General features: G+C 36.7%; 3 protein-coding genes across 5 annotated transcripts; 1 reads left to right on the top strand and 2 right to left on the bottom strand.

Moving 5' to 3' along the window:
* Positions 1–6,894: 6,894 nt before the first annotated feature.
* Positions 6,895–21,714, top strand: SATL1 (spermidine/spermine N1-acetyl transferase like 1). Its single transcript, XM_078363035.1, is given in 8 exon segments — positions 6,895–7,021; positions 7,024–7,516; positions 7,518–8,247; positions 9,539–9,593; positions 18,118–18,198; positions 18,880–18,981; positions 19,820–19,860; positions 21,407–21,714. Coding segments are annotated over 8 exon segments (1,800 nt in total). The 3' UTR covers positions 21,578–21,714.
* Positions 21,715–25,661: 3,947 nt separating this feature from the next.
* APOOL (apolipoprotein O like) lies at positions 25,662–100,224 on the bottom strand. 3 transcript variants are annotated; one of them, XM_017968571.4, is made up of 10 exons: positions 100,173–100,224; positions 98,052–98,128; positions 54,051–54,155; positions 49,364–49,483; positions 46,434–46,488; positions 44,930–45,028; positions 39,808–39,899; positions 33,228–33,341; positions 32,916–33,033; positions 25,662–26,254 (listed from the first exon to the last, which is right to left on the bottom strand). In XM_017968571.4, exons 3-10 carry the CDS (start codon positions 54,153–54,155, stop codon positions 26,166–26,168), a joined length of 792 nt encoding a protein of 263 aa, XP_017824060.1. In that variant the 5' UTR covers positions 98,052–98,128; positions 100,173–100,224; the 3' UTR covers positions 25,662–26,165. The 3 variants fall into 3 exon arrangements, with proteins under 3 accessions (XP_017824060.1, XP_002763094.1, XP_054107121.1); XM_002763048.7 differs by lacking the exon at positions 98,052–98,128; XM_054251146.2 differs by lacking the exons at positions 98,052–98,128; positions 100,173–100,224 and adding an exon at positions 94,605–94,706.
* A 37,649-nt stretch (positions 100,225–137,873) lies between these two features.
* Positions 137,874–139,816, bottom strand: LOC100408887 (heterogeneous nuclear ribonucleoprotein H-like). Its single transcript, XM_078363273.1, has one exon. The coding sequence runs from the start codon at positions 139,748–139,750 to the stop codon at positions 138,401–138,403; it is 1,350 nt and encodes a 449-aa protein (XP_078219399.1). The 5' UTR covers positions 139,751–139,816; the 3' UTR covers positions 137,874–138,400.
* Positions 139,817–144,179: the final 4,363 nt, after the last annotated feature.

The raw sequence follows: 144,179 nt of genomic DNA, 5'->3' as shown, positions 1-144,179 counted from the left end.
CACCACCACCACCACCACCACCCCCACTCTGTCAGAAGGAAAAGGGAAGCAGTTACAGAAGGATCAAACCCTGCGCTTCATCTCTCAAGTGTACTTTACTTCCTGTTCTAAAGCTTTTTTTTTTTTCTTTTTTGAGACAGTCTCACTCTGTTACCCAGGCTAGAGTGCAGTGGCGTGATCGTGATAGCTCACTGCAACCTCTGCCTCCCAAGTTTAAGCAATTCTCTTGCCTCAGCCTCACAAGTAGCTAGGATTACAGTCACCCACCACAACGCCTGGCTAATGTTTTGTATTTTTAATACAGAGTTTCACCATGTTGGCCAGGCTGGTCTCAAACTCCTGACCTCAAGTGATCCACTCACTTTGGCCTCCCACAGTACTGGGATTACAGGCCTGAGACACCACACCCGGCCTCTCAAGCTTTTAATAAACTTTCACTCCTGCTGTAAAACTTGCCTTGGTTTCTTCTTCTACCTTATGCCTCTCAGTTTAATTCTTTCTTCTGGGGAAGCAAGAATTGAGGTTGTTACACACCCATACAAATTAGCTGCAGGTAACATACTTTGTTGTCTCATGATTCAGATACATTCTGCTACTAAAAGTGTCAGAATTCAGAATACTAGATTTTATTTAGCACCTACGGGAAAAGGGAATTGTATATATTATAGGCATTAGACTTTAAATGTGTAAATACATTCATAGTTTTAGATCTCTGAGGGGTTGCTTCATATATTCTATTAATTCAAAACATTTTGGTAGAGCAGACAATGCATGTACATTTTGGAGTTTTAGAAATACAATTTGGGAAGTCTTGGCTTACAAAACTCACTACCTAAACTAGATATTTAATAAAGTAGTATATTAAAACCAAAATGAGCTTTTAGTAATTTTCTGATAAAATCTGGAATAAAATAAAACTTTAAATTCAAATAACATGTATACTTTTATGAAATATAAACAAGCTTACAATATTACTTACATTTTTGGTTCCTAAGCTGGATAACACTGCCACTTGTGGCAAAGAATGACTACTGAAGCTTTTTAAAAAATAGTCTAAAAAGTATGTTTTCCCTGATGGTGAACCAGTTAAAGTGGATTTTTAAATGGTCGATGGAGGCAGTCTTACTATGAGTTTCCAAGATGGGACAAACTGTGCTAATAAGTAACTTTAAGCAAAAATATATTTTCTGTATGTTCCCTTAAAAACACATTTGCATTGTGTTCAAACCCAATATTATTTATAAATAACAAAAAGCAAATATCTAAGTAGTCTTAAACTCATGTAAAGATTCATGAGCCAAAATCAAAATGCAAAAGAAACTTGTATACCAATTCTAGCTTATGAAACTGCATTTTTCTAACTTTACTTAAAGGCATCATCCAGAATCTTATTACTTGCCTCTCCCTCTAAGAAAGCAAAAAACAAACTGCATCCATTCTCACAATACATTATGCAAATTGTTTGATTTTGTAAAGTAAACAAAAAATATTTCATCTCTTCTGCATTTCAGAAGAAAACAAAATAACTGGGTTTTCCTTGTTTCGTCTGGACTTTTAGCTGTGTGACTTCTGTCAAGTTGCTTAACCTCTCTTAATCTGTTTCTTTTTTTTTTTTCTTAACTTTTTTATTGGATTTTAGGTTTTGGGGTACATGAGCAGAGCATGCAAGACAGTTGCGTAGGCACACAAATGGCAGTGTGCTTTGCTTTCCTTTTCCCCTTCACCCACATTTGGTATTTCTCCCCAGGCCATCCCTCCCCACCTTTCCCTCCCACTGGCCCTCCCCTTTTCCCCCTAATAGACCCCAGTGGTTAGTACTCCCCTTTCTGTGTCCATGTGTTCTCATTTTTCATCACCCGCCTATGAGTGAGAATATGCGGTGTTTCATTTTCTGTTCTTGTGTCAGTTTGCTGAGGATGATGTTCTCCAGATTCATCCATGTCCCTACAAATGACACAAACTCATCATTTCTGATTGCTGCATAATATTCCAATGTGTATATGTGCCACATTTTTCGAATCCAGTCTATTATCAATGGGCATTTGGGTTGATTCCAGGTCTTTGCTATTGTAAACAGTGCTGCAATGAACATTTGTGTACACGTATCCTTATAGTAGAACGATTTATAGTCCTTTGGATATATACCCAGTAATGGGATTGCTGGGTCAAATGGAATTTCTATTTCTAAGGCCTTGAGGAATCGCCACACTGTCTTCCACAATGGTTGGACTAATTTACACTCCCACCAACAGTGTAAAAGTGTTCCTTTTTCTCCACATCCTCTCCAGCATCTGTTGTCTCCAGATTTTTTAATGATCGCCATTCTAACTGGTGTGAGATGGTATCTCAATGTGGTTTTGATTTGCATCTCTCTGGTGACCAGTGACGATGAGCATTTTTTCATATGATTGTTGGCCTCATATATGTCTTCTTTCGTAAAGTGTCTGTTCATATTCTTTGCCCACTTTTGAATGGGCTTGTTTGTTTTTTTTCCTGTAAATCTGTTTGAGTTCTTTGTAAATTCTGGATATCAGCCCTTTGTCAGATGGGTAAACTGCAAAAATTTTTTCCCATTCTGTTGGTTGCCGATCCACTCTAGTGACTGTTTCTTTTGCCGTGCAGAAGCTGTGGAGTTTCATTAGGTCCCATTTGTCTATTTTGACTTTTGTTGCCAATGCTTTTGGTGTTTTGTTCATGAAGTCCTTGCCTACTCCTATGTCCTGGATAGTTTTGCCTAGATTTCCTTCTAGGGTTTTTATGGTGCCAGGTCTTATGTTTAAGTCTTTAATCCAACTGGAGTTAATTTTAGTGTGAGGTGTCAGGAAGGGGTCCAGTTTCTGCTTTCTGCACATGGCTAGCCAGTTTTCCCAACACCATTTGTTAAACAGGGAATCCTTTCCCCATTGCTTGTTTTTGTCAGGTTTATCAAAGATTGTATAGTTGTAGATATGTTGTGTTGCCTCCGGTGCCTCTGTTTTGTTCCATTGGTCTATATCTCTGTTTTGGTACCAGTACCATGCTGTTTTGATTACTGTAGCCTTGTAGTATAGTTTGAAATCCGGTAGTGTGATGCCCCCCGCTGTGTTCTTTTTGCTTAAAATTGACTTGGCTATGCGGGCTCTCTTTTGGTTCCATATGAAGTTCATGGTGGTTTTTTCCAGTTCTGTGAAGAAAGTTAATGGTAGCTTGATGGGGATAGCGTTGATTCTGTAAATTACTTTGGGCAGTATAGCCATTTTCACGATATTAATTCTTCCTAACCATGAACATGGAATGTTTCTCCATCTGTTTGTGTCCTCTCTGATTTCGTTGAGGAGTGGTTTGTAGTTCTCCTTGAAGAGGTCCCTTACGTTCCTTGTGAGTTGTATTCCAAGGTATTTTATTCTTTTTGTAGCAATTGTGAATGGCAGTTCGTTCTTGATTTGGCTCTCTTTAAGTCTGTTATTGGTGTAGACGAATGCTTGTGATTTTTGCACATTGATTTTATATCCTGAGACTTTGCTGAAGTTGCTTATCAGTTTCAGGAGTTTTTGGGCTGAGTCGATGGGGTCTTCTAGGTATACTATCATGTCGTCTGCAAATAGAGACAATTTGGCTTCCACCTTTCCTATTTGAATACCCTTTATTTCTTTTTCTTGCCTGATTGCTGTGGCTAGAACTTCCAGTACTATATTGAATAGGAGAGGTGAAAGAGGGCATCCTTGTCTAGTGCCAGATTTCAAAGGGAATGCTTCCAGTTTTTGCCCATTCAGTATGATATTGGCTGTTGGTTTGTCATAAATAGCTTTTATTACTTTGAGATACGTTCCATCGATACCGAGTTTATTGAGGGTTTTTAGCATAAAGGGCTGTTGTATTTTGTCCAATGCCTTCTCTGCGTCAATTTAGATAATCATGTGGTTTTTGTTTTTGGTTCTGTTTATGTGGTGAATTATGTTGATAGACTTGCGTATGTTGAACCAGCCTTGCATCCCCGGGATGAATCCTACTTGATCATGATGAATAAGTTTTTTGATTTGCTGTTGCAATCGGCTTGCCAATATTTTATTGAAGATTTTTGCATCTATGTTCATCATGGATATTGGCCTGAAGTTTTCTTTTCTCGTTGGGTCTCTGCCGGGTTTTGGTATCAGGATGATGTTGGTCTCATAAAATGATTTGGGAAGGATTCCCTCTTTTTGGATTGTTTGAAATAGTTTTAGAAGGAATGGTGCCAGCTCCTCTTTGTGTGTCTGGTAGAATTCGGCTGTGAACCCGTCTGGACCTGGGCTTTTTTTGAGTGGTAGGCTCTTAATTGCTGCCTCGACTTCTGACCTTGTTATTGGTCTATTCATAGTTTCAGCTTCCTCCTGGTTTAGGCTTGGGAGGACACAGGAGTCCAGGAATTTATCCATTTCTTCCAGGTTTACTAGTTTATGCACATAGAGTTGTTTGTAATATTCTCTGATGATGGGTTGAATTTCTGTGGAATCTGTGGTGATTTCCCCTTTATCATTTTTTATTGCATCTATTTGGTGTTTCTCTCTTTTATTTTTCATCAGTCTGGCTAGTGGTCTATTTTATTGATCTTTTCGAAAAACCAGCTCTTGGATTTATTGATTTTTTGAAGGGTTTTTTGTGTTTCAGTCTCCTTCAGTTCAGCTCTGATCTTAGTTATTTCTTGTCTTCTGCTGGGTTTTGAGTTTTTTTGATCTTGCTCCTCTAGCTCTTTCAATTTTGACGATAGGGTGTCAATTTTGGATCTCTCCATTCTCCTCATATGGGCACTTATTGCTATATACTTTCCTCTAGAGACTTCTTTAAATGTGTCCCAGAGGTTCTGTTTCTTTACCGGAAAAATGAGGATAAGACTATGTCTTACCTCACTGGATTGTTATGAGGATTGGGTTAATATGAGTGTTCATTAGAACCATGCCAGACACCACAGAAATAATTCACTAAATACTAGCTCTCATTTCTATTATAAGGTAGATGAAAAGCAGCAACATACCTACATCTAATTTTTATTAGGCTTGACATGGTTCTGTGATGTGACTTGATTTGCTTGTCAGAAGATAGGCTCTCTAGGTTCAATTTATAGCCAGCATAGGCCTAATAGAGTTTGGGCTCTTTAAATTGAATGCTTCTATCTATGGGATGAGCCTTGGACCCCCACCCCCATTCCCCATTTACTATACTTGGGGAACTTAGTTAATATAACTTCCAGTTTATTGGTAAAATGGGGACCAACGATACATACATCACAGGGTTATTCTGATGATTGAGATAATGCAAATGTAAAGCCCTTATCACAGTGTGAGACTTAGAACAACCTCAACTGAAGTTCCCTCCTTTATTTAAAAGATAAAAGACATTCCATCTAAAACAATATTAAAACCAGTTATATAATATATATTGTTGAGGAAGTAAGCCAGCAATTAAAATGATGGGAGAATGAATTCTGCAGAGGGGAGAGGTAAAAGGACAAAATGCCTGACCTCACAGATATGAGTATGGAGAATGAGTAGAATGCGGTTAGGAGGCAGGACAGAGTAATAATGAAACGCCTGGAAAGTGAGTCACATAGATCTGGGTCTGAATGCAGGCTCTCAACCAACTTTTATGAAGCCTTGGGGAGATAACCAAATCTTTTGAGTCAATTTCCTCAGAATTGGGGATAATAGGGTTGATAATGGATTGAACAAGAAAATGTAACATACATTCCACTGAGCCTAGGCCATAAAAGAACTCAGTAAATGGTAGCTGTAGCTATATGTTTAATATATATTATATTATATATTTAATGTATATTGCAATCTAATATATATTAAATTATAATATATATTTATTCATAAAATATTTACATATATATAATATATGTAAATATTTTATATGAAGTTCTTTTGCTCTTGTTGCCAAGGCTAGAGTGCAATGGTGCAATCTCAGCTCACTGCAACATCCACCTCCCGGGTTCAAGCAATTCTCCTGCCTCAGCCTCCTGAGTAGCTGGGAATACAGGCGTCCGCCACCACACCCAGCTAAATTTTTGTATTCTTAGTAGAGACGGGGTTTCACTATGCTGGCCAGGCTGTTCTTGAACTCCTGAGCTCAGGCGATCCACCCGCCTCTGCCTCCCAAAGTGCTGGGATTATAGACGTGAGGCACCGCGGCCAGCCCAGCTATGATTATTTTTAAAGAAGTATTATCTGGATTTGAAACTTAAGCTCCTCATCAGGACAATTAGTTTCCAGTGTAAGTGAAAAATCAGGACGGAAATAGGAATTGAATTATTTGAGGTATGGGGTGTAGGGAAAGGGAGTGGAGTTAGGGCAAGTTTCTTTGAATTGGGTAAAACAGCAGGTACTCGGGAGTGCCAAGCATATGCTCTGAGACGCCTTTTAGCCTTGTCACCATTTTAAGCTCTTAAGAGAGGATGAGATAAAGTGGTCAAGCGAGCCCTGCTTCGCCCCTCCCTCACCACACGGCGGAGCACGTAGGCACATTGATACAGGCATTGTAATTTCGGCACTATGACAGAGGGACCATGCAAGGGTGGGCTGGTGATTACGCTCCTCCAGGATCATTTTTTTCTTCCCTTTACTTCCGCCCTTTTGTCAGGGAAAGGCCAGATGACAACCTGAATCTCAGCCAAGCGTGCAGCTGTGATCGCTGGTGAAATCAACTCCAGCAAATCGGAGGCATCAATAATCTTCCTGAGATGATCCTCTCTTTTTCCAATTCCCACCTTGACAGAGGGGTATCTCAAAGCACAAATCAAGTTGAGAAGAATTGGGAACACCAACAGCCTCCCACCACAGCACTACAGTTAAGGGATCCTGTTCCATCAAGACAGTCATCAGCCAATCAGTTGTCTGCCAACCCATCCTTAGCCAACCAAGCAGGGATCAACTGGGCATGAACTAATCAGGCACGAACCAATCAAGTGTATCAGATTCCAACCAAATAGGCATAAACCAGCCAAGCACAAGCTTACTTGGTATGAACCAATTGGATATGAACCAATAGAGTGCAAGCCAAGTGGACATAAACAACCAAGCATGGGGCAAGCTGGCGTGAGGCAATCAGGTGCAAACCTACCAGACATAAACCAACATAGTGTGAAACAACTAGGCAGATGGCAATTAGCTAGGAGCCAACCAGGCATGCTGCAACAAGACATAAGATAACTAGACCTAAATGAAGCAGGCTTAAGCCAACCATGCCCATCGCAACCAGGCCAAAGCCAATTAGACCCGAGAAAATCAAGCTTGAAGCAAAAACACAAGACCAAATCAGGTGTGCATCAAAAAGTGATGTGGCGACTAGACAGCCCATCAAGAGGGAGCCAACGAAGCATGAGACAAGTAGGCACCAGCCAATCAGGCACAAGCCAAATAGGCATGAGCCAACCAGACACAAGGCAAACAGACTTGAGCCAATCAGCCCCGAGCCACCCACACATCAGTCAACCAGGCATGAGCGAGCAAGTCCCCAGGCAACCAGACACTAACGAATCAAGTAGTAACCAAACAGGCGTGAGCGAACCAATTAAGTTTATCAGATTCTAACCAAATAGGCATAAGCCAGTCAAGCTTAAGCTTACATGGTAAGAGCCAACCGGACATAAGCCAATGGAGTGCAAGCGTGTATGACACAAAACAAGTGGACATGAAACAACCAAGCATGAGCCAAGTTGGCATGAGACAATCAAGTACAAACCTACAAGACATAAACCAACCTGGCATGAAACAACCAGGCACACGGCAATCAGGTAGGAACCAACCAGGCATGTAGCAACAAGACCTGAACCAATTGGTACTGAGTGAAGCAGGCATAAGCCAACCAGGTCCATCTCAACCAGGCCCCCCAGTGATGGGGCAACTAGACACGGGCCAGTCAGGTAGGAGCCAACGAAGCATGAGACAAGCAGGCACCAGCGAACCAGTCCCAAGCCTACCAAACACCAGTAAACCAGGCATGTGGCAACAAGGCATGAAGCAACCAGGCACTAGCCAATCAAGTAAGAACCAAACAGGCTTGAGCCATCCAAGCAGTGGTCAACCATGAATATGTGAATGGGGCCCAAGTAACCAAGGCCCGAGCAAAGAAGAAGTGAACCAATGAGTTGTAAGCCAACCAGGCCTGAATCAACCAGGCAGGAGCCAAGCAAGTGTGAGCCAACTGGACATGAGGCAAACAAGCATGGATTATTTACAAATAATAACTGCACAGGCCGAAGACTGCTCAGAAATTTTACGTCTGATTGAAGTAAGCCTGTTCTTATTGCGTGGAGCCTCATGGCATTAGTGTAGGGCTAAAAGAGTAAGGGAGGCATAGTTGGGGTTCAAATTCTGCCTCTACTAGGTATGACCTGTGTACATAACCTCTGGTAGTTACCTAACCTCTTTACTCTTCATTTTCTGGATCTAAAACCAAGATTATAGCAATATATATTTCAAATATGTGGCTGGAGAAAGGCACAGATTATAGATATCCAAATCTCATAAGAGTTTTATAATGAAAATGTTTTAATCTCCTCACTAATATATTTAAATTTTGTCTAAGTCGGGCCAACTTTCTGTTCCCCTTGGAGAGTGTGTTTTAATGGCCAAAATAAAATGCCCATAGTTTTCTAGTGAAATCTACCTGTTGAAGCGATTCTAGGTCTGGTTACAGTTCTGTAAGAATTGGGTTATCTATCCTTTTATGGCTTACATTCTATTCCATTTCCACAAATTCTCACATCAATTTCTCTAACTGACATTAATCTGAATTATTAGATCATCCATCGAAATAACCATGCCCAACACATTACAGATTCACATTCTTCCAGGTGGTAGAAAACATCTTTTAAAGAGACTTTTGTAGTTCTAGCATCTGACACCAGGTTGGCAATTAATAAATTTATTGTTGAATGAAAAATTAATCTATTTACCTGGACAAATGTACTTGTCCTAGCTTTCCAAGCAATGCCCGTCGTCACCAAGGTAACAATATATCACTAGACTACCCCATTTCAGTGAAACTATCTGTAGGGTTTCTGGCCACATTTACTTTTTAATTTGCCACATGTATCTGATAATGCATCAGAAGTTTATTGGGAGTAATTTTGATAAGTATTCATTGTGGAAAAACAATAGAAAAGCTAAATTACTTGCTCTGTCTCACATATATGTATGTAATGATTAATTGGCTTTGACTTTTATGTTCTTCTTAATAATTTATGTCCATTCATTCTAACTCCTGTTCATTGCTAAGTTTGCAAAACATTCTCTCTTTGCAGAGGAATTTATTAGAGTTTGCAATCACAGTAATTGCTTAGCTGAATGTGTTGCAGGTTGTATTGACCTGTCCTGTTCAAAATATTCTCTGTATGCACTCCTTTTATACTATTCTTAATCACCACATCCAGCATTATTTGGGAACCTAGTCATTTCATTGCCAGGCAGCCATAACTTCTTGTTTACCAGAATTTCTAAAGCTTTTTATTGCGGTAGTCCTTAATGTGTGGTTTTGGACCATGGTAAGCAGCTGGTAAGATGTTTTGTTGTATTTTCAGAGCAAGAAAAAGAAACACACAGTACTACTTAGATACGTGAAAGCAATTATTCCTGGTACATAAGATGACACCATTACTAACATGTACAGGACATAAATTTGATAGCTTTGTCAGTGCTCCACTATTTTATATTTTCCCCATTTATAGTATGAAATTGATATTTAACAGATCTTATACCTTTACAGCTGCAATAGAGTTCAGCCATTTCAGAATGTAAAACGAGGAGTGTTATTGGTCAAAAAAGTATAATTTAACACCCAGTATGTTGGTAGTGGCTTGATACAATGAAATTGACAAAAGCAAAATGACTTAAAATATTTTCAAAGTGTTGACTACATTTTGATAGTCATCAAGATTAATGGGATAGGCTAGTGATTTGTGATGAATTAGAACATTTTTGGCAGTACATATGAAGAGGAAGAGAAAAGATTATTAACATATATAAAATTACAAATGGCAAAGACTAGGTGAAGACAGTTATCAAAATCTAGATGAATTGATGAAGGATAACTCCTTGAAGCTGAATACTTCAGAATGCATGTAATAAACTGAGAACATTCTGTCAAGGATATAAATGCTTTCACTATAATAGTGGGTGACAGATTCAGAAATAAGTTATGGGTTGCTTTGTGGAGTCTTTTGCACCATTCCTTAACAAACCAGTCTTAGTGCCTTGGTCAGAAATGGAACTCTGAGCTTCATAGATCATAGATCAGTTATCTTAGGTGATGATACTTATGTCCTTATTCTTGATAATTAACATGACCAGAATGTTAACTAAATAGTAATTTTGTTGGCTTAAAATAAATAATAAGAAATACAAAGTTGAAAGTAATGTACACTCTATGAAAGCAGTACTTTAACTGAAACAGCATAAAAATTGAGCATCTCTAACCAGAGAATCTGAAATCTGAAATGTTCCAAAGTCAGAAAATTTTTGAGCATTAGAGTGACACTCAAAGGAAATGTTCATTGGAGCATTTCAGATTTAAGATTAGGGATGCTCAACTGGTATGTATATGACGACATATATTTAAAATAAAAAAAATCAGACATTCAAAACACTTCTGGTCCCAAGAATTTTGGATAAGGAATACTCAATCTGTATTATGTTGAGATAATGTACCTACACTATTTCATTGTAGTTAGAAAAATGCTGCTCAGGGTAATATGTAACAATCATAACAAACAACAAAATGCTTTCTATATTCCAGCATTCTGCCTTAGAATTTCAGTATATATTTAAATTGCAGTAATTTCATAATGTCCTCAGTCCTGTTTTTAATCTTAAAATGTCCCTGTGTACTTTTATAGAGGCAGGTGAGATATTTGATTTTGTTTCCTCTTACCTATTTTAAACTTTTAAAAAATGTGATTAAATACAAGCATCATTTTAACCATTTGTAACTGTACAATTCAGTGACATTCAATACATCCAGTACCAGTATCTATCTCCAGATCTTTACATCACCTCAACTGAAACTCTGTAACCATCCAACAATAGCTCCTCATTGCCCACCTCCCTCTCCCCAGGCTCTCATAACTACTATTCTACTGTCTATCTCTACAGATTTGCCTATTCTAGGTACCTCATATGACTGGAAACATACAATATTTGTCTTTGTGTGTCTGCCTTATTTCACTTAGCATAATGTTTCAAGGTTTATCCAAGTTGAAGCCTGTATCTGAATGTTTCGTTTTCAAAACTGAATAACATTTCATTGTATGTATATATACAATGTGATATATATATATATGTGTGTGTATATATATATAATTTTGTTTATCCATTCATCTATCAATATACATTTGGGCTGTTTCCAAATTTTGGCTATTGTGAATAATGCTGCTGTGAAATACTGGTGTACAAGTGTCTGTCTGAGTTGCTGCTTTAATTCTTTTAGGCACATACCTAGAAGTGGAATTGCTGGATCGTATAATAATTTTGGGTTTTTTTGAGGAGCCTCACTACTGTTTTCCACAATGGCTGCATCATTTTACATTCTCATTAGCAATGCACAAGGGTTCTAATTTCTCCACATCCTCACCAACACTTATTTTTTGTTTTTTTGTAATACCCAAACTACTGGGTGTGAAGTGGTATCTCATTGTGTTTTGATGTGCATCGCACTAATGATTAGTGATGTTGAACACCTTTTTGTGTGCTTATTGACGCTTTGTATATCTTCCTTGAGAAGTGTCTATTTATGATAATTGCTCATTTTTTAATTCAGTTGATTAATTTTGTTATTGTTGAGTTGTAGGAGTCCTTTATATATTCTGGATATTAATCCCTTATCTGATATTATTTCCAATACTTTCTTCCATTCCATGGGTTGCCTTTTTAGTCTCTTATATTGTCCTTTCACATACAAAATATTTTAATTTTGATAAAGTCCAATTTGTTTATTCTTTTTTCACTTGTGCTTTTGGTGTTATATCCAAGAAATCATTGCTAAATCCAATGTCTTGAAGATTTCCCATGTTTCTTCTAAGAGTTTTGTAGATTTAGCACTTACATTGAGGTATTTGATCTACTTTGAGTTAAATTTGGGTCCAACTTCATTATTTTGCATGTGGATATTCCGTTTCTCTAGCACTGTTTGTTGAAAGACAGTCCTTTTCCACATGAATGGTCATAGCACCCTTGTCAAAAATCAATGGATCAGATATGTGAGGGTTTGTTTCTGAGGTCTCTATTTTATTGGTCTATATGTCTGTCCTTTTGTCACCACCATACAGCATTAATTGCTGCAGCTTTGTAGTAAGTTTCAAAGTCAGGAAGTGTGAGTCCTCCAATATTATTCTTTGCTTTCAAGATTGTTTTGGCTATTTGGATCCCCTTGGAATTCCATATGAATTTGAGAATCAGCTTTTCTATTTCTGTGAAAAAGGCTGGTGGAATTTTAATAGTGACTGCATTAAATATGTAGATCATTTTTCATAGTATTGGCATCCTAGCATTGTTGTCTTCCTATGCATATACAGGGGATTTAAAAAAAAATTTCTTTGGATCTTTTCCAGTTTCTTTCAGCAATGTTTTATAGTTTTCAGAATACAAGTTTTTAACCTCCTTAATTAAATTTATTCCTAGGTATTCAATTTTTTCAGGGGTTATTGTAAATGGTACTGCTCTCCTAATTTATGTTTTGTTTTTGTTTGCTTGTTTTGTTTTGTTTTTGCCTGTATATAGAAACACAACTTTTATTTGTTGATCTTGTACCCTACAACTTTGCTGAATTTGTTTATCAGCTCTAGCAGCTTTCTCTTGGATTCTTTGGAATTTTCTCTATATAGAATCATGTGATCTGCAAATAAAGATAGTTTTACCTTTTCCTTTCTACTATATATATATTTTTTTGTGACAGAGTCTCACTCTGTTGACCAGGCTGGAGTGCAGTGGTGCAATGTTGGCTCACTGCAACCTCCGCTTCTCAGGTCCAAGCGATTCTCCTGCCTCAGCCTCCCAAGTGGCTGGGATTACAGGTGCACACCACCACAGCTAACTAATTTTTGTATTTTTAGTAGAGATGGGGTTTCACCATGTTGGCCAGGCTGGGCACGAACTCCTGACCTCAGGTGATCCACCCACCTTGGCCTCCCAAAGTGTTGGAATTAGAGGTGTGAGCCACTACACCTGGTCTATGGATGGTTTTTATTTATTTTTTCTTGTCTAATAGCTCTGGCCGTAACTTCCAGTACCATGTTGAATACCAGTAGTGAAAGTGGGAATCTTTGTCTTGTTCCTAATCTTAGGGGGAATGCTTTCAGGCACTCACCATTGGTATAATGTGGTTTTCATAAGCACACTCTATCATGTTGAGGAATGTCATTCTATTCCTACTTTTATGAAGTCTTTTATTATGAAAGTGCTGTGCTTTAGTCAAATGACTTTCTGGCATTCATTGAAATGATTATGTGGGTTTTTCACCCTTTGTTTTATTAATACATAACATTGATATTCTTATGTTGGTGCACCCTTACATTCCTAGGATAAATCACACTTTATTATGGTGAATAATCCCTTTGTATATTGTTGGGTCAATTTGCTCTTTTGTGGAGAATTTTTTAACCTACATTATTAAGGAATATTGGCCTGTAACTTTGTTCTAATGTCTTTGACTGCCTTTGGAATCAGAGTAATGCTGGCCTCAGAGAATTACTTACAAAGTGTTCCTGTCTCTCCATTTTTGGGGGAAGAGTTTGAGAGACTAATATTAATTCTTCTGTAAATGCTTGGTAGAATTCACCACTGATGAGGCCATTTGGTTCCTTACTTTTCTTGCTCAGAGATCTCTGATTACTGATTCAAACTCTTGCAGGGCTGTTGAGATTTTCTGTTTCTTCTTAAGTAGGTATAGGTAATTTGTATGTTTGAAGGAATGTGTTCATTTCCTCTAGGTTATCCAATTTGTTGTTATATAAATCACAATATTTTCTTATATTCCCTTTCAATGTTGTAATGTTGGCAGTAATGTCGTTCTTTTCATTTCTGATTTTAATTATTTGCATCCTCTTTGTCAGTCTGTCAATTTTGATCTTTTCAAATAATCAACCTTCACTGATTTTCTTCTTCTATTTTATCTCTACCCAATTTTTATTATTACCTTCCTTCTGCAAGCTTTGGACTTGGTTTGCTCTTCTTTTCTACTTCCTTAAGGCATAAAGTTAGAATAATTTTTAGATTATTTTTCTTTTTTAAAAAACATGGCATTTACAGCTATAACTCTCTCTCTGAGCACTACTTTCACTGCATCTCATAAGCTTTTGTTTCTTGTGTTTTCATTTTCATTCATTTAAGTGTTTTCCTATTTCCCTTATACTTTCCTCTTTGACCCATTGGTTCTTTGCAGTGTGTTGGTTAATTTTCACATATTTATAAATTTCTCAAGTTTTTTCCTGCTCTTGATTTCTAGTATCACTGTACTGTGGTTAGAAAAAAACTTTGTGTGATTTTGATGTTTTAAAATTTATTAAGACTTGGTATGTAGCCTAATGTATCTATCCTAAAGAAAGTTCCATGTGTACTTGAGAAAAAATGTGTATTCTGTTATAGTTGGATAGAGTTTTCTGTATATGTCTGTTAGGTGTAATTGGTCTATAGTGTTCAAGTCATCTACTTTTCTGTCTGATTGTCCTATGTATTACTGAAAGTGGGGTATTGAATCTCCTATTATTGTCTCACTGTGTACTTCTTTTCCAGTTCTGTTGGTGTTTGCTTCATATATTTTGGAGCTGTGACGTTCAATGCATGCATATTTATAAATGCTATATGTTCTTGGTGAATTAACCCCTTTATCATTTCATAATGTCCTTTGTTGTAACTGTTTTTGACTTAAAGTCTATTTTGTTTGATACTAGTATAGCTACCCTAGCTCTCTTTTGTTTACTATTTGCATGAAATATCTTTTTCCATCATTTCATTTTCAACATATTTGTGACTTTGGATCTACAGTATGTCTCTTATAGACAGTATATACTTGGATCATGCTTATTTGTTTTTTTCCCTCCTTAATCCATTCTGCTTATCTCTGTGTTTTAGCAGGAGTGATTAATTTGTTTACATTTAAAATAATTACTGATAAGGAAGAACTCACCTGTACTATTTAACTGTTTGTTTTCTATATGCCTTAAAATTTTTGGTTGTCCCTACTTTCCTCCATTAGTCCCTTACTTGTGTTTTATTTTTGTAGTGAAACATTTTCATTCCTTCTCATTTCCTTATATATATATTTTATAGATATTTTCTTTTTGTTTACCATGGGGATTACATTTGATGGTTATAACAATCTAATTTGAATTTAAACCAACTTAACTTCAATATCATACAAAAATTCATCATATATATATGAATATATATACGAAAGGCCCAAATCCATGCAAACTCAAGTCCTGCAGTGAGTCTGTCCCCCTCTTCTGTTATTGATGTCAGAGATTTCATCTTTAAACATTGGGTGCCAAATAGCATACATTAGGCTGGGCATGGTGACTAACACCTTTAATCCCAGCACTTTGGGAGGCAGAGGTGGGTGGATCACTTGAGGCCAGGAATTCGAGACTAGCCTGGTCAACATGGCAAAACCCCATCTCTACTAAAAATACTTTGTAAAAAAATAGCTGGGCTTGGTGGCAGATGCCTGTAGTCCCAGCTACATGGGAGGCTCAGGCATGAGAACTGCTTGAAGGTGGCAGAGGTTGTGGTGAGCTGAGATCATTCCACTGCACTCCAGCCTGGGTAAGCAAGACTCTGTCTCAAAAAAATAAAAGTTAATAATTATTATTATGCATTTGTCTTTTAAACAATGTAGAAAACAAAATGTGGAGTTAGGGTCATCTCTCAGTATATGCAGGGGATTGGTTCCAGGACCCAGTGCATATACCCAAATCCATACATAGTCAAGTCCTGCAGTGAGTCTTACTGAACTCACATACATGAAAAGTCAGTTCTCTGCATATTTGGGTTTCTCCTCCAATGAATATTCTGTTTTTGATCTGTGTTTGAAAAAATCCATGTATAAGTGTACTTGCACAGTTCCAGCCCATATTGTTCAAGGGTCAACTGTATAAACACAATTACAATACTACTTCTTATTATTGCTCATATATCTCTTTACCAGACATCTTTATTCATACAACTTTGAGTTACCGTCTACCTTACTTTCATTTCAACCTGAAAGACCCCTTTTGGCATTTCTTGCTGGGTAGGCCTAATGGTAATAAACTTCTTCAGTTATGTTTTTTTTGGGGGGGGTTGGGGGGCGGTCTGGGAATGTCTTAATTTCTCCCTCATTTTGAAGGACAGTTTTGGTGGATATAAAACTCTTAGTTAGCAGTCCCCACTCCCTCAGCCCCCTGACCTTTAAATGCCAGTCCACTGCTTTTTGGCTTCTAAGGTTTCTGATGGGTAATCAGATGGTAATCTAACTGAGGATCCCTCATATATGACAAATTGCTTCTCTATTCCTGTGTAAGATTTTCTCTTTAGCTTTTGGGACTCTGATTATAATGTGTCTAGGTATGGATTTCTTTGGGTGTATCCTATTTAGAGTTGGAAAGTTTCAAGCTGTTTTTTCAAATTTTCTTCCCTCCCTTCCTTTCTTGCTTCTTTTTTCTTTCTCTTTCTTCTTTCTGTCTTCTCCTTCCTGTAAGTCCCACAAGAGTTTTCAGCTGTTATTTTTTTCAAATTTTCTTTCCCTCCCTCCTTTTGTTTCCTCCTTCTGTTTTCCCCCTCCTGTTAGTCCCACAAGTTTTCAGCTGTTATTTTTTGAAATTTTTTTCTTTCCCTTCCTCCCTTTTTCTTTCCTTCCTTCCTTCTTTCGTTCTTCCCTTCTTTCCTTCCTCCCTCCCTCCCACTTTTTCTTTTTTTCTTTCCTTTTCTTTTTTTTCTGTCTTCCGCCTCCCATTAAGTCCCACAAGATATATCCTGCTCCACTTGATATTGATAATGTTCCACAGACACTTTTGGTTTTGTTCAATTTTCCTCATTCCTTTTGTTTTTCAGACTCAATCATTTCAGCTGGCCTAGTTTCAAGTTCATGCATTCTTTCTTTGACTTATACAAATATGCCTTTGAATCCCTCCAGTACAGTGCATTTTTTTTTTCATTTCAGTTATTCTACTTTTAAGCTTCAGAATGTTAGGGGGAGGGATTTTTTTATAATTTATATTTATATTATCATTTTGTTTATATATTTTTCTGTATTTAGGCATGTCTTATCTCTTTGGGCATCTTTAAAACAGATGTTTTAAGCTGTTTATTAAGTCAACCATCTGGCTTTCTTCCAGTATGTTTTTTGTTAATGTATTTTATTCCTTTGAATGACCATTGTTTCTTGTGATTTTTGTTAAAAGTGAGACATTTGAAACTTATGCTATGGTAACTTTGGAAATCAGACTGTCTTTTTCCCCAAGGATTTGATGAAGTTTCTTTTAAAGCCTTATAGGGTGTCTCTGTGTTAGGGATCAGCCTGAGTTGAAAGCTTAATGTGTTCTCAGGTCCTGTCTGAGTTTTTCTCTAGTCACACACGGCAGCTTTCTAAATTCCCTTGTATATGTGTTTTCAATTCCCAAATGTCTCAGAAAATGGGGCGGCTCCATTAAATCTCCTGGAAGCTACTTCAGCTCCTGGGAATTGAAACAATGGCTGTTAACCTCCAAGTCCTCAACTCAGTGATAAGAGTAACAATCCACAGCCAAAACACAGAACTTCAGTATTTTGAGGACAAGATGTTTATTGGTCACCCTCGCTCCAACAAACTGCTACAGAAATAGAAGTTGCTGTTCCCATGGCTGCCTGCCGTGGGACTGGAGCAGAGGGTGCTGAGTGCTGCGTAGCTGCCACCTCATTGATGGCTAAATTTGACCCAAAATAACTGCAGTTGACCAGCCAGGCTATCTCCTGTAAGTTGCAAGCATTCAGATAAACTCCAGAGTTCCTAAATATTCACTTCAGTTTCCACCAATACAATTGCTACAATTGCTATCCAGGTGGAGAGAGAAATTCCTATTGCTTCCTATCTACCATCTCCCTCTCTTTGCTATAAACTTTCTGACATACTATATATGAATTGTTATTTCAGATTTACTCAGAGATGGCTTTGAGGACACTCTCCTTTTCTACTGCCTGATTGCAGAAGCAAACAGTCAACAAAATCCATCAGGTAGAGTAAATCTTTCTTCTCCAGTTTAATCTGGAGTATATTTTTTCCATGCTGAAAACATAGTACTGTTATGTAGCACATAATTACTATTAAGCAGAAGAGGAGAATATGTATATAAATCCAGTTTTTTAAGGAAATGCATGGTATGTACTTATGTTTGTATAAGCATTCTTATTTTTTTGAGACAGTCTTGCTCTGTCACCCAGGCTGGAGTGCAGTGGCATGGCTCACTGAAGCCTCCAACTCCAACTTCTTTCCACAAGTGTCTTAGCCTCCCAAGTAGCTGGGACTACAGGTATGTGCCACTATGTCCAGCTAATTTAAAATTCTTTTTTGTAGAGACAGGGCGTCACTACATTGCTTAGGCTGAACTCAAACTCCTGAGCTCAGGCGACCCTACTGCCTTGCCCTCCCAAAGCACAGGGATTACAGCCATGAACCACTGCACTGAGCTAAAATTCTTGGAAAGATTCTATGCCACCCTGTAAAAAGAAGGCTTATAATCTAAAGGTTGTATTTTAAGGGACTTACACCCTCTATATTATGTTTTTTGTAATTTTTTCCAGTGAGCATTTATTATTTTGATAGTTAAAAACAACACCAAAAGACATTCAATTTTGGGGTAAAGAACTGGCGAACATTCAACACAACCTTTCTACACCCTTTCTTGTATCTTCCTAGACAAACTGACTGTTGGATTTGCCATGTACTACTTTACATATGACTCACGGATTGGTAAGGTACTTTACCTAGAGGACTTTTATGTCACAAAAGCTTACCAAGGTAAAACTACAATTTATGATACTACTTATACGTTAAAAATTAAAATGACATATTTTTATGAGATAGGGCTTTACATATGGTGTTTGTTAATGTAACTTATTGCTATAATTAAATTAAGTTAATGAGTTTGATCACTATTGTAGTTATTCTTTCATGGAGTGAAGGCTCAGTCACAGATTAGATAAACATTTTATTAGCTCCTCTCAAGGTCTGAATAAGCCAAGCTATCACATGGCTATATATATATTTTTATTTCATTTCTGAGACGTTTTGCAGTCACCCAGGCTAGAGTGCACGTCTCATTGCAACCTCAACCTCCTGGACTCAAGCAATCCTCTCACCTCAGCCCCCCAAGTAACTGGGACAACAGGCAGGTGCCAGAGCACCCAGCTAATTCTTTTTAATTTTTTGTAGAAACAGGGTCTGTTTTGCCCAGGCTGGTCTGAAACTCCTGGGCTCAAGTGATCCTCCTGCCTTGGCCTCCCAAAGTGCTGGGATTACAGGTGTTAGCCATCGTGCCTGGCCACAGAGGTATACTTTTATCTTTAAAAAATGCTTTTAAATTTTGGGTGGTTTTCAGTAAAAATAGATAAGAAATAATTTGTTATAAGACAATAGTGGCAGAGACTCACTTCTTCACTAATCTTTAAAATAAACCCAAACTCTTCTATGACTTTTAGTACCTCATACCAATTAGGAAAAAGAGATATGAAAGCATTGAATGAGTTGTGTTTCCACAAGCTATTAATAATATACAAAAACCAGATAGAGTTTTAGATATTATTTTTTTAACTAAAGCAAATAACTCAGTTTTCATTGTATATTGTCTATTTAAAAGGTCTAGGTATTGGAGCTGAAATGCTGAAGATGCTAAGTCAGGTATGTATTAAATTAGTACTGATATTCTATATATTAACGTTTTCTTCAATAAATATTCACATGGCATAAAACATTAATCACACCATCTGAACATAACCCCTATACTTCAAATTTCCACCCAATTTATACTGGATTTTCAAATCAGATGATTCATATAGATTATGAGTTATATTCAATTAAAATTGATTTACATATAATCCACAACCACACTATACACCCTTTTTGCTATCAAGTGAAAGTAAGCAGGAAGGTTATTGGCATCTTTATTCATAAAAGACTATAAAAGCAAGATCTTCTTGTATTTTGGAACATATGAGAACATGTGTTTTTTAGGTAGGTAAACATTTTCTATACAATAAAGGGTTGCAAATCAGTTTTGAGCTTTTAATAAGAGTGGTTTTAAAGCTCATAACAGTGAGAGTTTTTTTACATCTACAGAAAATTTCAGTTAACTGCTATATTTGGAAGTATTATTCACACATAGTGTCTTGCATAGAGTAGACTCTCAATAAAGTATGTGTTAACGAAGATTATACTTTTTTAAATAATAAGTTCTGGGGTACATGTGCAGAGCATGCAGTTTACACAGGTATACACGTGCCATGGTGGTTGGCTGCATCCTTCATCCCATCATCTACATTAGGTATTTCTCCTAATGCTATCCCTCCCCTAGCCCCACACCCCCACAAAAGGCCCCAGTGTGTGATGTTTCCTTCCCTGTGTCCATGTGTTCTCTCTGCTCAGCTCCCACTTATGAGTGAGAACATGCGGTGTTTGGTTTTCTGTTCTCGTGTTAGTTTGCTGAGAATGATGGTTTCTAGCTTCATCCATGTCTCTGCAAAGTACATGAACTCATCCTTTTTTATGACTGCATAGTACTCCATGGTGTATATGTGCCACATTTTCTTTATCTAGTCTATCATTGATGGGCATTTGGGTTTGTTCCAAGTCTTTGCTATTGTGAACAGTGCTTCCATAAACATATGTGTGCATGTGTCTTTATAATAAAATGATTTCTAAACCTTTGGGTATATACCCAGTAATGGGATTGCTGGGTCAAATGGTATTTCTAGTTCTAGATCCTTGAGAAATTGCCACACTGTCTTCCACAATGGTTGAACTAATTTACACTCCCACCAACAGTGTAAAAGTGTTCCTATTCCTCCACATCCTCTCCAGTATCTGTTGTCTCCTGACTTTTTAATGATCGCCATTCTAACTGGAGTGAGATGGTATCTCATTGTGGTTTTGATTTGCATTTATCTAATGACCACTGAGGATGGGCTTTTTTTCATATGTTTGTTGGCTGCATAAATGTCTCCTTTTGAGAAATGTCTGTTCATATCCTTCACCCACTTTTTGATGTTTTATTTTCCTATAAATTTAAGTTCTTTGTAGATTGCGGATATTAGCCCTTTGTCAGATGGGTAGATTATAAACATTTTCTCCCATTCTGTAGATTGCCTGTTCACTCGCATGATTGTTTCTTTTGACAAAGACTATACATTCAAATGAGAGTAATATTTGCTTGTGTGTTTTTAAACAGATTGCCATCCAAACCCAGTGTAGCTGCATGCAGTATCGTGTTGTCATTTGGAACCAGTCTTCTATCACCTACTATACTAGTCGAGGGGCTTTAGACCTTTCCTCTGAGGAGGGCTGGCAACTCTTCAGGTTGGACAGAGAAGAACTCCTGAAAATCATAGAGGAAGAATGAAAGAGGCCTTGTAACAACTCATCACAACATAGCCTCGAACGTTTGAAGGTCACCTGAGTCTAACAGCAGTTTGACTCTGTTGTACAATACAGCAAGTGATCATCACATTCTTTTTTGGGCAGATCTTTTATTTTGAAACAGATTTTGTAGAGCTAGTCAACTTTACATTATCTAAATCAATATTCTAATAGCTAGTAGTAGTGCTAATCCAAAAGGGCAGATAATTTAAAAATTACTTATACTTAGCATTGTGCTATTTTTTACCCACCATATTTCATCAAATTTAAGTTGCTTCTTTTTCAGCATTTGACATGTCCGATGTTAGGATAAATGTAATTATCACCTGACAGCATTTTTCTTTTCTTTCTTTTTTTTTTTTTTGAGATTTAAAGAATGCCTGCTTTTATTATTTCATTAATAAAAGCAGGCATTCTTTAAATCTCAAAAAAAAAAAAGAAAAATGCTGTCAGGTGATAATTACATTTATCCTAACATCGGATATGTCAAATTGTGAAAAAGAAGCATTTTTCTTTAGAGGCAGGATCTTGCTATGTTGCTCAGGCTGGTCTCAAACTTTTGGCCTCAATCAATCCTCCCACTTCAGCCTCCCAGACATAAGCAACGGTGCTCAGCATTTTCTAAAAATTAAAGGTATAGGTTATGCCTTAGATTTGATGAAATATGGGTGTTTGAATATATTGATCTGAGGCTTAAAAATTCATTTCAAATACTACAGATAAATTCTGAAGAGCTTTCTTATGAAAAACTAGCAATTAAGTTGCTTCCCTACCTCGAGCAACTTAAGTACCACTGCCTTCTTGACATCATCCCAGAACTACATTTTATCTCCGAACATCCATAGTTCTTTGGTTGTACTTATCTTAGGGAACATAACACATAGAACACCATATTTCTATGTTTCTCTCTTTCCTAGTAGAGTATAAGTCCTTTGAAATTATTCTAACTTTTGTGTCCTGTGCTGCAACCAGCAAGGCAGAACATGCGAATTCCTACTATCTACCAGGCATTTCATGGGCATAGAAACTATACAAAATTATGCAGCCATACACACAAGGAATCTTGTCTGTGAGAAAATATTAATTACATAAATTGTGTAAGTACCAAATGTATAAATATCAACTATCACTTGCTAGGTTTTCATAAGTAAGCTCCTAAGAATTTATCTCCAGTATTTGAAATCAATTTTTTAAAACCTTGGATCAGATCTCAAACATACTCATATTAAATCAAAACTAAGACATACTATGTACATTGATTGATTGATTGAGACAGAGTTTCGCTCGTTACCCAGGCTGGAATGCAATGGCACGATCTCAGCTCACTGCAACTTCCACCTCAGGAGTTCAAGTGATTCTCTTGCCTCGGCCTGCAAGGTATCTGGGATTGCAAGCACGCATCACCACACCTCGCTAATTTTGTATTTTTTGTTTGTTTTTAGTAGAGACATGGTTTCACTATATTGGTCAGGCTGGTCTTGAATTGCTGGCCTCAGGTGATCCATCCACCTTAGCCTTCCAAAGTGCTGGGATTATAGGTGTGAGCCACCACGCCTGGCCATATCATATACCTTTAAATTAAGAAAAGGCTGAGCACAGTCCCTCATGTCTGTTTGGCTGAGGTGGGAGGATTGCTTGAGGCCAGGAGTTTGAGATCAGTCTAGGCAACATAGCGAGACTCTGTCTCTAGCAAAGAGAATCTAAGTTCTACCCTGGAGGATTGAGAAAGGGGATCTGACACTGGAATTGGACTTGTAGGATGGGTAGGAAGTTAGAATGTAGAGTGGGATAAGATGGAAGAACATTTTGAGAGGACACACTAGCACAGGCAGAAAAAGAGGCAATAAAGAACAAAGCATGTTCAAAAAACAAATGATAGTTCATAAAGACAATATAATACACATTAGCAGCAGGATGGGTACAGAGAGGGAAAATAGATTAAAGGTAAGCTGGAATTGGATATGAAGGGCCTTGTATATCAAACTAGGGAGTTCTGATTTGATTCTGCAGGCAATGATGAGCCACTAAAGATTTCAGAAAGACAACTATCCATTATAGGTGTCAGAAAGACAACTATGTTATAACAGACAAATGGGTTAGAAGTATAGGGTAGTAGACACTATGTTAGCTTAAACTCAACACCTGTTCCCAATCCCTTAACCTTTGCCTTCCTCACCACAGGGGAAAAGAAACATGATTTCCCTATTCCCTATCTTCCTTGAGCTAAGTGTGTGGCTATATGACAAGTACTGGTTCACACATACACAGAAGTCTTCCGAGGAGATTCTAAGAAAGCATTTACTTTGCTGATAAAAGGGAGTCAGAAGCATCTTGTGCATATTTTTATCTGCGATTTTCTACTTTGAATGTGTATCTGCTCCCTGAAGGTACAGCAGACATCTTGTAACCATGAGGTAACAAACCAGCATACTGTAGAGAACGGAGTGGAAAGGGAAAAAGTCTAGGTCCTTGATAGCACCAATGAGCCAATGTCCTAACCCTATACTGCCAAATTCCAGGCTATAAATAGGCTCTTTTTTTTTTTGCTTAAGCTAATATTAAATATTTGTTTAACTAGTTTACTGTTACCTGCAAGCAGGACATATTCTGAAGTGAGAGAGAGCAAGATTGACGGTAAGCAAATTAGCCCAAAGGCTACTATAGAAACCCAGAAAAGTGATGATTATGACTTGAGGGAGAGTAATGATAGGATTAGAGAAGGCAGAATAGATTTAAAGGAGCGGGAGGTAGAGACAATTTTGTTTTAGGCATATTGACATTGGCATATCTATGGATGTTAGGTAAATATAGTGAGTAGAAATAAAGGTCTACAGCACTAGAGGGATATGGGGGCTGAAAATATGAATAATAATAAAATAAATGGGGTCTGAAGCCCGTGAAGTATGTTAAATAAAAATGAGAGCACATATAGAATGAGAAAACAGGACTAGTGATGAAACCTGAGCAGCCTCAGCATTTAAGGGATTCAGAGCAAGAGAAAAAAATGAAGAATAACAAAAGCAGGAAAAATGGAAAGCAAAGGAATAAGTGAGTTTCAAGGAGAGAGTGGTAAAGAATCAATAATGACATAAAGATTCAAGTAGGGGCTGGGTGCAGTGGCTCACACCTGTAACCCCAGCACTGTGGGAGGCTGAGTTGGGAGGATTGCTTGAGCTCAGAAGTTCTAGACCAGACTGGACAACATGACGAACACTGTCTCTACTAAAATCCAAAAAAATTAGGCATGATGATGGGTGCCTATAGTCCCAGATACTCAGGAGGCTGAGATGGGAGTACTGTTTGAGCCTGGGAGATAAAGGTTGCAGTGAGCTGTGTTTGTGCCACTGTACTCCAGCCTGGGCAACAGAGCAAGACCCCATCTCAAAAAAAAAAAAAAATTAAGTAGGTATAGAGGCCAGAATGCCACAACTTACTAAGAGAGGACTTGAAAGTAGGGAAAAAAGGAACAATATTTACTTTTGTCAAAAAGTAATAATTTCTTTTTAAAGAAGTATAGCACATAGGAAGGAGAGAGAAAAAACAGTTCAAGGGAAGAGGCCGAGTTAAGGAAAGGTTTTTGTCTTGTTATTGTTGATTTAAGATAGAGAAGTCCTAAAGCTATTTAGAGGTAGAGGAAAACAAATTAGTAAAAAGAGAAACCAAAGACTGGATATTAAACAGGGTGGATTATGGTCTTAGATGGGAGGGAATGAGATCAAGAACACAAACACTCTAAGCATTAGTCTTAGAAAGGGCAATGCATGGCTAAAAAGAGTCTTGACGGTAGATGGGAAGAAGCTGGGAATGGTCATGTCGAATAATTTACTTTTTTATCTGTGAAACAGGAGGCACAGTCAATTTGGCAGTTATAAGAGGCTTGAAAAGAATAAAAGGTTTGTAATACCTCTTCCAGGAAACACAATAGTGAACCATTTAGGAACCATTTAGGAAGGATTGCTAAGCAGTATTAGAAAGCCTGTGTAGCATATGGCCCTCTCAAATAGTTAGAGATGTTTTTAGACATTTAAGAGGAATTAACATTAACAAAACCAAGAGACAAAGCCAAGTTCATGTCCCATAAAACACGGATATTTTATTCCAGCTCTAGGAAATGGAAAAAAAAAACAGAGGGAAACACATCTTTCCACACACCATTCTAATTTAACTGACATTAATTCAGGAAAGCTAGAGCAGAAATATATGTTTATACATATAAATATGTATGTCTTTATACATACATAGACATATTTTCAGATTTCAGTCTCACTGGAATTCATGTCTTCATTGGTTGCTGTTGTTTTTTAATAAATGCCCTCAAAGGTCATCAAATGCAAGATAACCTTATATCTATGTCTCCTCATCAATCATTTAATATTGTTTGCATTGCATTCACAGTTTGTGTGTTAACCACTTATGTAATTCATCAAATTGCACATTTGGAAATGAAAGGGAAAAACTTGTTTTAGGTAATACTCTATGTATCGGTTACCCATTACATGATTTTTTTCCATCATTATTTGCAACTTCACACATCTTGTAGTTTTCTATGTAGTCTCTCTATGCAGTCTACTTCAGCTTCTAGTGCTGTACATATCTATATCTTCTGGGTGGGACTGCCCGTGATCCATGAGCTTGGGGTCAGGCATAAACTGTGTAGCACCTGATAAAGTATTAAAATGAAAAAAAAAATTAGTCACTTAACAAATTTATTTTTGATACTGGGAAGACAACAGTGAACAAACCAGATAAAAATATCTGGCGACACAGACCTAACATTTCAGTTAGGTGAGACAAACTAATTAAATATATATCAGATGCTGGCTAAGTGCTGCGTGAAAAAAATGAAACAAGGAGGGCTATATGGAGTGCTAGGTGATTTGTAATTTTAAATAGGGCAGCCAGGGAAGGCCTTTTGGAAGGGCGATATATGAGCCAAGAACTGAAGGTGTGAGTGTGTACCCTATAGATACTAGTAGTCAATGCCTTCCAGGATGAGCAGACAGCAAGTGTAATGGACCTGAGCCACGTCTGAGGAACCAAAATGGTTGGAACACAGTAGACAAAATGTGGTGTATGTAGGGGTGGCGGCAAGGCAGTGAGAGAGAGAGTGACAGGAGATGTGATCAAACAGACAATGGAAAACTAGGTCATACTGGGCTATGGTAAAGATTTTGGCTTTAAGTAAGATGAGAAGCTACTGGACAATTTTGAGTAGAGGAGTGAATGATGCTATGTTTTTGAAAAAATCACTCTTCTCTGTGGAAAAAAAAAAAAAAACCTGTAAGAAAACAAGGGATAGAAGCAGGGAGATCAGTTAGAAAGAAATTACAGTACTCCAGAAGAGATGCTGAGGGCTTTAATTAGGAAAGAGTAATGGAAGCAGTGAAAAGGTACCAGATTCTGGATAATGTTGAAGGTAGAATGGGAAGGATTTCTCCTAAATGAGTTGACTATGTCTTGTGAGAGAGACTCTTCAACTTGAGAAACTGGAAGAATGGAGGTCACATTTACTGAGATAGGGGAAAATGTGGGAGAAGCAGGTTTAGGGAAAAATAAATGAATCATTAAGTTTTGGATGTGTTCAATGTGAATTGCCTATTAAACATCTGAGTACAAATGAGTCTTCTGGGTTAAGATTAGGAGACATTAAGAAGGTTAGGAGAATATAGGAAAGAAGACTAAGGAGGAAAGCCAGTGAATGAGGTAAGAGAACCAAGAGCAAGAGATATCCCACAGGCCAAGTGAAGAGATTGTTTGAAGGAGGAAGGAATTGAACCTGTGCCAAAGATTACTGATGGATTGCATAAAATGGAGATTAAGAATCCACTCCTGGATTTAGCAATGTGTGGATCACTGGTGATCTTCACAAGCTTCCTGTGTCCCAGGCAAGTAGCTAAGTTATTTTCATGTGTTATCCTATAATCTCACCATGAAGTCGATACTATTTTTACATTGTCCTTATTTTACAGATAAGAAAATTTTAATTTGAAGAGGTTAAGTAACTTGACCAAAGTCATTCAGCTGATAAGTGGTGGAGCCAGGAATGAATCCACATTTGTCTGACCCCAACACAACTACCCAGGCTCTTCTTTAAAATTATGTTTATAGCAGTAAAAATCTCATACAATTATTTTTAGTATTAAACATGATAATGCACACAAAGTGCTGCATATAACACCTTGTGCATGGTAAGTAGGCAAGAGACAACTATTTTATATTTATTTTGTGACATAATACTAAAAACATTTTTTCAGAAATTTGTTTTTATTTTAAATATGTTCAAAATCTGATTCATCTTAAAATTAATTTTATTACATTTGGAACCATACCTTTTCTGCATAAAGGAAGTTAATTTCCAGTTTTATAATGAAAACAAAGGAGAGAAATTAGAATACAATGATAGATCTTATACTTATCTTTTCTGAAACATATTTTATAGCCTGACATACCTATGTATAGCTTCATCATCAAATATTTTAACAGAACAACCAGATTCAAAGAAATTAGCATTTATGATGGTACAGGTAATGAAGCTCTCCACAGAATAAATTCTTAACTTCGTGTCCCTTTAGGAGTATGTTATAACTCATGTGATCTATTAACTTGGATAAGGAAAATTTGTCATTATTTTCACTTACCTTTGACTTAAATGGACATTTTCTTCAATAATGAATACAGGCAACAAAACACAATAGTATCAGCAGTACCTTAGATTTCTTTGTCACCAACAGAAATCAGATATATTATTACATTATAGTTGCAGATTATCTCAAAATATTCACACTCGCCACTAATTAAAAATTAAAAGTTATCAGACCTATTGTTAGATATTGTTGTTTAATACACTTAAGGAAATTCATACATTACTATGTGTTTATTTTCTGCATTTGAAAACATTCTGGGAAGAGGTTGTAGCCCATAAAAAGGTTAGGAACACACTGGTGGTTCTGCTGATCTCTACTGCCATCTGGTGGGAACCATTGCTCAGTGCAAGTGAAAAGTGTGCAACAAGTTATATCAAGCAGAAAACATATAGTAGGCATGTGACAAATAATTATTTAATGTAAGTCTCAATGTGTCCAATTTACTTAACAATGTCCATCAACTAAGTTCTCTAGCACTTATAAATGCTTCCTTAATCTATACTCTTATTCTAAATTTGGTGAAAGGTTCAGCTTATCCCAATTTCCTGAATTAGAAAGGTCCTTTTGCCTTTAGATCACCCCTCAAAATTTCTTAAAAGGCTTCAAGATTTTAAGGTATTAACAACTTAAAACAGAGATTATTAGCTAGAGTGATATGTATCAGAATCCCCTGTGGAGCTCTTTCTAAAATCTACCCGCTTGGAGGCCTCACCTCTGGAGATTCAGATTTATAATTCTTGAGTAGACTCTGAACCTATGAATTTTGGAGAAAAAAAAAACCCTCAAGTAACTGTGATATGGATCCCTCTGGTTTAGAACTACTAAGCCTGTCATTTGATTTCTATCTTTTTAATAACCTTCATCTCATGCCCTTAATAAGCAATTAAGAATTCTATCTTCTTAGAAATTTAATCAATCTCTTGAGTGGATTAAGGGCTCTCTTACCCTCTCAAAGAATGAACTATCATAAAACTCTTCTTGAATCTGAATGCCCTAATCATCATGATGCATTCCTTTGCAGTTTTATATGTTTGCTTTCTAATAAGAATGTTTTCTGCTTCAAGCTTTTTGGCAGACTTTTCAAAAAGCTGGTGTTATAACAAATAAGAAAGAAATATGTTTAAAGTTATGAGACAGCAATGAATTATAGTCTCAAATAGCCCTTATGTGATATCTGATAGTATCACATTACTAATAATTTAGTTCACATGTTATCTCATTGATATTTTAAGCAAGTTAGGTATAAAAAATGAGACAGAAAACTGATAAATTGCTGAGTGAAGTAATGACTGCTACTAATTCTGTTTTGGTTTCTCACGTATAAAATCAGGATGACATTCAGCATTCAGCTTCTCAGCAACTCAAACACTTAAAGACACTAGTCACTATAAAGTATTTTGTCAACCTTTTCCATTCCTTTTTTCTCTCTGTGCTTCAGTTTGGCTAGTTTTTATTGACTTGTCTTTCAATTCATTAATTCTGTGCTTTCTGGTATATAGTCTGCTGTTAAACCCACCCAATGAGTTCTTAATATTGGGTACCGTATTTTTAACTTCTAGAAAAGCCACTAGATTTTTTTAACAGATTCTAAGTCCCTGTGACATTCTCCATCTTTTCATCTATTTTGTCTATCATTCTTTCCTATTTAACATATTAGTAATAATTATTGTAAAGTCCTTTTCAGTTAACTTAAATATTAACAATATTAATATTGTTAAAGTCTTTTTCAGTTAACGTCAATATAAAGTCATCTGTGGGTCTGCTGTTGTTGTTATATTTCTTTATTTATTCTTCTACCAATCACATCTGCCTGCCTTTTGGCATAACTACTATTTTGTTTGTTTGTATGGTGGACATTGTGTATGAAGGAAAAGTAGAAGCTCCAGAAAGGTGGAAGCTCTTTAGAAAGGGTGAAACACTTATCATCTGAATCTAGTCAGGCATTGAGCTGGGTCTGGGCTGTGTTGTAGTTTCAGTAAGAGTCAGTTAACTTCTGGTTCTCCCAGTTCAGGTATGGCACTCTCAAGCTCCTGACTGACATCTGTCTAGTTTCTGTCTCCTCAACCCCCCAAAATTGTAAGAAATTAGGATTTGCCATTAAGAGGTTTTGAGTTTGGCTATTTAGCCTCCGAATCCACAAAAAATCGGTCAACTACCATAAGGGGACATGAGTCATGCGTACGTTGCACATCCCTTCTTTCTCGAAGGAGAATTGGCAAACTATTCTGCAAAAGGTCAGTAGCAAATATTTTTGACTTTGTGGACCATATGGTCTCTGTCGCAACTGCTCGACTCTGCCACTGTAGTGTAAATGCAGTCATAGACAATATATAGATGAATGCGTGTGGGTATGTTCTAATAAAATGTTATTTATAGACATTGAGATCTGAATTTCATGTAATTTTTACTTGTTATAAAATATTATTTTTTATTTTTTCAACCATCACTGTTAGCTTGCAGAATATATGAAAATAGTGAGTCAGAGGTGGCAGGCCAGCCATAGTTTACCAACCTCTGCTTTAGAGGGACATTAATCTTGTAAGAGTATGAGAGATTTCATTCCGCTTTCATCGGATTCTTGAAGAGATCTATGACACCAAATTTCTAAATTTGTAATTCCCATAATAATAATTTTCTCCATTAATGTGCATGAGATGGTAGAAAACAACTCATATTCGGAGCCACAACATACAGTTGGACAGTACACCCGATCTATTCTATATGGTGAAACGTGGTAGCCATGGCTAGGCACACTAGGTAAGTGACTTACTCCTAAAGTGTGCTCAATGAAAATCTATTTCTCGGCAAAATGACTAATTACTCTAGGCAAATGATAATAATGATATATTTTAATATCCACTGATACTTCTTAGTATATCTCTGCCATTGTAGTTAGTGCTTTACATGCAATATCTCATTTAATCTTTAAAACCTTGCAAGAACTATTATTGTTCCCTTTTTGTTGGATGAGGAGACTGAGGCTCGAGGTGTTTGATAACTTGCCCCAGGTAACAGAACTAGTACAAATGTTGGATCCAACAGAAATTTATTTCTCATGGTTCTAAGGACTGAAATTCTGAGATCAGGGTGTCAACATGGTCAGGTTCTGGTGAAGGTCCTCTTCTGGCTTGTAGACAGTCTAGTTCTCAATGTATTCTCACATGGCAGAGAGTAGAGGAAAGTAAGCTCTCTCAAGATTCATAAGAGCACTACTAATCCCAGTCATGAAGGCTCCACCCTCATCACCTCAACTAATTCTAATCACCTCTCTGTTGTTTACAAGTCACCCAGTCTATGGTATTTTTTACGGTAGCTCAAACTGACCAAGGCATATATGATAAGAATGAATAGCACTGGCATCTCTTTCTCCCTCTGCATTATCTCCTTAGAATGCTTTTCATATACCACATCACCCAAGACAGGCAATAAAGAGTTCCATCATCCAGATGTGTGAAGAAGACATTAGCTCGGGAAGGTTTTGGTCCCACTTTTAAGCTGTAGTATGCTTCATCTTCACAAAGATACTCTGTAATTAACTAGCATTTGGGAAAATGACCATATATTATATTCTTGTGAGAATATGGTCACCTGTAGATTATTCAGAGACTCTAAAAACTGTATAACTTGTCTTGATTAGGAAGGAGAGAGGACAGAGGAAAATAATAAAACTCAAATCAGGTTTGTTATTCAATGAGATTTTGTATAAAGATTAAGTGAGAGAGGAGGAGACTGAAATTAGAGACTAAATTCCAGTTTTAAATTAGATAATCTATACACAATGGAAAGAGCTTGTGCTTTGATGTCAAGAAGATCTAGGCCAGAAACACAACTCTGCCACTCACAAGCTCTATGAATCAGGGCAACTTATTTTAGCTCCCAGAGTCTCAGTCTCTTCATCATAAAATGGGAGTAATTACTGATCCAGCAGAGGTTTTTGTTTTACTTTGTGGGTAAGGGCTGAATAACACATTTCTAGCTCTCTGCATTACAGTATGTGCTTGATAAATGGTGGATACTATTATTATTCCCCAACCTCTGAGTTAGTCACCTTTCCTCTGCAGTAAGACAACTTCATGGGTTTTACCATTCACATTGTACATACAGATACAACTATGCAAATCAATATGAATACATTGTCAAAATGGTATCAAACACTGTCACCTTCTTTTTGATCACAGTAAAATCATAGTAGTGTTTTCTTAGAAAGCATAATTGTCACTGTTTGGTTCCACAGAGTACTTATTGCCAGTATGGAATACTAGGAACATTACAAGTCTTAAGATTGACAGGTAAATAGCACAAAAAATGGAAGCTTACATTTCTTTATGTAGGTGTGACTCATACCTTTAAAATTATAGAATCTAGAAAGGCTCATTTTCCCCGACCTGATAAAATAGCTCATACTTATAACGTTATATGAAATGTTTCACCCAATCAACCTGTCAGTGCTACTCTATATCCTCACATACAAAGATCTATATTATGAACTATGTGGTAATTTAAAACAATCCCAGGCACCTAAGTACCTCATAACCTAAAAAGAAATGCAAACCACAGATACAAGAAAGACCAAATATTTACTGAGAAAACACATCTGTAAGTTCAAACCACTAATGATAATGCTATCAAATTATTTAAGAAAAGAATGAAAATAAAACTGAATTATTCCCAACAAACCTGAGGTGGATACTGATTTGGTCTTCGCTTCAGAGCTGAGTTCTGCTGGCAAAGGCACTGAGTGTTTCAAGACATGAGTTGTTTTTGCAAATGCTTCTATTTCGGCAGAGGATCCTAGCTGTTTACCAAAAAGATTTTTCCTTGATAAGTACATCATTTTACTAAGAGAATAAAATTTCTTTAAAAATTATACCAAATTCCTTCATGTACTTTCTTATTTTATCCTCGACCTCTGTCCAGTACCCTCATTACAAGCCAACACCCACCCAAACAAAAATCAATATGGACCGTCTTGTTCCATTTAAACTTTACCTTAGTTTTTTCCTTAGGCTGAGGAAGTGACTCTTTTTTGTTGCTTTTTGTCCACAGTGATTTAACTGTTTCAAAAGTTTGCTGGCTTGTAGCATATATCTTTTTCCCTGTTACCTAATTAAAACAAAAAGGAAGTCAAATAACATATATTTTTAAAAGTTAAAATAAAAAATGCATTTTAGATTTGTCAGGTATTTTATATGAACACTCAGGTAGGAATCAATAAAGATATAAATCTCTAAATCATATAACACAAAGCACCATTTCTAAAATCCTATGTGAAAAAACTGTTGTGTCATGCAAAGGGCTATAAGATATGTATACACTGCAAATGTTTATACATATGCAAAATGCAACATATAAATCTAAAATGTAACATAAATCTAAAACTATGTCTACATTATTTTTAAAATTTTTTTCAGCTTTATTGAGATTAGGTTGACATATAAAAAACTGTATCTATTTAAGGTATATAACATGGTGATATAAGTGAAAACTGTAATAAACAGGAGTTTTGGGAATAAACTGCTGACTGAGAAAATTAGATTTTTAACATGCTACAAAGTTAATGCTTTTGCTTAAAATTTTATGGTGCTTTCTCCATTCATAAAGAAATAAAAAGCATCAGCTAATTCTTCCAAAGAATATTATTCTTTTTGGTAGAAAGGTAAAATAAACAATGATCAATAAACATACTCAAGCAGAGGCTGGGATGCTCACTGAATTCCTAAAGTTACTGTTATTTTCATTCATCTATCTTTCTCTTTGAAAATCTACTTCTGATTTCTTCTTTTTTCCTATTCTTCTCCAATCCTTTTGTTCATTATGGTTAAAGTAATTTCAACAGCCATTGATTTTTCAAGTTTCAAAGATGTTTTGAGGGGCTTTCCAGGATTACAATTTCTACAAACATATTTGTTTTAAAAATTAGGTTTCCATCCTCAAATAGAAATATTTTTATTGTTTTTACTAAGTATATACCTATACTTGAAAAGTAATACAGTAGTATAAAGAAATTCCTCCTCTTCCCCAAATACAACCTTTGTTAACAGTTATACCTATATTCTTCCTGAATTTTTACTCATATATACATTAAATATATACAAACAAATTTTAAAACAAATGCAATGTTAACATTTATAGATCTTTCAAAAAAGATGACGTAGATCTATATGTACTGGCATGAGTGGAAGTTCATGATGAACCACTAATTTGAAAAAGGTACAGAATAGATTATATAATATAATCTCAATTATGTTTTCAATTAAATTTTCAAAATAAATTACATATGTATTTAGTTTGTTTTCCTTTTTAAATACAAATGAGATCACAGTAAACATATTATTCTGAGATATGATTTTTTAAAAGCTTGACAATATTTCCCAGGTATGATTCTACATTACTTTATATACTCATAGATCTAATTTTTAAAATTGCTGCTTGGTTTAGTATTCTATAATGGATGTGCCACAATTTGTGAAACAAATTCCCTATTGAGGCACAATGATTTAACAGATCCCCTGTTGGTGAGCATAGGGGCTGTTTTCTTTTTGGGGGTAGGGGGATGGCAAGTATAAGCAATGATGAAATTAGCATCATTATACATACAACTGGGACCATAACCTTTATGGTATTTCCTCAGGATACATTCCTAGAGTTGAAATTTCTGCACTGAAGAGTATACACACTAATTTTTGACAGTATTACCATGTTGCTCTCCAGAAAGTGAGCAATATACTGCAGCAATTTACATTCCCACCAAGAGTATAAGTCTGTTTTCCTACCCTGTTTACTAGCAGTGATATTATAAGTCTTCTAAATCTTTGTCAAATTGAAAGGCTAAAAACCAGTATCTAAATGGTTTTCCAAATCTGCATTTATTTGATTGCTAATAAAATCAAGTATCTTATATATATATTAGGCCATTTATGTTTCTTACTATATAGATTGCTAGTTGGTGTTTTTTTCTTCATTTTCCCAGAAGGCACATTCATCTTTTGCTCATTGATTTATAGGAGTTCTTAATACATGAAGGATATTCATACTTTGTCATATATGTTACAAATAGTTTTCCCAGTTTTTCACGTATCCATTAACTTTGTGTATGGTATTTTGTAATCTACCGAAATGTATTAATTTTGATGTAGTCAAATATGTCAACTTTTTCTTTGATGGCTTGTATATTATATCTTGCTTAAGAAAGCCTTTCTTATCTCAAAATTAAACAGGTATTCCTCTTTTTCTTCTCATACTTTTTATAGTATTCTAGTTTATGGTTAGATCTTTATTCCACCTAGAATTAGTGTTCCCATGATAGTTGGTAAAGGTCTGACTATTTTTCCAAACAGCCAATTATTTCAACACATTTCTTGAAAAAACAATCCATCCTTTCCCTTACACACTGATCTGAAATGCCATCTGTACCACATATCAATTCTCTACCCAATTGTGTACAAAGATATACTCAATATAATTTTTTGGATATTCTTTTTTGTCCTCTTGATCTATTTTACTGTCTATGCTATAGTAACCAATACACAGTAGACAGACAATAAATACTATGTGCATGAATGTTATACTCCATTCAAATACAGGACTTTTGTAAGAACTGAATTAAATTTCTAGATTTTGAAACACTTGCCATATTTGAACACTTAGTCTTTTCATCTAGAAACAGGATATATCACCAAAGACATTCAAGATTTTTTGTTAAACGACCTTCACATATAAGTGAGATCAAACAGTATTTGTCTCTCTGTGTCTATTTTATTTTACTGAGTATAATGCCCTCTGGGTTCATCCATTCTGTTGCAAATGGCAGAATTTCCTTTTCTAATGGCTAAATAGCACTCTGTTACATATGTGCAACACATTTTCTTTATTCTTTTATCCATTGAGAGACACTTAGGTTGTTTCTAATCTTGACTATTGCAAATAACGCTGCAATGAACATGGAAGTACATGTATCTCTTCAAGATACTGATCTCATTTTTTTTTAAATATATACCCAGAAGAGAAGCAGAAAGTAGAATGGAGGTTGCCAGGGGATAGGGGTGAGGTAAATGAGGAGATGTTGGTCAAAGGGTACAAACTTTCAGTCATAAGATGAACAAGTTCTGGGTATATTATGTGCTGCAAGGGTGGTGATGGATGTGTTAACTCAATTGTAATAATCATTATATAATGTATATGTACATCAAGTCATCATGTTATACACCTTGAATATATTTGATCTTTATTCATCAATTAAATATTGTGAAAATTTAAAAATGCCCTTCCATAAAGTTTGATAGTCTTTTTCCTTTTAAATAGGCCTTAAAACATTATTTGGTTAGTTTATTCCTAGATATTTTATAGTTTGCAAGATAGACTACTTTCTTTTGACTACTTGTTACTCTTTACATAAGTTAACAAAAATATTGTGAGGAAAATTATAAAAAGCAAACAGTAATTCCATCTTGAAGTATATTTTCAAAATGGTGAATAACTGGAGTGAGACTTCCATTTTTCAAAGACCTTCTGGACTAACATTTCTTAAACTTTTTAATATCATAGATGCCTTGAAGAAGCTCCTGAAAGCTATAGGCCCTTTCCTTCAGGAAAATAGAGACACAGTTTAAAAGCTCTCATCTGACATCCTTTTAAGAGACTTGACTAATAAAACTTTTTAAAAATTTATTATAAATGATGTTTGTAGAATGATGAATATTCATTCCTATCAGGTGCTCTCCAATATGCCAAGGTATTATCTTTCACAATTTGATTAGTATGCTTGTCAAAAATAACTTGCTTTTTTCCTCAAGTTGCTACATCAGTTTTACTTGTAATTAAACAGTCTAAATGTAACATAATATGATAAAATATGAGTGTAAAAAGAATTATTGTTTCTAGGAAAATTAAGTTAAATGCTTCATAAAGACTGAAATATGAATGGCTAAAAAAAAATAACTGCTATGAAAACTAGACAGGAGTAAGACAATTATAACAGATGGGAGAAATATAAACTAAATCCATCTGAAAGGATTCTGCACTAATCATTTTTTTAATGTTTTTAACTGTTCATTCTATTTTAAAGGAAGCTAATCTGGAAATTATAAAAGACATATTACAGATATGGCTTATGGTTAGAATGATGTTATGGATCTTTAACCAGGAAACCAATACTCAAAGAAACGCCCTACTTCAAAATAGAGAAAAAAGAAAGACTTTTTTTTTTTTTTGAGATGGAGTCTCACTCTGTCACCCAGACTGGAGTGCAGTGGTGAGATCTCAGCTCACTGCAACCTCCGCCTCGATGAGTAGCTGGAATTACAGACACTCGCCACCAGCCCTGGCTAATTTTTGTATTTTCACTAGAGATGGGGTTTCACAATATTGGCTAGGCTGAAGAAGGACATTTATGTTTTAATTTGAAGTTAAATTGAGGGTATATATATTTATATTTGTTTACAAATCACTGTTTTAACATTTTCAATTGCTAACTACTGGTCCTGATTATGACAAATAAGGTTTTTCTTGTACACATATGACTTTTCATAAAGTTTTGGCTAGGAGGGTGTGCACAGATTCTCTAAAGTCCATCATGAATCTTGGGTTAAGAAAAACATTACAGGCCGGGCGTGGTGGCTCACGCCAGTTATCCCAGCACTTTGGGATATCCCGCTGAGGCGGGCAGATCATGAGGTCAGCAGTTCAAGACCAGCCGGACCAATATGGTGAAACCACGTCTCTACTAAAAATACAAAAATGAGCCAGCCATGGCAGTGCACACCTGTAGTCCCAGCTACTTAGGAGGCTGAGGCAGGAGAATCACTTGAACCTGGGAGGCGGAGGTTGCAGTGATCCAAGATCATACCACTGCACTGTAGCCTAGGCAACAGAGCAAGACTCCAACTGAAAAAAAAAATTATATATTTGAATTTGTCATATATTACATGTGATATAGTCAAAAGAAAAGCAAGGATTTCAACTCTAAGAATTTAAGTAACAATTATTATTTACTCTAGAAGAACGTTTAAAAATTAATCTCTTTTTAAATTTTTTTTATTGCATTTTCACAAGCCCATTCAAAAGCGGGCAAAGGATATGAAAATTAATCTCTTATACTAGAAAAATTTTATTTGAAGTTCAGCAATTCTTTTGTTTTGCCTTTTGTAAAAGTAAAATTCATACTTTATTTTTAAAAATAAAAATAAGACATATACTATGATCTCATTCTTATCTGCCTATTCAAACATCTGTTTTTCTATCTCTGTGTATGCATGGTAAGATGTCTAGAAGAACACTCCAGTCAAATGTTGATGTGGATATTTATATGGATAGATGCATTTTGGGTGGCAGGTTGTTTTCTTCCTTAACTTTTCTGAAATATTTAAATTATCTAAAGATAAACAGGTAAAATTTGTAAAAAAATAACCATGATGTCATTACTCTTAGAAAAAAGAAGAATCAGTGGAAGCACCATCCACTGGGAAGAGTAATGAACATGGGAGCAAAAAATCTGAAGCTCATTATGATGCTGGGGAAGTCAGTCACTGTGAAACTTCTCTGGGCCACAATTTCCCCATAGATAAATGAGAAAAGACCAAGGTTAAATTAAATGAGCTTAACATTTTCTTTCAATACCAGCATCTTATTAAGTGGTTAATTCCTATGTAAATTATTAGGAAATAATTTTAAAATAAGTTTACAATGTTCTCAATTATTTCAGATATAACTAGACTTAATGAATAATGCTCTTTTCCTTTATTATGAGCTTTTATAGTATGACCACATTACAAACTACATAGTACACCATATCCATGACATTCTCAAAATATTGATAGGCAACTTTCTCTACATTAATAATTAATGAGATGAACTAACGAGAATACAAGTACAGAAAGTCCTTCTGCTAACACTACACATTGTTTCAAGTGTGTTGGGGAAATGTTAACTGTTGGTAATTAGGAGAAGGAAATGAGGGGAAAAAATGCATAACCCAAAGTTTCCTTCTCAATCTGAACATGTGTTAAAAATAAAATACTGACAAAAACTGTTCAAATCATTAAGAGAATTTGGATTTGTACTTAAGCTCACAAGAACCTGACAAAACAACTATAGTAAGCATTTATACAGGTGTTTCTTAATTCTAAGTGGTTTTGATATATTGAGTTTGTACGTGTGTGTGTGTTTTACCTTCAGAAACCACAGAAGCCAATCTATCAACTGGTTGTTTCTAACGTCAGGTTAATCTGCTGAACCAAACAGCTGCTAGTATTTTAACCTTCCTTTAAATAAAAATTCAAGTTTATATACTCAACAATGGAGCAGTAATTCTCCTCATAAATTCTAATTCAGTGTCTCTGATCATAATCCTCAAATTTGCCCTTACATTGTTGAATTATATTTAAACAAATTCATCCTATTAAGAATGGCATTTACCATGCTGAGATGCTAATGTGATTTGGCCAACATAAGAGTTGTTATCAACTATGTCTCTTAAAATTAAATGTTGCAGGTGCTGTGCAACATTTAAATATTGTCACACTGAGAGTTTAAACAAATACTGAAATGTTGCTATTATTTAAAAAGAACTTACCTTAGTAATTATTACTGACTGAACTGGATAGCAAACAGTTGCTCCTAAAGTGGCCAGTCCCAGAGGATAAGTAATTTTCTTAAACTTAGAACCTATAAAATGCAAATAAATTATTAAACTCCAAATAGATGCCACCAGAGACTTGATGTTCTTACACTGTAATGCTTTCTTTGCTCCCCTGGTAAGCCATCACCCTCTGTTAAATTACTTTTTAGGTAATTATACCAATCAAGATGGAAGCTAAATATGCCCTTAAGGATCTCAACTCAATTACTCCTTAGCTGTCATGTCCAATTTAACAAAAGTACTCTCAATCTAAATACTGACAATTTCCTACACAAAAGGAATTGATGATTTTCTTCTGCTTGAAAGCTAGGTGTTTTTCATGTCCTATGAAACCCAAAGTTATAGCCACAATTTTGCAAGTATCTAATAAAGCATAATAATATAGGTAATTAACTACTGTGTTTGTGACACCATGTTAAACCGAAATGGACTCTCTCTTAATGTCCTTTCTTGATTGAGTATTTAGGAAGGTGAATGACTCGACTAAATAATCACCTAAGGACTTTAACAGGTGCATAAGTCCTTCATGTCACTGATTTAGAATACTGAATAATAGTTTCAAGTAACTTGACTTAAGTAATGCACATCCAAAAGTGCCTTAACTATACATCATCCAGAAGTTACTTTCATATCATTTTTGATACCAAAATCCTTTCAAAATATCTTTCAAATAGAATCTCCCTGGGAACTTCAATATATAAAACCTATAAACTTGATGCTGCTCTGAGTAACTTGGGGGTGGGAAGCTCTGTATCAAACACTGGATGTGTGATTTTTCCTTTATCCCGATACCATCACTAAACACATCCATGAAACTGGGGGTTCTACAGAATAGTTTGAAATCCACTACTCTAACCCATAGTTTAGTTCCATACATATAACTAGGCTGCTCGTTCAAAATAATATGCATGCTAAATGCTTGTTTGAGTATCTTAGACTTTAATTATGATCTGGGCAATTGGAAGATGGGTTTTCAAATTGGGATAAGTACTTTTATTATCTGAAACAGCTTATACAATCCCTAATCTGACAAGCGAATAGCCTCTCTGGTATATTATAAAAAGTAAAATGAATGTTTGCAGGCAAATTTGCAGTTTAGGGAAGGTAAAAACAAGAGTTCTGCCTGGTTTAACTACTATTAAAGAAGCCTGCAAGAACAAATTACTCTAATATCTGCTATTCACCTCTATTTTTAAATAAAATGCATCCTGACAAGCAAATGATGAGAGATTTCATCACCACCATGCCTTTGTTGCAAGAGCTCCTGAAGGGAGCCCTAAACATGGAAAAGAGAAATCATTACCAGCCACTACAAAAACACACTAAAGTACACAGATCAATGACACTATGAAGCAACTACATTAACAAGTCTGCAAAATTAACTAGCCAGCATCATTATGACAGGATCAAATTCACACATAACAAAATTAACCTTAAATAAAAATGGGCTAAATGCCCAATTAAAAGACACAGAATTGCTAGCTGGACAAAAAGACAAGAGCCACCAGTGTGCTGTATTCAAGAGATAGGTCTCAAGTGCAAAGACACACATAGGCTCAAAATAAAGGGATGGAGGAAAATTTACCAAGCAAATGGAAAGCAGAAAAAACAGGTTGTAATCCTAGTGTCTGACGAAATAGACTTTAAACCAACAGATGTCAAAAAACACAAAGAAGGACATTACCTAACAGTAAAGGGTTCAACTCAACGAGAAGAACTAACTATCCTAAATCTATATGCACCCAATACAGAAGCACCCAGATTCAAAAAGCATGTACTTAAGGACAAGTACTTAAAGACAAAGAGACATAGACCCCCATATAATAATAATAGTGGGAGACTTTAATACCCCACTGTCAATATCAGACAGATCATCAAGACAGAAAAGAAACAAAGATATTCAGGACTTGAACTCAGCTCTGGATCAAGTGGACCTGATAGATATCTACAGAACTCCTCCTCTCCCCAAAAAACAATATACATTCTTCTCAGTGCCATGTGGCACTTCTCTAAAACTGATAACATAATTGGAAGTAAAACACTCCTCAGCAAATGGCAAACAACTGAAATCATAACAGTCTCTTAAACCACAGCACAATCAAATTAGAACTCAAGACTGAGAAACTCACTCAAAACAATTTAACTACATGGAAATTGAACAAGCTGTTCTTGAATGACTTCTGGGTAAATAATGAAATTAAGGCAGAAATCAAGATGTTTTTTGAAATTAAGGAGAACAAAGACAAAATGTACCAGAATCTCTGCAACACAGCTAAAGCAGTGTTAAGAGGGAAATTTATAGCACTAAATGCCCACATCTAGCAAAATCTCAAATCGACATCCTAACATCACAACTAAAAGAACTAGAGAACCAAGAGCAAACAAACCACAGAGCTAGCAGAAGGCAAGCAATAACCAAGCTTCAGGGCTGAAGGAGACAGAGACACAAAAATCCCTTAAAAAAACCCAACAAATCCAGGAGCTTTTAAAAAAATCAATAAAATATACTGCTAGCTAGACTAATAAAGAAACAAGAGAGAAGATTCAAATAAACACAATCTGAAATGATAAGAAGGATACCACCACTGATCTCACAGAAATGCAAAACACCATCAGAGAATACTATAAATACCTCTGTGCAAATATACTATAATATCTAGAAGAAATGGATAAATTTCTGGACACATACACCCTCCTAAGACTGAACCAGAAAGAAGTTGAATCCCTGAATAGGCCAGTAAAAAGTTCTGAAATTGAGGCAGTAATAAATAGCCCACCATCCAAGCAAAGCCCAGGACCAGATGGCTTTACCAGAATTTTACCAAAGGTACAAAGAAGAGCTGGTACCATTTCTTCTGAAAGTATTCCAAACAACTGAAAAGAAGGGACTCCTCTCTAACTCATTCTATGAGGCCAGCATCATTCTGATACCAAAACCTGACAGAGATACAACAAAAATAAAGCAAGCTTCAGGCCAATATTTCTGATAAACATCAATGCAAAAATCCTCAGTAAAATACTTTCAAACTGAATCTAGAAGCACATCAAAAAGCTTATCCACCATGATCAATCTGGCTTCATCCCTGGGTTGCAAGGCTTGTTTAACATATCCAAATCAATAAATGTAATTCATCATGTAAAAAGAACTAAAGACAAAAACCACACAATTAACTGAATAGATGCAAAAAAGGCTTTTGATAAAATTCAACATCCCTTCATGTTAAAAACTTTCAATAAACTAGGTATTGAAGGAACATGCCTCAAAATATTAAGAGCCATTTATGACAAACCCAAAGCCAATATCATACTGAATGGGCAAAGGCTGGAAGCATTTGCCTTGAAAACTGGCACAAGACAAGGATGACCTCTCTCACCACTCTTATTCAAGATCATATGAGAAGTTCTGGCCAGGGAAATCAGGCAAGAGAGAAAAAAAATAACGGGTATTGAAATAGGAAGACAGGAAGTCAAATAGTCTTTGTTTGCAGATGACATGATCCCTATATCTAGGAAACCCTCTCAACTCAGACCAAAAGCATCTTAAGCTGATAAGCAACTTCAGCTAGGTTTCAGGATATAAAAATCAATGTGCAAAATGTGCTGGCATTCCTACGTACCAACAACAGGCAAGCAGAGAGTCAAATCATGAAAGAACTCCCATTCACAATTGCCACAAAAGAATAAAATACCTAGGAATACAACTAACAGGGGAAGTGAAGGACCTCTTTAGGGAGAACTACAAACCATTGCTCACAGAGGACACAAACAAGTGGCAAAGCTTTCCATGCTCATGGATGGGAAGAAACAATATCGTGAAAATGGCCATACTGCCCAAAGCAATTTACAGATTGAATGGTATTCCCATTCAGTTACCATTGACATTCTTCACAGAATCAGAAAAAACTATTTTAAAATTCATATGAAACGAAAAAAGAATCACATTCCTGACTAGCACAGAGCTGTGCCTTCCAATATAAGTAATTCTGTCTGGGGACAATGTCTGGCAACTGGAGTGTGGACAAAGGTTGGATGGAAGGTGATCAAAATGGCTAGTGACTAGAGAAATACACTATCTTAGTAAGGGCTTAGAGAAATGAAAAACCTGTATACAAATGTTCATAGTAGCTCTATTATGAGCCACCCAATGCTGGAAACAACCCAAATGTCCAACAGGTAAGTGATAACGTAAAATGTGGCACACATCCATATGAGGGAATACTACTTAGTAACAAAAAGGAACAACCTATTGACACATGCAACCATCTTGATAATCTGAGTGAAAGAAGCCAGTCTATGTATTCCATTTACATGGCATTCTCAAAAAGACAGAACTACAGTGACAGAGAACAGATCAGTGTTTCTGGGGTTTAGAAGCAGGAAGAAGGTGAGACTACAGACAGACTGCATGAGGCACTTTTGGGAATGATGTAACTATTCTGTATCCTGGTTTGTGGTGATGTTACATGACTCTGTGTATATAGTAAAACTGATAGAATTGTATGAATCTATGTATAATAATGTTAAAATAAATTTTCAAAAAATATTTAGCTGTTCCTATTAAAATTATAATTTGTCATTTTGTTTTCTAGGTAACTTTTTCTTAAAAGACTTTACGAGTCACTAACTACCAAAAAATTTGAGAGTTTTACCTTAATGCAAACATATATACTAATCACTCAAACTATTTTTCCCAGTCATGACCACCCATATTCTGTAGGTACTTTAAAAAGTTGAGACAGAGATACTTATATATGAGACAAAGTTTGACTTTCTCTTGGTCACATCCTGACTAATGTTGTTGGGACTGACATGGTATCTCATTTTAATTTTCATCTGCATTTCCCTAATGACTAATGATGCTGAACAGCCTTTGGAATAGCTATAGTTTTGAAAACACAAAGTCCTTATAAAAGTAACCATGCTGTGAATACAGAATTTAAAATGTTTACAGTAGCCTATTCAAATAATATTCAATAAAGCATATGAGGTTTTCTCTTGACCATATAATATCATGGCACTAAGAGAGAATAAGAGAATATACTTTTAAAAACCTTACCTTTTCTCGCTGAAACCAAGCCCACCAATCCTGAAACTGTAATAACTCCCATTTTTGGAAGAAAATCTTGAGGAGGACTCTTCAGATAGACATAAGCATCTCAAGAAATCAGTTAAAAGTTAACATAAATAACTGAATTCCACTGAACATTCTATACAGCTATAATGTAGGAAGGTTAAAGAGACTTGCTAAGATAATAATGGAGGGTTTAAACACTCTTCAAAAGAGCTATACATAATGACAATATGAGTAGCAACCTAAAAAACTAGATTTACCTGTTACGAAATAAAATTTTCCTTCCATAGTTGATTTAATATTTATTTTCTTAATGATACTGGTGATTATCACTATAAAGAAATGTAATGCTAGAGGGCACATCATAATATGGGTTACCATAAGGTAAATTCCTGACTTTGTATGTATTATACCTCTATAACGAACATGCTTTTGCCTTTATCTGTTCAAACACTGATGGCTTCCTTTAAGAACTGAAATAGATACTTTATTAAGGACCTTTGAAAATAATTTAAGGATACACACAGCTACCAGACCTTGCTTGCCACTACTCCCTAATAACCTCAGGACAGCCACTGCTATTGGTTAAAGTCAATCATCAGTGAGCAAAGTAGATGAAGTGTGGGTGAAAGTATAGATTTCTTGGCTTTCTATATATTTAAATTGTCTCTGGTTCCAAACGTACACTTTTCTATCATGGTTAATTATTTAATGGTAATCACATATCTAATCCTATTCCTCAAGATTGATGAGGAATATAATTTTGAATTAATTCCTAATACATTAAATAATGATCATTCAAATACAGATCATCAACTTCATGGAAACATTCAAAATTTTAGCTCATCTTTCTATCTCCTATACATATTTATGATGACAACTGGCATAAGCCAAGAATATTAGAAAGCCATATCTGTTGCTAAACACCATTAACAAGCTAAAGAGTCAAATGCAACTGGTTTTTAGCCATTAGCTTAAATATTCCAGGGTTAGTGATTGCTAAAACATTTCCTAACAATTGACAGCAAAATACAATGTATTTTAACAGCAAATAGCACTTAAACTAATTAGCAACAATGGAGACATGTTTTTAACTTATGCTTTATGATATATAATATAGAATTTGTAGTGAAAACAGACTTCAGTTTGTATACTGGCACCACCACTTCTAGTTATGTACCTCAATAACCTATTTAACCTTTCTAAACCTCAGTGGCCCTCATCCGTAAAATGGGAATAAATATAATACCAATACTAACAGAATTGTGACAAAAATTATGTAAAATGTTTAGTACAACACCTTAGCCAATAATAACTGGTGAATAATGGATATTATTGCTTTGCTTTATTATCAATTAATTTCTATACAGAGTACCTTCTGAGCAGCTAAAAGCATGACAATGGATAACACACTGAGTTTATTTTTCTTGCATTTAAACAATGCAATTTAAAAACACAATAAAACATTTCTAATTATTCACTCACCTACCTTTTCCAAACTGTACTGTATTCGTTATCCCATTTTTCACAAAGACATAAACACCCTAAGCAAAAAAAAAAGGGGGGGAGGAGAGGAAGACATCTGCATTTTTGAAGCTGTTGATAATGAGATAAAATTGCCTGCATTTCTGAGATTATATTAAAAGGCTGACTTACCATTAGGTCCAAATCTAAATCCAGCTTTTTATTGTATTCACTATGAGAATACTCATTTACTTAGTTTTCATATTCTGCTTTTCCTTCTATTTAACATGGGTAACATTTGTACCATTTTTCTCATATAAATGGGTAATGTAATGTCTATGAAATAATCAGAGCAGAAAAGATACTGAAAAAATAAAGATTTATCATATTATTTTATAATGACCTAGAAAAATGAATGGAATTTAAATAAAGTAAGAAGGCAGGTATATTTCAGTTTAGAAGCAACATCTGATTAATAAAGATGCAATAGGAACAACATGATGATTTGTGGAGGAAAAAAAGGGCAAAATGCCTAAAGGAAAGGGCTTCATCTTCCTCCCTTTTCTTAGTGTACATTAGAATGAGAAAAAAAATCTAAATTACCTCAGGACAGAAATCATCCTGCATAGACCAGTGTTTACCCTGTTTTTAAACAGGAACATAAATTCTCTAGAAATCAAAACTATGTTTGTCTATTGGAGGAATTAAAGCTTTAAAGCAAATCTTTAATTTTACCTGTTTCCAACCAATTTATTTTAGTGCAAAAGAGTGTTAAACATAGTTATTGAATGCTAGGTATTACATCACTTACATAAGAAAAAAAAGGAAGTCACAAAATGATTTACTCCTGGTTATGTAGTACTCTGTTGAAGAACCCAAAAAAAACAATCCAAATATATGGTCTCCTTCTCTGAACTAGCTGCTATTAAACCATGGGATAAAAACAAGAACAAAAGAGATTTTCAAAGCAGAGAAAATAGAGATTATTATATCAGACAGGAAAGAAATAAGTTTCTGTTATAGAGATAGCTTGTTTTATAATTTAGTCTTAGATATTTTAACGGTTATCAGAGAGATGCAGAGGAGAGGTTCATCTTGGTTTAAAATTGTACAAATCAGCATAAATGCTAACTGCCGTTGAAGTACTTTTCTGTAGAGACTGTCTTGAGAATATTTCACCTTCAAAATTAAAATACCTATTGACCAGTCGATTGGGAATCATTTAACCATTAAGGAAGAAAATTAGTCATCTTTAAAAAAAAAATTTTCCTTATCTCTGCTAAGGAATTCATTTTTACCACATGGAGTCAGTGTTACCTAAATTTCAAAACACTAGGCAAGGAGTAGGAATTGAATTTGCTCTGCATTCTTCTAGGCTTAATGTGGAACAAATTTGAGTCAGACATATTTTTTAAAGAATAGATTACATTTTTAGGGGAAAATTAGAAAAGAAAAGTTGTTTACATTTAGGATGAAATGCACTGGAAATTGCCTTTCTTCAGCCTATTTGTTTCAGCATATTAATGGAATAAAACATTCTTTTGAGGCTTAAATTGGATGATGGTTACAATAGCAATCTTTAAAGACCTCTCAGGAACGTTTATCTCACTGAAGAAAAATTTGAGAACATTATGGACAATTACGTCTCAGGAGGCTTAAGTCTGAATCATCTAGCTACTGGAATATAGTCATAGGGGCATGACTCAGACCATAATTGGTTAAAGTATTTCCCTCTTAGATCAAACTATTAATAGTGTGTAGTACAACTAGTACCACTAGAATTATACGAGAACCACTAGTTTTCAAAAATAACATCATGTATTTATCAGATATTCAAAATATCATCTGGAATCACCAGAGTTCATTGATTTGGTATTTCACCCAAGCATACATTATTTTTCATAAGCTCATTAGATTTCTTTTTACAGAAAATTGATAGAAACTAAAAAAGAACAATGGTTCACAATCAGGCTATATTTGGGGAAAAGTCACATGGTTACTACGTAAGAATGATGAAAACACTTGTACCAACATTAAGATACTGATGTTGGAGATATTGATGCTAACACAATTATGTTTATGTGATGCTAATGAAACATTAGTGTTTTATCAGCTTACTACTCTGCTGATGGATATTGCTAACTGAAGGCTAAGCATTAAAATAAGGGGTATTCTACTTTGCCCAATAGTTTACAGTAGTTAGAATGGTCTTATGAGCAACTCCAACAAGTAAACATTTTGCTTAGCCAAAGAAGAAAATATTCAGAAGTAATCTAAGAACTTCACATAAAAAGTGAGTGATGCTGTGCATGCCAGGTGACATAAATGCTTGATGAACTACTTTAATCTATGTAGTTGTGGTATAGTAGGTTCAATATAGCAACAAATTATTTGCTGCTACTTCTATTGACAGTTGGCATCTAATTCCCTTCCCTTTAAAACTGAGCTAGCCTTAGTGACTTAACAATAGAAGGCTGTAGAAGTGGCTTTCTTGGATATCTGAGGATAGGTAAAAAGCCTGGCAAATTCTGCCTAGGGCCATTTGTAACACTGTCTTTAGGAGTCCTGAATTACCTGTGTTAAGTTATATATGACATATTTGCGATCACCATGCTTGAGAGCCCATGTGTAGGCATTCTAGTCAATAATCCCAGCTGAACCCAGCCTTCCAGCCATCCTGAACAAGGTGCCAGAGATGCAAATGAAGCTGTCTTGGACTGTCTAGATCAGCTCATTTGCCAGGTGAATACCACTGGGCCACCTCTGTCAATACAACATCCAACAGATGAATCATCTGTCTGAACTCTGACCAATTCATGACTTACAAAATCATAAGCTGTAATATAATGGTTGTGGTTTTAAGCCACTAAGTTTTTGGATTAGTTTGCATCAATAGGTAACTGGAACAATTAATCAGAAATCTCTGCTATTAAACCACTATCAGAAATTACTTACCTTGCACCAGCCAATATAACGACCAGTTGCAGTGCGGATGGAAGCAAAGCCCATTTGTAAATGACCAGGCTGCTCTTCAACATATTTAGACTGGAGCGGTGGTGCAGTATATATGGGGAGCTACAAGCAAAAAATGTTCATGTCAAAAACAAACTAGCTGGATTGTCCGTATCGGCAGTATGGCAGAACAGGAATCCTCATCAGCCTCCTTCCTAAAAACAACTAGAAATGCTGATAAAATACTTTTGAAAAACCATCTTTAATACAGGAATGATGTAGTAAACTTTTTATAAAGATGATTTAAAACCCAGAAATTAAAAGATGCCAAATATAGTATAACCCAGTGGTCCTACTCCTATGTATATTTAGAGAAAGTACTATTTTGCACACCCAGAGTTATGTATAATAACATTAACAGCAACAATTTAATTACAACCAACTCAATGCCCATTCACAGTAAAATGGATAAATTGGGGTATATTCATACAAAGAAATATTAGGAATCAGGGGGTAAATATAAAAATTATAGCAACATGGAAAAATTTAGATGAATTTCAGAAATATAATGTTACTAAGAAAACCCCCAAAAACATACTGCTTAGCAAAACAGACATATAAGGTAAAATTTAAAAGGAGGGGAATAATAGTAAAATCTCAGGGTAATGGTAACCTCTGAATGGAATGAAATGGGAACACAGGGGATTTTGCTTTCCTTTAAATTGAGTGGTAGGTTCATATTATTATTATTCATACTTTTCATAGTTTGAAAAGCCTTTTGATTCTAATTAATATTTAATAAAAACAAATATAAAGAAAAGAACAATGAAAACTTTAAGCAGGTAAGGACTTATTTCCTTTTAAAAAAACCTTTTTTTTTTTTGCTTTTATATTTAGGGTATAAATGCTCCTATAAAATTTCGTGTTTGATGAAGATATAACTGGGAAGAATGAAGTTTACAAATCAACAGCAAAGGAACTAGATGATTAATAACTTTGGATTTGGTCTTTTACCAACAACAAACATGAAACTATATTTAATACTGTACTGTATTCTTGGAAAATTCTAAGAGTGGGTGTAATATGTCCTCATCACATAAATGATTAACTATTTAAGGTAATACATATGTAAATTAGAGAGATTTAGTCATTCCATAATGTATATATACTTCAAAGCATCGTGCTGTACAAGGTAAATGCATACAATTTTACGCCAGTTTTTTTTCTAATTAAAAAAATGTCTCTATATAAAACATTGGACAATGTCAGTTTGGTAAAGTTTTTCTAGTATTAAGTCAGAAACATTGTTTTGCCATTAAATGACTCTTTACTACTCATACCAGGATTAAAGAGTTAGTGTTTCTCTTTCTGTACTAATGCTTAGACTTAAATTCACCACATTGGCAACTATGTGTAATTAGGAAGATGAGAGAGGCATATTTTATATTAAAGACACATTTTATATATGAAAAGCAGGTACAGTGCAAATAGGGAAGTTTCCTCTTTCCCATACAAAGGGGAGATATATGTAGACATACTGGTGTCAGAGTGGGCAAGGTTATTTACTTATATGTTTATCCATCATGTTTCTATCCTTTCTATTCTTTACACATCCCAATTCCAAACTTTATTACACTCATTGTTTTTATTCTCTCTCCTCTGTCCCCATCAAAACCTGCTGATTATATTTTTTTAATTTATTTATTTTTTGGTCTTGCTTTGTCATCCAGGCTAGAACACAGTGGCATGAACACAGCTCACTGCAGTCTCAATCTCCCAGGCTCAAGCAATCCTCCCATTTCAGCATCCTGAGTAGCTGGGACTACAGGCACACCTCCACCACACTTGGCTAATTTTTGTTTTTTTTTGTAGAGATGAGGTTTTACCCTGTTGCCTAGACTAGTCTCCAATTCCTGAGTTCAAGCAATCTGCCCATGGTTCACGCCTGTAATCCCAGTACTTTGGGAGGCCCGAGATGGGTGGATCACAAGGTCAGGAGTTCAAGACCAGCCTGGCCAAGATGGGTGAAAGCCTGTCTCTACTAAAAATACAAAAATTAGCCAGGCATGGTGGCATGCACCTGTAATCTCAGCTACTCCTGTAATCTCAGCTACTTCGGAGGCTGAGGCAGAGAATTGCTTAACCCCGGGAGGCTGAGGTTGCAGTGAGCCGAGATCGTTCCACTGCACTCCAGCCTGGGCAACAGAGGGAGACTCTGTCTCAAAAAAAAAAAAAAAAGGAAAAGGAGAAGAAATGTTCAGGGATGTCTATATACATGTAGTCCAATTGCCAGTCATTTTACTGGTCTGAAAACTGCAGATTTTATGGTTAAAAAAAATGATTGTCCCATGGTCCTACAGAGTTTTCTATTACAAGGAGATTTAATTATGTTCACTAGATGGCATATAAGGCAGGAATACACTGAGAATATTTAAAAAGATGTTCAGTGAGAAGAGTTGAATTAAAATAGGATTTTCTGTTAAGTTACAAATTTAACAAAAGATTCAAATAACCAAATAACCAGAACATGTCATTCATAAAGTATTCTGGTTTAGTAGAGGCTTTATTATAGATGTAAACAAGAAGTACAGCTCACCTTACACAACAGAAGTAGCTAGGAATGTTGCACATAAGTCACATTTTCATCCCTTCAGAAATTCTACATTCCTCAAGGATTAGATCCTGACTTTTTGTATAGTCCCTAGCACATAGTTGGCAACTAATTTTGTTTAATAAGTAATTCAATTAAATTATATATAAAATATATGTGGGGACTACAATAAATACCAAGGAATACTGTGTATTCCATAATAAACAGCACGACTTTATTTTAAAATTTCAAAAGTTAAATTCAGCTATTAGGGACTTATCTTCCTACCCAGATTTGAACTGTCCAGATATTAGAGTGTCAAAGAAGACTTAAAACCAACATCCTCTTAAGATTAATAAAAGGAAAAAATAAAAAAATACTTAGAATCAGTTTGTGTGGAGAGAAATGACTCTACCCTAGACTGTTAATGAAAATAAACTTACCTAGTGATTAAAACAGTGCCTCACACATATACAAGAGGAGCTTGGAAAATGTTTTTGGTTGAATTTACGAATATTACCTTTGTGCATGTTGAGTTTAGCAATATTATCAATTTTTTGTGCCTTTTGACCTACACTTCTGCTTCTAGAAATTCATTCTAAGGAAATGGTTATAAATGTATATATAGATTCAATACAAAGTGGTTCAACAAGTACTGATTAGAATAGCAAGAACTGGAAATAGTCTACATTTCCAAAAATTTATGAAAATTTTACATTTATTTGATGGTCATACATTCACACAACAGAATACTTATGACACCATTAAGAATTCCGTCCAGTGTCATCTAACTAGTCAGTTGTGGAATCAGGATTCAAATTCAGGCCTGATTCAAAAACATATTATTAAGTGTGTAAATAAATCTTAGGGGTGACTTAAAGTGGGAAGAGATAAAAAGCACAATGTTGAATAGAATTAGTAACCACAATGACAGCTCAACAGGCTGGCATGATAAGCCAGATCAAAAAGATAAAATTTAAACAGGTATAAATACCTTCAACAGAATCCAAAAAGTTCAAATGCCTGTACAGACTGGGATGAGGTATAGCTTACCAGTAGCCCATGTAAAAAGGCTTAATGAATTTTAGAGAACTACATGCTTACTATGTCATGGTCAAAAGCTGCTTATGAGTGTGGTTGATTTTGACCACTCAAATATAAAAACTAATGTGATCTTAGACAGCATTAATAAAAATATAATATCTAGAAGAGAAGAAATCAGAGTCTGACTCTATCATGTAGCAGTCAAAACACATCTTGGTTCGTACATCCAAGTCATGGCACCAAAAAACAACATGTTTTTTAAAAAGAAAAACAAAGTACTTACACCAGAAGAAAACACTAACTATCCTGAACATGTTTGGCAGAGGCTGTTCACGACAGTCAGGAACTCAAAGGTGTGATGTATGAGAAATAGTTGAAGCAACTAAATGCTTTAAAATGTTTATCCTGGAAGTAAATTACTTAAAGTATAACTGATATTTAAAGGCTTGTTTTTTGAAAGAGAGAAGGAGTTTTCTGCATGGTACCAATGCAAGAGATACAGCATCAACAGGTGGAAGTTATTATGAGACAAGTTTCTGTCTGACATAAGGAAGAACCTTAAGTTAAATGAGAGAATTCAGAAAATGGAATGGGCTCCTTAGTCTCCTTTACTTAGAGTTTTATTCACACAGAGGATATATGGCCACTACATGTGCCTACTATAGAGGGAATTACAATGCCATACAGAAGGTTCATCTACAAAATAGCTAAGGTCACTTCGAAAACTGAGATCTTAATGAATTACTTAAACTCAAGTTTCCTAATACTGAATGTACTTTTATAAGTTTTTCAAGAAAGAAAAATCAGACAGCCTACAAGGTCTAACAGCCTCTACTACTTATTGATTATTCATTAAGAAAAATCACCAGTTGGAATTTTAAATGTTTGAGTTAAATATTGCCTTTTAAGATACTTCATAACAATTTATCTCAACTTATAAAATATACCTAATAAAAACTTCAAAGAAATTTTTGATGAGTAAAGATAATTTTAAAATATAGCTTTTGTGTCATCTTGGTATTATACAAAGTTCATAAACCTTTGTAGGCAAATTACCTGCTCTGGTTTCACTAGCTGCTTTTTGGATTCCTCTTCTTTGGTTGAATGGACACTTACAGATGCATAAATCAGACCTGCAGGCATGGTTGTCAGTTTTCCCATCTGAGAAAGATATATCAGAAACGCTATTTTAGTTGAAAATCTTTCCATCTTCCATGTCCTAACAAATTCTGGAGGAATCTCGGGAAATTTATTGGTTTTGCTTTAATATATTAAATACTTAAACACTCCAAAATTACTTCATACATTTTTAAGACATATTATCCTCTCATACCAGATGGCAGAGTACTATTTTTACCTGTCAATTACCTACTTCATAAGGAATATAGCAATATATTTATCTGGATTATTTTTACATAATAATACAGCAGTGTAACAATTACTAAAATTTGAGGGATGGAGTGGGATTGGTCTTGCTATTCATTCAGTCCAAAAACTTTAATTGAACACCTATTATGTGCCAGACTGGTTTCAGTGCTTAGAATACATCAGTGAACAAAACAAAGATTCCTGCTCTCATACAAATGACATTCTAGTAGACAGGAGAGAGGCAATAAACACGATAAATAAACTATGTGGTACATTATAAGTGATAAATGCTCTGAAGAAAATAAAGGATAAGAGTGGTATTGCAGGATGCATCTTGAAATATAATTTATATAAACATCCCTAAAAATGAATTCCTTCTATTATAAATCCTTTGCTCCTGATTTTCCCAATGCATTCCGCTTTACCTGTTTCATGCTTAATCTAAAGCAAAAAGTGATATTTGTTTTAGCTATAACTTGATTTGAATTAAGAATGCAGGAAAATTACTGATTCTAAGAATAAAGTGCTCTAGGGTTATTCAGGTATCAAAAAAATTCCCAAAGATTATCCATTCAGCAAGGCCAGTGCAAAGCTTTCCAAGGTACAAATATTTTAACATTCTGGTTCTTAAATGGGAAAGAAGTTTCTTGAATTTGACAAAGGACATTGTGAGGAAAGAGGTCTCCTTGTTTTACACACAAATAAAATTGTGCAACACCTGGAAGAATTACTGGCTAAAAAATTATAAATGTTCTCCAATGATAGTGATAGTACTTATACTTCATTTCTGATACTACTTTCCATATTTTCTGGGAAGAGCAAGGGAAGCTACACAGGCATCAATCAGTTAAGAAATTTCCTGTTTAAACTGGGCAGGACTCTGATTGAGATTGGGGCTGTAAAAATACAGGGTAAAATTAGAATCAACAATAAGAAGATAAATTTTGTTTATTCTCCTCTCCCATGCCTCATTCTAGTATAGGCAACAGCATCACAGAATGATTTACCTAGGCATGCTTCCCTTAAAGACATCACTTTTTTTATTTCTTATATCCAGTTGGTATTCATTAATGAAATCACAAGATTTCCACACCATACCTATGTCAGGTATAAATTAAATGTATATTAAAACTACAAGCAAAATTACTTAAAGCATAACTGATATTTAAAGATTTGTTTAAATATAAAACAAGTATGCTCCCCATGAACCAGAGGAATTTTGTTAATAAAAGTGCTAAAGTTATTACAGGAAGGATGTACAATTTTATAACACGTAAAAGCTTTTTCTGAAATACCTGACTAGACTTTACTTCTTCCTAAGGTACTACACCCTGGATATAAGACAAATACTTTCAAAATAAGCTAATATCTGAATTTTTTCAACACACTAATGATCACAGAGTATACTCACATTACTTCATATAATGCAATAATAATATGTAGACTATAAAAGAATATCATAGGTATTGCTTGATAATTATGATCTAGTGTTCCAGATTTTGGATTTACTACTTGAGTTCATAGCCTAAAATTTAATATACCTTGAAAATTGCCTAAATACTTTCTCCACATTTTTTACTCTGTAAGTTAATAAAGGTCCTCCCATTCTTTCCTACTGTTTTCATAGATTCCTTGACTTTTATTGAGACAGTAGTATGGCACAATGGAAAAAAATTTTGAGCTTAGGGCCAGAGGCAGTGGCTCACGCCTGTATTCCCAGCAGATTGGGAGGCCAAAGCAGGTGGATCACCTGATGTCAGGAGTTCAAGACCAGCCTGACCAACATGGTGAAACCCTGTCTCTACTAAAAATACAAAATTAGCTGACAGTGGCGGCGCATGCCTGTAATCCCAGCTACTTGTGAGGCTGAGGCAGGAGAATCACTTGAACCCAGGAGGCAGAGGTTGCAGTGAGCTGAGATCATGCCATTGCATTCCAGCCTGGGCAGCAAGAGCAAAACTCTGTCTAAACAAAAATAATCTATCTATCTATATTTCTATATATCTATATCTATATCTATATCTATATACAAGCTAGGAGTTACATAGAACTTATTGTCTAAACATGAACAAGTTACTTAAGCTCTTCAAGTTATGCTGCCCAGTATGGCAACTACAAGCCACATGTGGTTATTTAAATTGAAATTAAGATCATTAATAAATAAAAACTTCAGTCACATTAGTCCCATTTCAAGTACTCAACAGCCATAATGTAGAGCACAGATTTAAAAAAAAAAGTACATAATTGCAGAAATTTCTAGTGGACAGTGAGGTCTTAATTAGGTTAGCTGATTATTATTAGGTTAAATATCTGAAAAAATAGGAATGCCATCCTGCTTATGATTATCACATGGATTAAATAAGGAGTTATATTAAAATGACTTATACTCAATACATAGGCAATTAAGTTTAATTTCCCATTCCTTCTGTTTGCTGAATATAGAAATTAAATGGCTGCGCTTATTCCTCATTTCACATGTATTTGATGTGAGAAGAGAGACAACAATAAAATCTATCCAACAGATTTATTAAATCCAAACAAAAAAAGGTAGCAATTTTTGTCAAAAGAAATCAGGATGACTGGCACACTAGGGCATCGTCAAGTACAGGTTATGCTGGTGAAGTACATGTCACTTCACCAGATTAAGATGTCCCTTCACCAGTTTAAGATGACCCGATATGTCATCTTAAAGAGGGAAAGCTGATAGTATAGCACATTGAAAAATTTTGAACAAAGATTGGCAAACTACAGCTCTGGGCTAACTCTGGCCTGGACTCTAAGCTAAAAATGTTTTTAAAAGATATATTTAAAGATTTGTAAAAACAAAGAAGAATATGTGACAAGAGATCTTATGCAACCTGCAAAGTCTAAAACATTTATCATATGGCCCTTTACAGAAAAAAATTTACCAGCCTAAAACTGAGAAAACCAAATAAGATATTTAAAAAGTATCAGCATTTGGGGTATTATTAAACACTTATAGCCTCAAAAGACTGTAAGTTTATCTTTATCAAACATCATTAAAATTGAGCAGAGATAATCGAGTTTTCACAAGAAGTAAGACCTTGATTTAAAACTATTTGTAACTTTGAAATAACCTATCAAGTCAAAATTATGACTTATTTAAAATCAATGAGAGATTAAAAACTGGCTCTCTACAAAAGATAACAAGTCCTAAAACAGAATTCTCTCACATGGAAATTTACAAATGGCAAGGCTAAAAGAGGAGCATGAGGGAAATTACCCATAAGACTCAACCCCTCCAACTGTTCCTGCAATAAAAATATAGCTGATTTTTGTTATTTGCAGCAGTTATATTCTATAAAGTAGCTGTAAATACTGATTTACAGAATACTGAACCATTTCTCCAGGAGAAAATACAGGGTTAGCCTCTGGTGATACCAAGTTTTTCAAAGGGTTTTATCACGACCTGATATTAAATTTTATTGAATGCTTTTTCAGCATCAGTTGAAATGATCATATGATTTTGATCCTTCCTTCTGTTGATATGATGTATCACACTGACTGATTTACATATGCTGAACCATCCTTGCATCTCTGGGATGAATCCTATGTGGTCATGTTAAATGATCTCTTTTTTTTTTTTTAATTGCATTTTAGGTTTTGGGGTACATGTGCAGAGCATGCAATACAGTTGCATAGGTACACACATGGCAGTGTGCTTTGTTTGCTTTCTCACCTTCACCCACATTTGGCATTTCTCCCCAGGCTATCCCTCCCCACCTCCCCCTCCCACTGGCCCTCCCCTTTTCCCCCCAATAGACCCCAGTGTTTAGTACTCCCCTCTCTGTGTCCATGTGTTCCCATTTTTCATCACCCGCCTATGAGTGAGAACATGCGGTGTTTCATTTTCTGTTCTTGTGTCAGTTTGCTGAGAATGATGTTCTCCAGATTCATCCATGTCCCTACAAACGACACGAACTCATCATTTCTGATTGCTGCATAATATTCCATGGTGTATATGTGCCACATTTTCCCAATCCAGTCTATCATCGATGGGCATTTGGGTTGATTCCAGGTCTTTGCTATTGTAAACAGTGCTGCAATGAACATTCGTGTGCATGTGTCCTTGTAGTAGAACGATTTATAGTCCTTTGGATATATGCCCAGTAATGGGATTGCTGGGTCAAATGGGATTTCTATTTCTAAGGCCTTGAGGAATCGCCACACCATCTTCCACAATGGTTGGACTAATTTACACTCCCACCAACAGTGTAAAAGTGTTCCTTTTTCTCCACATCCTCTCCAGCATCTGTTGTCTCCAGATTTTTTAATGATCGCCATTCTAACTGGCGTGAGATGGTATCTCAATGTGGTTTTGATTTGCATCTCTCTGATGACCAGTGACGATGAGCATTTTTTCATATGATTGTTGGCCTCATATATGTCTTCTTTCGTAAAGTGTCTGTTCATATCCTTTGCCCACTTTTGAATGGGCTTATTTTTTTCCTGTAAATCTGTTTGAGTTCTTTGTAAATTCTGGATATCAGCCCTTTGTCAGATGGGTAAACTGCAAAAATTTTCTCCCATTCTGTTGGTTGCCAATTCACACTAGAGACTGTTTCTTTTGCTGTGCAGAAGCTGTGGAGTTTCATTAGGTCCCATTTGTCTCTTTTGGCTTTTGTTGCCAATGCTTTTGGTGTTTTGTTCATGAAGTCCTTGCCTACTCCTATGTCCTGGATGGTTTTGCCTAGATTTCCTTCTAGGGTTTTTATGGTGCCAGGTCTTATGTTTAAGTCTTTAATCCATCTGGAGTTAATTTTAGTGTAAGGTGTCAGGAAGGGGTCCAGTTTCTGCTTTCTACACGTGGCTAGCCAGTTTTCCCAACAGCATTTGTTGAACAGGGAATCCTTTCCCCATTGCTTGTTTTTGTCAGGTTTATCAAAGATTGTATGGTTGTAGCTATGTTGTGTTGCCTCTGATGCCTCTGTTCTGTTCCATTGATCTATATCTCTGTTTTGGTACCAGTACCATGCTGTTTTGATTAATGTAGCCTTGTAGTATAGTTTGAAATCCGGTAGTGTGATGCCCCCCGCTGTGTTCTTTTTGCTTAGAATTGACTTGGCTATGTGGGCTCTCTTTTGGTTCCATATGAAGTTCATGGTGGTTTTTTCCAGTTCTGTGAAGAAAGTCAATGGTAGCTTGATGGGGATAGCATTGATTCTGTAAATTACTTTGGGCAGTATAGCCATTTTCACGATATTAATTCTTCCTAACCATGAACATGGAATGTTTCTCCATCTGTTTGTGTCCTCTCTGATTTCATTGAGCAGTGGTTTGTAGTTCTCCTTGAAGAGGTCTCTTACGTTCCTTGTGAGTTGTATTCCAAGGTGTTTTACTCTTTTTGTAGCAATTGTGAATGGCAGTTTGTTCTTGATTTGGCTCTCTTTAAGTCTGTTATTGGTGTAGAGGAAGGCTTGTGCTTTTTGCACATTGATTTTATATCCTGAGACTTTGCTGAAGTTGCTTATCACTTTCAGGAGTTTTTGGGCTGAGGCGATGGGGTCTTCTAGGTATACTATCATGTCATCTGCAAATAGAGACAATTTGGCTTCCACCTTTCCTATTTGAATACCCTTTATTTCTTTTTCTTGCCTGATTGCCCTGGCTAGAACTTCCAGTACTATATTGAATAGGAGTGGTGAAAGAGGGCATCCTTGTCTAGGGCCAGATTTCAAAGGGAATGCTTCCAGTTTTTGCCCATTCAGTATGATATTGGCTGTTGGTTTGTCATAAATAGCTTTTATTACTTTGAGATACGTTCCATCGATACCGAGTTTATTGAGGGTTTTTAGCATAAAGGGCTGTTGAATTTTATCAAATGCCTTCTCTGCATCAATTGAGATAATCATGTGGTTTTTGTTTTTGTTTCTGTTTATGTGGTGAATTACGTTGATAGACTTGCGTATGTTGAACCAGCCTTGCATCCCCGGGATGAATCCTACTTGATCATGATGAATAAGTTTTTTGATTTGCCGTTGCAATCGGCTTGCCAATATTTTATTGAAGATTTTTGCATCTATGTTCATCATGGATATTGGCCTGAAGTTTTCTTTTCTTGTTGGGTCTCTGTCGCGTTTTGGTATCAGGATGATCTTGGTCTAAATGGTCTCTTTAATGTGTTTTGGAATTTGGTTTGCTGGTATCTTGTTGAGAATTTTTGCATCAATATTTATCAGGAATATTGCTCTGTAGTTTTCTTTTTTGATGTGTCTCTGATTTTAATATGAGGGTAATATTAGCCTTGTAGAATGAGTTTGGAAGTATTCCCCTTTCCTGTATTTTTCAGAATAGTTTCAGTAGAATTGGTATTTCTTCTTTAAATGTTTGGTAAAATCTAGCAGTGAAGCTATCAAGTCCCAGGCTTTTATCTCCTGTGAGATTTTTACTACATCTTCCATCTCATTGTTATTTGTCGGTTCATATTTTGGATTTCTTCATAGTTCACTGTTGGTAGGTTGTATGTGTCTAGGAATTTATCCATTTCTTCTAGATTTTCCAATTTATTGGCATATAGTTGATCACAGTAGCCACTAACGATCCTTCGAATTTCTGCAGTATTGGTTGAATGTCTCCTTTTTCATCTCTGATTTTATTTATTTGGGTGTTCTTGCTCTTTTGTTAATCTCCCTAAAGGTTTATAAATTTCATCGTTTAAAACAACCATCTTTTTGTTTCACTGATCTTTTGTACTGCTTTCTTTATTTCAATTTCATTTATTTCTGCTCTGATCTTTATCATTTCTTTTCTTCTACTGATTTTCTGTTTGGTTAGGTCTTGCTATTAAGAATTTTTGTTTTGGGCAGTGTGAAGATGGCTGATTAGAAGCAGCCGGTGCATGCTGCTCTCAAGGGGAAGATATACAGTAGCCAGTAAACACAAGCTCTTCTACTGAATCATCCAGGAAGACACACTGGAATTCATCAAGGGAGCACCATGACCCACAAAGAGCAAAGAAGTGCAAGACAGGACAGCTGCCCACCCGGGACTGGCAGGAAGATAAGGGGAGCTCTCCACCACAGGGAAATGGTAAGTCAGCAAAAGCCCCCAGGGACTCACACTTGTGCCATGAATCTTTGCAATCTTGGGCACAAGAGATCTCCACAGACCCTCTACTCCCAGGACCTCCAGACTGACATGGGCTGCCTAGAGTCTTCTGGGTAGAGTTGCCACTCAGGCACATAAGGAATCCATAAGGAATCCCAGGGGCCCTGGACTCCTGAGCACTCTTGTACCAGCTACCATAGCTCCACCAAAAAGTGAAGCAAGACTCTCTCACATGCCCCCAGGATAGAGGCCACATGCATGGTACTGAGGAATGGATGGACTGCAGGCTTTGCCTCTGCTACATGTGGCTAGGAAAAGCCCACCAGTCTGGGATCCTAACACAACCACACCAATCCCACCTAAGCATTCAAGCCAACAGCAGCTCTGCATTTCTTTTGGGATAAAGCTCCCGGAGGTAACTGACAGGCCTGACATTTTTGCCAATGGCTCAGCCCAGACCTCTACTACACTCAGGCTGAGAAGGGAACGAAGAGCCCAAAATATTGCTGGCCTCCAGCACACTACAGCAGCCTTACAGAAAAGTGGCCAGATTATTTTCTATGTAGGTCTCTGCCAGTGCTACTTCTTACTGGACAGAGCTTCCCAGCCAGGATCCCCAGTATAGCCACCCTACCTCAACCTAAGCACTTGGGCTGGCAGCACCTCTGCATTTCTCTGAAATGGAGCTCCCAGAAATAATCAAGAGACACAACACTCTTACCATTACTGCAGCAAAACAAAACAACAACAACCATCAACAACAACAATAAAATCCAAAGGACAGCAACATCAAACATTAAAGGAATATCAGCCCACACATGAAAAAGAATGAGTGTAAGAACTCAGGCAACTGAAAAAGCTGGAGTATCTTCTCCCCTCTAAACAACTGCACCACCTCCACAGCAATGGTACTTAAGCAGACTAAAGTGGTAGAAATGACAAAGGGTTTAGAATATAGATAGGAATGAAGAACATCAAAATTCAAAAGAAAGTTGAACCAAATCTAAAGAATCTAAAAATTAAAACAATGCAAGAGTTAAAAGATAAAATAGCCATTTTAAGAACCAAAACCAACTGAAAGAGCTGAAAAATTCACTGCAAAAATTTCATAACATAATCAGAAGTACTAACAGCAGAAAAGACCAAGCTGAGGGAAGAATCTCAGAGCTTGAAGATCAGTTCTTCCAGTCAACTCGGTTAGACAAAAACAAAGAGAAGAGAATTACAAAAGGAACAAAACCTCTGGAAATACGGAATTATGTAAAGAGATCAAACCAATGACTCACTGACATCTCTAAAACACAGAGAGAAAGAGATAGCAACTTGGAAAATGTATTTGAGGATATTGTCCATGAAAATGTCCCCAACCTCACTAGATAGGCCAACATTCAAATTCAAGAAATGAACAGAAGCCACATGAGACAGTATATAAGATGACCGTCCCCAAGAAACATACTCATCATATTCTTCAGGGTCAACATGAAAAAATATTAAAGGCAGCTAGAGAGAAGAAGCAGGTCACCTCTGTTCTCAAAGAACTGAAAACAGAACTACCATTTGATTCAGCAATCCCACTACTGGGTATATATCCAAAGGAATATAAATTATTTTACCATATATACATGCATTCATGTACTCATCACAATACTATTCACAATACCAAATACATGAAATCAACTTAGGTGCCCATCAGTGGTGTACTGAACATAGAAAATGAGATACATATACACCATGGAATACTTTTGTATGCATCCATACAAAAGAAGAAATCATGTCCTTTACAGCAGCATGGATGCAGCTGCAAGCCATTATCCTAACTGAATTAATGCAGGAACAGAAAATCAAATACTGCATGTTCTCACTTTTTCGTGGAAACTAAACATTTGTTACACCTGGACATATAGATGAGAACAACAGACACTGAGGACTAGTAGATAGAGCAGGGAGGGAGGAAAGGATTGAAAAACTATTGGATAATATGCTCATTACCCAACAGTTAAGAAGGGCTCAATCAAACCCCAAACATCAGCATCACTCAATATTCTCTTGTAACAAACCTGCACATATACCCCTGAAACTAAAATAAAAATTGACATTATTAATAAAAAAGGTGCCAACTAGAGTTTAATTATGAAGTCTGCTGCTTTTACTAAAAGCATAAGGCTGATTTCTATTATATTCTATCACCTAGCATTTTTCTAAAATAATATTTATAAAACATTTCAATAATCTATTTTATTACTGATAGTCTAATAACATTACGGGGACACATGATCAAATATAACCTGATTCTAAAATAAAAGAGGAGAAAAAAGTCATTCTGCAAGAAAATATACTTTTCCCCAATAACACCAATCTTGACTAACAGAATTTTTTTTTTAATTTAGAAAATACACATTGTGTGACTCAGCTATCTACAACTTTTTAGCTTCTAGAAGAGTTCATTAACCAGCAAAGGGGGAAAAGAAACAAGACATTTTCAAAATCTCTTGTGGTTAAAAAGCTGTCCTGGAGCATCCAGCAACCAACAAAACGGGAGAAAAACCAAGAGCTGAGTATTAGAGGTAAGGTTACTCCAGTTGGCTAGTTGTAATTATAAAAGTTAAGATTATACATACCAAAAGTCACAAAATGGGAGAAATAACAAGTAACAAAGTTAAGAAATAATAAAAAGAGAATAAAAGATAGTAGCAGAGGCACAGTATGGCTAGCAAAGGAAAAGAACCAGCAACAAAGCTACAAATGCATGATGGAACAGCTCTACAACCTGGTAGCATTATGGTACCTATGCCACACCTCATTATAATGTTCCTGAAAACAAAAGAGATCTCTGATGACAGTGTGTTTGAGGAGTGCATACAATGTGTTAGATGCTTTATATATATACAGACTTTTTAATCTTCACAATAATCTAATGTAGTGGGTCTTATTTAGGCTGCTTTTGGCTAAAATTCAGGAATCTCCAACTTAAACTGGCTTCGACTATGAAAAAAACATATTCTCCATATAACAAAGTCTAGGAGCAGGCAGACATAAGGATTGGTAATTCACTTGCTTATCGAGAACCTAGGTTCTTCCACTTTCCTCTGTAACCCACATTAAAGTGCCATTTAAAATGATGCATAGCATCTGGTGTTTTCTTGAAAACTAAATATTAAGGAACACTAAGAGAAAGAAGGGGCCTGTAACACAGCGGTAAAAGTGAAATATTCTGAAGACGAATGTGCTGACAAAAAGAACACCTGTGGTCTAATATATTAGCAATGGAAAAGGAGTAATTAACATTTGCTAAATGCCTACTATGGACCAGAAAGTATTTGGACACAAGTAAAGTACACAAATATCAGCAGTGGCCTTTGAAGAACAGAAAAACAATTGGAAAAAGGCTGCCTTTGATTTACTGAGCATGTCACCCTGCCTACAAAGCCAAGAAGTTGTATATATTTCAGTTCACAATTATGGAAGAAAAGGCAAATGACACGAGTCACTTTTTTAAGATAGCACTTTCTGAGACTATTTCCAGGTTCAATACTCATTCAGGTCCACTGTCTATATTTATATCTTCACTTAGATAACAATTACAATTGGCAAAGTTAAAAAGTAAAGATACTGAGTTATAAAGAAAGGATTCAACTCTCTGGTTTAACATAGATGGGAGTTACACAGTAATTTGAGATATAATGTTCATCAAAATTAAAGCTGTAGCACTTAAAAGACCAATCTTACATTACCTAGAACAAATAACTGCCTAACTCAGTGTAGCTGCATTACAAAATTATAGAACATTAATGGTAAAGCATTTCAAGCACTCAGTTATTTTAATTATCATGTATGGAGGAAATTATTCTGAAATTTCTGAACATATAAATCATTCAATTTACTGAGTAATTCTTGAAAGTGTCAAAAGTTTATCTTAGATAAATAAAAATCTAACTAGAAAATTAAAAATAAAAACATATAGGGAGTATATTTACACAAACATCTTTAAAATCCTCCAGAAATGGCACAACAGATCAGCAAAATTCCACTTTATCCTGTTTATGTTAACCAGGCTAAAGTATTTTATCAGTATTTTTAGAATATTTAAATCAGTACTTTGACAAATACTCAATATTGTCAAAATCAGTAATCAGATTTTGAAAAACACCTAAAAGCCTCCTTTGACAAACACATATATACACATATGCTATATCTGGGGAAAAAATTAGGCTGTATCTCCCTGGTGGAAATGTGGGAGAGGAATATTGAGAGCATTCTATTTACTTGATAATAAAAGATGATTTTAAAGCTGTTGTCAGTTTAGAATTCAGATGTTACAAAATTTCAAAACAGGATTGAATAAACTATACAGAAATGCTGAATTGATCTTTCTAAAATACTCCTTGTTCTCTCAGCTCAATAAACAACCTTTATTGCCTTCCTCTGGCCTAGCCAAATTAATCCTCCTAGTCCTCAAACATGTTGAACACATTCCTCCCTCAGTGCCTTCACACACTCCAAGTGTTGTGGTAGAATGCCCTTTCCTCTCTTGTATCTAACAGTACTTGGCACACAGTAGGTACTCAAAAAATAATTATTGAATGAATACACTTACCAAAACCCTGCCATTCACTGAAGGCCTAGCCAAATTCCCACCAGTTCCCTCAAAGACATCTCTCTGAATTCATATAGTTCATATTTCTGTGAAGCACTAATCTGGTTATTTAACAAATATAACATTACATTAGTATGTATCTTTTTGAAATATATGCAGCCTATTTTTCTATTAAATATAGACTCCTACAAGTAGTCTTACACCTCTTATATCCAGAAGACTTGGACCTTAAAACTAAATAATAAAATAATACACAGGTTTTAATAGAGCAGTACACACAGAGAATCTATGAAGTTCTTTTATGTAATAACATTTATGAGATGCCTTACATACCAAGCATTTGCGGAGGCAAACAACTAAAGGTCCTAAAGCGAAACTGAAATTCTAAGACTGATTCAGCAGTCTTAACTTTTTGAAAATCTAATGAAAGTTATTAACTATCTACTTCAAAATGTACTTACTCTGAAATTTTTGCATATGCTTGCAGGCCCACACACTTTGAGGCATTTGAGGACCCAATCAATCTGGCTCCACCACAAATGAAATTTATCACAAGTACAATTTTATCCTGATATGCAGATACAAAACTCCCTCAGAAGTGCTCTCAAGATCAAATACAATTCTGGTGTAATTTGAAAAGTTATTTTATTATTTTAAATTTTTATATGTCCACTATTTCAGTAGCTTTTGGACTACACATGGTTTTTGAGTACATGGGTGAATTGTATAGACCTAAACTATGAGATTTTAGTGCACCCATAACTTGAATAGTATACAGTTTACCCAATATGTACTCTTTTTCTTTTTTTTATCTCTAGTCCGCCCTCCACTCTGCCTTTTCAGAGTCTGCAAATTCCATTAAACCATTCTGTATGTCTTTGCATACCTATAGCGTAGCTCCCACTTGTAAGTGAGAACAGAGTATTTGGTTTTTCCATTCCTGAGTTACTTCATTTAGAAGAATGGCTGCCAGTTCCATCCTAGTTGCTACAAAATACATTATTTCACTGTTATTTATAGGTGAGTGGTATTCCATGGTATATATACAAATTTTATTGTATTTATTTATTTATTTTTAATTCAATAGCTTTTGGGGTACCAGTGTTTTTTTTTTCACATGGATGAATTACGTAGTAGAGATTTTAGTGCATCTGTCACCTGAGCAGTGTACATTATGCCTAATGTACAGTTGTTGTTTTTTTTTTTTAATTTCTGACCCACCTCCCAGCATCCCCATTCTGACTCTCTAAAGTCCATTATACCACTCTGTGTGCCTTTGTGTACTCATAGCTTAGCTCCCACTATGAGAGAAGATATGGTTTTTGGTTTTCCACTCCTGTGTTACTTCACTTAGAATAATGACTGCCAGCTCCATCCAAGATGCCACAAAAGACATTATTTCATTCCTTTTCGTGGCCGAATAGTATTCCATGGTGTATATATGCCACATTTTCTTGATCTACTTGGTGGTTGATGGGCATTTAGGTTGGTTCCATATTTTTGCAATTGTAAATGGTGCTGCTATAAACGTGCACGTACATGTGTCTTTTTCATATCATGACTTCTCCTTTGGGTAGACACCCACTAGTGGGATTGCTGGATAGACAGATAGACATATTTTTAGTTCTTTATGGAATCCCCATACTGTTTTCCATAGTGGCTCTACTAATTTACACTACAGCAATGTAAAAGTGTTCCATTTTCACCACATCCACATGGATAGTTATTGCTTTTTAGCTTAATTATGGTCATTCTTACAAAAGTAAGGTGATATCTCACTGTGGTTTTAATTTGCATCTTCCTGATGATTGGTGATGTTGAGAACTTTTTAATATGTTTGATAGCTGTTTGCACATCTTTTGAGAAATGTCTATTTATGTACTTTGCCCACTTTTTGATGGGATTACCTGGTTTTCTTGGTGATTTAAGTTTCTTATACATTCTGGATACTAGCCCTTTGTCATATGCACAGGTGGCAAACATTTTCTTCCATTCTGTGGGTTGTCTGTTGATTATTTCTTTTGCTGTGCAGAAGCTTTTCAGTTTAATTAGGTCTCATTAATTTATTTTAAGTTTTTTTTGAGATGGATTCTCACTCTGTCACCCAGGCTGGAGTGCAATGATGCGATCTCGGCTCACTGTAACCTCCACCTACAGGTTCAAGCAATTCTCTTGCCTCAGCCTCCTGAGTAGTTGGGATTACAAGCACCCACCAACCCATCTGGGTAATTTTTGAATGTTTAATAGAGATGGGATTTCGTCATGTTGGCCAGGCTGGTCTCAAACTCCTGATCTCAGGTGATCCACCTGCCTCAGCCACCCAAAGTGCTGGGATTACAGGCATGAGCAACATGCCCTGCCAGGCACTGTTTATTTATTATTCTTTTTGTTTTTGTTGCATTTGCTTTTGGGGTCTTAGTCTGATGTCTACAAGAGTTTTAACAATGTCGTCTTCTAGAATTTTTATAGTTTCAAGTCAGATATTTAAGGCTTTGATCAATCTTGAGTTGATGTTTGTATATAGTGACAGAGATCCATTTTCATTCTTCTACATGTGGATTGCCAGTTTTATCAGCAGCATTTATAGAATAAGGTATCTTTTCCCCAATTTATGTTTTATATGCTTAGTTGAAGATCAGTTGGCTGTATGTATTTGGCTTTATTTCTGAGTTTTCTATCTTTTTCCTTTGGTCTTTGTGCCTACTTTTATACCAGCATCATGCTGGTTTGTAACTAAAGCCTTGTTAGTATAATTTGAAGTCTAATGATGTAATCACTTCAAATTTGTTTTTTCTGTTTGCTTCTTTTTTCCTTTTTTGCTTCAGATTACTTTGGCTATTTGAGCTCTTTTTTGATTCCGTATGAATTCTAGGGTTGTTTTTCTAATTCTGTCAAAATGGTCTATCAATTTTGTTTATTTTATCAAAGAAACAGCATTGTGTTTCCTTAATATTTTGTATTTTTTTGTTTAAATTTTATTCCTTTCTTATTTTTTACTGCTCTATGATAAAGTTCAATAAACTTAACTGAAACACATATCCATATATTCACTGGTCCTAGTTCTACTCCTTTGGGTCATATAGAACAGGTCCAGCCAGTCTTTCCCAAGAAAAAATACCTTAATTGCCCTTTGCTGACTTCTGAACCATATCCCTGTGTCTCCTAGACTATTTCTCAAGGGTATTAAAATTTCTGATAATAACAAGTGCCAATAAACCCATCTTCTGCTTTAGCAGAGATACTATAATGGTATATTTTTTGAAATAGGAAAAAGAAAACATAAAAGCAACATAAAAGTCTTATACAAGTGACCCCTGTTTTAGGGTAATCATCCGTCCCTAACAGTGGATCTGTATATATCAGAGTACTTATATTCTTTGGAAAATAATGAGTGAGTGATTCATCTCTAAGAGAATAAACTATCATTAAATCTACAGAGAATACCTGAGTATATGAGCCATGATATTATTTATTATACCGGTACATGGGAAGCAGATACTTTGCTGAAGAAGGAAATTTTAAATCTCTGCTTATATTTTCTTGTAAAACTCTTGGAAAAGATAGTAGTGGCACTTAAGAACAAGTAATCCAACTACAGTAACTGAAAGCTGCAAAAATGTACCTGTACAATTTAAACCTTCCATATTAACATTTCAAGCCGTCTACTTCAAACGACTGAAATGCTGAAATCAAAAAGAAAACCTGTGGAAATGCTACAGGAGTAAAACCACCACCAAACTGTAAAGACTTTAGCATCTCAATCCTCAAAGGTTTGGGATTCTATTATGCTTTAATTTACACTCTTTATGAGTTAGGTTTTTCTAAAAGGCCAATGACAATGCCACTCTCCTTCGCACTCTACTGAAATTTTACCTTCTTTTATTTGAATCATTCTTAAAAATTTTTTTTAAAAACACAAAAAACTTTTCTCAAGCCATGAAAACTATTTTGTTTCATAGGACATTTTTAGAGTAAACAATCCCTGCAATAATCTTTACATTCAAATTTCTAGCTTACTGCTGGAATGATTAAGAGAGGACAGAATTTCATATACAAATAAATTAACAATTTAATAATGTATACTCTATGGGCTTAAAGATTATTTCTGTCATAAAAAATGTCATAAAGTTGCATCTATTTATTTCAAATTGGTCTATTTTATTTTGTGCAACTTTCATCAAGTTTATTAATATTTTATGGATCTCCTATAAAAAAGAGTAAAAATTTTTCTATGCTCTGAAGCAGCTCACAATTAGATATTTCTTGACAATGTGAAATAATTTACCTATGAAACCATCAAAACTACCTATTACATGTTTATATGTGTGCTATTCCTGGACAAAGGAACAGAATAGATATTTTTTAAAGGATTCTGATAATTCTCTAGGGTTAAATGTATGCTCTGTTTTCTTATTTCTTCTTGGGAAGCTGAGCTATTTGTATCTTCTGATAATTTTCCACTTAGATTTTATATTTATCTGCTTAATAAATAATTCTAGACCTGTGATTTTTTTTTCTTCTAAATAAAAGAAAAATATAATGAATATTCATTGTCTGAAAGCAATCAAAATAAGTATCCAAAGAAATAAGGCTATATATATTAATTTTAATTAAAAATTTGATAATACTACACAACCAATTTCCATTATAATTGCTTGAGACATTTGATGTTTACTGTGATGAGAAACAGGTTATTAGTCCACTGGCATGAAGGAAGTGAGAATTAAACTGAGATCGGAAGATCAGAAGAAATATTGTACTACACTAGGTACAGGGACTAAAAGGATTCTTCTAAAACAGATTAACAGCAGAAGCTAGCAATTATTGAACATTTGAAATAGCCCAAGTATAGTGTTGTGCACATCACCTATTACCGATTTAGTAGTTTTCAGTATAAAACCCTGGGAAACAAGTACAATTCTTATTTTAATTATTCAGATGAGAAAGCAGATTTAGATAGTTGATGTGATCTGCCCAAAGTTATACAGCTGTTATATGATAGGGCAGGGCAATTCTCATGTAAGTCCAGTTAAAGTGGCTTATATCCAAAAGACAGGCAGTAACAAATGCTGACAAGGATGTGGAAAAAGGGAACCCTTGTATATTGTTGCTGGGAATGTAAGTTAGTACAACTACTATGGAGAACAGTTTGGAGTTTCCCAAACAAACTAAAAATTCTGCTACCATATGATCAAGCAATCCCACTGCTGGATATATACCCAAAAGAAAGGAAATCAGTACAGCCAACAGATATCTGCATTCTGTATTTGTTGCAGCACTGTTCACAATAGCTAAGACTTGGAAACAACCTAAGTGTCCATCAACAGATCAATGAATAAAGAAAATGTGGTACATATATACAATGAAGTACTCTTCAGCCACAATAAAAGTATGAGATCCAATAATTTTTAACAAGGATGAAACCAGAAGTCATTATGTTAAGTGAAATAAGCCAGGCACAGAAAGACAAATATTGTTATGCTCTCACTTATTTGTGAGATCTAAAAATCAAAACAATTGAATTCATAGAGACAGGGAGTAGAAGGATGACTATCAGAGGTGGGGAAGGACAGTGATGGGATAAGGGAAGATGTGGGAATAGTTGGTACCAAAAAAAAAAAAAAAAATAGAATCCATCAGACCTACTATTTGATAGCAGAACAGTGTGACTAGAGTCAATAATAACTTAATAGTTCATTTTATAAGAACTTAAAAGAACAACTGAACTGCTTGTAACTCAAAGAATAAATGCGTGAGGGAATGGATACCTCACTATCCATAATGTACGTTTTTCATATTTCATGCCTATATCAAAATATCTCGTGTATCCTATAAATATATGCATGTACTATGTACCTACAAAACTTAAAAAGTCATGAAAATAAAAAACATTTGATTACAGAAGAGGAGTATCATAGTGAGGCATAATGTGTAGGATTTGCATAGCTATACTGGCTTTCAAAATAGAAGAAGTCATGAGACAAGCAATGCTGGTGGTCTCCAGGAACTAAAAAAGGCAAAGAAATGGATTCTCTCCTAAAACTCAAAGAAGGAACACATGCCTGCCAACACATTGAGTTTTAGACATATGACCCCAGAACTCTGAGGAAACAGATTTGTGTTGTTTTGGCCACTGAGACTGTGGTCATCTGTTACAGCAGCTATAAAAAATTTATACAAGTGTCAATCCACCAAGAACCATTTTTTTAAACAACTAAACATTAGGACTAACTACACAACTAAACCACAGTACTCAGCAATCATACTTCTGGGCATTTATATGAGTAAAAAACATTTATATCCACACAAAATCCTATACACAATTATTTGTATCCGCTGTATTTGCAACTGCCCAAACTGGAAACATACACTTGGTTCTTGAATGGCTGAATGAAGAGCTTGATGAAACTTCTCCCTCAGGGAGACATTTATCAAACTACTAAAAATTAGCAAAGTCTCTGAATATTGATCAAATCATTCCCAATAAATTGAGATGCATTTATTCAACAAAATGTATACAACTTGCTAAGAAGAGTTGGAGGCAACAGCATTTATGGATTGTATTTGAATGGCTGTAGCTTTTCTAGGTGCAGAGTGCAAGCTGCTGGTGGATCTACCATTCTGGGGTCCAGAATCTACCATTCTGGACCACAATAAACCCTAACATATCAATAACAGAATTACATGTAAATTGTTTAAATATACTAATTAAGGCAGATATTGGCAGAGTGGGTGAAAAATACTGACCTAGACTATTCATCTAACAGAGCATTAGTATCAAGAATTTATATCAGATATCTGAGACTTCATGCTATATGGGAAACAGACATCACAGAGTTAACCCAGGAAAGCCACTAAACAAATAAGTGAACAAACATGCAACACTAATAACTAGCCTGAGGTGGGGTTGTGAAGTGTTATCAGAAACCAGTTGCTTCAGTATATTATCTAAAATGTCCATGATGTAGTTTGGATATTTGTCCCTGCCCAAATCACATGCTGAATATTAATCCCCAATAATGGAAGTAGCAGTTAGTGGTCGGAGGTGTTTGGGTCAGGTGGCAGATCCCTCATGTATTGGTGCTGCCTTAAAGACAGTGGGTTCATGAAATCTTGTTGCTTAGAAGTCTGTGGTCCATTCCCTTCTGCCTTCCTTTCTTCTTCCCTCCCCCGACTTCTCTTGCTTCTGCCATGTGAGGCACTTGCTCCAGCTTCACTTTCCACCATAATTGGAAGCTTCCTGAGAATCTTCACAGAAGCAGATGCTACCATGCTTCCTGTAGAGCCTGCAAAACTGTGAGCCAATTAAATTTCTTTTCTTTATAAATTACCCAGTGTCAGATATTTCCTTATAGCCATGCCAGAATGGCCTAACACAGAAAATTGTTATCAGGAATGGGGTTTTGCTATAAAGATACCTGAAAATTTGAAAGTGACTCTGCAACTAGATAATGGGCAGAGGCTGGAGAAGTGTAGAGGGCTCAGAAGATAGAAGATGAGGGAAAGTTTGGAACTTAGAGACTGGTTAAATGGTTTTGACCAGAATGCTGACAGTGATATGGAAAATGAACTCTAGGCTGCTGAGGTCTGAGATGGAAATGAAGATATTTTGGGAATTGTAGTGAAAGTCAACCTTGCTATGACCTAGCAAAGAACTTGGCTATAATGTGTCCATGGCCTAGGTATCTGTCGAGGTTTGAACTTGAGAGTGATGACCTAGGGTATCTGACAGAAGGATATTTCTAAGTGGCAAAGCATTCAAGAAGTGATGTGGCTGCTTATAATAGCCTACACTGAAATGCAAGAACAAACAAATGAATTAGTTATAAATTATAAAGAGAAAGCAGAGCAAAAAAGCTTGAAATATTTGCAGCCTGTCCATGAGGCAAAGAAAAAGCTTTTTCAGGAGGGGAACTCAAACAGGTTGCTGAGCAACCAGCTGCTAGAGATAGTTGCATAACTAAAAGGGAGCCAAGTGCTGATATCCAAGACAATGGGGAAAAGGCCTTAGACACCTTTGTTGCAGCCCCTCCCATCACAGGCCCAGGGATATAGGAGGACAGAAGGGTTTTGTAGGCCAGGCCCAGGGCTCTACAGCCCTGCACAGCCTCAGAAAACTATTTCCCATATCCCAGCCACTCTAGCTCCAGCCATGGCCCAAAGGGGTCCAGGTAGAGTTCAGGCTACCACTTTGGAGAATGCAAGACATAAGCCTTGGTGGCTTCCATATAGTGTTCAGCCTGTAGATATGCAGAATGCAAGAGTGATGAACACTAGGCAGCCCCTTCTTTGATTTCAGACGATGTATGAGAAAGCCTCGGTACTGAGGCAGAAGCCTACTGCAGGGGTGAAGCCCTCAGAGAACTTCTACTGTGGTAGTGCTAAGAGCTGGAACCCCCACACAGAGTCTCCAATAGAGCACTGCCTAGTGGAGCTGGGAGAAAAGGAACACCAACCTCTGGACCACAGAATGGTAGATCCACCAGCAGCTTGTACTCTGCACCTAGAAAAGCTACAGCCATTCAAATCCAATCCATAAGAGCAGACCTGGGGGATGAATCCTGCAAAGGCACAGGGGCAGAGCTGCCCAAGGCGTTGGTAGCCCACCCTTTGCAGTAGTGTGCCCTAGATATGGAATATAAAGTCAAAGGATATTATTTTGGAGCTTTAAGATTTAATGACTGCCCTGCTGGGTTTGGAACGTGCATGGGGCCTGTAGCCCATCTCTTTTAGCTGATTTCTCCCTTTTGGAATGAGAATGTTTACCTAATGCCTATGTCCACATAGTATCTTAGAAGTAAATCACTTGTTTTTTAATTTGACAGGCTCATAGGTGGAAAGGACTTGCCTTGTCTCAGATGAGACTTTGGACTTTGCAATTTTGAGTTAACACTGGAGGAATTAAGACTTTTGGGGACTGTTGGGAAGGTATGATTGTATTTTGCAATGTGGGAAGGATATAAAATTTAGGAGGGAGCAGAGGTGAAATGACATAATTTGCATATTTGTCCCTGCCCAAATCTCACATTGAATTGTAATCCCCAATGCCGAATGTGAGACCTAGTGGGAGTTGTCTGCATTATGGGGGCAGATCCCTCATGACTTGGTGTTGTCTTCATGACAGTGAGTGAGCTGTTGCAGGACCTGGACATTTAAAACTGTGTGGAACCTCCCCTCCCCACATACTCTCTGTCTTTCTCTCTTGCTCTAGCTCTTGTCATGGGAGATGCCTCCTCTCGCTTTTGTAGTCTGCCATGATTGGAGGCTTCATGAGGCCTCTCCAGAAGCAGATGCTGTTATGCATCCTGTAAAGCCTAAAGAATCATGAGCCAATTAAACCTCTTTTGCTTATAAATTACCCAGTCTCAGATATTTCTTTATATCAATGCACAAATGGCCTAACACAGTCCAGTTTACAACAATGGCTTGTACCCATACCCATTCAGAGCTCTGTTCTGAAAGAGCTATTCCAAAGAGCTCTCCAGCAGAGTGGCAACTCCCATCTTTCCCAGTTCCCTTAGCTAAAAGAGATATTCCAGATGGATTTGGCAGATGGTGAAAACTGGGAGATATGCTTTCTCAACCAAAGCTTCTGCCCCATAGAGAGGACTGAAAAAGGACAGCTGCTGGTGAAAAGTCCAATCTCCTACTCCCTCATAGCTCTGCGTAACTGAAGAGCTGGTCTAATAGTCAAAACATCCAAGCGGAATATTGCATATCCCCCAAATTTATGGTGCAAAAGTGTATTTCAGTTAGATTTGGCAAGGGTTCTTCCCAGGGGAGAATTGGATCAAGACTGAAAACTGGCAACACCCTAACATTGCCAAGAAATTAGACTTTATCTGGATCAAAGTGCAGGGCAATTTATGCTCCAGACTGTTATAAAAAAACAACAGAACTAACAGCAACCAGTGGAGACTGAGAGTTTGGTATAATACAAATAGAGCCAAGAGCCATTATTGGGGAGATCAGAAAAAAAGACAAAGAGAACTCCACAAAAACCAGTCATCACTAGTTTATGACTATGCACATGCCCAAGAATACTAGGCACATGCCCAAGGCTGCATACTCCGATGAATGCCTGAAGAGAAAAATAACAATTATCTAGTCTTTGGCTGAATATGAAGCAACCTTAAGCTCCTTGAACTGTGAAAGCAGTCTCCAAGCCACATACAGAATCAACAGTAAAGGGTAAAAACCTTGCTGGTTTAAAATGCTTAATGACAACCTCTGACCACTGACTGATCACTAAGCATGCTGACACAGAGTCAATCCCTAGAAATCTAGGACTAAATATCAAAACAGAAAAAAAAGTATCTAGGAAGGGATATCTGAGACTTCATATCATGGTACAAATAGACATCACAGAGTAAGTCCAAGAAAGTCACAAAACAAATAAGTGAAGAAACAACAAGAAGAAGCCTGGGGTGGGATGAAGGGTGTTGTCGGAAACCAGAGTTGGTAGAATATATCTCATTTACAACACAAAAATATAAAACGTGCAAATAAACAGGAAGTTTTAACTCATACAAAATTTTTTTAAAATGGGCAATAGAAATTGTCTACGAGAAAATCCAGATGGATGCAGTGATATTCTCTTCTTATATTTTTGTTTTGAAAGCTATTTTGTGTGGTATAAGTATAGTTACTCCTACTCTCTTTTGGTTTCCATTGGCTTGGAATAACTTTTTCCATTCTTTTATTTTCAGTCTATGTATGTCTTTATAGGTGATGTGTGTTTCTGGTAGGCAACAGATCACTCGGTGTTGTTTTTTGTTTTTAATCCAATCAGCAAATGCATTACTTTTGATTGGAGAGTATAGTCCATTTACATTCAATGTTATTATTGACAAATAAGAACTTACTCCTGAAATTTTGTTTTCTGGTTGCTTTATGGTCTTCTTTCCTTCCTGTCTTCTTTTAAGTAAAAATGATTTTCTCTAGTGGGATCATTTACCTTCTTACGTTTTATTTTTGTGTATTCATTGTATATGTTTTTTTTGGCTAAGGTTACCATGAGGCTTACAAATGCTATCTTATAACCCATTATTTTAAGCAGATAACAACTTAACACAGTTTGCATCAATAAACAGACAAGCAAAAATTAAATCAGTAAACATTCTATGCCTTAACTTCATTATCCCACACCTTAACTTTGTTATTTCTATTTCTATCTTATTGTATTATCTAAGTCTTCAAAACTTGTAGTTATTACTTTTGATTAGTTCATTTAGTCTTTCTAATTAGAATAAGAGTACTTTATACACCACAGTGACAGTGTTATTCTGTTTTCTGTGTACTTACTATTACCAGTAAGTTTTATACCTTCAGATGATTTCTTATTGTTCATTAGCATCATTTTCTTTCTAACTGAGGCACTTTGTTTAGCATTTCTTGTAGGACAGGTCTGCTGTTGATGAAATCCCTCAGCTTTTGTTTCTCTGGGAAAGTATTTCTCCATGCTTGAAGGGTATTTTTGCTTGGTATACTATTCTAGGGTAAAAGTTTTGTTTGTTTTGTTTTTTCCTTCAGCACTTCAAGGACGTCATGTCACTCTCTGCTGGTAAGATTTAATGAAGCTCTACTGTATGTGACTTATTTTCTCCTGCTGCCTTTAGGATGCTTTTTTTATTCTTGATCTTTGGGAGTTTCATAATTAAATAACTTGAGGAAGCCTTCTTTGGGTTAAATCTGCTTGGAATTCTATAACCTTCTTGTACTTGGATACAGATACCTTACTCTAGGTTTGGTAAGTTTACTGTTATTATTCCTTTAAATAAACTTTCTATCCTATGTCTTTCTCTACCTCTTTTTTAATGTCAAAAACTCTTAGATTTGCCCTTTGATACTATATTCCAGGTCCTTAGGCATGTTTCATTTTTCTTTCTTTTGTCTCCTCTGTTTTCAAATACCCTGTCTTCAAGCTCAATGATTCTATCTTCTGTTTGATAAATTCTAAGACGCTGACCCATTCTTTAGCATGCCAGTTGCAATTTTCTGCTCCAGAATTTGTTTGATTTTTTAAATTATTTCAATCTCTTTGTTAAATTTATCTGACAATTCTGAATTTGTTCTCTGAGTTACCTTGAATGTCTTTGAGTTTCCTTAAAACAGTGATTTTCAATTGTTTATCTGAGAGGTCATATATCTCTATTTTTCCAGGATTGGTCCCTGGTTTGTTATTTAGTTCATTTGGTGAGGTAATTATTTACTGGATGGTGGGGATGCTTCTAGATGTTCTTCATTGTTTATCGTAGTCTTCATTGTCTGGGCTTGTTAACATTCATCCTTCTTGAGAAGGTTTTCTAGATACTTGAAAGGATGTGGGTGTTGTGATCTATGTTGCACCTGCTTTGGGGGCACCTAAGGCCAGTAACACTATGGCTCTTGCAGCCTCATAGAGGTACCACCTTGATGGTCTTAGAAAAGACCCAGAAGAATTATCTGCATTACCAGGCAGAGACCCTTGTTTTCTTCCCTGACTTTTTCCAAAACAAATGGAGTCCCTTTCTCTGCTCTGAGCCACATAGAGCTGGGGGCGGAGTGACACAAGTGTCCCTGTGGCCACCACCATTATGTGTGTGTGAGGTTAGACCTGAAGCTGGCACAGCACTGGGTCTTGCTGAAGGCCTGCTGCAACCAATCCCTGACTATGGCCTATGTTCACTCAAGGCCCTAGGGCTCCACAATCAGCAGGTAGCAAAGCCAGTCAGGCCTGTGTCCTTCCCTTCAGGGTGGTGAGTTCCTTCAGGCCCCAGGTTTGTCCAGAGGTGCCATCCAGAGCCAGGGACTAGAGTCAATAACATTAGAAGTCTACCTAGTGTTCTATTGCACTGCAGCTGAGCTGGCACTCAAAGTGCAAGACACAGTCCTTCCAACCCTTCCCACCCCTTTCCAAAATGAGAGAAGTCTCTCCCCACGGCCACTGCCACCTGATGCCCATGGAAAGTATTGTCTGACTACTACCAGTATTCCCGTAAGGCCCAAAGTCTCTTCCAGCAGCCTGTGGTGAATGCTGTCTAACCTAGGACTTTCCCTTCAGGACAGCTGGCTCCCCTCTGGCCCAAAGTAGATTAAAAAATAACATCCAAGACCAAGTCCTGGAATTAGGCACCCCAAGTACCTGCTTGGTGCTTCATCCCCCTCTGGCCAAAAAGGTACAAGACAAAGTTCCATTTAAATTTCCATCCACGTTTCTCAGGCAGGAGCTTGCCGTATAGCCACCACAGTTGGGAATGTGCTGAGTCTCACCTGAGGTCAGCAAATTTCAGCATCTCACCCAATTATCAGTGTAGGTATTGCTATTTAGGGCCCATGGGCTGTTTAGGTAGCAGGTAATGAATACTGTGAGGACTGGGTCCTTTCCTTCAAGGTAGTGTGTTCCTTTTGGGATCAGGGTATGTCTAGAAATGTCATCCAGGAGTTTATGGAAAGGAGACCTCATGACTTTGACAAGTACCCTGTTCGGCTGTGGCTGAGATGGTATTCAAGAAGCAAGACTAAGTCCTCCCCAATCTTCCCTCTCCTCTCCTCAAGTAGAAGGAAGGGGTCTTTTTTTTTTTTGAGCCATAAACGATACAGCTTGTGTTTAGGGGAAAGGTGATGCCAGCACTCCTTCTGCCACCCCAGCTGGTATCTCAGTATATTACATGCCCCCCACCCCTCAAGAAATCCACTGTCTCTGGGCCCAGTTCAGCACTAGGACATGTCTAGTAGTTGCAGTCATCATGGCCCAGACTGCCTTTCAAAATTATGTAAGGCTCCAGAATACTTTAGCTTGTGGTGACATGCCTTATGGGAACTCAAGTTTGGATGGCTGGGATTAGTTATTCCCCTCTGGCTAGGGTTGTTTCAAATGTTCCCCCCATGAGTGGGTGTTAGCTGAATTTTGTCTCATTTTGCTTTCTGTGATAGTAGGGCAACAGTGAGCTCAATGCCTCCCAATTGCTGCCATCTCTGTCTCCTTAGAGCACAGAAACACTCTCCATACCATGCCACTGCTGCAGAGGGATGGGGGCAGGTGGTGTCAGTAATTGAAGATTGTTTGTCCTACCTCTTCAGTGCCTTATTCAGTGATATGAACTTAAAATCAGGTACTGTTAGTGCTCAGCTGATTTCTCATTGTTATGAAGATGCTTTTTTGGTGTAGATAGCTGTTAAATTGGTGTCTTTGCAAGGGGGATGATTGGCAAAGCCTTCTATTCTGCCATCTTGCTCTGCTCCCTTTTTCTTTGCCCATTCTTTAATGAGATTAGTAGTAGTAATAGTACTAGCAGTAGTAACAGTATTTTGTTTAGCTCCTACAGTCTGGATATTGGTCCCTTGTCAGGTGAATAGTTTACAGATATTTTCTCCAATTCAAAAGATTGTCTCTCCACTTGATCATTTCTCTACAGAAGCTTTGTAGTTTGATATAGACCTATTTGTCTATTTCTGTATTTGTCACCTGTGCTTTTGAAGTCTTACCCATTAAAATCTTTGCCTAGACCAATGTCCTAAAGTGTTACCCCTATGTTTTCTTCCAGTAGTTTTATAGTTTCAGGTCTTACAGTTTCAAGTCTTAAAATTTCAAGTATTTAATCAATTTCAAGTTGATTCTTATATATGGTGAGAAATAGGAGGCTTGTTTCATTTTTCTGCCTATATATATCCAGTTTTCCCAGTACCATCTATTGAAGAGGGTATCTTTTCCCCAATATATGTTATTTTCACCTTTGCCAAGATTTATGGTCAAAAATCAATTGACCATAAATATGTGGATTTACTTCTGGACTCCACTGTTCCCTTCATCTGTGTGTATATATTTATGCCAATGCCAAGCTTTTTTATTACTATTGTGTTGGAATAGATTTTCAAATCAAGTAATGTGATGACTCTGTCTTTCTTCTTTTTGCCAATATTATCCTGGCTGTTTGGAATCTCTTCTAGTTCCATAAGGATTTCAGGATTGTTTTTATTTCTGGGGAAAGTGTCACTGAATTTTTGATAAGGATTGTACTGAATATGTAGATTGTTTTGGGTAGTATGGACATTTTAATAATATGAGTTATCTCAATTTCATAAACATGGGATAGCTTTCAATTTGTTTCTTTCTTCCATTTCATCAGTGTTCTAAAGTTTTCAGTGGACCGATCTTTCACTTACTTGGCTAAATTTATTTCCAAATATTTTTTATAGTAGCTATTTTAAATGAAATAATTTTCTTGATTTATTTCTGGGTAGTTCACTCTTAGTATATAGAAACACTGATTTTGTATTCTGCAACTTTACTAAATTCATTTATTACTTTTAAAAGATTTTTGCATAGTCTTTAGGGTTTTCTGTACATAAGATCATGTTGTTTTCAAACAGGGTCTTAGTCCTTTGGTGTTGTTATGAAGGAATATCTGAGACTGGGTAATTTATAAAGAAAAATGGTTTATTTGGCTCACAATTCAGCTGACTGGAAGGCTAGATAAATGGCAAGAGAGGAAGCAAGAGAGAGAACGGAGGTGCCAGGCTCTTTGTAACCACTAGCTATTGCAGGAACTAATGGAGTGAGAACTCACTCATTATAATAAGGACCGCACCAAACCAATCATGGGCCATCTGACCCAGTGACCCAAATATCTACCATGAGGACCCACCGCCAACATTGGGAAATAAATTTTAATATATGGTTTCGGGGAAGAAACATCCAGATTATAGCATAAGGACAATTAAATGTCTTCCTTCTCAACTGAGATACCTTTTATTTCTCTCTTGCCTAATTGCTGTGGGTAGGACTTCTGGTACTATGTTAAATAGAAATGTTAAGAGTGGGCATTCTTGTCTTGTGCTTGGTCTTAGAAGAGAAGCTTTGAGCTTTTCACCATTGAATATGATGTTAAATATCAGATTCTCATATATGGCCATTACCATGTTTAGGTACATTTCTTGTATAACTAATTTCTTGAAGTTTTTATCATAAAAGGATGTTGACGTTCGTCAAATGCCTTTTCTGCATCTATTGAGATGATCATATGGCTTTTGTCCTTCCTTTTGCTTATGTCTTATGTTATATTTATTGATCTGCATATTTTGAACCATTCTTCCAGCCCTTGGATAAATCCCACAGATCAGGGTAAATGATTATTTTAATGTGCTATTGAGTTCAGTGTGCTAGTATTTTGTCGAAGACTTTTGCATCTAAGTTCATCAGGAATATTGACCTGTAATTTTCTTTCCTTGTGGTGTCCTTGTCTGGCTTTTGTATAATGGTAATGCTGGCCCTGTAAAATGCACTTGAAAGTATTTGCTTGTTCAGTTTTTGAAAAGAGTTTGAGAAGGACTGGTATTACTCCTCCATTAAATGTTTCGTAGAATTCAGCAATGAAGCCATCATGTCCTAGGCTTTTATTTGATAGGAGACTTTTTGTTACTAGTGATTCAATCTCCTTACTCATTAGTGCTTTATTCAGATTTTCTATTTCTTTGTAATTAAGTCTTGTTAAGTTGTGTCTAGGAATTTATCAATTTTTTTCTAGATTATCCAGTTTATTGGCATATAATTGTTCACAGTAGTCTCATGATTTTTAGTATTTCTGTGGTATCATTTGTAATGCCTCCTCTTTCATTTCCGATTTGTCTTCTCTCCTTTTTAGAACTGAGTCTAGCTAAAGGTTTATCAATTTTATCTTTTCACAAAAACCAACTCTTAGTTGCACTGATCTTTTACTTTTTTTTCTGGTTTCTACATCACTTATTTATGCACTAATCTTTATTATTTCCTTCTTTCTGCTAACTTTGGGCTTAGTTTTTTTTCCTAGCTTCCTGACATGTACATTAGGTTTTATATTTGGGATCTGGAGCCTGAATCCACAGGAACTGGCCTGGTGGTGAGAGAGGCTTGGCACCTGGGACCACTGAGATGGGCCTGGAACCTAGGTCAGGGTTGTCTCAGCATCTCAGTCTATAGGGTCTGTCTCAGTACTGGGTTGAGAAAGGACCCTGGGTCTGCTGGAGCAGACCTGAACTCTGGTTTCTCTACAGCATTGGTATTATAGGAGCTGGTCTGAAGTCCAGGATTACAGCACTGGCCTGGTACCTGGAGCCACTGGAAATGGCCAGGATCCTGGGGCTGTAGAGAGAGACCTGGAGTCTGTGTCTGCTGGTACTGGCTAGAGGCTGAGTATACACATGCTTGTCTAGAGGCTAAGTCTTCAAGGACTAGCCCAGGTTCTGGGGCCAGCCTGGGTCCTGGGTATACATGAGTGGTCCATGAGCCTGGGTCCACGGAGGCCAATCCAGTAGTCGTGTCTACTGGAACAGTCCTAAACCCTGGGTCTGGTGGAGCATGGGACCACGGGAACTGTCCTAACACTGTACAGGACTAGAGCCTATGTCTCTGAGTTCCTGCCTAGTGTCAGAGGCTATGGGTGCTAATACAGCACAGGAGTGGTCCTCAAGCCTACAGCCATGAGAACTGGCCAACTCCTGGGGACAATCCTGATCCCAGTGTCACTAGGGGTGGCCTTGCCCTGGGGTGGCTCTGGAGCCTGAAGCTCCAAGGACCTGTCTGGGGCTGGGGATAGTCTAGAGCCTGGAGCTGCTGGTGGTGGCCTAGCACTAGGGAGGCCTAGGGCCTGGGGCTAGAGGATCCTGCCAGATAACAGGGTGGGCTTTCAGGTGGTATCTGCAGGTATTAACTTGAACCTGGGGTGAAGGGGCTAGCCTGGTAGTGAGCAGACCTGGAACCTGTATCCACACATGCCAGCCTGATGACTAAGGCTGCAAGAGCCAATCTGGTGCTGCGGGTAGCTGAGAGCTTAGGACCACTGAGGTCAGCTTAACATTGAGGACAGTCCAGAACCTGAGGATCCTGAGGTTGTCCTGATAGCAAGGCAGCCTGGAGATCAAGTATGCTACATAAGTCTGAAGCCTAGGACTATGGGATGCAGCCTGGTGCTGGAACAGGTGGGCTTGGAGGCTTAGCCCATAGGTACTGACCTGGAGTCTGGGAATGTGGGGGCCTACCCTGCACTGTGTTTTACTGATACAAGCCTGTTGCTGGTGTCCAAGGCAAAGTCTGGTGTCCATTGCCATCTTTATCTCCATGCTACAATGCCTGGTGTTGGGGGAGGGGTGACATGGGCAATGTAAAACTGACTGTTCCTCCTACTCTTATCAATGCATCTTTTCATAATTCTGTGCTACAGCCAGGAGCTGTAATTTCTCACTTGGTTTCCTCAGCTTTTATAAAGGTCATTTCATATATGGAGGGATATTGGAATTGACGTTTCTGTAAGGGAAGGAGTGCTGGAGAGTCCTATTCTGCCATCTTGCTGATGCTTGTCTCCGAGTCAGGGTTTTGACCAGTCATATCATCACCGATTCTGCTGACACTGCCTCTCTTCAGTACCCCACCCCCAGGTCCTGAATCAGGGCTTTCACATGTTGTTACGGAGGATGCATTCCTACTACTCTGTGCCCTGGCCCCTGGGTCTTGAGCCAGGGCTTTGAATAACCATCACTGGGGTTATGCTGCCACTGCTCTAGACTCTATACTCTGGGGCCTAAGTCACAGTTATCACTGCTGTGCATCCCACTCCCTGGGGTCTGAGTTGCGGCTACAACCAGCTACTTTTGGGGCCATACTACAGTTGCATCACAGACCCACAGCCCAGACCTCTTCTTGGTACTGTCATTGCTGGATCTGTGTTACTGTTATATCCCTTTCCCATTAAGTCAAGTCATTGTGGAATGTCCTAGAGACCCACCCTGAACTCTGTAGATGATGTACACAAGACCATGTTGTAATCACTGGCACCATTACCCCAGCAAGTACATCTGTGCCCCAATCCCCAGATGCTACAGCAGTTCTGTGTACACCTAACCACAGATCCTTTGATCTGCTGCTACTCCCTAGGCACTGGCACCGCCATCACTATCATAGCCTCTTTGGACTGCTATAACTAAATGCCTTAAGCTGGATTATTTATAAATTATAGAAATGTATTGCTTACAGTTCTGGAGGCTGGAAACTCACATACCAAGGCAACAGAAGATACAGTCTGTAATGGGGGCTTGCTCTGTGCTTCAAAGATGGTAACTTCTCCTAACACCCTTACATGGCAGAAGGAATAAGTGCATTCCCTTCAATCTCTATTATGGGGGCACTAATCCCATTTATGAGGGCAGAGCCCTCGTTATTTAATATCTTTCAGATAAGCCCTACTTATTAATATTATCACATAGGGTATTAGTTTTCAACATATAAATTTGAAGGGAACATCCACATTCAAACCATAGCAGTCACTGAGCATGCACCTCACCCCAATCCTAGTTTCACCACAGCTGTGGTTGTGTGAATGCCAGCAAGCCACAGCCAGTGCCAAAAGGAATAACCTTGGCTAGAATATTCCCCCATGAGAGAAAAGGGGTGCAGGAGGAACCCAGCAGCTAGCACCACCAAGGACACAACAGCCCTAGTCACTATAGCCACCACAGACTGCACACATATAAATATAAGGCTATCAGAAACATGAAAACATCAAGGAAATATGATACCACTAAAGAAACACAGTAACTATGCAGTAAGTGATCTCAAATAAATGGAGATATATGTTATCTGAAAAAGAATTAAAAATAATTATTTCAAGGAAGATCAGTGAGATACAAGAGAACACAGCTCAATGAACTCAGGAAAGTAATAAACAAGCTCAACAAAGAGCCAGAAATCATCAAAAAGAACCAAACAAAAATTTTTTAACTGAAGAATATAATGAATAAAATAAAAATGTAAAAGGGAGCTTCAAACAGCAGACATGATCAAATAGAAGAAACAATCTGCAAACTTGAAGGCATATCTTATGAAATTATCCAGTGAGAAGATAAAAAAAAGAAAAAAAATAGTGAAGAAAATCTGAGGAACTTGAGACACTATCAACTGAATCAGATTAATTACATTTGAATGACTGTCCCTTCCAAATTTCATGTTTAAATATAATCTCAAGTTTGAAGGTGGGGCCTGGTGGGAAGTTACCAGGTCATGGGAGCAGTCCCTCATAAATAACTTGGTGCTGCCCTCATGATAGTGAGTGAGTTCTTGCAAGAGCTGGTTGTTTAAAATTTTGTGGTACCTCCCCACTTGCTTTTTTGCTCCCACTTTCACCATATGACATACTGGCTCCTCATTGTCTTCTGGCATGATGGTTAGCTTCCTGAGGCCCTCACAAGAAGTATCTCAGCACCATGCTTCCTGTACACCCTGCAGTGCTATAAGTCAAAAATAAAACCTCTTTTCTTCACAAATTAGCTAGCCTCAGGTATTCCTTTATAGCAATGCATAAATGGTCTAATACAACATAGATGCTAAAGTCCTCAACAAAATACTTGCAAACTAAATTCAACAGCACATTAAAAGACTCATTCAAGGATAGAAGGAAAATGGCAAATATGAAGCAGGGCTAACATGCATCTCTCACTTGGACAGACAGAACAGTATGTGGAGACTCACACTGTGAACTTTTGTTCCAAGAACTACAGCAGGAACATACCAGAGAAACCAAAAGAATTCACAGGTCCTTTGATGGTAGCGGAGAGCAGCTGCAAATTCCATGAGACAGGTGAGTTTCCAAAGTGAGAGAGAGTGAAAATCTGCCTCCAAACACACATTCCCACTGGGGAATCTCAAAATCCAGATCACGGGAGAAGGATTTAACCTTGCTTAGAGCTGGAACAGATTTCAGGAGCCCCATGAAATATAGCAGCAGCAGTGGGGAAGAATCTTGTAGGCACTCAGAGTCTCCAGCTCAAACCCAGGGAAGCCTTACCTGACTATATATCACAGGAGCCCTCAAGACAGCCAGCAGAATGAGCAAGGGGTCACACTGTGAAAGAAGCTTCTAACTGTATTCTGTAATAATTTTGACTGGCACAAACATTCTTGAGCAGAATCTAGGGGGCGAACAGGAAGTGCTGCAGGTACAAGCATAGGAGCTAGTGACATTGTGAGCACACAGAGAGAGAAAAGGGCCTGAAAGCCATGCTTGCTTTCTCAGCAAGGAAACTGATGGCCTGGGGCAGGTCTGAGTTCTGTACACAGACTGCCTGGACCTAAACTGTTAGCAGGGCACTACAGAATCAAGATCTGCCTCACCAAATGCATGGGAGCTGGGTGAGTCCTTTCATTATTGGATATACCCCAAATCCATGGAGAACTATACTGCACAGCAGAGGTAGCCATAATCCCCTCTGGAATATAACTCCATTGGCTTGAGAACCAACCCTCACTCCATGCCCACAGTGGCCTATTCAAGCCCTGTGCAGTGGAATAAAAGTTTAAATTCAAATCCATCTAACCCTGCCCCGACCTGGTGGTATTTTCCAACCTGCCCTGGTAACCAAACACAAAAGACAATAACTCTTGGGAGCTTTATGGCCCTGCCTGAGAAAACAGAATACTTCCCCTGACTCACTTAGGACAAGCTTATATCCCACTTCTACTTATATCCCACCACTACCACCACAGCTGGTGCTATCTTGAATGTCTTACCTCCTGACTGGAGGCCAATTATCTCAGGCCATTACAGCAACTCCTGACAGAATAACCCTGCTCCCAAGAAGGAGGAGAGCACCATGTCACGGGATCACCCCATGGAATAAAAGAATCTGAACAGCAGAACTTGAGTTCTAGATCTTTCTGCTGGTGGGTAGTTTCTCACAGCAGAGACACAATTGCAGTACTGGGCACAGTAGGGAAAGTCTGCACCGATACCCCAACAGGCAGGGAACCTCTTGTGATCATGAAAGGTCTTGGAGAAGGGGACCTTGTTCCCCTCAGCACTCCGCTGAAGACAGAGCAGGGGCCTCCCCCACAGAAATGCAGCCTGAAGGAATGTACAGACAGCCTTGCTGGAACAATCCAGGGTGAGTGTATCCCCAGAGGAGGAGCACATTCCAGGTTCAGGCCAGCATGAGAGGCAGAGCAACAATTCTTCCCTACTTGGAATATCAACGTTCCTATACATGAAATGATGTGCCTGTATGATCCAAGTAGCTGAAACACAAAGACAGTAGTGAGGCTATGAGGTGAATAACTTTCCTGCTGACCTGGCAGGGGAGCTGAGGTAGCTCCCACTCTTCACCCTCATAAAACCTCAGCAGATCTCTCTGAGAGCTCACCCAGCAACCCTCATCAAGGTTAGGACCTTGGCTCACAGTTGGGCTTTATTAGGTTGGTGCAAAATTAATTGTGTTTTTTTGCTATCACTTTCAATGGCAAAAAACACAATTACTTTTGCACCAACCCTATCTTAGCCACAACTGGTGACTATCCAGGGATACCTCCCCTGTTGGCCTGAAGACTGAATCATCAATTCGGTAAATAAAATAATGGAAAAAATTAAGTAAATAAATAAATTGTACACCTTGAGAGAATGAGATAGCCTTCAAGAGATCCCTGCCATTCCAACTCCATAGGAGACAGAGAACTCACACATATACCACGACTATAACTACTATAAATATAGCTATAGTTTAGCATCAGGGAAAGTCAGCACACAAAAGCTCTCTTTATAGCTAAGGATTCATACAGAGTCGTCACCTCTCCAAGCACAAAGAATCAAATTAGGCTAAAATAAATGTTAAACTCTGGGCTGGGCATGGTGGCTCAGGCCTGTAATCCCAGCACTTTGGGAAGCCAAGGCAGGCGGATCACCTAAGGTCAAGAGTTTGAGACCAGCCTGGTCAACATGGTGAAATCCAATCTCTAAAATCCCAGCTACTCAGGAGGCTGAGGCAGAAGAATAACTTGAACCCGGGAGGCGGAGGTTGCAGTGAGCAGAGATCGTGCCATTCAGCCGGGGCAACAAGAATGAAACTCTTGCAGTGAGCAGAGATCACGAACTCCAGCCTGGGTAACAAGAGCAAAACTCCATCTCGTAAATAAATATTAAACTCTGATCCATAAGAGGGGAAGAAAAGAAATTAAAAAAAAATTTTTTTAAGTCCAATAGAAAAAAAGATTCAAGAACAATTTTAAAAAATAGTCTACCTAAATGAGAAGAAACCAGAAAAGCAATTCTGGTAATGACAATACAGGGTTCTAAACACCCCCAAATAATGACACCAGCCCCTCAGCAATGGATCCAACCCTAGAAGAAATCTCTGATTTGCCAGATAAAGAATTTAGAAGGTTTATTATTAAACTAGTCAAGGAGATACCCCAGAAATGTGAAAAAGACCTTAAATAAATAAAAAAAAATACAGTATATGAATGAAACATTTTCCAGAGAAACAGATATCCAAAAGAAAAATCGATCACAACTTCTGGAAAAAAAAGACACACTTAGTGAAATACAAAATACAGTAGAAATTTTCAAAAATAGACTAGAACAAGTAGAAGAAAAAAAGAATTTCAGAGCTTGAAGACAAGGCTTTCAAATTAACCCCATCAGAAAAATGAACAAAGCTTCCAAGAAATGGGGGATTATGTTAAATGAGCAAATCTAAGAATAACTGGTGTTTCTGAGGAAGAAGAGAAATCTAAAAGTTTGGAAAATTTGTTTGAAGGAATAACTGAAAAGAAATTCTCTCATCTTGCTAGAGATCTAGATATCCAACTACAAGAAGCTCAAAGAACTTCTGAGAAATTCATAACAAAGAGATCATCACCTACACACACAGTCATCAGGTTATCTAAACTCAAGGCAAAGGAAAAAAATCTTAAGAGCCATGAAACAAAAACATCAGATAAACTATAAAGAAAAACCTATCAGACTAACAGAAAATTTCCTAGCCAAAACCTTACAGCCAGAAGGGATTGGGGGTCCTACCTTCAACTTCCTTAAATAATTGTCAGCCAGTAATTTTGTTTCCAGCAAACCTAAACTTCATAAGTAAAGGAGAGATAAAGTTGTTTTCAGACAAAAAAAGTGCTGAGAGAATTACCAAGCCAACACTACAAGAAATGCTAATTCTAAATCTTGAAGGAAAACCTCAAAATACACCAAAATACAACCACCTAAAAGCATAACTCTCACAAGGACTATAAAACAATAATAGAATAAAAAAACCCAAGGTATTCAGGCAACAACTAGCATGATAAATAGAACAGTACCTCACATCTCAATACTAATGCCGATTGTAGATAAAGAATGGTGGAATGAATAAAAATCCACCAACCAAGTAATTGCTGAGACTCACTTAACACATAAACACTCACGCATACTTAAGGTAAAGGGGTGGAAAAAGATAGTCTGTGCAAAGGAACACCAAAAGTGAGCAGGAGTAGCTATTCTTATATCAGACAAAACACACTTTAACATAACAACAGTTCAAAAAGAAAAAGCAGGGTATTATATAGTGATAAGAGGACTAGTCCAATAGGAAGATATCATAGTCCTAAACACACATGTACTTAACACTGGAGCTCTAAAATTCATAAAACAATTACTACTAGACCTAAGAAATGAGATAGCAACACAATAATAGTGGGGGACTTCAACACTCCATTGACCACACTAGACAGGTCATCAAGACAGAACAAAGAAACAATGGACTTAAACTATATCCTAGAACAAATGGACTTAGATATTTATAGAACTTACTACCCCAAAACTGTAGAATATACATTCTTTTCATCAGGTCATGGAACATTCTCCAAGATAGACCCCATGACAGGCCAAAAAACACTTCTGAATAAATTTAAGAAAATCAAAATCATATTAAACATCTTTTAAGACCAATGTGGAATAAAACTGAAATCAACTCTAAAGAGAACCCTCAAAACTATACAAATACATGGAAATAAAATAATCTGCTATTGAATGATCTTTGGGCCAACAATGAAATCAAGATGGAAACTGAAAACTTCTTTGACCTGAATGATAATAGCAACACAACTTATCAAAACCTCTGGAATACTGCAAAAAGCAGTGCTAAGAGGAAAATTCATGGCATTAAATGCCTACATCAAGAAGTCTGAAAAAGCCCAAATATTGACAATCAAATATCACACATCTAGGAACTGGAGAAACAAGGACAAACTAAATCTAAAGCTAGAAGAAAAGAAATAACAAAATCAGAGCAGTACTAATAAAATTGAAACAAAAAAATACAGAAGATAATGAAAACAAAGATCTGGTTCTTTGAAAAGATAAAGAAAACTGATAGACCATTAGCAAGATTAAACAAGAGAAGAGAGAAGATCTAAATCAACTCAAGTAGAAATGATAAGGGAGATATCACAACTGATACCACAAAAATACAAAAGATCATTGAAGGCTACTATGAACACCTTTGTGCCCACAAACTAGAAAATCTAGAACAGATGGATAAATTTCTGGAAATATGCAACCCTCCTAGATTAAATCAGAAAGAAACAGAAACTGAACAGACCAATAGCAAGTAGTGAGACTGAAACAGTAATTAAAAAATTGTCAATAAAAACAGATTCTAGGACCAGATGAATTCAGTTAAATTGTATCAGACATTCAAAAAAAGAACTGGTATCAATCCTACTGAAACTGCTCCAAAAAATAAAGAAAGAGGGAGTCCTCCCTAGATCATTCTATGAAGCCAGTATCACCCAAATACCAAAACCAGGAAAGGCCATAACAACAATAACAAAAAGAAATAAAACTGCAGACCAATATCCCTGATGAACATAGATGCAAAAATCCTCAACAAAATACTAGCTAACTGAATCCCAATAGCATATCGAAAAGATAATATATCATGAGCAAGTGGGTTTCATACCAGGGATACAGGGATGGTTTAACATACAAAAGTCAATAAATGTGATACATCACATAAACAGAATTAAAACTAAAAATCATATGATCATCTCAATAGAAGTAACAAAAGCATTTGAAAAAATCCTGGATCCCTTCATAACAAAAACCTTCTTTAAAATTGGCATAGAAGGGACAGACCTCAAGGTAATAAAAGCCATTTATGACAAACCCACAGCCAATATCATACTAAATGGGGGACAAATTGAAAGTATTCCCAATGAGAACTGAAACAAGACATGGATGGTCACTTTGACCACTTCTACGCAATAGGATACTGGAAATCCTAGCCAAAGAAGTCAGACAAAGAAAGAAATAAAGGGAACTCAAACTGGAAAAGAGGAAGTCAAACCATTGCTATTCACCAATAATATCTGTTCACCAATCATATCTGATAGTATACCCAGAAAATCCTAACAACTTATCCAAAAAGCTCCTAGACCTGATAAAATAATTTAGTTAAGTCTCAGGTTACAAAATCAATGCACAGAAATCAGTAGGATTGCTAAACATCAACGACCAAGCTGAGAATCAAATCAATAATTCAATCCCTTTTACAACAGCTGCAAAACAAAAACAAAAAATAAACAAGCAAACAAAACCTCAGGAATATACTTAACCAAGGAGGTGGAAGATTTCTGTAGGAAAACTATAAAACACTGCTGAAAGAAATTATAGACAACACAAACAAATGGACACATATCCCATGCTCATGGATGGGTATAATCAATTTTGTGAAAATGACCATACTGCCAAAAACGATCTATAGATTCAATAAAATTCACATCAAAATACCATCAACATGCTTCATAGAACTAGAAGAAAACAATCCTGAAATTCTTAAGGAACCAAAAAAGAGCCCACATAGCTGAAGTAGCACTAATCAAAAAGAACAACTCTGAAGATATCATATTACCCAACTTCAAACTATACTAAAGCTACAGTTACCAAAACATTGTACTGGTATAAAAGTAGCCACATAGACCAATGGAACACAGTAGACAACCAAGAAATAAAGCCAAATACTTATAGCCAACTTATTTTAGACAAAGCAAACAAAAACATAAGAGTTGGAAAAGCACACCCCTTTTAGTCAACAAATTATGCTGGAATAACTGGCAAGCCACAGAATGAAACTGGATCCTCATCTCTCACCTTATACAAAAATCAACTCAAGATGGATCAAGGACTTAAATCTAAGACCTAAAACCATAAAAATTCTAGAAGATAATATCAGAAAAACTCTTCTAAACATTGGTTTAGGCAAAGAGTAGTTCATGACCAAGAACCCAAAAGCAAATGCAACAAAAACAAAAATAAAGAGATGGGAACTGATTAAACTAAAAAGCTTCTACATAGCAAAGGAAATAATTAGCAGAGGAAACAGACAACAGACAGAGTGGGAGAAAATACTCACAAACTATGCATCTGACAAAGGACTAATATCCAGAATCTAAAAAGAACTCAAACAAATCAGCAAGAAAATAACTTGCATGAACAAGTAGGCAAAGGTCATGAATAGACACTTCTCAAATATGCAAATATCCAACAAACATATGAAAAAATGCTTAACATCACTAATTATCAGGGAAATGGAAATTCAAACCACAGTGCAATCCCACCTTACTCCTGCAAGAATGGCCATAATTAAAATTAAAAAACAATACTTGTTGGTGTGGATGTGGTAAAAAGGGAACACATTTACACTGCAGGTAAGAATGTAAGCTAGTACAACCACTATGGAAAACAGTATGGAGATTCCTTAAAGAATTAAAAGTAGAACTACCATTCGATCCAGCAATCTCACTACTGGGTATTTACTCAAAGGAAAAAAGTTATTATATAAAAATGTCACTTGCACATGCATGTTTACAGCAGCACAATTTGCAATTTTGAAAATATATAACCAGCCCGAATGCCCATAAACCAATAAATGGACCAAAAAAAATGTGGACTATATATACAACATGGAATACTACTCAACCATAAAAAGGAACAAAATAATGGCATTTGCAGCAACCCAGATGAAGCTGGAGAACATTATTCTAAGTGTAGTAACTCAGGTATTGAAAAACCAATTACCATATGTTCTCACTAATAAGTGGGGGCTAAGCTATGAGGATGCAAAGGCATAAGAATAATATAATACACTTTGGGAACTTGAGGAGAACAGTGGGAGGGGGTAAGGGACAAAATACTGCACACTGAAGACAGTGTACACTGCTCAAGTGACAGGTGCACCAATCTCAGAATCACCACCAAAGAACTCATCCATGTAACCTAAAACCACCTATTCCTGCAAAACTACTAATATTTTGTTTAAATGTGTAAAATATCTGAACAGATACTTCATTAAAGATACACAGATAGCAAATAATCACATGAAAAGATGCTTAACATCATGTCATTGGAGAATCACAAATTAAACCAACAATGAGATACCACTACATACCTACTAGCAGGGTGAAAATCCAAAACATTGATAACAGTGAGTGCTGAGGAGAATGTGGAGCAATGGCAAGTCTCATTCATTGCTGGTCGGAATACAAAATGGTACAGCTACTTAGAAGAGTAGCTTGACAGCACTATTCACGACAGCAAAGATATGGAATCAACCTAAATGCCCACCAATGACAGATTGGATAAAAAAAATTGGTACATATACACCACGGAATAGTATGCAGCCATAAAAAGGAATGAGATCATGTCTTTTGCACAAACATGGATGAAGCTGTAGGCTGTTATCCTTAACAAGTAAATGCAAGAACAGAAAATCAAATACCACATGTTTTTACTTATAAGTGGGAGCAAGTGATGAGAACTTACAAACACAAAGGAAACAACGGACACTGGCATCTTCTTGAAGTGGGAGCTAAATGATGAGAACTTACAAACACAAAGGAAACCACAGACACTGGGGTCTTCTTTCTTCTAGGAGAAAGGAGAGGAGGAGAAAAGATAACTATTGGGTAATGAGTTTATTACCTGAGTGATGAAATAATCTGCACAACAAATGCCCATGATATGAGTTTACCTGTGTAACAAACCTTCACATGTACACCTGAACCTAAAATAGAAGTTGGAAAAACAATTAAATGAACAAATAAAAATAAAAGATTCATTCACCATGATCAGTGGGGTTTATCCCAGGGAAGCACGGATGGTTCAACATATGCAAATTAACAAACATGATACACCACATTAACCGAATGAAAGATAAAAACAACACAATCATTTCAATGAATACACAAAAAGCATTTGGCAAAATTCAACACCCTTTTGTGATAAAAACTCTCAACAAATTAATTATACAAGGTATGTACCTCAACATAATAAAGGGCATATGAGATAAGGCCACAGTAATATCATAACCAAGGTGAAAAGCTAAAAGCTTTTCCTCTAAGATCAAGAACCAGACAAAGTTGCTCACTCTTGCCACCTCTATTCAACATAGCACTGGAAGTCCTAGCCAAAGCAATTAGGCAAGTGAAAGAAATAAGAGGCATTCAAATTGGAAAAAAAGAAATAAAATTGTCTCTTTTCCCACATTACATGATATTATACATAGAAGATTTTAAATATGCCACCAAAACCCTGTTAGAACTAATAAATAAAGGGAACTGCAGCATACAAAGTCAACATACAAAAAGCAGTTGGATTTCTATGCACTATCGAAGATGGTCTACCCAAAAAAGAAAGAAAACCCATTTAAAATAGCATCAGAAAGAATAAAACAGAAATAAACTTAACCCAAGAGGTGAAAGAACTGTATACTGATAACTATCAAAGAGTGATGAACAAAACTGAAGATACAAATGAATGCAAGATATCCTATGTTCATGAATTGGAATAATTAATGTTAAAGTAGCCACACTACCCAAAGCTATCCACAGATTCGATTCTAATGGCATATTTCACAGACATAGGAAAATAAACAATTGCAAAATTTGTATGGAATCACAAAATACTCTGAATAGCCAAAGTAGTTGTATAACCAAAGCAAATAAAATCAGCAATTGCAAAGATATCTGTATTCCACGTTCATTGCAGGATTATTCACAACAGCCAAAATATGAAAACAACCTAAGTGTCTGCCAACAGATGAATGAAGAAATTGTGGTACACACACATACACAAAACACACACACACACACACACACACACACACAGGCAATGGGTTATTATTCAACCATAAAAAAAGAAAGAAAACCTGTCATTTGCAACAACATGGATAAACCTCAAGGGCATTATGCTAAGTAAGTCAGACAGAGAAAGACAAACTCTGCATGACTTTATTTGTACTGGAATCTTAGGAAGTTGAACTCACTGAACTAGACAGTAGAATGGTGGTTACAGGGGCCAAGGTGAGGGAAAGGGGAGAGGTTGGGAGGTTGGCCAAAGGGCACAAACTTTCAATGATAAGATAGGTAAATTCAAGGGATATAATATACAGCATGGTGAAGTGATACATATAAACTAATTTGATTCTGGTAATCATTCCACAACATATATGTATATCAAATTATCACATTGCACATCTTAAAACAATTTTACTTGTCAATTACACCTCAATAAAGTTGGGGAAAAAGAAAAAAAACCATAATCCCAGAGGGTCATATAACTACCTCTTCCCTGGGCACATCTTGAATTTATCATTACCTATAACTTTTTAATAGCTAAAATCATAAATTCTGCAAGTTTTTGTCTGAGTACAACCTCCTTTCATTACAGTTTCGATTTCCTTACTGATCTATTCCAGTTCTTACAGGTAAAGTTACCTACCTTAGAAGACTTTTAGTGAAAATTAAATGAAATAATGCATATCAACAGCTTAGCACAGTACCTGATACACAATAAGTCCTCAATAAATCATAGGCAAATTTTGATTTTCATTATTCTATTATAAACAAATTATCTGCCAATACCCAAACTGTCCTCAAACTCACTCTCAACCTCTGTCATTAATGAAATTTGGCTTTTATTTGACACTATTATTATATATTCCTCTAAATCCTTTTAAATGAAGGCCAGACCCCCAGGAATTCCTCAATTCCAGAAGACAGGAGAAATCAGTACAGTTCTGGCTTCTCAAGCACCACAATCTCCACAAATCTTAGCCATTTCTAATACAGTTACCCTACCTTGCAATGATCAGAAACTGTTTCACCTCCAAGATCCTAAATGCTTGAAATTTCCCTGATTAAAATAGAATATTCTTTCAACTCTCCTAGTCTTTCTGAACTAGATCTTCTCTGTCACTATGGTCATAAATCTTCTAGTACCCTGGTCCATCACTTCAATCTTCTTCTTCATTTGTCTCCTTTTCCCGAATGGATGACTATTTGGATAAATTTCCTAGATCTTCTAGCATTCTCACCTTGACAACACACAGCACTTGAGCACTCCCACTGTCTCCTCTTCCCATCCTATGCTGTGAGCACTGCTGCAGAAAGTCACTACTAGAGCCAACACTAACCAGGGCCTCACATCTCCGCAATTATTAATATTTTATTCAATGTCTACTGATACTTTACCGAATTTCCTACAGCACCTTTTCCAAGCCTATCCCATTCTTAACCTCATAAAGCCACATTTTCGTCTCTCAGCAAATGACCTTAAGATTTACCCAGAAGATACCGACATCCACTGTGAGCTCGCTCCTCTACCTCCTCTGTTCTTCGAAATCTCTCTGTATCAACACCTTCTATCTTGACCAACTCTGGCCTTTGAAGCAAAGTATCTCCTCTTTGCCAAGGTTCATTCCTCCACTTGTTCTCTTGATTTTACCACTTTCTTACGAAATATGGTTATGAGTCCAGGTTCAGGACTCAAACTATGTGATTTCCGATCCAGCTCTACCACTTTACTCCTGTGTGACCCTGGAGTTACTTGACCTACCTGTAAAAAGGTGATTAATAACAGTTCCTACTCATAGGGCCAATGTGAAACATAAATGAGATAATCCACATAAACTGCTTAGCAAAATTCCTAGCACACAGTCAATATTTAATAACATAATAGCTGTAAATACTATAATCTTTCCCTCTATATACCTCCTGGTACATTTTCCCTTGTCTCCAAAGAAGCTCAAGTTTCCTGTCTCCTGTTTTTTTGTTTGTTTGTTTTAATTAAAAGATACCTTTTCTGGAATTTGCTACCCTCATTGCAAGATTTCTTTCCTTCATTTCACCACCAAACTTCTCTAAAGAGTAATGTGTAACTCCTTTCCAGAGGAAGCAAGGAGGAGTGGAAAGATTTTGCAGACAAATATACCTGTTTGAACCTAGTTCTTCCACTTAGCAGCTGTATGATTTGGAGCAAGCAGTTTTTCTGAGCCTTCGTTTGTTCATCTGTAAAATGGATATCCATGTCTTAGGGTCATCAAGAGGATTACAGTAAAATAATATATGTACATTATTTGGCCAAAGTAGGTGCTAAATGAATGCCGGTTCTCCATCCCTTATTCTTCTCTTAACCCCTTACAATCTCGGCTGTCCCTCTACCACTCTATTTATATCTCTTTAGCTCATTTCGTCTCTTATTAGCATGGTTTTGAATAATCTGACTTCTCTAAACCTTAATTTTCATCTGTAAGATGGTAATAGTACATACCACATAAAGTTGCCTTAAGAATAAGTGAATTAACACATGTAATGTGTTTTAGCATAGAGCCTTCCCTGGAGTAAGCACTTAATAAATGATAGCTGCAGTAACTTATTAATGGTGAAATCAATGGTCTGTTCAACTCTCTTCTTAAGTTTCAGTGACAACACACTATTGTGGTTTCCTTTTTGCCACTGACCATTCCTTCTCTCTCTGCACCTCCTCCATGAAGCCTTCCTTTACTCTCTTCAAACCAAGTGTGAGCTATCTCTCCTTTTCACCCCCAGAGCACTTTGTACTTAAGGTAAGAAATTTCCCTTACTCTGAATCACAGTCATTTGTGTTATATGTGTTATATCTCCAGCACTTAATTTCTTTTGTCCTCATTGCCAGGCACTTTATTTATGCAGAACATGTTGACTACCTAATATACATCAGACCTGTGCTAGGTACTAAGGTGCCAGGTACTAAGGATACAAAGGTTAATATAATTACTGTCTTCAAGGAACTTATAGTGTAGGTAGCTAGAACAGACAAATAAACAGTCCATTATCTGCAGTGAATAAATGCTTGGTTAAGATTGTGCCCAGAGACACTCTTAGACAAGGCATTATTGTGTTTTTCACATGAGGAGGCTGTACACAAATACCTGTTGAATGAATGAATGGACTATAAATACAACTAGATAAAGATGGGAAGAGGCACTTTAGGCTCAGAGAAAAGCACGTAAAAAAGCATCGAGGGGTCAAGCAAGTAGCTCAGTATTGACAGGAGGAGGGTTCCTGAGTGACAAGAGATGAAGCTGGAAAGTCAAGGCAAAATCAAGTGTTCTAGATGTAAGAATATGACCTGACCCTACAAGGGAGATGATGGCGTGCCCATAAAGGTTTTTACATAGGGGAGGGGCAAAATCAGATTTGCATTTTGGTACTGTGGCAACACAGAGGAAAATGGATTACATGAGAGCCAGGCTTGAGGTAGCAAGTTCAGTTAGGAGGTTGTTGAAAGAACTCAGATGAAGTACGAGAACCAGAACTGCAAAAATGAAGTGAGAATGGTGAATCAAGACGGACACTGCCGATTAAACTTCAGCTGAACTTAATTGTTCATCTTGTATCTCCTGCAAGCCCAACAGAATATTTTACACTTAAAACCTGCTACGTAAATATCTGTAAACTATCGTTATTTAAAACTACTTTGGGAACTGCAGCAAGCAGCCAGCTGAGTCACTCACTGTACACGGATTCCCAAGTAAAGGCACCTTTTCCCAGCGTAAAACTCGAAAGAAAACAGGTTATTCGAGCACAGAGTAACAACACTAAGTGTAAACCAGAGCACTGCTAAGAGACTATAGGACGTCTCTATCCTGGTCTGTGTCACCCCAAATAATGTTTCAACAAAGTCCTTCCATAAGGTCATGAGGCCTTGCCCTGTGCGCCGAGACAAATCCCAAGGATATGTAATTTTTTCTGATTGTTGCAGCTCAAGACTGAAACTTCTGACAGCGGCTCGTCGCCTGGCCAGCCACTTTCACCCAGCCGTTTCCCAGTTTTGTACTGTGCCACTGTGTAAATCAACAACTGCAGGGGATTGAGGGAGCAGTGTCCCAGGCTGATAAAACCCTCACGGGAAGAGGCAGGCGTCTTGAGGTTTCAAATAATGATTACAATTATCTCACAACCCACCTCCACCCCGCCCCTTGCTCCGGGGCTCCTTCAGAAGTTAGTAGGATCCCGTTTACTGGGATACTATCGGCAGCTACAGAAATTGAGCAAATTCATTTCCGCTTACCCTGATCGCCGCCATGTCTACGACCCTTTCAGCCAAGGTTTTTCAGACGGAGAGCGGAGAGGGACAAATCGGTTCAACTAGGCTCTCCATATGATAGCCCCGCCCCGTCGCGCCCTTTGCCTGCCAGTTACCGCCTTTTTCCCGCCCTTCTCCGGCTGCCTCGGCAGCCGCTGCAGTTTTAGTCAGCTGTCTTCCAGAGAAACTTTACCCTTGTGGTTGGTTGACCCTCCCAGTCCCTTTCAGAATATTATCCATCGTCCAGGTGAGAGTTATTTTCCTGGGAACAGAACTTTTAATTATTTTGTTTCAGGGATATGTGATATGTCTAGATAAGGACTTAATACCCAAGTCTAGCTGCTTTTATAATTATGTAGTCAGAAAAAGAACTTATTACCTCTGCGAAACATGGGTAAGTTAATTCATTCTAAAACTATGTCACGGAGAGCTTACTCTATGCTGGGCAGTTTTTCGGGGTACAGACAAAACATAGTGGCTTCCTCATAGAGCTTATGATTACAAGAGTAAAACAGACAAATGTTGTGAATGAAAATATAGCACTATGGGAATGAGGTGGGAGTTTACTGGTTTATATCAATGAGAGAAAGACTCTGATAAGCTCATTTGAGAAAAGTCCTGCGGGAATTTAGAGGAGAGGGTTCCAAGCAGAAGGAATAGCAATGAAAAAATCCAGTGAGGCTGGAGCAATAATTTCAGAGGTAACAAATAACACAGTGTAGGGGCTTTCATGCCGCCAGAATAAATTTGGATTTTATTCTGAATAAGATGGGAAATCTTAGGAGGGATTTGTGTAAATGTGTGATGTGATCTAATTTACATTTTTAAAGGATGATTTTGGTGCTATCAGAAGAATATACTAAGGATATATTGCAACATTCACAACAGGAGCAAGGTCTTCCGTAGGCCTCCATGAAGGATTCTGAGGAAAGAAGATGCTCATAATGTGCCCATTAACAGTCCCAATATTAATTGATGTATTCATTCATTCAGTCAACAAATATTTATTAAGTGCAAACTATATACTAGGCATTAGTTGATACCTATCACTTGTGATACCCAAAACACATCCTTTTTTTAACAGAACTATCCTGTAGATGACAAAATGATTTTAAGAAATAATGATGAAATTAAATTAATAATGAAACTACAAAAGGAACATTGAGTGACTATTTTCTTTTACTGAACTTATTATAAACATATACATATATATATATGTCAATATAAAAATAAAATACAAAATAAATAGTACAGAACCAAAAAGGAAAAAATGGATCAAGGTGTTTTAATTGCATTAATGCATTTTTCAAAGGAAAAAACTTATATCTACACCGTGGTCTATCACAGGAATGAATAGTAATATTACAGGTTTCTGTTTTTGAGCCTTAACTTCTGTGTATTTGTCAATAACTTCATCAAAATTCAACATTTCTATATATTAAATAAATGGTATACCTAGATTTGTCAAGCTAACTTTGTTCATAACTGATTGATGCACACTTTTTATTTATTTTAATATTAGTCAGATTTGTTTCACAGTAATCAACAGATAGACAAATCAAAAAAGTCTTAAAATTGTGAATAAGCTTAGAATAAATTTATAACAATCTTATTTCCCCCAAATTTCAGTAACACCGATGTTTTGTTGTTGTTGTTGCTTCTTCTCCAACTTTAACTTTTATTTTGTGTTCAGGTATGTGTGCAGGTTTGTTATATAGGCAAATTGCATGTCAGGTGGGGTTGACAAACAGATTATTTCCTCATGCAGGTAATAAGCATAACAATTGATAGTTTTTCAATCCCTCCACCCTCCACCCCCAAGTAGGCCCCAGTGTCTATTGTTTCCATCTTTGTGTCCATGCATACTCATCATTTAGTTCCCTCTTATAAGTCAGAAACTGCAGTATTTGGTTTTATGTTTCTACATTAGTTCATTAAGTGTAATGACCTCCAGCTGTACCCATGGTGCTGCCAAGGACATGATCTCATTCTCTTTTATGACTGCATAGTATCCCATGGTGTGTATGTATTACATTTTCTTTATCCAATCTACTGTTGATGGGCATTTAGGCTGAGTCAATGTCTTTGCTAGGGAGAATAGTCCTGTGATGAACAGACCCATGCATGTGTCTATACAGTAGAATGCCTTATGTTCCTTTGAGTATATACCCATTAATGGACTCCCTATTCAATAAATGGTGCTGGGAAAACTGGCAAGCCATAGGCAGAAGACTGAAACTGAACCCCTTCCTTACACCACAATAAAAATTAACTAAAGATGGATTAAAGACTTTAATGTAAAACCCAAAACTATAAAGACCCTGGAAGATAAACTAGGCAATGCCATTCTGGACATAGGAGCTAGCAAAGATTTCATGACAAAGACACCAAAAGCATTGCGACAAAAGCAAAAACTGATAAATGTGATCTAATTAAACTAAAGAGCTTCTGTACCGCAAAAGAAACTATCAACAGAGTAAACAGACAACCTACAGAATTGGAGAAAATAATATCCAGCTTCTGTAAATTACTTAAACAAATTTACAAGAAAAACAACCCTATGAAAAAGTGGACAAAGGACATGACAGATACTCCTCAAAAAAAGACATACATGAAGCCAACAAGCATATTTTAAAAAGCTCAATATCAGTGATCATTAGAGAAATGTATATCAAAATCATGATGAGATACCATCTGAAACTAGTAAGAATGACTATTATTAAAAGTCAAAAAATAACAGATTTGGGTGAGCTAGCAAAGAAAAGGGAACACTAATACACTGTTGGTGGGAGTGTAAATTAGTTCAACCATTATGGAAAGCAGTGTGGCAATTCCTCAGTAAGCTAGAAACAGAACTATCAATTGACCCAGCAATACCATTACTGAGTAAATACCCAAAAGAATATAAGTTGTTCTATCTTGAAGACACATGCATGCATATGTTTATTGTAGCACTGTTCCTAATAGCAAAGACATGGAATCAACCTAAATGTCCAATCATGAGTTAGACTGGGTAAAGAAAATGTGGTATATGTACACCATGAAATACTACACAGCCAAAAAAGGAATGATATTGTGTCCTTTGAAGCAAGATGGGTGGAGATGGAAGCCTTCATTCTTGAAAAACGAATGCAGGAACAGAAAACCAAATATCACATGTTTGCACTTATAAGTGGGAGCTAAATAATGAGAACATGTGAACACAAAGAGAGGAACAACAGACACTGGGCCCCACTTGACCGTAGAGGGTGGGTGGAGGGAGAGCATCTATTTGATGCTAGGCTTAGTACCTGGTGATGAAATAATCTGTACGACAAACCCCTTAACATGACTTTACCTATATAACAAACCTTCACATGTACCCCAGAACCTAAAATCAAGGTTTAAAAAAAATAAGTAAATAAATAAATAAAACAAGATTAACATTTTTAATCCAAAAATAGAAAAAAATCATAATTCCTTTACACCCATATTTTCCTATATGAACAATCAAGAATAAATCAGTGGAATGCATTTAATGTTTTCATACCCTTATCCACAAATATAGAAGCTTATGATTGACATTTTTTTATCAATTAAAAACTTTGACTTTATGTAAGAATGATCTATAGGACACAGGGAACTGTTGTTTATGAGAATAAAAAGAAATGTAATTCTCAGAATATGTCTATGTGATGTCACAATTAGTGGCAGAAATATTTAAAAAGTCAGAAAAAAATATATATGTTGGGCTTGAGGTAGTGCACAACACAGACACAATCCCTGATCCCAGGGAGCTTAAGTATATTTTGATTAAGACAGTAAATAAATTAACAAGATTATTTTAAATGCTGATAAATGCTATAGAGAGTGGCTATAGTATTTAGTCTCTGGTTTGGGGTGAAAGTTACTTTAGATTGGGAATACCTCTTGAAGGAGCAGATGTGTCAGCTGATTCTTGAAAAAAAAGTGGGCCTACTCCTGTTAATATCTGAGCACTCCAAGCAGAAGGAACAACTAATGCAAAGACTGGGAGGTGGGAATTAACTTACTGGAGCACCATGAGTAAGGCAGAAAATGATGGAAGAGTCTGGTAGGAACCAGATCTATATAAAGAATTTGGATTTTCTTTTATTTATTCTTAAATATTCCTTGATTTATTATTGTAAATTTATCAATTGCCACTAACTGGGCACAAAAGGCAGCTTTGTATAATGGAGAGTATTAGCATAAAAATAAGATCTTGGCCTCTAAAGGCAGAACCTTAAAGAAGTTGAGCTAAACGAGATGTTCCAAAAGTTAGTGTACTCGGGATTCACCGGGATAATTTGATAAAATGAGAATTTCTGGATCCTGCCCTTGGATATTAGTATTTATTTGTTCTGATGTATGGGCATGTCTGAAGAGTACCCCAGGTGTTTCTAATATGGATACTCCTTGGGCCACATTTTAAGAAACAAATCAAGTCCACTCATAAGGACTATTATAACTTAAAATGGTATGTTATTTCTAGCTCTGACATCCTAGGATTATGTAAGGGCTCTTATTTAATGGTATTTGGTGATCCTGGGCAACAACAGTATTCTTGAGGACACATGAAATCCTCTCTCCAGTGACTTTTATTTCCACTTCACCTCAGCCATCCACAACAATGGCCATAGTTTTAACTCTTTATCACTAAGAAAACTACATTACCTCTGAAATTTTAAATTCAAACATTATTTTTTCTGACTCCAACTATTTTCCCTTTAACTCTTTGATCCACACATTTTATTGGATTCCTTGAGCTCTCTAGACCTTAATGTGTGTATTAGCTATCTTTGGCTACACAACACTTTATCCCAAATTTAGCAATATAAAAAACAAACATGTATTGTCTCACAGTTTCTATGGGCCAAGAGTTCTGAAGTAATTTAGCTGGATGATTCTACTCATCTCTCATGAGGTTGTAGTCAAGATATCAGCCAGAGCTGCTGTTATCAGAAGGCTTGATTGAGGCTTAAGGATCCACTTCCAAAATGGCTCACTCACTTTGGTGGTTGTTGATAGGAGCCTTCAGATATGCCATGTGATTCGCTCCATAAGGTTGTCTGAGTGACCTCATAGAGCTCATAGAGCTAGTAGGCTCTAGCTTTAAATGGAGGAATACCAAAGACTTTTGATACATATTTTAAAGCCACCACCATATCTCCTTTCTCACTATCTGTTAGTCCCTTCTGGTCTCATTTTCTTTTCTAACCAGCCTAGACGTTGTGGTACATCTCTTCAATCACTGTTTTGCCAATAAACTCATCTACCTAGTCCCACTGGGAAAGTTTCATTTTGCTCGTTGAAAAAAACCCTACATTTTGGATAATTATACCTGACCTTAGGCAGCTCATTTTCCTCTTTTCTATCATGGTTATGTTATTTTATTATTTTTTATTTGTATAAATTTAGTGGGTACAAGTGCATGTGTGGATATACGTGGATATATTGTGTAGCGGTGAAGTCTGAGCTTTTGGTATAATAGTATACATTGTGTTCATTAAGTAATCTATCATCACATCTACCACACTTCTGAGTCTCCAATGTTTATTATCCCACTCTATGTCCTTGTGTACACATTATTTACCTCCCACTTATAAGTGAAATCATGTGATATTTGACTTTCTAAGTTATTTCATTTAAGATAATGGCCTCCAGTTCCATCCATGTTACTGCAAAAGACGTAATTTTTTTTTTAATGGCTGATTATTATCGTTAGTATCTGCCCACCTCAGCCTCCAAAAGTACTGGGATTACAAGTGTGAGCCACTTCACTTGGCCTCAACCTTGTTCATCTTTTGAAATAATCAACTTTTTGTTTAATTGATTCTTTGTATTTTTTTGGGCCTTAATTTCATTTAGGTCTGCTGAGAGATCTTTGTTATTTCTTTTCTTTTGCTAGCTTTATGTTTGGATCTTGTTTTTCTAGTTCCTTGAGGTGTGACATTAGGTTGTGAATTTGTGTTCTGAGTTTTTTGATGTAGGCATTTAGCACTACAAACTTTCCTCTTAGCAGTGTTTTTACTGTATCCCAGAGGTTTTGGTATATTGTATCTCCATTTTCATTTGTTTCCAAAATGTTTAAAGTTTTCATCATTGATCCGAATATTATTCAATAGTGTGTTGTTTAATTTCCATGTATTTGTATTTTTTCAAGAGTCCTTCCTGGAATTGATTTGTAGTTTTAGTCTACTTTTGTCCAAGAAGATACTGAGAGGGGAGAACCCCTCACCTCCTTCTGCTTCCTAGTCTCCACCTCCTTCCTCTTCTCTCCTCCCCTCCAGATGGGAAGGAGGGTGGAAAAAGAAAATTCCAAAGAGCTTGAATCCGTGGTCAGGCGACTTGCTGATGCCACTGACCAGGCTGTAAAGAGACCCAAGGACTGAGAAGATGACTCCTTTTTTGGTTCCCAGTGTCTCTGCTATCTATAAGCCTTGAAAGAGTTGCAAATGAATGTTATCACTACTGGCCAGAGCCCGGCACTGGGTCACATTCCCCACGTTTGCATGACACAGGCTCCCTCCTGGAAATACCTCTGCCAACTAATAATTTACTGCCTTTGTTTGTCTCTGTCAGCCCCTTCCCCTGCCTGCCCCTGCTCGCACTGCATATGAACTAGCAAATCAATAAAGCCAAAAGATTGTAAGGTTGAATGTACAGCCAATGGAAAATGACATTGTTTTGCCTCAGTTTCCCCTGTAGCATTGTAAGCCTATAAAAGAGGAAAGAAGCTGCTTCTCGGGGAGTGCGGTGAATAAGGCTTTAGCCTCCTGTACGCTTTATGGTTTCTGTTTCCATGGAATATCATTTTCCTACCCCTTTACCTTTAGTCTGTGTGTCTTTAAGAGTGAGTTTCTTGTAAACAGCATATAGTTAATCCATAGTTGTTTTTATCCATTCTGCAAATCTGTATCATTTGAATGGAGCATTTAAACCATTTCTGTTAAAAGTTAATATTGATAATTGAGGTTTTGTTCCTGTCATAATATTGTTATCTAGTTGCTTTGTAGATTCTTTTTTTCTCTTTTTGTGATTTGGTAGAGTTCCATCATGTTGTCATTTTCTTTCTTTGTCATCCTTATTTGTATGATTGTTTTACAAAATCTGTGAGTTTTATACTTTCATGGGTTTTTAGGATGGTGAGTATGGATCTTTTGTTTCCATGTTTAGAACTCCTTTGCCTATTTTTTAGGACCAGTCGAAATAAAGATGGCCAATTCTGTCAGTGTTTGCTTGACTGGAAAAGACTTTATTTTTCCTTAATTTATGAAGCTGTCCTAGGAGGATACATAATTTGAGTTTGGCATTTTTTTTAAATTTAACCACTTTTGATAATAGAATCCCATGCCATGCTGGCTCATAAAGTCTCTGCTAAGAAGTCTGCTATTAGTCTGGTGGGCTATCATTTATAGATGACTAGACACTTTTCTCTTGATGATTTTAGGTTATTTTTCTTCGTGTTGGTTCTTAGTCTGATGCCTAGATATCATGGTGAGGTCCTTCTTTTGCAATGTATTTTTTTCTAGATTTTTTTTAACTTCTTTTATCTGGTTGTCTATATCTTGCTAGACTAGCATGTATTCCTCAGTTATTTCCTTAAATTAGTTTTCCAAACCTTTTTCTCTTTCTTCTTCTATGTAAATATCTTTAATTCATTGGTTCTGTTAATTTGTATAATTCTGTATTTCTCAAAGACTTTGTTCATTTGTAAAAATTCTGTCTGACTCGATTTGTAAGACCTGTCTTCAAGTTCCAAGAGGATTTCCTCTGCTTTGTCAAGTCTATTGTTGAAACTTTCAACTATATGGTTAATTATTTCAATTATTTTATTTTGTTTCTAGAAGTTCTGTTGTGGTTTTTTTAAATTTATCTCTTTAGTATATTTCTTATTCATATCTTGAGTTGATTTTCTGATTTTTTTGTATTGGTTTTCAGATTTCCCTTGTATCTCATTGACCTTCTTTACAATCTGTATTTTTAATACTTTATCTGCCATTTTGAAGATTTCTCTTGGTTAGGATCCATTGCTAGAGAATTACTGTGTTCCTTCAAGAGTGACATTGCATCTTGGCTTCTTTTTAATTTGTAGTATTATTACACTAATTCCTTTGCATCTGAAGTAACAATAATTTCTTATTTTTGAATTTACTTTTATTAGGGCAGGACATTTTTCCTTCAGGATATGTTTATGATGTATAGTTTGTAGGGTAATTTGGCTTTGATTATGAGTGCATTAAGTGGCATAGTCTCTGTATGATTTCCTGGGTCATAAATAGCCTCAATGTGCTGGCTTTCTCAAATGCCAGCTCTAGTAGTAATGTACTGGGCAAGTGAATGGACTCAGGGCCTCCTGAGTAGCTTGGATAGTGTGCACAATTGTGGTAGCAGCAGTTAAAGAAATTTATCCCCTTCCTAAGCACTGTGGAATTGTATCAGCAGATGTTGTAGTGGTCTGTCCAAGTTGCCCTCCCAGCCAGTAGGTGATACTTTCATGTGAGAGCCAGACACAGTGGTGACAGTGGAGTTTATACTTCAAATTTTTAATCAGGAGATGTCAGATATCTTAGGCAATGAATTTGACTATGGAACTTCCAGAGATCCTTGTTCCATGCTCTGCTTCTGAGATAGGTGTAGGGGGCAAGCCAAGCAGGGCTGAGCCAGGAAAGCCCATGCTTGGGATTGCTAAGAGCTAGCAAAATGGCTCACCCTGATGGAAGTCAGAAGACAGTTCTCAGGTCACTGGGGCAATGGTCCAGGGAGAAGTAGAGCAACCAGTGCCACACCAAAGAGTCAGCATGAGGAAAGAGGGGTGGCTAAGGCTCCATAAGCTAGCAGGGTACAGTGGGACCCACCTCATTCCTATGATCTTTGCCCAGTAGGACTCCTTCCACAGCAAGCCAAAACAGCCAGCCACATCACAAGCAGTCTGTCTTCAGATTACAAACCTACCCCAGGTTAAAGAAGTCTCTGCCTAGGTGAAAAACCATGGCTCCCAGGCCATACCCCTCCCAGTCTGGTCCTGCAAAGTGAGGGGTTGCCCAGCTCCCAGGCCTGCAGCTGGAACCCATGCCACACTCACCACTCCACTTGAGAGTAAATCACCAATCACAATCTAGAGACTGTGTCTCTGGCCACTCCAGTGACATCATGAACAGCAGTCACTTTAAAACAGTGACTGCTGCTTGTTCTACTGTTGCCAGGTATGGGGAACATGCATGGGGAAATTCCTGATGACACTTTTTCTCTGGGCCTCCCCCTGCTTCCCACATCAGCTCCGGTGTTTGGCAGGGCCAAGGAGCTCCCAGGTAGCCTTGATTGCCTGACTCCCCAGTGGGAATGTGTATCATAGAAATCTTCTCTACCTTTCTCATGAGCTGAGGCTTCTTCACTCATAGTTGTCTTCTGGGCTCACAGTGCAGTCTGCTATCTGCCATGTTTTTCAAAGGATCTAAAGATTCTTTTGCTTTTATCCTGAGCTCCCATGTTCCTTCTTGAGTAGAAGTTCATAATGTGAATCTCCATACACTATTATTTTGATACTTCCAAGTACATGATATTTCTATCTCTTCAGTGCCTCTTTCAATGATACAGAGTTAAAACCAGGTACTATGAGAGCTCACCTGATTTTTGGTTCTTATGAAGGTTTTTTTTTTTTTCCCTATGTAGATAGCTGTTAAATTGATGTCCTTTTTGGGGATGGATGATCAGTGAAGCCTTCTATTCTACCATCTTGCTTCACCTCCAGGAAGTCCTTCTCCTCCCATAAAGTTTTTTAAAAATAATATTCAACAAACAGCACAATGACTTCTAGATCCTCTGTTGGGTACACTTCTCTACTTTTTTATCCCTTTCTCTCTCATGTGGAGGTGTTGAGAAAGTTCCTTAGAGGCCTCCAAACTTCCTGAAATTGCAGGTTAGTCTAGAACAGTTCTACCCAAGTTTCCTTCCCTCACTCCTTCACTTTAGGTCAGATGACTTTTCCAGCTCCCTTCCCATTTTCTATCACTGGTGTTTCCCCTAATAAAAGTCTTCTACATTTAACTGCATCTTAGTGTTTACTCCTCAGAGGTCACAGACTAGCACACCTCCCCCTCCCCTTCCCCTTTTCTCTTTCCTACTACCCTCTGCTCTCCGCTCTCTGCCCTCCCCTGCCCTCCCTTCCCCTCCCCTTCACTTCCCTTCCATTCCCTTCCTCTCTTCTCTTTTATTCTATTCCTGAGCAATTCAGTTCTAAAGATACCGCGGTGGCTCACGCCTATAATCCCATCACTTTGGGAGGCCGAGGTGGGTGGATCACGAGGTCAAGAGATCGAGACCATCCTGGTCAACAAGGTGAAACCCTGTCTCTACTAAAAATACAAAAATTAGCTGGGCATGGTGGTGCGCACCTGTAGTCCCAGCTACTTGGGAGGCTGAGGCAGGAGAATTGCTTGAACCCAGAAGGCGGAGGTTGCGGTGAGCCGAGATCGTGCCATTGCACTCCAGCCTGGGTAACAACAGCGAAACTCCGTCTCAAAAAAGAAAAAGAAAAAAAAGATATTGAGTCCATGCCTTAGCAAGGTAAGGATGGCGTCTATACAGAGGGGTGGCCTGGCTCAGGAAGTCATAACTTGAGTAGCATGAGGAGGGCATCCATGTGGGCTGGGGGATATGTTTGACTCAGAATGGGAACAGAGATGAGGCAGTATCTGCAAGGTGGAGGGTTATAGATGCATAAATCGGAGATTTTTTTTTTTAATTTTTTATTGGATTTTAGGTTTTGGGGTACATGAGCAGAGCATGCAAGACAGTTGCGTAGGAACACACATGGCAGTGTGCTTTTCTTTCCTTCTCCCCTTCACCCACATTTGGCATTTCTCCCCAGGCTATCCCTCCCCACCTCCCCCTCCCACTGGCCCTCCCCTTTTCCCCCCAATAGACCCCAGTGTTTAGTACTCCCCTCCCTGTGTCCATGTGTTCTCATTTTTCATCACCCGCCTATGAGTGAGAATATGCGGTGTTTCATTTTCTGTTCTTGTGTCAGTTTGCTGAGGATGACGTTCTCCAAATTCATCCATGTCCCTACAAACGACACAAACTCATCATTTCTGATTGCTGCATAATATTCCATGGTGTATATGTGCCACATTTTCCCAATCCAGTCTATTATCAATGGGCATTTGGGTTGATTCCAGGTCTTTGCTATTGTAAACAGTGCTGCAATGAACATTCGTGTACATGTGTCCTTATAGTAGAACGATTTATAGTCTTTTGAATATATACCCAGTAATGGGATTGCTGGGTCAAATGGAATTTCTATTTCTAAGGCCTTGAGGAATCGTCACACTGTCTTCCACAATGGTTGAACTAATTTACACTCCCACCAACAGTGTAAAAGTGTTCCTTTTTCTCCACATCCTCTCCAGCATCTGTTGTCTCCAGATTTTTTAATGATCGCCATTCTAACTGGCGTGAGATGGTATCTCAATGTGGTTTTGATTTGCATCTCTCTGATGACCAGTGACGATGAGCATTTTTTCATATGATTGTTGGCCTCATATATGTCTTCTTTCGTCAAGTGTCTGTTCATATCCTTTGCCCACTTTTGAATGGGCTTGTTTGTTTTTTTCCTGTAAATCCGTTTGAGTTCTTTGTAAATTCTGGATATCAGCCCTTTGTCAGATGGGTAAACTGCAAAATTTTTTTCCCATTCTGTTGGTTGCCGATCCACTCTAGTGACTGTTTCTTTTGCCGTGCAGCAGCTGTGGAGTTTCATTAGGTCCCATTTGTCTATTTTGGCTTTTGTTGCCAATGCTTTTGGTGTTTTGTTCATGAAGTCCTTGCCTACTCCTATGTCCTGGATGGTTTTGCCTAGATTTCCTTCTAGGGTTTTTATGGTGCCAGGTCTTATGTTTAAGTCTTTAATCCATCTGGAGTTAATTTTAGTGTAAGGTGTCAGGAAGGGGTCCAGTTTCTGCTTTCTGCACATGGCTAGCCAGTTTTCCCAACACCATTTGTTAAACAGGGAATCCTTTCCCCCTTGCTTGTTTTTGTCAGGTTTATCAAAGATTGTATAGTTGTAGATATGTTGTGTTGCCTCCGGTGCCTCTGTTTTGTTCCATTGGTCTATATCTCTGTTTTGGTATCAGTACCATGCTGTTTTGATTACTGTAGCCTTGTAGTATAGTTTGAAATCTGGTAGTGTGATGCCCCCCGCTGTGTTCTTTTTGCTTAGAATTGACTTGGCTATGCGGGCTCTCTTTTGGTTTCATATGAAGTTCATGGTGGTTTTTTCCAGTTCTGTGAAGAAAGTCAATGGTAGCTTGATAGGGATAGCGTTGATTCTGTAAATTACTTTGGGCAGTATAGCCATTTTCACGATGTTAATTCTTCCTAACCATGAACATGGAATGTTTCTCCATCTGTTTGTGTCCTCTCTGATTTCGTTGAGGAGTGGTTTGTAGTTCTCCTTGAAGAGGTCCCTTACATTCCTTGTGAGTTGTATTCCAAGGTATTTTATTCTTTTTGTAGAAATTGTGAATGGCAGTTCGTTCTTGATTTGGCTTTCTTTAACTCTGTTATTGGTGTAGAGAAATGCTTGTGATTTTTGCACATTGATTTTATATCCTGAGACTTTGCTGAAGTTGCTTATCAGTTTCAGGAGTTTTTGGGCTGAGGTGATGGGGTCTTCTAGGTATACTATCATGTCGTCTGCAAATAGAGACAATTTGGCTTCCTCCTTTCCTATTTGAATACCCTTTATTTCTATTTCTTGCCTGATTGCTCTGGCTAGAACTTCCAGAACTATATTGAATAGGAGTGGTGAAAGAGGGCATCCTTGTCTAGTGCCGGATTTCAAAGGGAATGCTTCCAGTTTTGCCCATTCAATATGATATTGGCTGTTGGTTTGTCATAAATAGCTTTTATTACTTTGAGATACGTTCCATCGATACCGAGTTTATTGAGGGTTTTTAGCATAAAGGGCTGTTGAATTTTGTCAGATGCCTTCTCTGCATCAATTGAGATAATTATGTGGTTTTTGTTTTTGGTTCTGTTTATGTGGTGAATTACGTTGATAGACTTGCGTATGTTGAACCAGCCTTGCATCCCCGGGATGAATCCTACTTGATCATGGTGAATAAGTTTTTTGATTTGCTGTTGCATTCGGCTTGCCAATATTTTATTGAAGATTTTTGCATCTATGTTCATCATGGATATTAGCCTGAAGTTTTCTTTTCTTGTTGGGTCTCTGCCGGGTTTTGGTATCAGAACGATGTTGGTCTCATAAAATGATTTGGGAAGTATTCCCTCTTTTTGGATTGTTTGAAATAGTTTTAGAAGGAATGGTACCAGCTCCTCTTTGTGTGTCTGGTATAATTCGGCTGTGAACCCGTCTGGACCTGGGCTTTTTTTGTATGGTAGGCTCTTAATTGCTGCCTCGACTTCAGCCCTTGTTATTGGTCTATTCATAGTTTCAGCTTCCTCCTGGTTTAGGCTTGGGAGGATGCAGGAGTCCAGGAATTTATCCATTTCTTCCAGGTTTACTAGTTTATGTGCATAGAGTTGTTTGTAATATTCTCTGATGATGGTTTGAATTTCTTTGGAATCTGTGGTGATTTCCCCTTTATCATTTTTTATTGCATCTATTTGGTTGTTCTCTCTTTTCTTTTTAATCAATCTGGCTAGTGGTCTGTCTATTTTGTTGATCTTTTCAAAAAACCAGCTCTTGGTTTTATTGATTTTTTGAAGGGTTTTTCGTGTCTCAATCTCCTTCAGTTCAGCTCTGATCTTAGTTATTTCTTGTCTTCTGCTGGGTTTTGAGTTTTTTTGATCTTGCTCCTCTAGCTCTTTCAATTTTCATGATAGGGTGTCAATTTTGGATCTCTCCATTCTCCTCATATGGGCACTTATTGCTATATACTTACCTCTAGAGACTGCTTTAAATGTGTCCCAGAGGTTCTGGCATGTTGTGTCTTCGTTCTCATTGGTTTCGAAGAACTTCTTTATTTCTGACTTCATTTCATTGTTTACCCAGTCAACATTCAAGAGCCAGTTGTTCAGTTTCCATGAAGCTGTGCGGTTCTGGGTTGGTTTCTGTATTCTGAGTTCTAACTTGATTGCACTATGGTCTGAGAGGCTGTTTGTTATGATTTCAGTTGTTTTGCATTTGTTGAGCAGTGCTTTACTTCCAATTATGTGGTCAATTTTTGAGTAGGTGTGATGTGGTGCTGAGAAGAATGTATATTCTGTGGATTTGGGGTCGAGAGTTCTGTAAATGTCTATCAGGTTTGCTTGCTCCAGTTCTGAGTTCAAGACCTGGATATCCTTGTTGATTTTCTGTCTGGTTGATCTGTCTAATATTGACAGTGGAGTGTTAAAGTCTCCCACTATTATTGTGTGGGAGTCTAAGTCTCTTTGTAAGTCATTAAGAACTTGCCTTATGAATCTGGGTGCTCCTGCATTGGGTCCATATATGTTTAGGATCGTTAGCTCTTCTTGTTTTATCGATCCTTTTACCATTATGTAATGGCCTTCTTTGTCTCTTTTGATCTTTGTTGCTTTAAAGTCTATTTTATCAGAGATGAGAATTGCAACTCCTGCTTTTTTTTGCTCTCCATTTGCTTGGTAAATCTTCCTCCATCCCTTTATTTTGAGCCTTTGTGTATCCTTGCATGTGAGATGGGTTTCCTGGATACAGCACACCGATGGGTTTTGGCTTTTTATCCAATTTGCCTGTCTGTGTCTTTTGCTCGGTGCATTTAGCCCATTTACATTTAGGGTTAATACTGTTATGTGTGAATTTGATACTGCCATTTTGATGCTAGCTGGCTCTTTTGCCCATTAGTTGATGCAGATTCTTCATTTTGTTGATGCTCTTTAGCATTTGGTATGTTTTTGGAATGGCTGGTACTGGTTGTTCCTTTCTATGTGTAGTGCCTCTTTCAGGAGCTCTTGTAAAGCAGGCCTGGTGGTGACAAAATCTCTGAGTACTTGCTTGTTCACAAAGGATTTTATTTTTCCTTCCCTTATGAAGCTCAGTTTGGGTGGATATGAAATTCTGGGATGAAAGTTCTTTTCTTTAACGACGTTGAATGTTGGCCCCCACTCTCTTCTGGCTTGTAGTGTTTCTGCCGAGAGATCTGCTGTGAGTCTGATGGGCTTTCCTGTGTGGGTAACTCGACCTTTCTCTCTGGCTGCCCTTAGTATTTTCTCCTTTATTTCAACCTTGTTGAATCTGACGATTATGTGCCTTGGGGTTGCTCTTCTTGCAGAATATCTTTGTGGTGTTCTCTGTATTTCCTGCATTTGAGTGTTGGCCTGTCTTGCTAGGTGGGTAAGTTTTCCTGGATGATGTCCTGAAGAGTATTTTCCAGCTTGGATTCATTCTCTTCGTCCCCTTCTGGTACACCTATCAAACGTAGGTTAGGTCTTTTCACATAGTCCCACATTTCTTGGAGACTTTGTTCATTCCTTTTTGCGCTTTTTTCTCTAATCTTGGTTTCTCGTTTAATTTCATTGAGTTGGTCTTCGACTTCAGATATTCTTTCTTCTGCTTGGTCAATTCGGCTATTGAAACTTGTGCATGCTTCGCGAAGTTCTCGTATTGTGTTTTTCAGCTCCTTTAATTCATTCATATTCCTCTCTAAGTTATCCATTCTTGTTATCATTTCCTCATATCTTTTTTTAAGTTCCTTAGTTTCTTTGCATTGATTTAATAATACATGTTCTTTTAGCTCACAAAAGTTTCTCATTATCCACCTTCTGAAGTCTAATTCCGTCATTTCATCACAGTCATTCTCCGTCCAGCTTTGTTCCCTTGCTGGTGAGGAGTTTTGGTCCTTTCTAGGAGGCGAGGTGTTCTGGTTTCGGGTGTTTTTCTCCTTTTTTCGCTGGTTTCTTCCCATTTTTGTGGGTTGATCCGCTTGTCGTCTGCGTAGTTGCTGACTTTTCGATTGGGTCTCTGAGTGGACACCCAGATTGTTGATGATGAAGTATTTCTGTTACTTGGTTTTCCTTCTACCAGTCTAGCCCCTTCGCTGTATGACTGCTGAGGTCCACTCTAGGCCCTGCTTGTCTGGGGTGCACCTCTAGCAGCTGTGGCACAGTGAGGGATGCTACCCGTTTCTTTTTCTGCTATCTTTGTCCCAGGATGATGCCTGCCAAATGTCAGTCTTTTGGATATAGAGGGGTCAGGGAGCTGCTTGAGGAGACAGTCTGTTCTTTTTAGGAGCTCAATTTCTGAGCTGTGAGCTCTGTTGTTCATTCAGGGCTGTTAGGCTGCTATGTTTGATTTTGCTGCAACAGAGCTCATTAAAAAAACCCTTTTTTTCTCAAATGCTCTGTGTTGGGGGGTTCGGGCTTTATTTTTCGATGTCCGTTGAGGTGTCCTGCCCAGCTAGGAGGCAGACTAGCCACTGTTTGCCTGCCGAGTCTCTGCCCTGCTGTTGTGTGATTCGCCCTGTTCCTGCAGGCTCTGCTGTGGTCTCCGCCACACCCTGCGGCGGAGTCTCTTCGTTGTAACGTGTTGCCTCAGCAACGGCAGGCTGCATCAGCAGTGGGCGTGTATCTCAGTAGGGACGAGTTTCCTCGGCAACGGGAGGCTGCGTCCGCAGTGGGCGTGTATCTCAGTAGGGACGCATTGCCTCGGCAATGGCTGGCTGCGTCAGCAGTGGGTGTGTATCTCAGTTGGGGCGGGTTGCCTCGGTAGTGGTGGACGCCCCTCCCCCACAGAGCGTCTTGGACCGTCTGCTCGGGATAGTTTGAAATCGCAGTTTTGTTCGTCCCACTGGGTACCCCGAACGCTCTGTCCCTGCAATCCCCTGGGCTGGCCTACTGTCCAAGTCTCGTTCAGTCTCAAGTCCAGCCCTCTCAAGTCTCAGGTTGCCGGTTCAACAGGGCACCCGGACAAGCGCGCCCTGTGGGGATTGCTGGGCAGGGCCGGCCACCGCCGCCCCAGCTTCCGGCTTCGCCAGGCAGACCTACTGCCTGGCGTCCCGTGTCTTTTTTATACTTGGGAGTTTCCCCATTCTGTGGGCAGCAAAGATCAGTCTGGAAATGCAACTCCGACTCACCTCTTTGCGGATTCAACGAGAGCTCCAATCCTGGGTTGTTCTCACGGCGCCATCTTGAGTCCTCCCCCGATTGGTTTCTTAATGAAAATAAGTATATTAAGTATAATTAAAACCAGGTTTCTCACTACTAGAGAAGCACATTACAAATGTGGAAAAGGAGAAAATGAGAATATGCACACTGCTTTTTGTTTGGAATTGGTGTTACTGATATGAACTCAGTTTTCAATATATGTTAACAGAAATAAATATAGATGTAAGTGAGTTTGCATCTGTGTATATCTATATATCTATATTTTGGTCTATTTATGCCTTAACTATGAACCCTAAAAGCCACCACAACCATATAGTACTGAACACTTAATACCTAGATTTAAGCCTCTAAATACCAATCTCCACTAAAAGGAATGATGGTTCTTTGGAGAAATGGTGATTCCTGGGCTGATACAGGAAAAATTCTAGATGAGCCTGGGACATCTTGTGCCATAGAGCCAGGAAGTATGAAAGACCAATGGTGACATGTTGAAAGGATAAATCAGCTCTTAAGGAGATCCTACTGACTAAATGGAAGATATACAGGGAATAAAAATATGATAATAATATATTTTAAATCACTGAGTAAATCAGAAACTAGTGTGTCCTTTCAAATATAAGTAAATGAATGAAAAATTAAAAGTTTTATGAAAAACAGAATAGCTAAATTAGACAAATTGAAATTGTGTGCCATCCAATAGGACACAAATAAGATCATAACATCCTGTGATTCTCCTGTTTAAATACATAACCTGAATCTAATGATGACGAAGCATGAGACGAACCCAATTCATAAACATTCTAAACAAAGAAATAAACACACAAAAACTTACTAGCTTGTAATCTTCAAAAAATTCAAGGTCATGAAACTCAAGGAGAGACTGAGGGACTGCTCCAGGTTGGAGACTAAAGAATCATGGCATCTAAATACACCATGTGATACTGATCTGGATTCTTTTGCCATAATGTACATTATTGAGACTCTTGGTAAAATTCCAATAGGGTCTGTTAATTGTCTGGTTTTAATGATTGTATTGTGATTGCATAGGTGGTGTCCTTGCTTGTAGGAAATACACACTAAATTATTTGAGGGAGGAGTTGTATCAGGTGAGCAACTTAGTCTGAAATGGTCCAGAAATAAAAGTGTTTTCTACTGTACTTATAGGTTTATTCTAAGCATGCAGTTGTTTCAAAATCAGAAATTCTTATTTAGTATTAAGGTCTGGCTTCAAAATTGGTCTTTGTAAGTATTTATCCAAGAGATTTCTATGTGCATCAAATCTGAGTCATTGCATTGGAGGAAACTTATCAATAAGATAAACAGGAGCAACAATTTTGAGTTGATTTCTTTGATATGGTTATGTTGGGTTATTACAGGATTTCATGCCTAAGACTTTGCTGATTTTTAGAGAGAGAATACTCTTCTGGAATTCTTATAGGATACCACTTAATATTTGTCCAAGGCTATTTTATGTTATAAAAACATAGTAAGGACTGACACAGATCTTTTTGTCTGTGTGAATACTTTGTTGCTGGTTTAAGAGTTCTTTTCTATAAAAATGGAGTGAAAATAATTACCAGTTGTTGCCAAAGTGGCCTTTTATGACCACGCTAATTATTTACTATGCATCCCGAGTGAGCTTGTATGTTTCCAGCATGTATGTATGCATGAGGTTGTTTTTTTCCACCATTATATTCCCTAGTGCCTAGCTCAGTACAAGTTATGGGATTGGTATTCAACTGCATGTTGAATAAAAGTAATGGATACCAAAACTCTCTCTTCTCAAGTTTTCTGCAGTAATTCTCTTCTCAAGGAAACACTGTAATTAGCATACTAAAGTTCATTCATTCCATTGGTTAGAATATTTTATCCCATACAAAATGTTCAGCTTCTTTTTTTTTTTCTTTTGAGAGTCTTGCTCTGTCACCCAGGCTGGAGTGCAGTAGCACAATCTTGGCTCACTGCAACCTCTGCCTCCCGAGATCAAGTGATTCTCCTGCCTCAGCCTCCTGAGTCGCTGGGATTACAGGCCACAACACCCAGCTAATTTTTGTATTTTTAGTAGAGACAGGGTATCGCCATGTTGGCCAGGCTGGTCTCGAACTCCTGGCCTCAGGTGATCCACCCACTTCTGCCTCCCAAAATGCTGAGATTACAGGTGTGAGCCACCATGCCTGGCCCCAGCTTCTTAAGTTATAAAAGTAACCAGAAATTAAAATTGGGACCAGGAAATAAAGAACAATAGCTTATTTGTTTTGGCCATATTTATTATCTTTGTCTCATCAATGTAGTTAGAATAAACTCTAAAATATGCAATACATATTAGGATATACATATATATTAATGAACATATAAACTCATTAAACATATCAGTATTTTCTCAACATGTATCTAATGTAAATGAGTAAGTAGTGCTTTTCTGGATTTATGTTACCCATGCTGGGACCTCTGAAATGCTTGAAGTTCCCCAAAATGAAAAGTCATTCCATCTACAACTGGGGCACATCAGTAAGATTATTGAGAGATTGGTGAATTGGTAAGAGAAGCCTTTAGCAAAGTTCTAGCTGGAGACCCATGTGTGTCAGAATCCTGGGGTGTGATAGAAGTTTGTGTTTCTCACAAATTCTCACGTTGTTTAATAGGTTTTGTTTACACACAACTAGGTTCAACCATAAGTCACTGAAGATTTAAAGTAGCACCATCAAATGGTTTTTAAATGACTGGACTATTTTGTGGTGTATGGTTTGAGCTTTCAAGCATTCAAATAATTAGGTCTATTATATTTTGATTGACATTCAACATATCTGACTTAGGGATGTTTGTACAGTTGGCCCCCTGTATCCACAGATTCCGCATCCATGGATGCAATTATCTGTGGATCAAAAATAATTGGGAAAAAATGGGCGACTGTGTCTGTACTGAACGTGCACAGATTTTTTGTCAGTATTCCCTAAACAATACAGTGTGACAACTATTTACATAGCATATACATTGTATTAGATATTATAAGTAATCTAGAGATAATTAAAGTATATGAGAGGATGTGTGTAGATTATACACAAATACAACACTATTTTATATGAAAATCTTAAGCATCCGTGGATTTTGTTATCTGAAGGGGTTCTGGAACCAATCCTCCACAAATACCAAGAGATGACTGTAACACTAAGCAAATCATATTGGAAAGAAATAAAAAGAGAAAATATAATACTTGAGTGCATATAACACCATTTATTGAAATCTAAATTTATAAATGAAGCTTTTAAGCAAAAGATAAATTTGAATTTAGGCTACATAAGTGTCTTCTTTTGAGAAGTGTCTATTCATATCCTTCACCCACTTTTTGATGGGGTTGCTTGTTTGTTTGTTTGTTTGTTTTTTTAAAAAGCTCATCATTACTAGCCATTAGAGAAATGTAAATCAAAGCCACAATGAGATACGATTTCATGCCAGTTAGAATGGTGATCATTCAAAAGTCTGCAAACAACAAATGCTGGCAAGGGTGTGGAGAAATAGGAACACATTTACACTGTTGGTGGGAGTGTAAATTAGTTCAACAATTGTGGAGTGGCAATTCCTCAAGGATCTAGAACCAGAAATACCCTTTGACCCAGCAATCCCATTACTGGGTATATACTCAAAGGATTATATATCATTCTACTGTAAAGACACATGCACACATATGTTTATTGCAGCACCATTTACAATAGCAAAGACTTGGAACCAACCCAAATACCCATCAATGATAGACTTGATGAAGAAAATGTGGTATATATGCACGATGGAATGCTATGCAGCCGTGGAAAGGAATGAGATCACATCTTTTGCAGGGACATAGATGAAGCTGGAAACGATCATCCTCCGCCGACTAATACAGGAACAGACAACCAAACACTGCATGTCCTCACTCATAAGTGGGAGTTGAACAATGAGAACACATGGACACAGGGAGGGGAATGTTACATACTGGGACCTTTTGGAAGGTCAGAGGAAAGGAGAGGGAGAGCATTAGGACAAACACCTAATGCATGTGGGGTTTAAAACCTAGATAACAGGTTGATAGGTGCAGCAAACCACCATGGCTCATGTATACCTATGTAATAAACCTGCATGTTCAGCATACGTATCTCAAGAACTTAAACTAAACTAAACTAAATAAATAAATAAATTTTGAAAGCAGGAAAAAAAATTGAATTTAGGAAGAAATATGTTCCTGTCACTATTGTGCCAAATATATATATATATTTATGTGTGTGTGTGTGTGTGTGTGTGTGTGTGTGTGTGTTTTATTTTCAGCAGACCATTTTAAAACATGTTTGCAGTGGATCTTGCATATCATTGTAATGTATTGGAAAACATATGCCTAATAAGGACTGCATAGTAACATTCACCATCAGGAAATTTTTACCTGACACTAAATATTAACAAAGTATCTGGCAGAAATCTGATAGCAAAATGGCATCAATTACAGTAAGTTTCACAATTTACTTCATGAGAAGAAGGAAGAGAAACAACTAAAACTTATACATTATATAACTTAGAGTAAAAGTCTGAACATGTTACAAATACAAAATTTAAAATATTTAAGAGAAACATTATCCACCAAGTTGAAATTTAGTTTTTAAGATATAAGATGGAAGTTAATTTAAATTTCTGTAGCATCAAACATTTCTAGTGTTTTAGTTCATAAGTTTTCTAATCAAGTTTGCATTTCAAAAAATAGTTCACTTTCTGAATAAAGAAAATCTGAATTTTTAATGAGATTTTTGTATACAAATGAAATGTGAAACAGAGAACCAACCAAGATTTTCAGTGTGTAAGTCAGTAGGTTACTTGTTCTATTACATAGAATACTCATAACATTTTTCTACTTTTTTGTGATATTTAATTACTAATTTATGACACAAAAGGCAACATTTGAAGTATCTATTTCCCTGCTTGCCAGCTTAGCAAGGCAAAGTATAAGAACCACAGGTTTATATTACAAATACAAATGAAGTGATATTGGAATCTTTCTATAGTAAAATATAAAATAATCTTAAGGTGTTTAAGAAATTACACTGTGTTGTTAAAACTGTCAATGATTAAACATAAGTGTGAATGATGGTGCATATATTTATTTCTAAGTCTCCTTTCTCTGTTTCACAAATGTGTGTGTGTGTGTGCATGCATGCACACACACTCACAGAGAAAGATTGAAAAATGATAGTGCCTACATCATACCACTACACTTGGACAAAAGACCAGGGTAGCAGCTGGATCATTAGGTGTAGAAGTGATTTTGATTTTATTATTAGTTTTTGAGACAGAGTCTCACTCTGGCATCCTGGCTGGAGTGCAGCGGCATGATCACGGCTCGCTGCCACCTCAAACTCCTGCAATCAGGTGATCCTCCTGTTTCAGCTTCCCTAGTAGTAGGGACTGCAAGCGTGTCTGGCTAATTCTTTTTTATTTTTTGTAGAGATGGTGGTAGTGAGGGTCTCACCTTGTTGCCTAGGCTGGTCTCAGACTCCTGGCTTCAAGTAATCCTCCCACCTCAGCCTCCCAAAGTGCTGGTATTACAGATATGAGCCATTGACTTAATTTTGTTTATTATTGCAAACAGTCCTAATACATGATTGGTAAATTTTGGGGCAGAAATATGATTAATCTAGTAAAAATTTTGCATTTAAATAGTTATAACTCCTCTGCAACATTGTTTGTTAGAATTTTTACTTTGTAAGATATTAAAATACCTTTTGTGAGCTTTGCAATATTAGGATAATTGTTCAGATTGAGTACCAACAGTTTAATATCCTAGTGCTGTGACAATTCAACCCCACAATAGAGGCCAAGGTACACATGTCACTTATATATTAAAACATCACCTTGAATAGTACACTGTTTAAACCTGTCCAAGTAGATACTTCATAAATAAGACAGAAGTCAACAATGGCCAGCAACTAATGGCAATATACATTTTTTAAAAATTGAATACAGCATCAGTGTAAAAATGGAAGATGTTTCATTATACCAGTATATTTTACTCACTGTCCTTTTCTTTAAAATAAATCCAAGTTGTATCTTTCATTTCCAAAAGACAGAAAGTTTAAATTCATAATGAATAGTAAAATTGTAAGCACTGCATCAGCTCTTGCTGATTTTCTTGAATCAGGAAAGAGCTTTTTGTTTTTCGAGTTAAGATAGATTTGTTCTCTAGTCATTGGTGATAAATACAGAAGAAAAGAAATCTGGAGTCACTTACTTGAAACATACTGGACACAGATACAACAAACTGAAACACTTGGTGTGAGAATTTGACAGGCTTAAAGGTTTGAGAAGGTATCATGCGTAGAGGTGTTATTACTGAATTTTGACAATAATGGGTATTTTAAAATCAATACTACGTCTTTGTGATTTTTTCTTCTTCACAAACTTTTGAATCCATCTGAGTACTGCACATGTGTTAGCATTAACACTTATTACACAGTATTGAAATGTTAAGTTTCAGGAATGAACTTTGGCCATTATTATTCTGCAACTTTAAAATTCTGAAATGTATGTGTGTTTATTTTTGAATGACTAGATACACTTATGGAGGAATTATGAAAATTAGTATATTCATGATGATCTTCAGTATTGTTGGGCTTTGGGGAAAATCAGCAATATTAACTGTTAACAATTTGAACACAATTTAGTATTATATTAGCTATAATTTTGAATGTCACTGCATCTGTAGTTTTATTTTGAAGATGATTTCTTATTTTACTCTAGTATGTGTATAAGAATAGAGAACTTAGTTTGAAGATAAATATTGTGAAAGATAATAAAATTACTGGAGGAAAGTCAGCTTTAAAAATAAGCTGTTAAATAACAAAAATATGCTCTAGGCAAATTCAAAAATTGATGATGTACATCATAAGAATTACAAAATCAGGATAGCATAAACTTTAGGTATGTAAGTGCTAAAGCTTAATTATTTTAAGGATTATCTGTTTATATTCATAAAAAGTAAAAGTAAAATGACCAAGTGCAAAGTACAAAAATTGAATTACCTTCAAAATACATCATTTTCTTTTTTCCTTTTTTAAAACCGGTGTATCAATCTATTTTGCCTACCAGTAGAGGATACAAAAAACAAAATGAGATGCTGCTGAAATGAAAAGAGGGAAGGCAGTGAGACAAACAATATAATGAAATCTATTATGCAACTAATTCCTTTTCTAATGGCAAATGAGATATTTGTTTTATAATCATTCCATTCAGTTGGCAAAAGAATGCTAAAATATTAACTGCAGGTGGTCATAATATTTTATCATTAATTTCTAGTCTTTTTTTTATTTTCAACTTTTAAGTTCAGGGGTACTTATTCAGGATGTGCAGGTTTGTTATATAGGTAGACATGTGCCATGGTGGTTTGCTACAGTTTTATTCTAATTTCTGTTTTGCTGTTCTTTTATCCCCTCACTTTCTGCATGATTATCACATATCAATGAGGCTCTTTGCTCTTGAAAAAATTATTGAACAGGCATATGTACTTTATACCCTATGATGTACTAAAACAAATTTGCTATATTTTTAGTTTTCACTTCTAAAACATACTTAAAGTTTAATCATTAGATTGAAATGCCACATGCAATAAATGAATCTTTCTTGCTGGATAATGGATTTAATATAAATGCACACTATCTATATGGACTCATTCTTAAAAAGAAATGCCATTGTACATTCAGTTACCATGAGATTAATGTTCAAAATATATTCCCTTGCTTAATTTTTTGGATAAACTTTCTTCTATAGTTGTGTGTTTTAATTTTATAATAATTCTTGATATTGTGGTTTTTGGAAATAAATTAAGGGTTTACTACATGTGTAAGGCCTCATTTCTTCATTTTACTTTCTAATTATAGACAGACCATTGAAATATATATTTTTAATTTTACAAACTGTTGAAATCTCTTTGTTCTAATGTACAGGTCATGGTTATGTAAGGGTGATTTCTCTATTCAGAATGCTTCAAAAATATTTTGAATTGAATTAAATGTTTTAAGAAATATTTTTCTAATACTATGTTTATTGAAATGAAAGTAGCAGTTATGTCATTTAAATACTTCATTTTGTTGGTTCTTAGATAAATGTTTTTATGACAAATATTTTTCCCCATAGTTCCATCATATTAACCTTTGAGGAAAATTTTTTTCATTTGCTTAATTTTTGAAGACTTAAACAGACATAAAAGAAATATTATTTAGTGAAGAAAACCCTTTCATTCTTCTGCTAAGTAACTTGTGAATTAAAAATCATTTCAACTTGTCTGAATGCATATTGTATAATTTACTTTACAAATTAAAATTATTTTAGTATAATTAGGGGATTGGATATAAACTATCTGTAAAATTAGATGAATTCATCTCTTACACTGAGAAGTACACACTTCACATTTCTCTAGGTCCTTAGAAGGATAGAACGTGGCTAATTATGGTGGTTAACCAATAACTATTTGTTGTTGTTTTCTGATTAACTCTTCTTTCTTGCATAGTAAAATATGCAGGAAATTTTCAGAGTTCTTTCTCCCATCCTATGCTATCATCAATTTTAGCAAGTAATTTTCTTATTTTACAGGAACATATTAAAATATAGAAATATTAAATTTAGGTAATTTTAATCTGTCATTTATTTGAAAAAAGCAAGAGAATTAGAAATGGCTAATCATTTTCTTTCTTCAATCCTATGCCTTTAGATTTGCAATTTTAATATATTTCCATGAAGGAAAAATTTGTGATGAAAATTTCTTATTCAGTATATTCCATGGTCTTTATTCTCTCTTTCCTCTAGAATTATGATGATTATCGAGTGACTTTAGATAATTTACTTGACATAGAGGGCCCTAAGAAGACATGGCACAATCTTTGAAGATAAATAATGATGTGTCATTAAAACTTTTGCATTGCTCAGTTCTGAACTAACAATATTTGGAGGTACAAGATTTACAAGATTGAGAATTATCTTCTTAGACCATCTTCACATTTGATTCTTTACCTTAGTTTCATTCAATTTCTTAAAATGTTGCAAAGAAGCACCTGGCTACTTTACATATAATTTTTTATATTTAATGTCACTAAACACAATACTCCAAAAATATATGGATCATAAAGGATGAGAAATAGCACTGACACACCAGGGTTTTGCAGTTGTTGTTGATGATGGTCGTGTTTTAGTGACCATTTTCAATTATATATCAGTGCTATATATAATTGAGGAAAATTTTGACTTTTTTTCACTTGCTTTGTAGTAAACGTTAGTTCTTAGTAAGTCATTTCTCAGTTTCCATCTTATTTTACTGTTTTTGCGCCCACAAGGTGGTTCCCTTTGAATGTTAGAAATGTAATAGTTCTGTTTCAGGAAGTCAGTTTGACAAGATCGTGTAAATGTAGACTCTGTTAAACAAGGTGAATCATCAGTTTATTTTCTTCTGAATCAGGCATTGGCAGTAACTGAAGTATGGCAGCCTGTATCCTTCCGTTACTTCTGTGGTTTTGCCAGCCTGTACAAAAGTCAGGTTACTCAAGTCTAAAATGATACCCTATCTTCTGGACTGATAAGAAATAGAGGAAAGAAATCTCACTACATGTCCTTTTCTTCTGATGCCAAAGCCGTGGTTCAGTAAGCACACGCTAAACCAGGAAGTCGTGAAGAAACGGAGACTAGCTATGCTCTTTACCTTCTTCCTCAAAGGCCAAATGGATCTTGTTTGAGTGGGCAAGAATTTGCCATTACACTATAGATTCCCACCCCTCGCACTATGTGATAAGACACATAATTAGCGGTTAGGTGGTAACCTAGAGTTTAAATTGCCCTTGGTTTTGTAAAAACAACAGCTACCATTTTTCAGGATAGTTGAAAATGTAAATGTACAAATTGAATAATGGACCATATGCCCCAAAACGTTGGAAAAAATTATAGTATGCATTAATATAATGAGATTATTTCCCCCCTGTAGTATATGAGCTAGTCTCATTACCTTCCAGTCATATCTTACCTATCTTAAAGGTTTTTGTGAAATAAACTTTTTTTTAAAACCAAATTTTACAGGTAACTATGGTCATGCAATTTGAATACCATGCTGATCATCTGGCCATTAAAAAGTGGTTCTCTTCTCTTTTAGTAGGCTATTCTATTCAGTAATTTAGTAAAATATTTCAATAATTTTACCCTTATGTGCTGTGGCTTTTTATGCCAAACTAATTTGGTAGTTGAGAGAAATAAACTAAATTTATTTTCAAAACAAAAATATTGTTTTAACATGCAATATTTTAGTCATCCTGTGGTGTTGTTAGTGTTGTCTTATTTATATTATTTACATTACAACTGCATATAATATTTAGAGTTCTACAGTTGTTTTTCTCCTATTTTTAAGAATTCCAGTAAATGTTCATACTTTTGTCAGATATGTTTCACAAAAGTAAATACATGTATTTAAATATTTCTGTTAGTGAGCTTTCTTCAGAAGTCCTATCTAGACATTTCAGAGAAGCACTGTATTCAAGAATCTTTTGCCATCTTTCCTGTTTCTTTAGCTTTCAGTCAATAAACTTCTTGGATATTAAGCTAGACACATATAGATAACTGTTAATAACTATGACATTGCTTTCATTTGACCATCAAAATATAGAAGAAGACCTATCATTGTTGGGAATATGAGATATATAGTATTATTTGAAGGTTAGTTGATATTTTGTTTAGTGACATAGACACTATATCTCTTTAGCAAGTAGAAATCTAGACTTGAGAAAGTAAGCATCTTACTCCTTCACAACTCAACCCCTAACCAAATTATCTCATAGATAATTGATGATTGCCATTCTGAATAAACTAGCAGTAACCCAATCCAACTCTAAAAAGGACAGTCATAATCAGTGTATTTATATATTTGTTTATTCATTTTGATTTTAAATATTACATTTACTATTTTTGGTTGTAAGACTTGGTACATCTCTGTTTAGATGTTAAGTGTTGTGATGTGTTTACTATTAGGGCTGCTTTGTAAGATGTCAGTTTTTATAATTGCTGATCACCTATCTTTGAGAGCTCAGGAGGTGGAGAGGATACAGTATGTCTGGAAGTTCCAATAATATGCCTGAAAGTTTCAACATTACCCATGGGAACCCCAAAACCACTGCCCTGGGAACACTACCATTTCCTCTAGGAACTTTAAGATTACATATTAGCACTGGGAATCATTGCCTCTGGGAACCCCAGCATTATTCATGGGAACCTCAACATTAAACTTAGGAACTCCAGCATTGCCTCCGTGAACTTCAGGATTATCTATGGGAATTCCAACATTAACCATGAGGATACTGACATTATTCCTGGGAATTCTAACATTCTTCCTGGGAAGTCCACTACTATCTTCAGGAATTCTAATTTTATCGCAAACTTCAGAATAATTCTAAAAGCTTGAATTAATAGGAAGATGTTTTGCAGAACCTGACAAAATGGCCTTTTGCCAAGCTTCTTTAATGCTCTCTCTTTCATTTGCATTTTCTAAAACACATAATCAGAAGTTGTTTTTAAATGATGGAAGATTGATTTCTGTTTTGAGAAGAAACTATGAGTAAGAATGACAGATAAGTGTATCCAAATGTGATATCAATCCAATCATTTAACAATTCAAAATCAAATGGCACTAACACCATGATAAATAACCTTCTACTTAGCAAAATAGACTTATGTCTGTTTTGGATGTAAAAGGTGGACAGAAAAAAATCCAAAGTTGTGGATAAATGGTTTCACACAATGACCAAGAATTTGGGGATAGTGGAAAGTAGAAAAATGAAGGAACAACAGAGAGAGGATGAGAAATATTGTGGTAAGAGAGGAGCTGCAGAGGAGTGAGAAATGAAGAGTGAAGAGTTCAGTGGAAATATGAAATCCGAGAGAAGGGTAACCATGAAAATGGAAGCCTGTAGGAATTTGCAGAAATATTGAGGAGGGTATTGGATGTGATTTTGAGGTTGAGCCAGTTTTATGAACATTTCAAAGGATGAAGTGATCTAAGCTGATTTAGATACTTAAGTTTCAGTCTCTGATAAATAATTTATCAGAGCCCTGAATGTGTGTAGAAAAGGAAACAAATTACAGAATGATCAAATTATGTTGCATACAAAATTTGGGTTAGATTCCAGATTCTTCTCTGGAACTACCTTCTGTGGTTTGGCAGGGCTATTTCTAAGAAATATTTCTAGTTAATGACATAATTTTCATAAAGTTATGGGGGTCAGCTTCTTTTTTTTAATTGCATTTTAGGTTTTGGGGTACATGTGCAGAACATGCAAGATAGTTGCATAGGTACACACATGGCAGTGTGTTTTGCTGCCTTCCTCCCCTTCACCCACATTTGGCATTTCTCCCCAGGCTATCCCTCCCCAGCTCCTGCTCCCCGCTGTCCCTCCCCTATTCCCCCCAATAGACCCCAGTGTGTAGTACTCCCGTCCCTGTGTCCATGAGTTAGAATTTAAAATTCCTGATACTATTTGGTATTCATAGGATTATTTTTATATATGTTTAAATAGCTCTAATGATAAAAACAAAAATGTTACTTTATAGTTAAGAGCAGATTTCAGTCCAGGATTTTAATGTACATTATAAATATATCATAAGCACTTCTGTTAACATTACTTGAGGTATAGACTATAATATTAATCATTTATTTGTCAGTCAATACTTTTTAGCCACTATGGTCCTCACATACAGGAGGAAATGGAGTGGAGTCTTTGTGTTTTAACCATTGGAGTTGTTACTGTGTGGATGGGTGTATTAGGGGGTAAATGTTTCCATTCTATCAGTTAAAATCTGTTACAGAATGAGGACTAGTCATTTTCTCAAGATTACCCACCTAACTGAAAGTTATTTTCAAGAGAGAAAATTTATTCCAAATTTCCAAAGTCATAACTAGTTTGTATATTTTAAGTGTTTATTTTCTCATAATTATTAACTGGCATCTGATTGAATTTATCCAACTTAAAGTCATACTGTAATCATCAAATATAAGGCTTACAATTTTAGGGTACTCACTAATTCTCTTAGAAAAAGTCATTATCTTACGGGATATAAAGAAACATATTTACAGGTGGTGAGTTTGAAAATAAATTCATGATGAAAGTCTGCTTGTCTGGAAAATTATACATAATTTACAAAAGTAGTTATGGTGAGTTTGAAAATAAATTCACGATGAAAGTCTGCTTGTCTGGAAAATTATACATAATTTACAAAAGTAGTTAAAGCAGTTAAAGCAAGTTTAAAAATCTTACTTTCTGTGAACATTTGAGAAGAAGAAGCATGTCTCTTCTGGATGTTAACTCTGGTGCATTTAACTCTTATATGTTTAACTTTGATGCATTTAGTTTTCAGCTCCTGACATCACTGTATCCTGGCAGTCTGTGACTGTGCCACCAATAGAACTTAAGATAATGGGAGCAGAAATGGAAAAGGGCCTTCTGAAGCATGGAGATGGTAACCCTTGAGTGTGGTAGTTGCATGACTCTCCTCTTCTAGTGGTAACTGGAGGTAGCCATGCTCTCTCTCCTCTTCTGTCAGAATAGTTTGGAGAATGTGAATCCCTTCACCATTCAGCAGTTCTTCTAGGAGCTCTGCTCAGGAACACCAGAAGATGGGTCTTTCTCTAAGAGTATACATGCTTCTCAATACTTCCAGGTCATAGCTTCCTGAGGACTCTGCATTTTCTGGAGATTCCTGATTTTTTGGAGTTTGTGGGTGACTGTATTCTGAGGATGCTGAACAATTCTTTATTAAAGCCTCCAGGTGCATAAGCCCAGTGAAATTTCAAAGTTGTGGTGTTTTTTTCCTCTACAATATTGGACTGTCTCTGGACTGTCAATTTCTGTAACATGTATGTGTTGAGATTCTGGGATCCTTGGAGATTTAACTGTCATTTTCTCTAGGTAAGCAAGAGCTCCTGAAAGAAGCAATAAATATGGAAAGGAAAAACTGGTACCAGCTACTGCAAAAACACTTCAAAATATAAAGACCAAGGAAACTACAAAAAAAACTGCATAAACTAGTGTGCAAGATAATCAAATAGCATCATCATGACAGGATCCAAATCACACAGAACAATAGTATCATTAAATGTAAATGGGTTAAATGCCCCCATTTAAAAGACGCAGACTAGCAAACTGGATAAGGAGTTAAGAACCATTGGTATGCTGTATTGAGGAGACCCATCTTACATGCGAAGATACAAACAGCTCAAAATAAAGGGATGGAGGAAAACGTACCAAGCAAATGGAAAGCTAAAAAAAGCAGGGGTTGCAATCCTAGTGTCTGACAAAGCAGACTAAACCAGCAAATGTCAAAAAAAGACAAAGAAGGGCATTACATAATTGTAAAGGGAACAACTCAACAAGAAGAACTAACTGTTCTGAATACATATGCATCCGATTCTGGAGCACCCAGATTCATAAAACAAGTTCTTAGAGACCTACAAAGACAATTCGACTCTTACACACAATACTAGTGGGAGACATTAACCCCCCATTGTCAGTATTAGACATCAACGAGACAGAAAATTAACAAGGATATTCAAGACTTGAACTAAGCTCTGGATCAAGTGGACCTAGTAGATGTCTAAATAATCTCTACCCCAAATCAACAGAATATAAATTCTTCTCAGTGCCACACGGCACTTATTATAAAATTGACCACATAATTGGAAGTAAAACACTCCTCAGTAAATGTAAGAGAACTGAAGTCATAACAAACAGTCTCTCAGAACACTGTGTAATCGAATTAGAACTCAGAATTAAGAAACTAATTTAAAATCACACAATTTTATGAAAAATTGAGCAACCTGCTCCTGAATGGGTGAATAATGACATTAAGGCAGATAGAAAGATGTTATTTTAAAACAATAAGAACCAAGAGACAACATACCAGAATCCCTGGGACACAGCTAAAGCAGGATTAAGAGGGAAATTTATAGCACAAAATGCCCACATCAGATAGCTAGAATGATTCAAATTAACACCCTAACATCACAATTAAAAGAGCTAGAGAGATGAGAGAAAACTAATCCAAAAGCTAGCAGAAGACAAGAAATAACTAAGATCAGAGCAGAACTGAAGGAGATAGAGACACAAAAAACTCTCCAAAAAAAAATCAACAAATCCAAAAGCTGTTTTCTTGCAAAAATAAAGAAAATAGACCACTAGTTAGACTAATAAAGAAGGGAGAGAAGAATTAAATAGACACAATAAAAGTGATAAAGGGGATATCACCACTGACCCCACAGAAATACAAACTACCATCAGAGAATACTATAAAAACCTCTACGCAAATAAACTAGAAATTCTAGAAGACATGGATAAATCCCTGGATGCCTACACCCTACCAAGGCTACACCAGGAAGAAGTTGAATCCCTGAATAGACTGATAAGAGGCTCTGAAATTTACGTAGTAATTAATAACCTACCAACTAAAAAAAAAAAAAAAAGCCCAGGAACAGATTTAGAGCTGAATTCTACCAGAAATACAAACAAGAGCTGGTACCATTCCTTGTGAAGCTATTCCAAACAATTGAAAAGGAGAGACTCATCCCTAACTCATTTTATGAAGTCAGCAACATCCTGACACCAAAACCTGGCAGAGATACAACAAAAAAAGAAAACTTCAGGCCAATATCCCTGATGAACATTGATGCAAAAATCCTCAGTTAAAATACTGGCAAACGAATTTAGCAGCACAACAAAAAACTTACCCACCATGATCAAGTTGGCTTCATCCCTGGGATGCAAAGCTGGTTCAACATACGCAAAGCAGTAAATGTAATCCATCACATAAACAGAACCAAAGACAAAAACCACATGATTTTCTCAATGGATGCAGAGAAGGCCTTTGACAATATTCAACATATCTCCGTGTCAAAAACTCTCAGTAAACTAGGTATTGATGGAACATCTCAAAATAATAAGAGCTATTTATGACAAACCCACAGCCAATATCATATTGAATGGGCAAAAGCTGGAAGCATTCCCTTTGAAAAACGACACAAGACAAGGATGTCCTCTCTCTCCACTCCTATTCAACATAGTATTGGAAGTTCTGGCCAGGGCAATCAGGCAAGAGAAAGAAATAAAGATATTCCGATAGGAAGAGTGGAAGTTAAGTTGTCTGTTTGCAGATAACATTATCTTATATTTAGAAAACCCTATCATCTCAGCCCCAAAACTCCTTAAACTGATAAAGCAACTTCAGCAAAGTCTCAAGATATGAAACCAATTTGCAAAATAACAAGCATTCCTTTACAGCAACAATAGGCAAACAGAGAGTAAAATCATGAATGAACTCTCATTCACAACTGCTACAAACAGAATAAAATACCTAGGAATACAGCTAACAAGGCATGTCAGGGACCTCTGCAAGGAAAACTGCAATCTACTCCTGAAGGAAAGCAGGGGACACAAACAAATGGAAAAAAAATTCCATTCTCATGGATTGGAAGATTCAATATTGTGAAAATGGCCATACTGCTTACAGTAGTTTATATATTCAATGCTATTCCATCAAACTATCATGGATATTCTTCACAGAATTAGAAAAAAACTATTTTAAATTTCATAAGGAATAAAAAAAGACCCCATATAGCCAAGGCAATCCTAAACAGAAAAAACAAAATTGGAGGCTTCACATGACCTGATTTCAAACTATACTACAAGGCTACAGTAACCAAAACAGCATGATACATGTACAAAAACAGACATGTAGACAAATGGAGCAGAATAGAGACCTCAGAATTAACCCTATACATCTACAACCATCTGATCTTCAACAAACCTGACGAAAACAAGCAATGGGAAAAGGATCTCCTATTTAGTAAATGGTCTTGGGAAAACTGGCTAGCCATATGCAGAAAACTGAAACTGGACCCCTTCCATATACCTTACACAAAAATTAACTCAAAATGGATTAAAGACTTAAATGTAAAATCCCAAACCATAAAAACCCTAGAAGAAAATCTAGGCAATACCATTCAGAAAATAGGCATGGGCAAAGACTTCATGATAAAAACGCCATAAGCAATTGCAACAAAAACCAGAATTGACAAATGGGATCTAATTAAACTAAAGAGCCTCTGCACATGAAAAAAAAACCTATCATCAGAGTGAAAAGGCAACCTACAGAATGAGAGAACATTTTTGAAACTACCCACCTGACAAACGTCTGATATCCAGAATTTACAAGGAATTTAAACACATTTACAAGAAAAAAGACAACCCCATTAAAAAGTTAGCAAAGTATATGAGCAGACACTTCACAAAAGAAGACATTATGTGGCCAACAAGCATATATAAAAAAAAGCTCAACATCACTGATCATCAGAGAAATGCAAATCAAAATCACAATGAAATACCATTTCATGCCAGTCACGATGGTGATTATTAAAAAGTCAGGAAACAATAGATGGTGGCAAGGCTGTGGAGAAATAGGAATGCTTTCACACTGTTGGTGGGAATTCAAATTTGTTCAACCATTGTGGAAGAGAGTATGGTGATTACTCAAGGATATAGAACCAGAAATACCATTCAACCCAGCAATCTCATTACTGGCCATATAAACAAAGGAATATAAATCATTCTACTATAAAGGCACATGCATATGGATGTTTGTTGCAGCACTATTTACAATAGTAAAGACTTGGAACCAACCCAAATGCCTATGAATGATATATTGGATAAAGAAGTACATATACACCATGGAATACTACACAGCCATAAAAAGGAATAAAATCTTTTTTTTTTTTTTTTTTTGGAGACAGAGTCTCACTTTGTCACTGGGCTGGAGTTCAGTGGCACAATCTTGGCTCACTTGAATCTTGGTCTCCGGGTTCAAGTGATTCTCCTGCCTCAGCCTCCTGAGTAGCTGGGACTACAGGCACATGTCACCATGCCCAGTTAATTATTTTGTATTTTTAGTAGAGATGGATTTCACCATGTTGATAAGGATGGTCTTTTTCTCTTGACCTCGTGATCCATCTGCCTTGGCCTCCCAAACTCTTGGAATTACAGGTGTGAGCCACCATGCCCAGCTGAGATCATGTTGTTACATAGGTATACATGTGCAGCAAACCACCACTGCATACGTGTACCTACGTAACAAACCTGCACATTCTGCACATATATCCCATTTTTTTAGAAGAAATAAAGAAAAAAAAGAAAATTATTTCCTCCATAAAAGCAATGAGATAACTAGCAGTAAGTGTCAGAATCAACTTTTTTAGAACTCTAGAAATTAACCACATGCTTGCAGCAATTTGTGGCCACTTACTCAAGTAAATCAACTGAATATTGGAAAGAACAGTGAGCTTTGTTGCATTTTAATTTGCCCTATTCCCATTATCCCACTGTGAACTTTCACAGTAGCCTTGAAAACCAACATCCTGCAATCATGGTGACAACTAGGAGCTTGACAGACATCAGCAGAGGCCGAACAGGGTTGGAGATTCTTCAAAGACTCATTCCCAAAGAATTGTCTTTAATTGACATATCTGGCAAACACTAATCTACTTTTGTCTCGATGAATTTGCCTGTTCTGGGCACTTCATATAAATACAGCTGTATGATACATTACCTGGTTTCTTTCACTTGGCATAATGTTTTACAGTTCATCCATGTTGTAGCATGTATTACAACTTCATTCCTCATTATGGCCAAATAATATTCCAATGTATGCATATGTCACATTTTGTTATCCATTCATTGGTGGAGGACATTTAGATTGCTTCCACTTTTTTGCTCTTAGCAATAGTGCCACTATGAACATACATGTCTAAGTCTTTGTATGGACATATGCTTTTTTTTAACATTTTTATTTTACATGTGCAGGTTTGTTATATAGGTAAACTGCATGTCATGGAGTTTGGTGTACAAATTATTTCCTTACCCAGGTAATAAGCATAGTGCTCAATAGGTGATTTTTTAATCCTCTCCCTCCTCCCATTCTCCACCTTCAAGTAGGTCCTAGTGTCTTTTGTTCCCCTCCTTTTGTCCATGTGTATCCAATGCTTAGCTCCCATGTTTAAGTGAGAATATGTGGTATATGATTTTCTGTCAAAAACAGGTTTCTGTCAAGAACCAAGGTTTAGTTTGCTTAGGATAATGCCCCTTAGCTCCATCCATGTTCCTGCAAAGCATGGTCTTGTTATTTTTTTATGGCTGTGTAGTATTTCATGGCATATAAGTACCAAATTTTCTTTATCCTATCTATCGTTGATGAGTATTTAGGTTGATTCATGTGAACATATGTTTACATTTTTCTTGGGAATGTGCCTCAGGATGGAATTACTGGATCATATTGTAACTCTATAATTAACCATTTCAGGAATTGCCAGACGATTTCCCAAAGCAGCTGAATCATTTAACATTCCCAAGAAGTCTTTAAACATTATATTTAACTTAGTTTTTAAAAAATGTAGTTTAATATAACAATTTTTATAAGACCACTTATGAACATTTTATGGGAACATTCTGTGGCAAAGTCTATTCTAATCAAACAAACAAGGACCTCTTCCTCACATTGTCATTGCAAAAATAAAAAATAAAAATAGGGGACTTAGCACACTTTGTCTCCTAAAAATGTATAACAGTAACAGGCAAAAAAGTTGGAAGATGGTTTTGTGAGGATCTAAACTCATCTTCCGCTTGTTAACACAGCAAGTAATGGGTAAATATTAGCCTGAAGTTTTCAATACAATGCTGTTACTTTAGTCACACTTTCTTTGGTTCTGGTTATATAAGGTTGATATCATGAAAACTAGAGAAAAATTTTTTTTAAATTGTAGTCTTTAGGATTAAATGCTAGCAATCCTTAGCTAGCAGCTATAATTTTATTATAGCTTTTTAAAAAATTCCTTATTTTATGCCCTTTAAAAATATAGAGGTAACTTACAAAACCTACCTGAAGCTGTAAATAAGTTCCTGAGATTATTTTACAAATTAAAGCATATTACTAATAATTTCGCTTCTTGAAATTCCATTTTCAGTCCAATTTATGTTAATATCACCCTTTCAATGTTCAAAGAAGAAAAATCTGCATGTGTTAATGTCTACCTGTCATACCAGTCTTGATTCCTTCTTTAGCAGAGCAGCAAAATGAAGGGAAGTGAATTACTATCCTCCTCCTTCTGTTATTTTTCTCTACGGACTCCACTGTTCTGAGAATGGTATCCATATTTTACACTAAGAATTTGCATACAGAAACTGCATTGTAACACAAATACACTTTTAAGCAATGGGAAATTTGAGTTTTCCTTTATACATTTGGCTGCTGCTGACCAATGTTGAAATTATGACAGTCTTTTTTTTTTTTTTTTTTAGTTTTTAAAAGGAGGATTTATTTGACAAGTTTTACTTAGCGCAATATACCTAAAAGGAAATCAATACAATGAAAGATTTAAATCAAGGCCTCTGAATTTTGTACAAACACCAAGACCAAAATCCTGAAGGACTGGTACTGCATCTCAAATTTTTCCCATTAACTTAAAAAAAGCTTAAACTTACATGCCTTACAGGTTATTAAATGAAACTAGAATTAACAAACATGCCAAAATGTTTCACTTTTAATTGTAGACACAGCTCCTATATTGAGTTTAAAAAAAAAAGCATGTCTTTCAACATGCATCTGAACAGTGTTCAATGCAAAGGGTAACACTTAATATAATTCAACTGCTTTTAACTAAATACGCTTACTGCTTAAGTATATCCTACAATATAACTAACTTGAGAAAAGTTGGAACTTGTTTAACAGTTATAGTTTACTCAGCTTCACTGTTATATCCTAGATAAGTATTGTATTAAAAAATACTGAGCCTCAAGTCTTCATAAGAATCCTGATTTCCACTTAAAGAGAAAGCATAAATCACAAGCTTGTATTACAGAAACTGTTAAACTGAAGTTTTGTTTTTTCTTTAAAAAAAAGTTGACCAAGAGTCAGTGATCAGGATCAATCAATTACATTCCCCATCCACCACTCATACTGGACATGCTAGACATCCCTCCCATTCCGTTCAACGCCCAAAGATGCATGGCTTCCACTACTGTAGTAGCTGCTGTTCATTGCTCCTTGGCTACCTATGCAATGTTTGATTGAAAATCACTGGAGTTTTCCTGTAAAACTTGGTCGTATCCACTCATGCTGCTCTGGCCACCATAGCCGCCTCCATAACCACCACTCAGCTGCTGGCTGGCTGGGCCACCATAACTGGACTGGTTTGACAAGCCCATGCCTCCCATCATTTGGCTACCATAAGCATCACCGCTTGCTCCTGCTGTAGAATTCAAGAAGAGTTCTACATATCTGTGTTCGTAAGCACCACTGCTTGCTCCTGCTGTAGAATTCAAGAAGAGTTCTACATATCTGTGTTGCATATTTGCTTTGTCTTTTGACATAGCTGCCACAGCATCTTCATGAGTTGCAAACTCGACATCTGCTTCACCAGTTACTCTGCCATCAGGACCAATTTCAATGTGTACTCTCACAGGATTGAGTGGTGAAAAAAAATTATAAATGTCATTCTCAGTAGCTCTGTAAGGTAATCCACGCATGTGTACACAGTGTCCTGTTGTGCTCTGGAAAGTAGAGCCACCATCCCCGTATCTGTGATCAGACATTCCTGAAAAACAGTAATTGAGGTCTCTTCCAAATCTATCTGGCCCAAACCCATAGCCATCATTATAGCCATTGTAATCGTCATAGCCTCCATAGCCTCCACTATAAGCACCACACCTCATCCTTTCAAAGCCTGCTGCTCTGCCAATGCTGTTATATCCTCTGCCAGCCCCAGGTCTGTCATAGGGACCTGGCCGCTGCATGGCCATAAACTTTCGTGGTGGGTCATAGTGAGTTCTAACTTCAGCTCTACTGCTCTTAAAGATTTCAATATACCTGTGCCCTATTCTTTCCTTGTGTTTCTTTAGAGCCTTTTCAGCTATTTCCTGTGAAGCAAACTGCACGAAGGCCTCCACCGTACTCCTCCCCTGGAAGTCCACCGGCAATGTTATCCCATTTGGCACGATTTCCAACCCTGAGAAGAACTGAAAAATTTTTTCCTTGCTACATTCAAAGGGAAGTCCTCTAAGACGTACAAAGCCATCATTGGCCGTGTCAGTACTATTTGGACCAGTATGCTTCAACACCCAATCCATTTCAACGTTGTTTGACTTGAATACTTCATCATATCTGTGTCCCATAGTTTCTCTGTCTTTTTTCAGGGCCAATTTGACTTCATCTTCTGATTCAAGTTCAACAAAAGCCTTGCCACTCGGTCTGCCTTCTCTGGTGTAGATGAAATGAATACCTTGAGCCCCATTTTGAATTTTGCAGTCAGAAAAAAACCTCTGCACTTCATCAGCCGAGCAAGACCAGGGCAACACCCGGACCTTCACCACGAATCCCTCTCCACCTTCGGTGCCCAACATCATTGTCTCTTACGCGGTCCGGCGTCGAAACAAACCTGACACCCAACTCCAGCGTGGGTAAGACGAAATTGACAGTCTTTATAGTAGTCATTTCATGGCAGCTGTTATACCAAATCACAGGAAACTGTATCTTCGGGGTCAAAACACAGTTTACATAAATCATTGCATATATACATCTGTATTCTGTAAGAAAACATAGGGATCTGTGTTTGAAGAGTCTATCCAAGGTTAACTTGTAGGTTAAAAAACTTCATGACAGCCTGAAATGAATTCTAAACCTTGAACAAAGGGAAAATGAGAGAAACAAGGGGAAACCTTTTTTTTTAGCCCTTTCTTCCCTTCCAACACCAGCCTACCCAGTGATGACAGTAGCTGCTATTTTCCACTAGTCTGGAAATTTTGGTTACGTGGCTAGTGCTGCTGCATCTAGGATTTCACTGAAAAAAAAAATATAGATATTGCTGCCAAAGAAATTTAATCAGTTAACAAGTTTAAGATATTTGAAATTGAGCTCAACTAAGGAAATAATGGCTAGTGTAGTACGTAAAGACTACACTTTCCCGCTCTTCATATTGCATATGTGTATGCCTCCATGTTCGTGGAATATTTCAGTAAACAATTAGCTATCAGGAATAGCTCCTTTTAAGTACTTTTATTAATTTATTTATTCATACCCAGTAACATACTCCAACTCTGCAATAAAGTTGTACTGACATTTAATAAGTAAATTTGGTAATTATAAATATGTATGCTTTTTGATCAATTTGCAAATTAGTAAAAATTTATATGCAATATTTCTGCATAAGCTTTTAAAAACTTTATTGTCTTTTTTGCTTTCTAGATCAGCTTACATTCAAGATTCTTAAATTATTAGTGATAACAATGAATCTTTGAGAATGTTCAAATAAACTTTTGTTTACTTGGCTTCAAAATCACTTTGTAAATGATTCTTCAGTGGATGTGGTCAACTGATATTTGTTGCTTTTGAAAGATTCTGAGTAATTCTAGGGACTAAATTAGGCTAAGCTAATCCTTCCTTTTACCCTTTAGGAATTTGCTACCTAGACAGAATAAATTTATTGTCTGCCAAATTTTAAAAGGGCAGATAGATATATGATCTACTACATTTAGGATTGTGTAGTCTCTAATCAATAGGCCTGTGTTTTGAATTACATGGTGAGAAAGTCAAAAAGCAAAGTGATAAGCATGCAAAAGGGTACTGCATCTGTAAAATACGTGCTTCCTAACTTAACAAATCAACAGCCTTTCCAAAAGATTACACAAAAATGGTTTACTTCTATATTTGTTTCAACTCAAACACTTCTGGTGCAATTCAAGAATTCTGAAATGTATATTTGAAAAGTAATTATCTTATTTTATTAGATGCATTACAGTAAAGCTTCTGGTACTCTTTAAATGATACCATCAACAGAAAGATGTGTTAATGATGAGCTTATATTTAAGTCATGTTTCCGGGTTTTCAAAACTTCACAAATCTTTGGAAGTTTGAAGTTTATACCTGAATTAGCAGCTGCATCTCCAAAGAAAAAAGCATATCCTAATTGTAACATTTGCCCAACCCAACTGAAAAAAGTACCAAGGAGAAAATGTGCAACAGTTAATAATAACAGCCAATAATCATTGACTTTCTTATTGAATTATTAACTTTCTCACTGAATACTCACATCAAACATAAGAGGTACAATTATTATTCCTAATTAACAATGAGAAAACTAAGGTTCAAAGATGTTAAATAATATGCTTGAGTTCAGACAGATAGTATGCAGTGGTGCTCTTAATCCCGCAACATTCACCTCTATAGCATATGGCTTCTAGCTATCATTATGGATATCTTAAAATTCAAAGGAACATGCCATGACACCAAATGCAAAAGAGTTGCATAAACAATTTTATTTACTGAGAAATTTTAAATTAACAGTAGAGTAATAGAACGATTTATATTCCTTTGGGTATATACCCAGTAATGAGATTGCTGGATTGAATGGTATTTCTGTCTATATCTCTTTGAGGAATCATCACACTGTCTCCCACAATGGCTGAACTAATTTATACTACCACCAACAGTACATAAGCATTTCTTTTTCTCCACAACCTCACCAGTATCTGTTGTTTTTTGACTTTTTAAGAATAGCCATTCTAACTGGTGTGAGATGGTATCTCATTTTGATTTGCATTTCTCTAATGATCAGTGATGTTAAGCTTTTTTTTTATCATATACTTGTTGGCTACATGTATGTTTTCTTTTGAAAAGTGTCTCTTCATATCCTTTGTCCACTTTTATTAATAAGGTTGTTTTCTTCTTATAAATTTGTTTATATTACTTATAGATGCTGAATATTAGACCTTTGTCGGATATAGTTTGTAAAAATTTTCTCCTATACTGTAGGTTATCTGTCTTACCTGTTAGTTTCTTTTGCTGTTCAGAAGTTGTTTAGTTTAATAAGATCACATTTATCAATTTTTGCTTTTGCTGCCATTGCTTTTGACATCTTTATTATGAAATCTTTGCCCATGCCTATGTCCAGAATGGTAGTGCCTAGACTGTTTTCCAGGATTTTTATAGTTTTGTGTTTTACTTTTAAATCTTTAATGCATCTTGTGTTAATTTTTGTGCATGTATAAAGAAGGGGTCTAGTTTCAGTCTTCTGCATATGGCTAGTCAGTTATCCAAGCATGCATGCACACATATTTTCATTGAAACACTATTCACAATAGCAAAAACATGGAAACAACCAAAATGCCTGTCAATGATAGACTACATAAAGAAAATGTGGTACATATACACCATATAATACTACGCAGCCATAAAAAACGTTGGATCATGTCCTTTTCAGGGACATGGATGGAAGTGGAGACCATTATCTTTAGCAAATTAACACAGAAACAGAAAATTCAAATTCACATGTTCTCACTTACAAGTGGGAGCTAAATGATGAGAACACATGGATACATAGATGGGAAAGACACACACTGGGGCCTTTGGAGAATGAAGGATAAGAGGAGGGAGAGGATCAGAAAAAATAACCAATGAGTATTAGCTTAATATCTGGGTGATGAAATAATCTATGCCACAAACATCCATGACAAAAATTTACATATGTAACAAATCTGCACTTGTACCTGTGAACTTAAAATAAAAGTAAAAAGAAAAATAGGTTAATGGTTTTGAAGATTAAGCTCTGATTTTATTATTTTATTTATTTATTTATTTATTTGTTTGTTTGTTATTTATTTAGAGACGGAGTTTCGCTCTTGTTACCCAGCCTGGAGTGCAATGGCGCGATCTCGGCTCACCGCAACCTCTGCCTCCTGGATTCAAGAAATTCTCCTGCCTCAGCCTCCCAAGTAGCTGGGACTACAGGCACGTGCCACCATGCCCAGCTATTTTTTTTGTATTTTTAGTAGAGACGGGGTTTCACCATGTTGACCAGGATGGTCACAATTTCTTGACCTTGTGATCCACCTGCCTCGGCCTCCCAAAGTGCTGGAATTATAGGCGTGAGCCACCGGGCCCAGCCTGATTTTATTTTTTAAATGTTACTTTGCCCAAATTCCTATCTAAGGGGTGTGGAGAGTCATACCCTACAAACCATAAATTCTCATCAGATAGGTTTTATTTAACCCTATATATCATGACTTACTCTCCAGTCTGACTCTGGAATTAGATTATATGACAAAGAAGAAAGTAAAAATATTTTACCTCAACATGTTTCTTTGCCTATCTTGAAATGGCCCCACAAAGCTGTCCTTTGTGGGAGAAAATTTGCATCTGTAAAAAATCTCTATTAACATAGTTAGATCTTTTTCTTCTGGGCTGTTCCAATCTTAAAGAGATTAACTAAGAGTCTACCACCTTTTAAAGATCTGAATAGAAAATATTTGTCATCTATTGTCTCTAAGGCAGCCACCATAAGACTTCAAAAGAACCTTGGTCTCCAAAATGTTTTATCTTAACCTGAACATTTCATTTCAATTGATCCCAGGTCTTTAGAAAACAACCGTCAATCAGAAAATGTTTAAATATAGCCTAGAAGCCCCACTTTGAGTTGTCCCACCTTTCTGGACCAAACCAATATATTTCTTAAATGTATTTGATTGATGTCTCATGTCTCTCTAAAATGTGTAAAATTAAGCTGCACCCTGACCACTTGGAGCACATGTTCTCAGGACCTGCTGAGGTCTGTGTCATGAGCCATGGTCACTCATATTTGGCTCAGAATAAATGTCTTCAAATATTTTACAAAGTTTGACTCTTTTTGTTGACAATAATTTGGTGCCCAAATAACGTGGGGCCTCAGAGAAGACTCAGGACCCAGAAGGAGTTGCCTGAAACCAGAGCTAAGGTATCAGCTGGGGGCCATTGAAGCCTCAACAAGTTCGAGATTCTCCTCCAGTGGAAATGGTAAGTCGT

This window comes from Callithrix jacchus, chromosome X, assembly GCF_049354715.1.
Source record: "Callithrix jacchus isolate 240 chromosome X, calJac240_pri, whole genome shotgun sequence".
In the NCBI taxonomy this organism is placed as follows: Eukaryota; Metazoa; Chordata; class Mammalia; order Primates; family Cebidae; genus Callithrix; species Callithrix jacchus.
The sequence above is the reverse complement of the archived record's forward strand: the minus strand, read 5'-3'. Positions and strand labels throughout refer to the sequence as shown.

Bases quoted from the DNA above. Each gene is read 5' to 3' on its own strand.
- APOOL (XM_054251146.2), bottom strand. From the start codon at position 94,634: ATGCCAGTGTCCGTTGTTTCCTTTGTGTTT. The intron at 54,156-94,604 runs GTAAGTTCTCAT...TATCTTTCTCAG, and splicing joins CCGTTGTTTCCTTTGTGTTT to ATGGGAAAACTGACAACCAT. The intron at 49,484-54,050 runs GTAATTTGCCTA...TTTTGCTTGTAG, and splicing joins AGCTAGTGAAACCAGAGCAG to CTCCCCATATATACTGCACC.
- LOC100408887 (XM_078363273.1), bottom strand. From the start codon at position 139,750: ATGATGTTGGGCACCGAAGGTGGAGAGGGATTCGTGGTGAAGGTCCGG.